Source organism: Ammodytes marinus (assembly GCF_949987685.1).
Source record: "Ammodytes marinus genome assembly, chromosome: 20".
Taxonomy (NCBI): Eukaryota; Metazoa; Chordata; class Actinopteri; order Uranoscopiformes; family Ammodytidae; genus Ammodytes; species Ammodytes marinus.
Window position 1 is genome coordinate 9,680,654 of NC_137224.1, and position 109,200 is coordinate 9,789,853.

General features: G+C 40.2%; 6 protein-coding genes across 7 annotated transcripts; 1 reads left to right on the forward strand and 5 right to left on the reverse strand.

The window, feature by feature from the left end:
- Positions 1–1,937: 1,937 nt before the first annotated feature.
- On the reverse strand, positions 1,938–25,242 carry adam11 (ADAM metallopeptidase domain 11; the record flags this gene model as incomplete). The annotated part of the gene is made up of 27 exons (XM_080049088.1): positions 1,938–2,056; positions 2,974–2,991; positions 4,693–4,783; positions 5,367–5,481; positions 5,761–5,935; positions 6,521–6,640; positions 6,768–6,873; positions 7,040–7,103; positions 7,215–7,265; positions 7,378–7,458; positions 7,611–7,703; positions 8,834–8,905; positions 9,017–9,116; positions 9,330–9,381; positions 9,768–9,858; positions 9,999–10,083; positions 10,181–10,347; positions 11,879–11,950; positions 12,088–12,162; positions 13,618–13,757; positions 15,363–15,420; positions 17,120–17,177; positions 17,634–17,716; positions 22,249–22,315; positions 22,830–22,906; positions 24,775–24,914; positions 25,185–25,242. The coding sequence occupies 27 exons, from the start codon at positions 25,240–25,242 to the stop codon at positions 2,044–2,046; spliced, it is 2,322 nt and encodes a 773-aa protein (XP_079905214.1). The 3' UTR covers positions 1,938–2,043.
- A 2,149-nt stretch (positions 25,243–27,391) lies between these two features.
- LOC307267424 (uncharacterized protein) lies at positions 27,392–34,860 on the reverse strand (the record flags this gene model as incomplete). The annotated part of the gene is made up of 4 exons (XM_080049744.1): positions 27,392–28,892; positions 29,861–29,994; positions 30,075–30,213; positions 34,826–34,860. 4 exons carry the CDS (start codon positions 34,858–34,860, stop codon positions 27,392–27,394), a joined length of 1,809 nt encoding a protein of 602 aa, XP_079905870.1.
- A 3,273-nt stretch (positions 34,861–38,133) lies between these two features.
- Positions 38,134–47,091, reverse strand: LOC307266539 (gap junction gamma-1 protein-like). Of its 2 annotated transcripts, none has more exons than XM_080048580.1 (3): positions 46,896–47,091; positions 45,251–45,324; positions 38,134–40,634 (listed from the first exon to the last, which is right to left on the reverse strand). In XM_080048580.1, exon 3 carries the CDS (start codon positions 40,613–40,615, stop codon positions 39,251–39,253), a length of 1,365 nt encoding a protein of 454 aa, XP_079904706.1. In that variant the 5' UTR covers positions 40,616–40,634; positions 45,251–45,324; positions 46,896–47,091; the 3' UTR covers positions 38,134–39,250. The 2 variants fall into 2 exon arrangements, with proteins under 2 accessions (XP_079904706.1, XP_079904707.1); XM_080048581.1 differs by lacking the exon at positions 46,896–47,091 and adding an exon at positions 46,807–46,838.
- Positions 47,092–55,843: 8,752 nt separating this feature from the next.
- LOC307267425 (putative phosphatase phospho1) lies at positions 55,844–56,602 on the reverse strand (the record flags this gene model as incomplete). Its single annotated transcript, XM_080049745.1, has 1 exon — positions 55,844–56,602. One exon carries the CDS (start codon positions 56,600–56,602, stop codon positions 55,844–55,846), a length of 759 nt encoding a protein of 252 aa, XP_079905871.1.
- A 4,582-nt stretch (positions 56,603–61,184) lies between these two features.
- LOC307266843 (synaptic vesicle membrane protein VAT-1 homolog) lies at positions 61,185–74,925 on the reverse strand. The gene is made up of 6 exons (XM_080048955.1): positions 74,317–74,925; positions 69,466–69,673; positions 67,223–67,393; positions 65,949–66,038; positions 65,249–65,487; positions 61,185–63,678 (listed from the first exon to the last, which is right to left on the reverse strand). The coding sequence occupies exons 1-6, from the start codon at positions 74,707–74,709 to the stop codon at positions 63,487–63,489; spliced, it is 1,293 nt and encodes a 430-aa protein (XP_079905081.1). The 5' UTR covers positions 74,710–74,925; the 3' UTR covers positions 61,185–63,486.
- A 2,474-nt stretch (positions 74,926–77,399) lies between these two features.
- LOC307267271 (rho-related GTP-binding protein RhoN-like) lies at positions 77,400–101,437 on the forward strand. Its single transcript, XM_080049552.1, has 5 exons — positions 77,400–77,701; positions 78,713–78,800; positions 95,292–95,401; positions 97,932–98,066; positions 100,389–101,437. The coding sequence occupies exons 1-5, from the start codon at positions 77,597–77,599 to the stop codon at positions 100,641–100,643; spliced, it is 693 nt and encodes a 230-aa protein (XP_079905678.1). The 5' UTR covers positions 77,400–77,596; the 3' UTR covers positions 100,644–101,437.
- Positions 101,438–109,200: the final 7,763 nt, after the last annotated feature.

Genomic DNA, 109,200 nt, shown 5'->3' on the forward strand with positions numbered 1-109,200 from the left:
TGATTAATGTAAGCAGTGAAATAATTCAACTGGTAATGTAACTACTGTATATATTGTAGGGAAATTACAGTCTCTTTTCAATTAGCAATTTAAACAGCAATAGCAAAAGTGAGCTCACACACATCCAATTGAACACACATTCATTGTTATTTAGATATATTTTAATATGTATTTCAATATACATTAATATGAGTATTTACATAGAAAGCTTATGACTGTAACCTATCTGTTTGCAACTAAACAATGTTGACCTCTGTGTGTGTGTGTGTGTGTGTGTGTGTGTGTGTGTGTGTGTGTGTGTGTGTGTGTGTGTGTGTGTGTGTGTGTGTGTGTGTGTGTGATCCTCTGATGAGTCGGACCACAGTGTCTGATCCCAAACAGTGGCAGTAAACACAGCCTGACCTGAGCTTTCGGCCGAGTCCGTCCTTGAGTTATAGATTTTATAGGCTGTCAAGTGTCTGCACCGAGTTGACATTTCCAATTTAGTCTTTTGTCAAATTCTGACAAATGTTTAACCTCACCTGCTGACAAAAATAATGTAAGAGGAACAGTTTCACATTTGTCAATAAGTTTTTTAAATGTATTATTGTTTTTTTTACTTTCACCAGACCATTCAAAATGTCAACACATTCTTTGGATGCTACTGTAGGCTGACTGGCAGTGTAACTTGGATCATGTCTCCTGGCACCTATGTTGTTGCTCTGTTCCTCATTATGATTGGTGATACAAAGCTTCTTGATGATTCTTTGGGTCGAATAACCACCACAGGAGTAAATTGTCTTTTAAATAAGGAGTGTTTTCTACTGGAATCTTTTATTTTTTTTGTAATTTGTACTACGCCAGCTTGATTGATACACAGTATAGGGACATCCTGTCTTAGATCTATGCTTTCGAATCTGTGATAGCCTACAGGTCATAATTTTGCAGCTGAGACTTGTAAATCTCTCAGAAGCGCATAATGAAAACGTTCCAACACAAGTCTTCCTCCTTGGCCCCAGATGACCATGTAGGCCTGTAGCCAGACGAGAGGAGCTCAGGCATCCCTGAAACCGCAAAGATTTGAATCCTCTCTCTGTCGCTCATCAAGTCATTAAAAACAAGCAGGTTTTCTTTTATAATAGGCTAAGAGGCCAGAGGAGTCTTCTCCCTCCAGACTTGTGCTTCCAGAGCGGCAGTGAGTCACTGCTGTCTTAACCTGTCAACCCCTATGATACACTATGTACATCAGCACCCATGTTCAGCATACTGTACTTGTATGCGTATTGGTTGTATATATGTATTACATATCAAACAGCGGGATGAAACATTAGTTTGAATACATGTGCATCTGTCTTATCTAGCTCGGCTGCTACCAGCACAGAGACACCACTAGGGTCCGTGCAGGCCTGAACTATATATTAATGCATATTATGTAGAAGCGTTGATTAAAAAGGTCTGACTACGTGTTCGATAATGAAAGGCAGCATAAAGAGGAGAAATGATGGCTATTACTGTGGAACGTAAAAGCCTATAGCACACAAAAATAACCCTCAACTAGAAGGATACAATGTCAACATTCACTATTTGGTGATATAGTTATACACTTCTATTGCAGTTAAAGTCACACCACTGACAGGAGGTGGCTGTGTTCTCTGTGAGGTTAAATATGTCAACTGTGTTTTAAACACTTCTTTCATGAAATCACCTAAAGGATTAAAGCATAATAACAGTCAATATGGCAGAAGACAAGCTGTAACCAGTGGAAGGGGAAAAGAAAACTGTAAAGTGGAGTAAACACAAGTCCTAGAAAAAAAATGGAGGGCCGAGGCCATACCAATGATGTCCAATTGGATGTTTGTACCAAGAGGATCTGCCAACAGCCGACCTCAGAGACTTCCATACCAAATAATTAATTTGATTTTTTCAGAGGAGTAAAACCAAGAAAATAAAGAGAAGGAAACAGAAAGAAAGCTCTGAGGGGCTTGTAAGTGGAAGACATCTTTGTTAAGCCTCCCCAGGGAATAGACACAGTGTAAGGTAGACAGGACAGCGGAGGGATGCCACTCAGCCTGACGATCTGGAAGGAGAAGAGGAATGGAAGTGGAGAGAGAAGTGGAGAAGAAAAAGAGAGGAAGGAAAAGAATAAATGTAGCAATCTGACAGATTTAGTTGAGTTAACTTTTGTTATTATTATTTAAATTAAAGGATTGCTTGGTCAATTAACATCAGACTGTACATTTGAAACACATTCTAGGAGGACATCTTTAAATGGCTATGTCTGACTTACTGTCCAAAATTATAAAATTATAAATTTACTATGATGTTAGAACCTGGAACCATTAAATGCCACTTTTAACTTTTTGCATAAAAGAGGACTAACTTTTTTTCTGTTCATTATTAAAATCAATGAATCAAGTTGCTTTTGTGCAGATACATCTTTAAATAATCTCAAAAATAAACCCAATAAAACAACAATAATAACACTTAAAAGAAGTGTTCATCTTTTATTATTGAAAGTCTTATGAAACGAACATTACAAAGTCCAAGCTGCAGCTGTTTTTCGAGATATGGCAGCCTAATTGGTGACGGGACATGCAGTACAAATAATAAATAAATAATGCAAAACAAGGATTATAGATTATAGATGTTTCCTAATATTGCTCATACGTTAATATTGCTCGCACATTAAGGAATGCAATTATGATTGTGGGTTTTTCAAACTTAATTATGGCTATATAATAAATACTGTGGTATGTGGCTTTGGTTCATTCTATATATATATATACACAAATTAACAGATATAAAATGTGTGGAAAGCTAAATATATGCCATAACAGCAGGTGACAGATGCATGTGTGTTTGGGCCTAGAAATATATGTGAGTCAGAGGATAGAGACGTAGGGGGAGTCTTATAAAACAGATGGCCTTGTGTTGACATAATGAACAGTGATAATGTTTTGGTGTCGGAATCAGGACGGAAATGCGGGATCGTACCTTCCTCTTCGGATGTTTCTGGATCGGCAGTGAGGCAGTAACATGATGGAGGGAAAAGAGGAAAACAGAGAGAGAGAGAACAAGTGAAGCAGGGAGACAGGTAACACACTGCCAACTGGTGTTTCATGTGAGACGAAATGTGCAATAACAAAACAAAAAAAACATGCAAATGAACCCAAGGTCTTAAAAGCAAAGTAATATACAGGCCTTTTGTAACTTTATCTTTTGATATCCAGAAAATGAACTTTACTACTAAGGAACTTGCAATAGCAGTTATCTTTCCAGGCAGATTTGATGCCAATACATGAACTACCGCCATGGGATTAAGGCAAAAGATTTCAGTCGGTGACAATCATTTTTTGTTTGTTTGCAATCTTGCAGGAATGCCGCAGCATGCTAGCAAAAGGCAAGACGGCATCTAGAGATTTGCTTCTGAATGAATAAAGTTCTATCTTATCTAAGTGCGAATAAAACAAACTTCAGAAAGCAGATCTGAAATCAGATTCAGACGTGCAGAGAGACACATAGAAAAAGAGCATGTTAATCTTCTTTATCGTCTAGATAGTCTTTTTTATGCCACACATCCTTCTTCCATGTCAAAAACCAGGCATCTACATTACCCACAATGCAACCCCACCAGCTCAGTGACTGGGATGCTAAAGTAGCGGCTAATAAAAATGTTGAGCTTCAGGCCTGCAGCAGAGATGAGCCACAGGCTGCAGAGGTCTGGTTATTTTACTCCATTCTAACTCTACATTCCAAATTATTTTCAAATGTGTAGGCTCATGTGACATTGCTTGAGGCAGATTTCACACAACTTGCTTTGGAGCCATTGAAGGCTTTAAACAGCTGTGTTCTCATAGCACTCCCCCCCAAGACCTGTAAACAGTTCTTGATGTTTACATGGTGGATTCCACCTTTTAAGGACACAGTAAACAAACTCTGAGGCCTGGATGTTTACAGCAGTAAATACTGATTATTTACTTAATGAATTGGTTTGGTCCAATAAGAGGCAGCAAATCATAAAAAATGCATGATCAAAAAACCCATGGTGACTTATTCAGATGTCGCGTTTTGACTGACAACCTAAAGATCTACAATTCACCATCTCAGAAGACTAAAAAAACTATTAAAGAATTTGTTAAATATGAATTTAAATGTGAATATACATTTTGCTTCAAAATGTACCTTAATAATCTTTATTCTGCCAAAATTAAAGCTAATAATCAATAGACAATTGATTATTAGCTTTAATTTTTCAGTATTCATTTCATTGTAACTTACACAAATTTGGCTTCTACAGTCAAGTGCTATGGTTTTTGGGAAATTAAATCAATATCATACAATCCTGATTATATCCATGCAAAGTTGCTACGATCCTGCCATTCATTTCATGCCATGATTATGCACATTTCTTCAAAGAGCTTACCAGGCAAAAGGACTAATGAGGATTTTTAATTAACATCATTCATGCTCCGTTCCTCTAACAAAACCTGCAGGTGGAAACCCGTCTACTGCGCGTCCAGCTGCATTATTAATAAACCCACATGAGCTCTGGTTGTTGGTTGTGAGTATGGATATAACAGCAAGCAGAGCAGCATTCAGCAGCGAGCCACAGGCATGTGTGTTAGCTGACAGAGGGACACAGCAGGCACACACACACACACACACACACACACACACACACACACACACACACAGGCATGCCAGAGATCTTACTTAAATCCCCAACCAGTTCCCCCCAGGACTATCGCTGCCACCAGAATTGCACCAGCAACCGCACCTATTATGATATTGGTACCACTGGGACCTGTGGGAGTGAAGGGGTCAGCCAGTGAAGGGAAAAATATGAAGAAAATAAACAGCATGTGAGAGTGCCGACTACCAACAATTAGAAATATTGTTGGTTTATCTTTTATAATATGTTGTTTTACCAACAAATGTTTATCAATGTCCATACATTTTATCTGTTTTGTAAAGCATTTTAGTACACACTTGTTCTCTCCCTCTCTCAGCAGAATTTTATATTTCTGTATTTTTTTATAAATTTTGTGTCTCACTATGTTGCAAAGCTTCAGATTAACTCTTTAAGCAGGCAGTGCATCATATATTTGAACCATCTCCATCTCCATTCCCATTTCTTTTTTCTATTTCATGTTTTTTAGGACATTGTTTTCCAGTCCAACTTGCAGAAAAACAAAATGATTTACTTTAGCAGTGAGACAGTTATTAATTCATAGACAAAGGTCAAACATTTGCCATTCCAGCTGTGTGTGCATCGACATCTTAAGTTTTTTTTTTGTTGATATTTTTCCATCACATGGGGTTATTCTACTGAGGCGAGGAGCCACTGTAACAGTACTGCATGGGACTGACTGCTCTGTGTGGGTTACCTTTGTACTTCTCTGGACCGTCTGGTGGGGTAGGGATGGGGATCGGGTCGAACACGCTACAGTCCTTCCCAGTGTAGTCTGGATCACAGATGCACTTCACCTCATTACTGCAAGTCTACAGGACAGATATGGGACACTTGAGTGAGCATTTGACATTTTATATTTGTATTTTACTGCCATTAAGCTGCAAGTCAAATGAATAATAAAAATCTTAAAAGGTCACAGTCTCTTTAAGCCCCGCCTTCTAAAAACCTAGTCTACTTTGAATGGCCCTCAATTTAACTGCCAATATGAATCCAACTGCCAGTTAGATTCAGGGGGAAACCATGAAAAAGTGCATTTTTCATAAAAGGTGACCTTCAAAGATGGGTGTTCTTGGCAGGGACAGACTCACCCCATGGTGGGAGCAGATGCGAGCGGACTGGGGCGAGGAGCCGGGGCAGGTGCTCAGGTTGAAGGTGGTGACGGGGAGGCAGCGGCGCTCCGAACACATCATGTTTGGCCCACATGGCGTACCGTCCTCTACGTAGCCCAGATCCAAGCCGTCATCCAGCACTGCATGGCCGCCCCTGCAGTTTGGACACTCAGATTAAATCCTTCTGAATGATGCTAAATACAGATCAGTTATGACCATGTGCATGTCCTTGAGATCTAAAAAATTTGATGAAAGCCATTTTTCCATAGTTCCATTGTAGAGGTCAAAAGTCCACAGTGCACATTTAACACAGCAGTGTACCTTCACTTCTTGTTGAATGTATTGCCTTTTTTTGTCCTTATCTCTTTTATTCAAAAAGTACAAAAAGTACATACATTGTATGTGTCAGGTTTGGTTCTAGGACTGATTATCCTTTTCTAGGCCACTACTTTATCTAAAATCGCAGTTCGGCAACTCATCTCATCTTTTACATTCTTTCTCCCATCCTCCTTTAACTTTGAAAACAATTTAGCCATATGTGTTCACCTTAAGAATCCTTGTTGTTTATAACGTTTCGTGTGAATACAAAAACAATACTACAACGTCTACAAATTCAACTTCTTTACACATGTAGTGAATCCAAATCCAAATTTGTCTGAGTAGCTTTCTGTATTAGTGAATACTTTTATAAGTTTTTTTTTTTCAAACCCACCAAGCCGCCAGAGGAAAGCTGCCTCACCTGCAGTCCATGTATCTGTTCTGGTGGTGGATAGTCAGACTGGTGAGCTTCCCCTGCAGTTCGCCGAAGCTGGGTCTGGCGGTCAAATTGGTGCACAGCAGCAAACCGCAGAGAACGTCTCTGATGGCGACAAGGTGAGAAAATCATTAAAAGTTGACAAATAAAAACGTACAAAAAAACTCAATTCCGCAAAGACATCTATGAGAATAAACAAGTGTGAATTTGGCCATGCTCTTTCTTTACTCACTGCTTGTTGCACTGCACCCATCCCTGACCGCTGGACTCCGGGCCACAGTTTCCTTTCTCCGTTCCCTCAGAGTTCAGCTTCTCATAGCAGAACCTGTCAGCCGAGCCTGAGAACACAATCATTCACTCACTTTACATACTAACTTATTTTCAGAAAATATTAAAATCATTTCTCAAGGCCATAACCAAATGCCATGCAAGAAAATCATGATTTAACCACAAGAGGGACATGACGCATGGGGGAAAAACGCTCAATATACAATCCAAACCTACTGTAGCCCCACAGAGTCCTGCACTGACCATCTCTGGTCTTACAGCGACCTCCATAACAGCGACCCTGAGGAGGAGGAGAAGGTCGAGGGTGGAAATTATAATGAAGGAAAATATGGTTTATCAAATCAAACATGAGAAGCAGTTAAAAACCATTAACAAAAGACATGACTCTTACCTGTCCAGCATCACACATGTAGCCGTCCAGTTTGTGGACATTATGAGGACACTGCAAAAGAGACAACATTATCTGTCCGTTTCGCTTTCACTGTCGGTTTTCAAATTATTTTAAATAAATGTGCAGCTGGGTTCGGGGCTTTTTTTGTGTGTGAGGCTTTTACCTGGCTGGTGTCTCCTGCGCAGGTCTCGGGAATGTCACAGTTGTTAACGGCATCGCGGCACGTCACTCCTCTCTGCTCGTACTGTCACGAGAAGACCAAAGAAGAGAAGATAGAAAAGAGAGATGGAAATAGAGAGCCAGAGGTTTGAAAGAGAATATAAGTGAAAGCGCCAATCGAGGCGGTGATAAACAGCGACAAACTTAAACTCCAGTTAAAGCGGTGTGATGTGTTACCCTGCAATCCCTGCAGCAGAGCCCGTTGCTGCACATGGCGTTGTGGGTAAGGGTGCACTTCTTACAGCAGTTGGCTCCATTCCGTACACATTCCTAGGGGTCAGAGATGGTTTATGGGAAGATAATGAGTGTTAGGCCGTTTGACTCAACAGTAATGGATGGAATAATGCATAGATTAGCACTGAAATATGACTCCAATTGATATAATATAAAAAATGTATTCAAATCAACCTGAACTGCAGTTATAAAGACGTGAATAAAATTGAACAAACTTCTAATCTGATAATACAATTAAGTTGGTTAAGACAAGCTTAAATAAGGCCGGATGGAACTATAGAAACTTTTCGTGGTCGTTTATGTTTATTATTATTTTTTTTTTATTTTATTTTTTTTTTAGATACAAGAACCCCAGAAGCCTTTGCTGCTAAAATGACAGCTATCACTGGTATATCTCATCAGCTGAGTAGCCAATAAGTCACTGGAAACACTCATACTTTAATGTTTCCACCAGACTACCATGAAAACTGCAGCTTAGCAACTGTTGCTCCGGTTTCCCGAAAAACACATAGTAATTAGATACTCGCTATTGGTTTAATTAATAAGAAATATCTAACATTTAATTTAATCATCAGATAGGACCAGGGGTTGACATATAGCATACGACCCAAGATATTAGGTTTTATTTCAAAACATAATCCGTAACAACTTCACTAACAACAGTAACAACAGTTCAATACAAATACTCAAATCAAAATCTCTGCTTCGATTGTTTGTCATTTACTGTCTACATTTAACTCAGAATGAAGTTCTGCTCATTCAATTAAATTGCTAATGAATTTCACTTGCAAAAAAAAGAGTGTTCCTTTGCAGCAGTGTTATTTCATGTGAAATATTTGTACTGTAATACTGTCCTTAGAAGAGAAAAAATGTCAAATTGTTACATGGTGTAGTTTCTGTACATCTGTAAATATAAGGGGGAACATTGTTGTTCCTGTGAATAAATAATAGTATAAATATAAGCAACGTTTTTTTTTCTCGATTTACTGCAGACTGTAGATCCTATTCACACAGTCCAATTTAAACAGAAAGGTTGTGGACAGGTAAGAAAATATGTGACAACTCGTTTCTATGACTCAGCTTTTCCAACTACGCTTATGGTTGATCGACTGAATGGTTGTTTTTGTAATGAATCCACAGAAATGAGTTCATTCAAATGGACTCACCACTAGTGATCCACAGTCACACTCTTCTCCCCGCTCCACATATCCATTCCCACACTCCGGTGGGTCAAACAACTATAGGAAAAAGACAAAAATATTCATGTCACATTTAAAATCAAATTAACTTTATGAAATGAAGAAAACTACATTTCAAGTTATTGTTTGCGATTCAAAATTGAGCCTCACCTTGCTGGGCTTGTTGAAGAGACAGCTGCCTCCTCCCTGTTGAAGGAAGCGCAGGTACTCGTCTATGCTGCAGCGAGAGAACTTCCTGGGAAGGTAGTAGCTGATGGATACCAGAAAAAACACATACATCACTCACTATTACAAGGTACATTTGATACTCCTTAATGTTGTGATTACTTTGAATATCTCTCCTATCCTGACAATGATCTACAAAGATAGAAAAAAACATTTTCAAATGATCTTGTTTTAATTGAGAATTGTCTTGTAGTTTGCCAAAGGACACAGATTAATGTATTGTGAATGTAGCGCATACCCTGTGTCCTCCATGATGCAGCCCAGCCATGGGTCTGGACACCTGCAGTCTCCTGAAACACAAAATATGTCTGTGGTCATGAGAGGTCATGATGTGAATCAACAAAACATTTTTGAGCAACTTTTTATAATTCCGTTCTGAACTGCTGCAATCTTACCACTAGGGGGAACCATTCTTACAACAGAGGTACAGGGTTTTCTTTTCTTGGTAGAAAATCAAGCAAGCGTGCTGTATAACACATTTACACTTCTTGAGTACTTGGGTAAATACATTTGTAATGGATAAGTTTTAGATATATTAAGAACAGTAACATCTATTATTCAATATAAGACAGCTTTGAGATACTTTGCTCAGATAACCATATATTTGCACAAGGGAATGTAGATAATATACTTTTTGTTTTTTTTACATTAAACGTATGCAGAACATTATTCTTACCTGCAGCTGGCCGCTCTTTGTTTCTCAGCATGCCGATGTTCTGGCCAAGACTCTGACATAATGTGATGGCCATGGGGCCCACACTGCCAAACTGAAATGACAGAAATAAATCAAGTCAATCACAACAGCTAGAGGAAAAAATGAGAGTGAACTGACCTACTCAGGAGAACTTCTATAAATAAACTATTTCTCTCTCTCTGATGAATACAGCGTAAGAGACACGTGTCTAACCTCATTGATACCTCCACCCCTGGTAACTGAGCAGATGCCCCCAATGTAGGCCGCCTCGCTGCGACTGCTCATGAAAGTCCTGCCCCTGTATTGAAGACAGCAGGATTGTTATAATAGTAATAATAACTAAAGGAGGAAAACAACAACTGGAGGTAAAATCCTTCTCAGGGGATTGAACCCACGAGAAGAGGTGCACGGCGTCGCAGCGTTCCTTGATGCTTTCCTTCCTGTACTTCATGAAGTCGCGCAAGGTGATCAAGGGGTCGTCGCCCACGGAGACCCTGTTTTCAGCAGACCAGGTTTCCATGGCCACCAGGACAATGCGAGTGTTGAGCTGCTCCTTAAAGATCTGGGACTCATCAGAAAAAGGGAAAAATAAGCAAGAACTGTAGGCAACAACAGGTGAGGAGATGAGGAGAACTATAACACATTCAGAAGTCAGTTATAAGCCATCGACCCTCAACGCAAGAGTCAGGACGGGAGCGTTAATGTGCATGTGTGAATATTAAAGTGATCGGAAATACCAGCTCAATTCAAAAATCAAAGAAGTCTTGAGTCTACAGGATAGCAGCTCTCTGAAGGGCCTATAATAATAAAATTGCCCATATGTAAAGATAACACATGCAAAGTTGAAAACCTGCACAAATAAAAAATGTCAATGTCTAATATTCAAGAAATAACAGAACAAAAACTATTTTGCGTTTAAAAAAAAAATCAAATCAAATCACCTAAGTGTTAAGTGATTATAAAATTTGCAAACGGTGAGAATGTGCTTCTATAAGAAGGGTGCGCTGTAGGACAGGCCTCTTTTCTCAACTGTCAAGATGGTTTTTAAAAGAGTGAGTGGAATAGGGGTCCAGAGTTTTAGGCATTTCTGAATATACGGTAAATAGAGAAATATTGAAAACACAGTTGCATCCGTCTACTTAAGACACTGAGTGGGAAGGCAGGCTGCAGTTTGTTACCAAGGAAACCAGCATCACTGTGATTTCGTCCCCAATCAGTGAAGGCTTTCCTGTGCCGAAGATATGGCGAGGGACACAGGGACATTTTTTTGCACTTCAAATTGGCTGTTTTTCGAAAGTAATCTCACATCTGACTAGCTCAACCAAAAGTAAATAAATACAGGTAATTCAATATAGTATGTAAAGATGATGCAATCTGCTTTTACTTAATTCCTCCATTTTGGTAAAAAGGTAATGGGGAGTGCAGTCATCACAATATATAACCTGGTAATCAAGCCATGAAACCTATATTTTAGACAATCAACCGCAGCAGCAAAGATTTCCTTCAGCCTGCCTAGATCATTATTCATTTATACGAGCACATTTTACATCAATCAAAAGGTAACTGTGACTTAGATCGGTTGCTCCCAAAGTGGACGTTTTAAGCACTCCCGGGCCAGGGATGCTTTATAGTATTTGTTAGGAATTTTTGATTACATTGCACAGAAATGTTGTAACTCATGTTGATGCAACTATAAAACCTACATCAAAATAGAACTAGACTTTCAACACGGTCAAACACATTAAAAAAAAAGGATATTAATACTATTTGAAATTTGTTAGGGTAATATGCAACCCTCAGAGTCGAACAAGTGCAAACCTTGTCACGGTAAATCGACTTCATAGATCTGATTAACAGCCTTCAACACATTCTGAGACCAAACCTGAGACGGTTGAAAATAATCATCAGGGAAAATATCTTGATGCTTTTTGGGAAAGGGGAAAAGCTCTGAAATGTGGCAACTGTCCAGAGGTAGCTCAAGCGACTCTCCATAATAAATCTACTATAAAAGGAAGCCCATGGTTTTCAATGGGGATATATGACAGGAAGAGGAAGCTCACAGTCAATTCCTCAACAATATTATTTCCACTCACCGCATCGGCCATGTTCACCACCGCTTTGGCAAAGTTCTTGGTCTGAGTTGCTGACCGCCGGAGCTGCACAAACTAACAGGAGGAGAAACCCTGTGTTACTGGGTTGATTATAATGTCCTATTCAAGCCTTATTTAGTCACACTCACTACTTCTTATTGCCTTCATGTGGTAGTTACAGAGATAAAAGGTCAAAGTAAACATATGGTTACCAGTTCATGGTCGTTGACAACCATCAGCTCAATGTATTTGGTCTCAGTCTGGACTGTGCGCTGGCCTCGCCGCACCTTTTAGAGAGGAAAGAGACATCCACACACCCAGACGTTGTCATAAATCACCTTCACACAGGACAAACAGACACACACACACACACACACAAACCCAGCAGCGAAACACACACACACACACACACACACACACACGCACACACACACACACACACACACACGCTGATGCTGCTGAAACTCTAGTCTTTGTCCTTGAGAGGGGTAGCAAAAACTTTTGAGAGCAACAATCATTCATTCATTCATTTAGCAGAATATCCCTCAGCATTTGAAAGGATACATTTCAGTGTCTGATTGCTTTGGGAGATTCACGAGAAAGAAAAGTACTTTAGAACTTTCCATTACACATTAAATATTCATGACGAAATAAGTGACAAAGTTTCAAAATAAATGTCATTCAGTATTATCCCTAAGTTAATGGATGAGATCTGCGAACACTGACATTGAGCAGGGCAAAAAAACACAAGCTGTCATACAATTTCACTCCGATTGTCTGGATTGCTCGTTTTCCTGGTTGGACTGCAATGTGGAGTTGTCTGTGTGTTCCTTGATATTAGCAAAGTAACTTGGTGATGACAATGTCCTCATAACCAAGAAACAAAAAGGACAAATACTAAAATAAAACCCAGGTTAAATTAAAGCTGAATTATCCTAAATGCTAAATTCAGCATGCTAAGTTGCTCATAATGACAATGCTAAGATGCTTAGCAGGTATAGGGTAACCATTTTGCTGTCTTAGTTTAGTGTGTTAGCTAAAAACAACATATTTTAGTCATAAACAAGTATTGGATAAATTGAAATGTTGAAGCTGGACGATAAGTCAAGCGATCAAGTCAAAACAATTTATCCTGAAGGGGAAAATTAGTTCCTGTACCTTTAAGGCAATCCATTGTTGAAGTTGAATTCTGGACCGACATTGATATTGATATCAACATTGACATCCCTGGAGCAACGTAGCAAGCATGGCTAAAAATGTCAGAAGTGATGCAGCAGAGGGCCAGGCATCTTTAGCGTGGAGCATGTCTGGTTAAAGCCTCTTTCAAACGTCACACCCTCAGCTTGTAATGTAAGCTTTCCATTTGTAATGCAAGCCCAGTACAAAACCAATCAAGAGGCATCACTCAATTAATTTTCTCTGATTTAAGAAAGACATAAGATACCCCTCTCTCCCTCTCTCTTTTAAAACCCATCTTGGGATTCTATTTCTATCAGCATGACACTGGAGACAATCTATCAGTGTATCATGCGTGTGGAAATTTGGCATCATCTGATGGACTTCTCTTTAAAAGATTCATTGTGTTTCCATATCTCGACTCTGGTGTATCCCTCACTGTGGTGACACTTGCTGCACACATGGTGCAGCGACATGCGTGTGTGTGTGTGTGTGTGTGTGTGTGTGTGTGTGTGTGTGTGTGTGTGTGTGTGGAGAAAGATAGAGGTCGTCTCCAAAAAACAAACTTGTCTTTTTGAGCGTCTCAGGCCTTTAGTAAAGAAAGACATCTCCTGTTCAGACAAGTTGTCTCCGTCCTTCAGTTCAACGACTCCCTCACTGTGGCCTTCTGTCTGCATATCCGGCTCTGCGCTGTTCACGGAGCGACCTGGGGAACACACACACACACACACACACACACACACACACACACACACACACACACACACACACACACACACACACACACACACACACACACACACACACACACACACACACACACACACACACACACACACACACACACACACACACACACAGTAAATGAGAGCGAGAGAGAAAAGTGGCTAGTCATCATTATGGGTATGGATGTAACCATGTATTTTAGTCCACTGATCTGCAGGAGAAATCAATATCTCACGGCACGCAGAGGAAAGGGGGAAGAGAGGTAGATGGCTTTCAGGGACAAAGGGGAGGCAGCCAAATGAGACGTACAGCAAGGGCAGGGAGGACAGCCAGAACAACCTGAGGAGGGAGAGGACACTGTGTGCGTGCGTGTGTGTGCTTAGAGAGAAGCAGCCAAAAAATTAGAACAGTTGATTAACATGTTGTCTCCAAACAACCACCAGCAAGCCACCTTTATCAGGGTTCATCAGGACTAGGCTGCATCCTCCCAGCTTTCATTGTGGCAGCTTGGAGCTAAACAGGTACAGCAGTCGCCCGCCAGGTTGCAGGGTGGCTGGTTGCACCCTGCGTGGTAGCTGCCATTATTGGGGTGTGTGTGTGTGTGTGTGTGTGTGTGTGTGTGTGTGTGTGTGTGTGTGTGTGTGTGTGTGTGTGTGTGTGTGTGTGTGTGTGTGTGTGTGTGTGTGTGTGTGTGTGTGTGTGTGTGTGTGTGTGTGTGTGTGTGTGTGTGTGTGTGTGTGAATGAATGAGGTAAACATTCTAAAGTGCTTTGAGTCTGAGAAAATCAGTGAAAGCACTATATAAGTGGAGTCCATTTACCATTTATTTTAACAACAGTTTCAGGCTACTGTATATGTATATGTGCATCACATCACTAGTTTTACTCATTGTCTGGTGCAGCAGACAATGTCTTAAAGGGATAGTTAGGTATTTTTGAAGTAGGGTGGTATGGGGTACTTAGTTACCTTATGAAGATGGCAGTCAGTGCAGTCACTATAAAGGGGTTTGGGGCATACTGTTCTGTAGCAGAAGTCAGCGACTGAATTGTCACAGAGGGGGCCAGACGAAAAACTTTTTTTCTACACATCTACTGTATTGAATGCTAATCTATAACGTTCCGGTCAATTGTACGCTAAACTGTGATTTTTTCCCCCTACATCTTTAGTTTGCCGCCAGACAGCACTTTGTTTTTGTATCACTCTGCCAATCAGCCTCTCGACTCAGAGCTACTGCGGATTATTCAAGAGACACAAGAAAGCAAAAAATATACGGCGGTCTGGCGGCAAACTATAGCTGTGGAAAAAATCTTAGTTGAGCATACAATTGACTTCTGCTACAGTGACCCCATCCTCAAACTCCTTAGAATGGCTGCGCTGACCCCCATCTCCATAAGGTAACACAATAACTATGGCTCAGTAGCCCATACAACCCCATTTTAAGGTTTGGAGGGTGGATCAGAGATAGGGATTTTGACCCCATCAAACATTTTATTTAAGCAATCCAGAGGGACCAAAATACTTTTAAGTTGCACATGGGCTAAAGTAAGTGTGAGGAGTCACTGTGTGGAGTTTGACTGTGCTCCTACCTGTATAGGGGGGTGGAAAGAGGTTGATGTCCGGCATGCGGTACACAGTGTGGTCGGTCTGCTCCTGAAAGAAAAAAAAGAGAGGGAAAGGAAGGAGGAATTAGGATTTTTTTTTTAAACTGTCGTCAGCAAGTTTAGACTGTAGTTATGAGATGCTCATTTTAAAATGATGACTCTCCACAGCTTAAGGCAACTTTACTTATTCATATATTTTTACCACCAAAGCAGCAGAAAAACAGCACTTTGAAGTCTATTCACGGATAAAGAACTGCCAGAATCTTCTTTGTAGTTTTATGTTTCTGACGTGGGAAGATTTGAAATATTAAGGGTTTCAAAAGGGAACCCCCTTTAAAAAAAATAATAATAATTGCATTACCAATATCTGTCTCAATGTGAATGAGAATTCCAGATATGAAAATCGTAAATTTAAGAACTATAACTCAAGTACAGTCAGGCCACAGTAGACCGGAAAACATATCACAGTGTCTTCATTTTCTATGCATTGTTTCCTGCATTCATCTTTAATAGAAGAAAATAAACTATGTTTTTTAACATACATATTTCAAGTATGTGAAAAGAGCAATGAAAAGTGAAAAGTTTCTAATAAAGTTATCTAAAATATTCTCTTACATTAGATAAAATGGTTTTAGGTTAAGGCATTAATGCAGTGAAATGAGCTTTTGAAAGGTGTCATCACGGATGGAGAACTGTCTAAATCCTGATTTGCTGCTGTTTTAATGGAGGGAAAATTACTTTTGATCACCAAGCTTTGATCAACAGACGTTAAGTTCCAGAACTACTACCAGTGAAAAAGCATGAATAAATAGACTTGAACAAGTCACAGTTAAAACCTTGGATTTCCTAAACATGGTTCTGTGGGAGTGAGAACACCCACGGAAACAAAAGGAAAACATTATTTTAAAATCATTCAAGCCTCAAAATCACTTCCTCTCATCCCGAGAGAAAAGCTCTGCCTTGTCCTCTGAGGTAGAGAAGGATCAACGGGAAGGAAAGTGCTCGGATGCATAATTAATCAATCACCGGGCTGTCATAATGGCAATAACACTACTGGGCACTGTGGTACACATGAGCCGGGGATAAATACTTTATGAAAATGACCCATCTGAGCGAGAGAGAGAGAGAGAGAGGGAGAGAGAGAGAGACCGAGAGAGAGTGATAGAGAGAGCTTGAAGATGAGCTGCCTTGCCATTGATCCATCTCTCCAGTCTATGTAATTCAAGCTGTCCTTCGATTACTGTGGGGCTTAATGGGAAAAGAGCCTCCAGCCTCTTCCACTCAGAACAATGTATTTCCACTCCCTCAGTCCCTCTTTTATACTGTATGTTTATATCTTTTTAAACTAGATCTTAAACTTTCAGATTTAGTTGATAATTTAGAATTTCTCAGTTCTCCATCTGTTACGTGTGAGGTTACCTCTGCCTCAGGTATGAGACAGGAGCTGTGTTTCAGAGGTGGTGGATTGTGTATCAGCTCAATACTTTTTCCATACAGCAACTCAGAGATAGAGTAACACCGTCTGGACTGACAGTAAGTCACGGAGCGATATTGAGACGGAGAGAGAACGTGAGACTGTGGATGGCTTCACTGTAAAAGATTTCATTCATATTTTGAAGAGTTTGACAGATTGGGGACAGTTATGCAGGGCTGTTTTCATATGAACTTGGTTCCATGCCAAGAAATAAGATATTTGTTGTGCGTTTACTTACTAATAAGCCGGCTAGTTGATCCTGACTCACCTTGCCGCTGCCAACGGGTTCAATGCCGTACGAGAAGTTGCCGTCAGAAAACATCCCCCTAAAAACCAACAACAATCAATGGCAGTTTGTCACAGAATACTTTGGTATTTTTGCGTCAGTATATCTTGTTGAAAGTGGATGATCGTATGACAGGTAGGATCTAGAGGCGTTGGGCTTAATTGTACTGACAGTCATGGTATTAGGACGGCAGGTAACACATTTTTAGGGGGAAATACTGTCATGAAATCCGTGATTTCCATTGATTTTTCTGTACTTGCTTTTCCTTATCTGACAAACTCAAACTTACAAACTCACATATTTTGCAGAAAAGATGCAGCCAGCAGTCAGTTAGCTTAGCTTAGCTTAGCTTAGCACAAAGACTGGAGACAGGGAGCCAGGTACAAAAAAAAACTTGAATCTCCTGTGTCCGCCTTAAAACAAACTGCACGTCTTTTTTTTGCCACAGCAAGTCTGGCAGTGCAGTGAAAACGTTTACTCAAAGTATTGGACTCACCGTAGGCCATGGCAGGTGGACAGAGCAGCCCAGGAACCCGGCATCCCCCGCACCCGCCCGTGGTAGTAACAGTGCTCACCTCCCTGCAAACAAATCATATAGAGAAGAGTGAGAAATGTAACTTATTTCAATGCACACAAAAGGTAGCCTAAAGCTAACAACAGGAGGGAGTTTATTGCATGCAGCATACAACTATTTTCAAAGGCAAATTAGTCAATTGACTTTAAGATGTAAAAATCTGTGGAATGCCCCTTTAAACACAAGATAAAACAAACTTTGTCAATGTGTGTGCCAGCTTCAGGCAGCTGATACTTTGGGCTGCTGTGAGGTTTTAGCAGTACACCATGCTTCCAGATGCCTACACCTGATTGTAAAGTGTATATAGTGTTTCTATGCTACCTATGATGATGACAGGAATGATCAGATTTCCACAATCGGAGAGGAGACTTGCCACTGACACTTAAGCTTCACGTACGTGTGTTATGATCTGCGAGCAAACAAAAGTTGAGGGGAAGATACACTGTGCATGGTGGACAGAAATACAATCTCGAGGTTGCTTTCATATAGTCAAGCAGGCTTCCTCTCAAAGGCATGTGAATGTAATATACATGCACTGTTTGTAGTGACCTGGAACTGCTAAATGTCTGTCTGTCTGTCTGTCTGTCTGTCTGTGTGAGTGAGTGAGTGAGTGAGTGAGTGAGTGAGTGAGTGAGTGAGTGAGTGAGTGAGTGAGTGAGTGAGTGAGTGAGTGAGTGAGTGAGTGAGTGAGTGAGTGAAAGAGAGGGTCAGTTGCAGGTGCTTGGTCAACTTTCACTATGAGCTGCAACTCCAACCCTGAAAAAATCTCTCCGATGTCCTGTCAAGTCATGTTTGAACTCACAAAAAATAAGTTACCTTTACAAAAAAGACCTCAGCACCGCTTCTGGCACATAAATAGCAATAGGTCTGTTTCTGTGCAGCACAGGGCTTGATCAATGGATCTAAAATGGGCTACTATACACATTATCACACATAGCCAGCTGGCATCCTGTCCATGAGAAATCAATGGCTGACCTGGTTTCCTCTCAAATATTGCATCCTTATCTCACTTCACGTCAGTCACTCACAGCCCTGAGAGAAAGTTAAAAGTAATTTTTTTTTTAAATCCCTTGCCATGTGAGAGTCTGTCAGATCTCAGAGGACACACTGAGCCTATTTTGAGGGAGGGGTTTGTTATATGTAAATGTTGTCCGTTTTCTCTAACAAACTTCTCTACTGTAATTGCATTTGGTTGGGAATTTGTCACAAAGAGTCACACTACTAGGTCACAATTGGCATAGCTTTATGTTACATCACTTGATCATTTCATGCATCAGTTCAAAACTATAGAACCGCATATACAGTAGAGTCTGACAAGGAACTGACATTTTTAAACTTACATTTTGTCCCAGTAGTTTTTCATAGAGCTAATTAAGATTAATTGTCAGTTTGTTTGCTGAGAAGGAGAAAAGGGACTTTAATCATTCATACCTAATTGTGAGACAGCCCACAGCACTTAGTTCAGGGCAAGATTATAAATAAATAAATAAATAAAAAAGGTAGAATTACAAGGCTAAATGGAGGAAATCTAATTGCCTGACACAGCAGACACATGCTGACTGTGAGGGACTGAGTGCGCTTTCTAAAAGTAGGTGTATGCACTTCAAATAATGGCCACTCACACTGGGAAATGAACCATGTTGTAAAATCACAGATAATCATAAGTGCTGGGAGGACAGGGACATGTAAGCAGGACGCTACACACAGGCTATACGCAGAAAGTGACCGAATAAAAACTGCAAGCACACACACACGGAGGCCAATACACATTTACGTCGCAGAGAGACACAAGGATTAAATTTGACATTGAAAAGTCTAACTAAATTAGAAAAGCATGGAGTTTACTCGATGTGTGGACTCAGCATTGTTGAGCTGAGAGGAATAGAGAGGACAGGCAAAGAAAGCATAGGAGCTGATTTGAAGTGAAAGGAAGACTAGGCAGAACAAAAGCATCAGTTAGGAATATTAGACTTCCTCAGTGAGTGAGAGTTTTTCAGATACAATAAAGCCACACTGGAAGGCAAAAACAGACTGAATCACGAACAGTGAAACTATTTAGGGAAAAACATTTCTTGAAGTTTTCTCCCCTTGTTTTCCTGAGATTGTGATTACAGCTGATTCATCATCAATGTCCAGGTACTGAGATTGTTAACTTATAAGCACAATTGCAGATGACAGAGGGTGGTAAACATTGTTTATCAATTTATTAGTCTATAAATAATGTGATTTGTTCTATAACTCTGAAGCTCTGTAATTAATCAATCAGAAAAAAATTAGGTTTTCCCATTAACATCTTCTATGTTTTAAACCAATCCAAATGTGTTGGTGCTTAAGCTAAATTAAAAAAAAAGCAGTTAAATCAGACTTAGGACTTTCAATATTTAAAATAAATGTTTACCGATTGTCTTAAGACAAAAAAGTATTAAGCAGGACAATGACAAATATATAAAAAAAGCTTATATGGATTCCAGCCCATCCCAAATTCAATTTCTCTTTGAGTCAAACAAGCCTGTCACCAGTTCAATGCAATAGCGTGTAGATCCACAGGGACCTATAAAAAAGTGACACACAAAGGCAGGAAGAATTTATTGGCACTTCAGTGAAACTACATAAATCAAAATAGAGATGAAGAGGGTGGGGGAAGGGAAGCGGGTTGCATACACTGGGTTCTTATAGTCCAGCATGCAGAAACATGAAATGCCCATATAGGCTATTTCTGCAGTATATTAATATTAAGATCAGAACATTTCTTTTCAAAAAGGAATACTAAATCCACCATTTTATCAGAAAAAAAATTGTAAAATCGGTGTTTACTAAAGCCTTCAGATAAATGTAATTGAGTTAAAAGTGCAGTATGTGCCTCTGAGATTTAGCGGAGAAGAAGTATAACAGTTGCAAATAATGGAAGTAGTCCATTAAAAAGCCCAAACCTCTTTTAGTCATGGTATAAAGGGTTTTCTATGTGCAACATCCAATCAGAAACAACAAATTTTCCTGACAACGGGATACACAACTACTTAAGTTCAAGATTTGACATTAATAAATTCATTTGTACCATATTTATTAATCTTTCAAAAGCTTTAAATAAAGAGGATACGGGTCAATTTGAGTGTATTCATGCTGCCATTCTGACAACATGTATCTTCCCCATGGTGTACCCCAAGGATCCATTATTGGACTACTTTTATTTCTAACTTAATTAATTTCCCCAAACTTTCCAATGGTATATTTCATGTTCTCCATAACATTTCCATCGTCTATATTGCAAACATGTAGAGCCCAACCGATAGTGGGCTTTTGAGGCCGAAATCATATTTGTCAATATTTTAGAGTTAGGCCCTAAAGAAATTATGTCTCTTGATAATAAAAACTAAAAAACCTGATCTTGGCTTTTCAAACATCTCACTAGCAAAACTTCCTCAAAAATAAAATCTTACAAAACGTCCACAAGCATAACTTGTGTTCTGTAGCTGACTTTATTATATATGATATGGTTATTATTGTTTTTTATGATATAGGCTAGTATTTATAGCCAATTTGATAATAATTTAATTTCTTTGATTTTTAAAATGTGCAAATACATTTCTAAAACTATAATTGGGTCAATATTACACATCTGGCTCCAAAGGTCAGGACAGAGGGGGGATGTAAGATTGGGTTTAGTGTGCTCTGGAAATGGAGATGATTTGAATTCCCCTCACGACACCACAAAATAGACCCAAGCTTCTGCTGCTGCTGACTGCTGGTAACCATGGCAACCATCTACTGATTGGTCAGGTGGTCTTTGGCAGAGAGATAGTGGAAAGGGGACAGACAAGAGACTGAATAAAGCAGAGAGAGACCATCCTACCCTGTTCAGCTGTGTGCAGTATCAGTCTCCAAGACGGTTTAAACAAACTAAGCTCACAACATTATTGTGCAGCAGTTTGCACATTTGTGAAGACACAGAGAAGGACACCATCAATAACTCAGATGATCTGCTATTGCAGCTACAAAGCTGATTTTGAAAGCATTTCCAAATATTTTGCATGATGTATTGATGGGTTGAAGAAAAGACCCAGAGTATGCAGAAAAAACACATTTGCCATCTGACGGCTAACAAACAAGTGAAGCAAAACATTTGCCATCGCTATGAATTTCTACCAAGGGCTAAGATAAACAAGCACTATTGCTGTAGGTTATTGATTATGTTCAATTCCAGTCAGGAGGAATACATTCCAATACATTAGAAACATATTCCAATATATGGACATTATAAAAGTAAAACTGTTGTAGCCATTAGAACAAAATCAATTCCTATAAAATTGGCTTTGGAAAAGAGGCTCCTTGACTTCTAATGAACTCTCATAAAACGGAAGATGCCACAATTTGTCAATAGTTCTTCAATAAAGGAAACATTATTCCACATTATGAGAAATATTCTTCATCGTTTTTGTTAAGAGATTGATGATTAGCAAAAAGGGAAAATGTACTTTACAAACATGAGAGAGGTAACGATCTTCTCAAATGTGAAACTTTCTCTACAAAATAGTCTTACCATATTCTGCGATAGCTTGCCATCTTCTTCATAGTGACGCTCCACATAATCTGTAGACAGGAGGTTGCTGGAGAGAAGAGGAAGAAAATGGGAGAAAAACCAATAATCAATCCACCATTTACTTGAAACGCTTCCATAATTGTGTAAAAAAGCATGATTGTAGCACTGTGTGAATGTTCCATTATGGGTTATTATTCTGGAATTTTGACCAATCTGAATCAACAAACGGCTGATTCAAAAGTAAAAACCAAAATGTGTGAAGATTTCATTTATTCTAAGTGCTTAGAAAGCCAGTGAAAGGTGTTCCATAAATGCAGTCCATTAGAAGAAAATGTGTGCTAAGTGAGGAGAGGGGGGGGGGTATTGGTTAAGAGCGTCATTTAGCCCGCAGCCAGTCGGTTTAATGAACACACACGCACGCCAGACGGTTTAATGCGCGCGCACACACACACACACACACACAACTGTTTGCGGGAGAGACTGATGAAGAAAGATAGGCAGTCAATGGGACTGCTACAACAATTCAATATGGTTTGGTTCCGTCTGAGGTGTGGCCACTTTGCAGGCATGTGCTGACTTACTGGTTGAGTTCCAGGTCAAGGATGAAGGACATGCCGAAAGCCTCCACCAAGAAACTGCTCTGGGCAAGATGGATGGGCTGACGGAGAAGGATGCATTAGAGAGAAAAAAATAAAAGGATATTTAGATTTTACATTTTGTTAATTCACTGACTCAGTGATTTAGGTAGCAACAAAAAACTGTAACCTGATGGATTATTTCTGTCCAGTGATGGTTGTTTAGACTGTTTACTTTGAGTAATTCAATGTCATATTTAGAAATCAATGCACTTGTTTATTAAGCAACTTCCAGTTTGTCCCTCTTCACACTACATGATATACAGTGTAAGCTTAATACTAACCCTGATAATGAGTTAGTATAAAAGAAGTCAGCTATTTTATTTATTCAACAGGAAGGCCTAATTTACACCCGATATTATATTACCACGTGTTCAGTATTTGGATACATTAACCGGGTCAATGACATTTGATGTAGGGCTCTTTTGCATTTACACAAGGGTAATCTTAGAATGCATTCTCATTATTTGGTTTGCGTTACATCAGATGATATCAAGCGACGTTATTTTCTAAAGCCCCAAATAACAGTATTGTTTCAGAAGGCTTTTTTGCAAATCAGTGTACAACCTCTATCCTTAGACCTTTAATTCTGATTATCAGCAGAAAAATAGGGACAAATCTCAAGAGAGCCATCATTCCTTTTCCAAGAGGTGCCGCTTGCACTCAGTAGACAGAAGTAGCAGCAATCAAATTACAATACGGAAAATCTCTACATCCCTCCCAAGTCAAGGTTGTGCATCCATTTAGGTGATAGGCGGGTTCCTAGCCAGAATATGATAAAGGGAGAGTGGAGGACAGCGGAGGATTAATGTATGATCAATATGAAATAATTGAATAGGGCACGTAGAAACCAACACAACAAAGCTAATAAAGTGGATGTCCCCCCCAACAGTAACATCTCCTTCAAGTGGAGACAGCCTGTCTCCCCTTGTGTCAATGGGAGATATCTACCTTGTAAGAGAGAGCTTTGCTGTGGCTCCCATCAGTACTGACTGGCTAGCTGTAACTTAAGGCAGGTCTTCTTAGTTTTATCATGCACTCTCTGCAAAGCACTTAGTTTCAATCTGAAGCCTCCACTGGGTCCATATAACCGAAAAATAAAAAAATAATAAAAACCTCTCACACACACACACACTCACTGGGGTTATGTCAGCAGAGGTAAGAATGCTGAATATTACAAATAGAAAATGTTATCTATTGCTTATGAGAAAATAGAAAAGCAATGTTTCACTGCATATGTTGTACACGTTTAACTATACTCAAACTTCTCCACAGGCAGAAAGAAAAAAAACGGCACACAATTTACAGAGGGCACCTATACAGTTCTACAGAAAGATAGACATCAGGTACAGGCTGACCACAGAGGGTAGCTCAAGGTCAGACGTGTGTCATATCCACTCCGTTGACTGACAGACAGTGTTCATAGGGAAAGGTAACAAGAGAGGTGTGTGAAGTATTATCTAATGGACTGGGGGGGGGGGGTCAGGGCGGTGGAGTTGGTGAGAGCAGGTGAGGGGTTAGAGTTTCAGAAATAAACATCAATAAACCATTTAATTAACAATGTTTTCATAAGCTGTAACACTGTACATGTTGATATCATGTGACTATACTGTATCATAAAACAAAATCACAGCTGACTTGAGTGCAAACTATCCAGCAAAACTATAACATCGAAATAACAAAAAACATTCAAATGTCTATCCAGCATGAAAACCAGGGCGCAAAAAGAGGAGTCATGACTCATGCCCAACAAATGGAGACCCCTTGGCCAGAATTTGATCTCTAAATCTTACTATAATAGAATATAGTATCCTTACTGAGATTAAAGGATATACGCTACCCTTGCATGGTGGCTCATTGATGTGAGAAAGAGTCAACGGACTAAACTCACTTGCGCTCCTACGGCTGTGTAGTTCTTGACCCGGGTGTCCAGGCGGCTGTGGAGCAGCTCTTCCTGGGAGTGGATCTGTTGCAGGAGCCGCTTGGGCTGGACCACCTCCTCCGCAGTCAGACTCGCCCATTCCCGCAGACCTACAGAGGAACACACCAATAGACGGTTTAAATGAAATGCTTCAGGTTGTGCCGATCTACAAGGGTTACGATCTCATGTTATTTCTAGTTTCTACAGCTGATGGTGGTGCGCTGCTTGTTGACACCGATGCAACAATTACACGGTCCGTGTTGTTGGAGCGCGCCCGGTTAGGAGGATGCAATAAAGCGCAAAAACTATCCACTTCCGAATAGATCAAAGGTTCCCTGTGATGAACTAAAGCACAATACCAGTGATTAAAAGCCTCTCACCTGTCACGGCGCACCGTGCACACACTGCAGCGAACAGCAGGCATCTCACAGCGAGCATGATGCTCACATAGTCCTAGTGGTTTCCTCGGTGCAGCGCCGTTAAATGAACTGAAAGGAGGCGTGAGCGGGGGAGCTGCTGCAGGTCTGTTGTTGACAGTAGCGGGGTTTCCTTTGCTTTGAGCGCGGCAACCGCATCTCGCAGTCGCGCCTCTGGATAGTTTTTAGAAACAGCCAGCCGAGGCTCCGCTGCTCGGCTCCGGAAGCATCATGCTGTGTCGTCGGTCAGGTGTCACCGAGATCACACGCTGGTGTCTCGGCCCCGATGTTTGCTGGAGCTCGCTCAATCAATGAGGCTGCGCGAGGAGCCGTGGGCCTGGAATCAAGGAGCACGTGGGGCTTTGGTGGACCCACCCATGCTCTTTGATTAAGACCTGATGGGTCCAAGAAGTGAAGAATATTTCTGGTGACCTTTGAACTTTTCTAGGCTACTTATCTAGTCTACAAGTCTCCAGACGACTTAATGTTTTTCAAATGAATCAATATCAAAAGCTGCTGGTTTTATTTGTATTGAATCATAATCTGAAGATACTTGGTTGGGAGTTGAGTCAGATCAACACCCACACAGCCCTGTGGAGATGCACTAGTCAATTGTTTAGGCCCTTTAATACCTATGGACTGTTTTTTTCTGAACTTTAAATACTGTTGCTTATTCATACACACCTTTTCAAGTTTTAGGGGATTACAAGCCATGTTTTGAATCTTGTTTATGCAATGAGTTAATCACCCAATTATTACTTATATCATTCAAATATTTGGAGACGTTTTTTTTTAAATAAACTATTATAGTTAAATAAATAAATAACTTCAATGATGAAACATGGCTACAATCCATCAAAACAGATGGTGTGTCAGACATCGATCGATACCAGGGCACAGAATCTTAGGAGTGTGTGGACGGATGTGCCATCATGTACTTTGACTAGAACATTTAGCTTGGTATCTCACTAGAACCTGAACCCTCAGCAGACAAAATTCCCCCAGATTCTCTGTTAAAAGTCCCTTTGGATTAAAGGGCAGAAGTGTTGGTGACAAGCTGCTGTGGTTTCTTGCCAGGGCCACCCATACAGAGGATTCCTTCATCCCAACAAAGAGAGTAGCTATAATGATTATGAAACGGGGCTCATCAACCCTCTGCCGCCCTCCCCTCACCATCAGTATCTCCTTTAGCCTAGCAGCAGAGTCAACATTTAGTAACCTAGCCAAACCTAACAGTTCTTAACTTTGCTTTACCTGAGCAACAACTCTTTCTAAACTATACAACAGGAAAACAATGTTTATGGTTAAAAGCATTTATTTAAAAACACTGTACATTAATTGATTTGTAAGTTTTCCTCACACTGAATTAATGTTCCTCTTTGCTTAGTGCATTTTAACAGTTGAGTTTTAAAATGTCCATGAAACACATATAGAAGATACGATTTTTGGACAACATGGGGTATTCAGTTTCATTATGAGTCTTTAATGAAGATAATAAACCTCCCAGTGGCAAAAGCAAACTACTGTGAAGCAGTTGTCCCTCCTTGACAAAGCCCAAGTCATTTGGCCCACCTTCAAAAGACAGGAAAGGCTATTTGACATTAATCAAGACAGTTTTGTCTCACAGGTTGTGATAGTCCGCGACTGTACTAACACCTCGACCCTGGCGCGAGTGGGATGTGATCCAGACGCAGCACTTACAGTAATTGAGTAATGCCCCCTTCAGAAAAGGCTCATTAAATTCTCAATAACACCATGTGTTCCCGGACATATCTGCTGAAAGACTGCAGTCAGCATGGCACGCAGAATATTGCTAAGGGTTTTTGTGCACAAGGAGGATTAGGGGTTGAGAGGAAAAATTATAATGGACTCTCTTCAAATTCATGGGAGGATGTAGCATCCGCTAAATAACATCTTAAAAAAAAAAAAAAAAAAAAAAAAAAGATTCAAATCTGCATTTCTTAAAACAGCTTAATATTACATTTTAGTTTGCACCAAGTTTTAAATATTTATTCGGTGTACACAGTTCATTGACTTATTTTGATGAGCTTAAGTGCTGCCCATTGTGTCCATCTTGCAGATGGGACACCCAAGCTGCAAATATAAAGACTTACTACTCCAGGTAGTGGTTCTTCCAGTTCTTTAAAAAAATGATGCAGAGAATTCACTTTTCAGTGCTGAACCTCAACAATCTGTACCAGAGTCCTTGAAAACGCCGAGGGGTCCATATCTTCCCCGCACAGCGAGGTTGCCGGGGGTGGCGGCTGAAGGACAGTGTGTAGACGTGACTCGTAGCTGGTGTTGTGCATCCAGGTGCAGGGCCTGTGCAGCAGCTCCTGGTCCAGCTCACAGCTCTGCTCTGTGGAGGGAGACAGAGGAGCGGCCGAGCTGAGAGCCAGACCAGACACCAGGTGACAGTCCCAGTCAGAGTCTGAAGACGATGGAGAGAGCTGGGCTAAGTCTGGGATGAGGGCCGACTCGATGCACACCGAGGTGGAATGGGATAGGGAACGTTGAGAGTCTTGACTGGAAAGAGATTTATTATTAAGGAACTGAAGCGCAGAATCGAAAATCTTTGCTTCCGAGGAGGGCGGCCATGATGGCTGAACGGCAACAGAAGTGTTGCCACGACTTAAAAAGTTTGTTTGATTTGGTGCCTGGGTGAAAGTCTGTACAGTAGGAACGCGAAACGTTGTGAAAGTCCGTTTCGAAGCAAGTGTGTCCACAGTGAATGTTGAAGAGACCTTTGGGTAAGGAGGACAGGGCTGTGTTATCTCACAAGACACTTTGTCGAATAATGAAAATCCCTCAGGTGTTGCCATAATGTCACTTTCTGGTTTTAGAGATGTTTGCCCTTGTTCAGTCCAGCTACCACTGTAGCCAAATTCTGCTGTAATTCTCCTCCTTTTGCTGCGGCTGGGTTCGGGGCTGGCTGACCTGCAGCGCTTTTTAGGGTTTGGTGCTGTCCCTGTTTGTCGAGGGAGGGAACGAGATCTACGTGAAAACAGCGTAGCACACTCCAAACCATTGGTTGAACACATCGTTCCACTAAATCCATTTGCTCCTTCTGCAATTGTCAAAGCAGCAAAGGGGAGAAATGGTGGGGTGGAGAAGGGGATTGTGAACGTTGGTACAGACTGAGACGATGAGTCTGCCATTTCCCATGTGTGTCCTTCAACAGTGTCCTCCTCCACAGTGTAACATTGAGGACTGAGAGCAGGAGGCTCAGAGTACGGGCTGTATGCTTCCATAGTGTAGGAGGGATAAGGGACTTGTGGGCTCAGGACCGGAGGCAGGGAGTAAGGGTCAGGGGAGGGATGTGGAGTATCTTGCCGGTGGTTGGCTAAGTGGTGGGTTTGTGGTTCAATAGTCAGAACAGGCATTGCTGGACTTGAAGCGCGAGGGAGCGGGCAGTCAGAGAGCTGGTAATCTGTGTCCGTAGTGAAAGGCAGGATGTCAGCAGGCGGAGTGTCTGGACTTGAATGGCTGGGAAAGTGAAGCTCCTGGGATGGGCTGGCCGGGCCAGAGGAAAGAAGAGCCGTAGTGGGGCTGAAGACGTGAGCGTTGAATGATGAGCCTCGTCTCCGCAGGGCCTGAACAGCACGCTCCGCCTCAACATCAGTGAGGGGCTCCAGTTCACACACGTCTTGGATTGGAAAAGGAGTTGACGGTCTAGGAGGAAGACAAAAATACAAAATAAATATAGAATATAAATACAAAAAAATAAACACTTTGTCGAGTGAAAAAGCAAATGACAGGAATTTCACAATTTGAGGACATTGCTGGGTCATGATTAGGGTTGCAAAATTCCGGGAATTTTCAAAGTTGGAAGCTTTTCTTGGGAATTAACGGGAATTTTAGGAATAAACAGGAATTAACTCAATTGAAAGCAACCCAAATGCACTAAATCCTTCTTACCATGGTATGTCAGTCCTGGCAAACGTTCTAGACAGTAAAAAGCAGTTTTATAATATTCATGAACATTTAATTTAAAATCAGATTTTTTTAAAAGCTTATTGAGACACCCAACTTGATATCATACATTGATTTTTACTAGACCAGGTTTAAAGAGGCTTGAATAAGAATTTTAAATATAGTTGGGTAAAATATATTTTAGCATAATCTTGACTAAAACAACCAGATTTAATGCAAGTACACTTGGCAAGTTGCACATAGCGCACTGCTTACTGCAGGGGTACTGAGGCCACACACCCTACATGCACTGTGCATTTTTCCAACACATGGGGGGGTCTTTTACTTAATTTATTGAAAGGGTTTGGTCAGAAAGATGAATAACATTTTACTCAACATCCATCTTTTTGTTGATCAGTGAAATTATTGATTGTTCATGAAAAAAAATCAAAAAACTTGATAAAGTTCTACTTACGAATAAATCTGTTAAAATGTGAGTTTTTTTTAAATTGTATTATTGTGCATGGATGTCTGTCTATGACAAAACATAATGTTTATACGTTTAGATTTATGTTTGGATATGAAACAGATCATCTAAATTACCGCCATTTAATTCCCAATTTTGAATATTACAAAAATGCCCAACCAAAAGTTCTCTGTGTAAAGTTTCCGGGAATTTACCGGAAACTTTCCACCCCTTTACAACCCTAGTCATGATGAACACTCACCGGTTCAGTGTCGATTCTGATTGTTGAGATGGATTGGGGTCGAATCCCGGGAGCATTTCAGCCACCAGTTGGTCCAACACACTGTAGTTCGAGGGATCCAGCACAAACGAACGGTGCTGATCAGTCTGCAAGTGCTGCAAACAGACAAAGATTACAAGTCACAGATTTTTTTTTTTAAATCTGTTATTTGTTATGCAATTCTCAAAGATGTTACCTCCTCCTGATTAGTGAAGGTTTGATGACAGCATTCACAGTAAGACACGTTCTTTTTTCGCGGCCGCAAAAGTGAAGGGTTACAGCTGAGTGGGGTTTGAGATTTCTCCTGAATGCTGCTTTCCACCTTTGTCTTCTCCCTAATTAACAAAGAATGAACCACACTTATTATAAATCCCTAATAATGTATGTAGGTACTAAACTAATTTTCTTTATGGATTGCCATTTATTTTCTTACAGTTACAGTACTTAATGAAAGACGGGATATGAACTTGAAACCCAAACAGTTTGTTAGCAAAAGAATAGTATTTCCTTCAAATAACAAACCTTGATTTTTTTTCTCCTTCATCTGTCTGTGTTTCAAAGCGAGGGGGAGGAGGAGTTTCAAAGGGACTAAATCGTCCGGAGAACCACAGAGTGGGTAAGGCCGTGGACTGCATATGCAAGGGCTTGTATTTCCTGGTTAGATAACAATAAAACAGAAATTAAATACACAAAATTATTTAATAAAAATGTGTTAGAATAAAAAAAAGAATGACAGGAAAAAACTAAACAATGCAAAAACTGAAAATAATTTAGAAAATAAAAATTATATTTTTATCATCAAATTGAAAATCTTTCAAACCACTTTGCAAAACTAAAAGTGAGATAACCAATCTAAGACCACGGCTAGACAAATATGTAAATGTTTCAGATGTCTTGGGTTCAGTTTCTCACAGCAATGGCCCATGCATTAACCATAGCACTTCAATTAAATTAAATGAGAGGGCAAATGAAAAGACCTGTTAGCACATAGAGATCCCCTAAAGGAGAAGGCAGTGGAGCTTGCAAAGCCTCATGGAATAGAAATCGTATCCACATGAGCTCTGGACTCCCGGCGAGCGGCATCTCTTTGGGGGTGGGGGGCGCTTGTCACATTATACCATAGGACTCCTAAACAGGTTCAATTAAGGAAATTAGCTGAAATGCAAACCTGTGGAACTAGCGTCCAGTGTTAAGGGCAGAGACGTGAGGACAGGAGAGTGGCACCCATTGTTGTTTCCCAGTCATTGTGTTTGGACTGAAACTGGATCTAATCTGATACTAAACAACCGTTACACAACGATCTTTTAGGTGGGCCTTAAAACTTTCCCTTTGCCTTGATGAAAACAGCTCAAGCTTATATTTTACACTATGTATCAAATGCCACCTTGAAAATAATGTTGTGGTGGGAAAGCGGTCACTCATAGTGAAACAAAGAAAGACCACATGAATCTGAAGCTCCTCTCGGCTTTACAGAGCTTAGAAGTTTCAGCTTACCGTTTATTTACCGTTTTCATTGACACATACTGTCCACATTGTGTCCTTTTCAACAACAACCACCACAACAACAACAACAACAAATGGTGTAGCATTTGGCAGCTTAAGAGCCAGATATTTCCACAGAGGATAGTAGAGACCAAAACAGAGCTAAAAGAAAGAGAATGTTGGACTATCATTCACCAAGTGGCAGAAAAAAAAAAGACTTAAAATAAATGCCAGATTTTCCGTTATTATTGGTTTAAACTAGCCTGGTCCAACCAGACCATCGTACTTCATTTCATTTGTACAGAAAGTCTGGAACTGCTCTATTTGGCAAACGTTCACTCACTTGGAGGCGGGTGTCTGTTTAAGTTTAAAACTATTGGATCTGCCCAGTGCCACTTCGGATTAGCCAACCAATCGCATCACGTTTAGTCGTGACGTATGTCATGGGCCGGCTTCTGATGGTGTGTTCCAGTTGTACTGGGAACTCGGAAATTTCCGACTTCACTACATATTGTAGTCTATGGATCTACCGGTACTTGGCAACGGTAACTAGCTAGAGCCTAACGTTTAGTTATTTGGATGAGAAAGGTTGTAGGCGTCCATACTTTCGCGGCGAGCAGATGCACTGGAACACAGATAGGTCGGAACTCGGAACTACGAAGTCGGAAATCTCCGAGTTCCGAGTATAAAGGAACGCAGCATTCAACTGAAACTGGAGCACGACTTCAACGTCATCGTTCTCAGCCACTCGCTTTGTTCGCTGATTGCACCAGACTGACTACTGAAGGGAAAATGAAATTTGGGCGGACGTAGGTAGACGGGCGGAGCCAGGCTAGGTTTAAACTAAGCTGTGTTGACAAATTGTTTCCAATGTCCCCAAGAGGCCAACAAATCTGTTACTGAAGGTTTTAAGTAGGGGATTGGAGGGCCTTCTAATTGGAATATGGGGTTAAAATAAGTTGAGGGATTTCTGAATGAGCAGGACAGGACATTTTCTTTCCTTATATTGAAATGTGATTTAACTCACCTGCTCAAGTCTTCAATTTTGAGATAGGGAGACCTCAAAGCTGCAGCTGTAGACCAGGAGACGTGCAGAGGAAGACAACAACAATTTAACTAGCAGAAACACTTGAACCCACAGAAATACAGTATTGTTTGGAAATAAGCACATAAGCAGCACATACGTTATACAGGAACTAACCTTTAACAACAGGACCCCCCTGCTGTTTGGTGTTGGTCCTCTGCATTAGGAAAAGAAAGATTAAAATAAGACTCATTTATATTAAAGCAAAGGCAGTTGAACATTAGGTTACAGACATTTTTTAGGCACATTTATTTATATTTTATGTAATACTGCTGCTACATTTGGATATCTTGTGAAGTGCAAAGCTGTTTAGCTTAAATATCTTACCTCTGGCTTCTTGTGTATCCCACTGAAGCTCTCCCGAGTCAACTGTTTTAAATATAAAATGACATCTGATACTAGATTAAGGATCATAACAAGTTAACATGCTGTTCTGTGATTTAGAATGGGACATTTCTATTCTACCGACTTCTTCAGCTTGTATCAGTTAAACACAGCAGCACAGCAAAAAAACATAAGCACGAACATGGTGCCATCTGCTGTGAGCAGAGGTTCACTGCACTACAAATGTGAACACAAAATAGCCAGATAAGAGCTTTCATCAATCATTTTATCATTTTGATGTATGATTCCTCTTTCATCACCACTTGGGTTTAGTCCAAACAAAGGATACCATCCACATACAATATCTTCACTCCCCATGATTGTGCATTGGTTAAAACACTGCTCCGCTGCAGTCGTTCCTATAAGACAGATCGCATGAGAAACAAGACAAAAATCCATGTCAGTCTTCATTTTATCCACAACACAGACAAACTAAATTATGAAAACAAGAGCTTTGCCAGATAAACCATACTTGGGTTGCACTGACTTACATTGTTACGGATGGCTTTTTCAAGCAGGGCCTTCCCACGGCTACCACAAGCCTGTAAGGGAAATTGCAGCACAAATATATTAGATTCTAGGTTATGCTTTATAGTAACATCCACCCAAGATATGGGTTAGATTAGGGTCAGTTCTTTAAATAGTTTTTTTTTTATCATTATCCTTAGCATTTTCAGAATTTCTCAGATAAAAAATATATAGCAATTTAAAGGGGGCGTTGTGTCAAACAGCAACTGCAAATAACTGCCACCTCCGTGCCACCGCAGCGCAGCCTGTTTTCTCCACAGCACCGCGGAGCTGAACACGGTCTCTCCTTTCTCCAGAACATTTTCAGGAATATAACTGTCCAATTATTTCAAAGCAGATGATAAAGTTACGTTTATAAAAAGGAGAGATGACACCTGTTACTCTCAGTTAGTAATGAGTAGACTCCCTGGTGAGCATGCAAGGTGCTCTCCGCTTGGAAAGAAAAGTAAAGAAGAAGCAAGGCTTACTTCAGGCACATTCGCTTCGAGCCAACAACAGTTAAGAAGCCTTCAATAGGGAATATGGGGATAAGATTCAAAAACCGACCGGTGTAACGTTCCGTTAATGAGGAATTAGTCGCGGTAATTATTCACGGACACGGAGTGAGCATTACGCGGTTGGATACAACTTTGGTGAGTTATTTATATGTATTTAAATTGTAGGACAATCATTTTATATTATCTGCTGCCCTTCTTATTTTAAATGGTGACTTAGGCAATTTTTTTTGTTACAACTACAGCCCATGCTTTTTTCTCTTTTTTTCTCCCCACTGCAGACCTACTCGATCGGTTTAAATTGTGGCCCGTCTATTTAATTACTTTCAGTGAGGAAAATGTGTTTTAAACTTGTGGAAAAAAATCCTTAATATTATATGGCAACTGTGACTGTTTGACAATAAGCATTGAGCGCTTTATTGCGGTCAACCGTTGTTCTGTAGACAGATGCGCTGCGTTCTAAAAATAGAAAAAAGTTTAACGAGGAATCGATTGATCCTCGAGGAATGCAAACGATCACACGAGTAGCGAAAACACTTGTGCCCATCCCTATTAGCTACTATTGCACTAAATGGTAACACTTGAATACGTTATGCAAATATGCAACTTCTTTGTTGAAATGTTAATAAATGGGAGCTTCCTCAAGCAGCCATCTCTTTCCCGACAATCCCCTCTGTGCACAAACTCTTACATATGGTAATTAAACATTATAACACCTGCGGCTTATAGTGCGGAAAATACGGTACTGAAACACAGGAAGTGATTTATTAAATGTCAAAATACAATAATTCAAATGAGAAAAATCTGTCTTTTGGTAAAATTGACTTGACAAGTTATGTTTAACTATCATCTTTTTGTGATTTTCATTTACGTTAGCCAACTATCAGGTTAAATTGATTCAGAACATATTTCTCAGGTAGCCAGTCTACCAACATGCCTATAAGCTGTAAAAGGTTTTTAAACATGCGCCTGTACCGTTGGTCTAGGAGTTCCTGGTCGCTGTTTGCCATCGCTGGGGACACTCTCTCGTGTCATTATAGGACGTTGGGCTTCTTCTCTCGTCCCATTCACTGCCGCTTTGCTGTCAGTGTCTGCACACTTCAGCTGATTCAGGTCCTCTTGGCTTCCAGTCACAACAAAGCTTACATCCTTGTGCAGGAAACTCTCAACCCTCTTAAGAAAAAGAAGGAAAAGAAACATTTGCACATCAGAGTCTGCACTGAGATAGCATAGGATCCCACGGGCATACTGCCCTCATTATCACACAAGCTTACCCCGCCTAGAAGAGATATGGCCTCCAAAAGCACGACTGTTGCACGCTTCTTCACACTGTCCAGGTAGAAAGTTTTCCCCTCCAGCTTCTTCTGCCCCGGACACAGTGAGCCCAGGAAGCCTTGCTCCTCTGCATACTGCTGGTGCTGCATGATCCTGGTGCAGTGAAGGAGCTCACTACTTTACAGAAAAACACCAGGATCCCTACCTAAGAAAAAAGAATGCACGTGTGTTAATTAAATGCTACAAAGTCTACATAACCAGTTAAGTTACAGAGCTAGATCTCCTATCAAGAGCCAAATAGCTCTTGCATAAGCATCGTTTCATGTTCATGTTCGTCTCATTTAACTTGTATTTATACTCGAGAGATCGATAGAGGGGTGACCCTCATTTGCAATGATGTCGAGTCAAACAAATGCAAAGCAAAAACAATAATACATACACAATACACAATGCAAATACATCAAATACACAACAACAATGTTAGTTCTATTATCAAACTAATAAGGTTTAAGAAGTTTGTTTGGACAAGTGATATCACTCATCATAACATGCACGACATGGTTAAATAAATTGCTTGTTTATAAAGGTACATTTTAACTGGTTTCTTTTCAATACACATATTTAGTTAGAGTTTAAAATGAATTATTTTCTCAAAACTATGCTGCAGCAATATTACAACTTGCCAGTGACAGGAAAAAGCATGCAGCGCTTCTTTACCAACTAAAGCTACTAACAGCGGAGTACAGGATTTATGAAAAGAGCTACCTTCCTAGCGTTAGCAGCACGAAGCTAGTTTAGCTTCCCTCGAGAGATAGGACGCATAAAGGCACAACAACCGTTTAGCTGGTTTTAATGGATGAATAATCGTATGTGGAACGAGTTTTCACATCGTTTTGGGGGAAAGAGACAGAAAGGTGCTCACTTACGTCTTGTTACTATGCCAGCAATCTGCAACAAGTATTTATTAGCTTTTTTTCCTCGGAAAGTGGTCGAAGAGCAACCGCCGCTTTTTCAAAAACACTGGGGGAGACCGTAAAAAAAGAGGTACACGTCATATCCGGTAAAACGCTGCTTTCACGTGCTAGTTTGTTTCAGACCTCTCGGCCTATGCTAAAGGCCCAGCACACCTCGGACTCAAATAATATTGTATTGTATTATATTGAAACGTAGGATTGAAGTGAAAGAAAAAGAAAATAAATTCATTCCGTGGAGTTATCTGCTAACTCCATACAGCTCACCTTTTTGGATGTAGCCTACCGTTTTCTTAATATCGATGACAAACGCTCTTGCAGTATATAAGTTTCAGTGTTTTCTGAACGCAGCACATAAATTGCAACAATTTCTCAAACTTGGTTACTTTTTGCTCATTTGAAATTATCTGTAGATAATAAATGCAACCCTTATTTTACAACTATACAACTGCGTACGATTAGGATGTTTCAATTTGGAAAGGGAAATAAGACTTAAAACAAAACTAGAAGGTATTATTATCAAATAATAATAATTAAAACAATATATATATAATACATACATATATATATATTTTAAATTACTCACCATTCCTCATAAGTCAGTGTCTGTGAGTATTGAACAAGTTTGGTCACACTTTCCTTAACAATGTTTTACTTCTTCTGAATACAGTGTATAAAGGTCTATTTATGTGTCCTCTTCTTCAATTGTTTGGACAAACTAAAACAATCAATACTCCAAGTCAGGTTTTGCCAACTGGAGCTCAGAGGGAACAGCAAGTATATTCCCTTCTTGTCCAGCAGGGGGAAATGTGCCATTAAATAAAAAAATAAAATGTTATATACTATCTATGATTACATCTCAATGCAGGGCGCGCAGTGAAAAAAACGACACTGGCAATTTTAGTCTATATACTGTACTTTCCTTGTAAACCATGACCAGAGCCGGCCCAAGCCTTCAGGGGGCCCTAAGCGAAATATGATTAGGGGCCCCCTCTCCAATGTTAGCGCTGCTGAAACTATAGATCTTTGTTAAATATCATTCACACACCCAGTGTTTTCCGCTAGTGCCTCCACTGTGCGGCTGTGCGAAAATATTAGACAGCCGAGATTCAGACCCTCCTAGGGGGGTCCGGGGGTATGCCCCCCCGGGAGATTTTTTTAACCTTTTTAAAGTGAAATGCATGAATCTGGTGCACTTTGAGAGGAAAATTAAGAGGCTAAATCTGAGAAATTTTGTGTGAACAAATAATTTGGAGACACTGGGTCAGATGAATTAGAAGCTATTGAAGAAGGACACATGGATTTTCCATAAAAATATTAATATAAAATAAAATATTATGGGTTGGGCTTGGAGCTCTTTTTCTTTTACGGGACATATTTCTCTGTAATATAGTGAATGTATTTAAATGCAGTGTGAGGAACGAAGCAGAAGAACTCTGTTGTCCAGCTACTGTATCTTTTTTTCCACAGACAAGGCTGACATAGGCTATAGACTATACACAGTGCATGGGCAACTGAGGGCAGCCCCATTTCCAATTGTTTTTAAATAAACTCAATACACACTGTGCATGGATGTGAACGTGACATGATCAGATAATTTCGGATTTCCTCCCAGATGAACTGATTACATTTTTAGGCTATTAATTATCTAGACCAAAACATTTTATTCCTTTTTTTGTATGATAACTCACATTCGCATAGTATGATGTTAATATCAAACACACAAACTAGAAAAAAAAAAAAAAAAAAAAACTTTTTTTTTTTTTTTTTTTTAGGGGGCCCCCCAGGCAGTCGGGGGCCCTAAGCGGCCGCTTAGTTCGCTTATGCCTCGGGCCGGCTCTGACCATGACCCATATATTTTCATGGATTGATTCTATATACTCATTGTTAATTAAAAAATACAACATTCTACCTATAGGATGATTTAAACTTGTACTTACTACTACATTAATTTATGCTCCCATGACATAATATTGTAAAATGGAGGAAAAAGACCACAAGAAAATGATAACAATTCTTTATTAAAAACATGCACGTTTTTGTTTAGAAAAATATTTAACAAAGACACTGGCACAGTGCAAAGAACTTACCTCATTGACAATTCAATTTGGAAAGAAAAACTCTTTATACAGGTCCTGGAAATAAAACACAGCAGGGCCAGATGCAATTACGCAAACTGATGGGACTAAAGGCCAAGAAAACCTTCATAGCAGTAACTTGAAACAATATGTAAAAACTCTCCAAGTCACACAGAATACACTGTAAGATATCTAAATGAAAACATGCTTTCTTTATGGCTGGGATCAATCAACATCAAACTCTCTTTGGTGAAATTATTGAATTTTGCATATTCAGAAACAACATTGTTCAAAGCTCAACCCCTGGATGGTAATGAAACCAGTCACATAGACACAAGGACTACTGTTTTCAGACCACAGTGATGAGGACATTTTGTATTCAAAAAAAGTGATGAAGACTCAAAATAGGCAGCAGCACTTTGACTGTTTAAGTAAGGCACTTTAGATAACAGCATAGAAACCTCTTCATATTTACAGGAGACAGCACCAACATCTTACTGCAAAAGCCATTTGACAAAATGTACAAAGTTATTTTGATACTTTTACTCCAACAAAAAGTAATAATGAATACAGCTACAACTATCAATTATTCAGCTTACAGACATAAAGGGTTTACATCATTTCTGATCCCCTTTTTATTATCTTCAGTGGCTTAATTATGCGTTTACATATTAGTAGCAGAATCTATCTTGTACTGTGGAGTTTTAAGCCTACTTGAATACCAATGCTACCTACTCTATAATGACACTGTAAAAACCTTAGCCTAAAGCACAAGCTGACTCTTATCATCGCAAGGGCACAAACACCTTTTAAAGTCTTTTCCAGATGCTATTACTAATCTTATTTAATAGTTAGCAGCAGATAGCAGATATATCAACATACTGGTACAAGGTAGATCCTGACACTAATAATCCATCTTAACAATGTAAATGTAATACTATGGACTGAAAAGAATGTAAACCGGTGGGCAGTGTCCATTTTTTTCAACAAAGTACGGACACACCAATGTAAATACTGTGTCGTGTGAGAAGGATTGTTATTTAACAATAACAAAAACATGAGCCAAAGTCTGTCTGTCAGATCCACTCAGAACCCTTTATGACTCCGTATTTGCTGCTGCTACTGCTGCTGCCTCTGTCTGCATCTGCCTTGCCCGTGTGTTTGGAGGCCTGCCGGTGTTTCCGTTCGCGCTGAGGCTTGCTTTGGTCATTACCGTGGCTCTGTGCCTCGCTGTCTGCCTCCAGCTTGTTCTGAGGCTTATGGGTGTCCTGATGATCGCTCCTGGGGCCGTCTCCCATTCCCACTTTGCACAGGTTTTGGTCTTTATTGGTGTACTGCTGACGCTCCTCTTGAGCGTTGTTGACGTGGTTCTGCCGGCAGGCCATCTTGGCATTAGTGAGATCGGTGATGGGTAGTGGTTGGTCGTGGTGGCCCGTAGACACCAGGGCGGGCTTGATGGCGATGTTGTACCCGGGTGGGGCTGATGGCGCGCTCCAAGAGAAAGGGTAGGTGCTGTAATCCTCTGCGCTCAACCCCGCCTGGTTAAGAGCTGCCTGTCTCCTGGTCAGGCCGTACAGCTCGTCGTCAGGGAGATGTACCCGGTGGGAGCGCACAATCTCACAGATGGTACCGATGCCCAGGTGAAGCATCTCCCAAATGTTGAGCGCCAGGCAGAGCAGGGAGACGGTGTACATGATGAGCAGGAAAATGGTTTTCTCGGTGGGTCGCGACACAAAGCAGTCCACGCTGTGAGGACAGGGCTCGTCATCGCACACGTAGAGGGCAGGCACGGCAAATCCATACAGGAGGTACTGTCCGCCCAAGAAAGCTACCTCCAGCAAGGAGCGGGCCAAGAGCTGGAGGACATAGATACGCATCAGTCCGTCCTCTTTGATACGCTGCCGCCCGTCATGGCGCACCTTGGCCTTCCCTTGTCCATCACCAGGGCTGTTCCCTTTGGCCGCTCCGTCACCGTCGCTCTCCAGCCCGGCCATTTCATAGATCATCGGGTCTTCCTCTTGGTCATCCTCGGCCTCTTCGATGCCCCTGTGCTGCATCCGGCCTGCCAGATAGTGCTTTTTGGGATTCCTACGTGAGAATCCGCTCACTCCCCCGCCATCCGCCTGCCGCTCTTCTGCATGAGTGATCTTGTTGACGGCGTAGCCCAGGTACATGAGCGAAGGCGTGGCCACCAGAATGATTTGGAAAACCCAGAAGCGGACGTGTGAGAGTGGGGCGAAGGCATCGTAGCAGATGTTCTCACAGCCCGGCTGGTTGGTGTTGCAGACAAACTTGCTCTGCTCATCGTAGTAGATGGACTCTCCTCCCACAGCCGTCAGCACGATGCGGAAAACAATGAGGACGGTGAGCCAGATCTTGCCCACGAATGTCGAGTGGTTGTGGATTTCTTCCAGCAGGCGAGTCAGGAAGCTCCAACTCATGGTTGTTACTGTTATTCCCCTGTGGAGACAGCAGAAACTATTAACCTCAGTCTGTACCATGCATGCAAGCCTGTTAGGAAAGTTTACCACCCTCATAAATACTAATGATTACTTGGACCTCCTTATAGTTACAGTATATACAATATCTGCAGAGATTTTAGCAGAAGAAATCACTTAACTGTCCTCCTCAACAGTGTCTGAACAGTGTCAGTGTGGAGAGGAAAAGGAAAAAGAGTATTTATCAACTTTGTCTTTTGTGTGGCTCTCTCAATTTGTCTGCACCCCCCCCCCCCCCACACACACACAGCATAAACAGACACCTTTCAATTCTACACCCCACACAAGTCTGCTGGTCTTCGTCTTTCCTACAGTATACATGGTTATCTAATAGTCATTTTTCCACAATAACAACACGTTTATCTTTGATTCTGCTAATAGCAGTGCCCTCAAGCTCATGTCTAAACACACCCATGGCGTTAGTACACAAAAGAGAGACTGATGACAACTATGGAATGCCTAACCATAATTGCTATTGTTAACTGAATGTCCCTGATAGGCATTTTACATTAGTCTTACCATCCAGCTGTTCCATAAACGAAAAACTTTCTCATCTGTTTTAGGAAATATATACATATCTCTGCTGGAACACGGCTACTGAAATCCTAAAACCCAATAGAGATACACAGGATGTGAGTGGGCAAATTCAGTACAGTAAATGTGTTATTACTTCAGACATTTCCCAAAACCTTATAACAGCTTCTTAACATTGCCTTCAGGCTGGGTAAAGAGATGCTAAGAGGCAATGGCACACAAATGTCTGAAAACACAATAAACAAAGAATGAAATCACTCTGTATGATTAAAATAAGTGTAGAGAGTATACTTAGTACTGAGTTGAATGATAAAAACGCTTCTGTCCTCTAATGAACTAGATCACGTCATACCTGACCTAACCCTGAAATAACTCAGTTTAACCTGCAGACATCCATCTGCCCAAACCTTACTCTGCAGACTCCTCCACAAGTCACTCATGTGAGAGGAAATCGGACAGTTTCAGACTAAACACTCTGTGTGTGTGTGTGTGTAAGTTTGGACGTTTCCTTGTGTTGTATACCAATAATCGAGGCTCCTGCACAGTTTTTCGTGTTAACATGCACTTGAGATTTTCCATCTATCAACAGGGGTAATGGTCTGAGGCAAACAAGGTCAGGCGATAGAGGAATAGCCTTGAGGTTGATCTGGGACTGTATGAAGTCTATTATGAGATAATACTGTTGTTAGAAGAAAAGAAGAAAAAGAAGAAGCTTGTTATAGAATTATGGCATGAATCAAAACACTGTTCTTTCAATGCACTTATGTTATGATCTCAGTGTGATCTAAATCATGTGGCAAAAACAGGCCCTCAGTGTTGCTTGATCACATGAAAATGTTACATCGGATGTGCAGGGATTTTTATTTAAAGATTGAAACGGTTTTATCAATAAGTCAATGGGAAATTAGCCAAACAATTATAATAATTTAATCTCTTCATGAAAGTAGTTAAAGAAAAAAAAAATCCCTGTAAATTATAAATATTTTGGTTTTGGACTGTTGTTCAGATACATTTGGCAATACATTAATGTGTTGAAGAAGAATTTGGCATTTCTACCTATTTCATGACATTTTATGAACTATCAAGAAGAGTAAGACGTTTAAACAAAACAATAATTAATTGAGAGTAAGTCATTCAGAGGAAGGAACCATGCAGTAGAAATGAAAAAGTCATAACAGTTGTTAACACATGATAATTATTCAATTTCTAAGCCCAGATCTCCATACACCTTTATTGATGCCATGCCAGAAAATATCAATAAGGTGTCAGTGACACCTTTGTTTGTTATTGCAATACGAACACTGTGACACTGAGTCAGTGGGACAATTAAAAAAAGGAATAAAAACAATATACAAAAATTCTATTAAACCAGGTCCAGCTGTTTTTAACATGCTTCCTCATGTCTCATCCCGTTGAGAAACAACAACCCTGAATGTCTCATTAAGAGTCACATGCCCTGTGAAACTGCACATCTGGTCAAATTAATTGCAAATGCATATTAAGACAATTCATTTTTTTGCAACAGCAAAAAAATTACAAAAAAACTGCCAGTTCTCAAAATGTAGCAACAACTCCACAGCCCAAGTTGCTATAGTGCCACAGAGAAGGAAGGTGATAAAGTGCTTTTTCCCCAGATGGCTCCCAGCCCCAGACCAACAGCCTCCAGTTTCCGACAGTGCCTGTAAAATAACTATTTGAGGGCAGTAAGTAACTTTAAAGAGCAGCCCGCCTTGTATATGCCCATCTAAGAAGGCGTCAAGCTGTGAACGTCGAGGTTTGTGGTTTCCTTTAAGGCAGCTAATGTGACGTTACACCCAAAACCCAAATATTTTTAGTCAGAACACTCACCCACTATTAACTTGAAAGGCGACTGTAAATAGTTTGTAGTTTGCTTACACTGCACCTCCATCTTTTACGGTAAATATTTTGTAGTTTGCTAACACTACACCTTAATCTTTTAAGTATATATTTTGGGGGGTATTCTCTTCCTGATTAGAAACACACCACATAATTAAATGCTGGTGGGAAAAAAGGGGAAATGTGAAGAAGGGTTGAAGCCACAAAGGTACCTGGATAGACTCATACGCGGTACACTGTGACCACCTGGTCAACATTTTAACACCCGTCATGTCATGTAGACAGAACATGGTGCATGCAAGTTAAAAAGGATGCGGCTTGCATATAAAACATTAGGTGTGAGAATTAAGACCATGTCTTGTGTGTTGCCCTTCCGACCCCTAGGCCTCCGTGAGCCCCTCAAGGCCAGGACACACCAGTCCGACATGTTCCGACTACGCAAAAAATGGAGTCGGCCGTTTCAGGAAGCTCCAATCTTCCCGTCGCGGCCAAAGAACACACCGAGACGACTGTTTATTTTCCGTACACTCGCGGGACGTATGTCTCCACAACAGCAGGCGGCGCTAATCTGTATTGTGGCCCGAAAAAATACGAAAGCCGGAAATGATTGGACATCTCTCTAGAGCATAAACATAGATAGAAATACGTATTTATATTTATGGACCATAAGAGCACAATTTTTAGCAGAGAGTGTCGAGCATGGTGTCGAGCAGTCAACAAGGGTTGATGCATGTGAGTACTCTCAAAACGAAACGAACAAACACATTAAAACGATGGCTAGCTGTTGTTAGCTGTTTGTGCTACCCGCCTCACTTCCGGGCTTCACTGATTCGCTAGCCCTCCACCAATCAAATTGCTCCAAATGAAAGACGGTCGGCCGCCGATTGAACATGTTCAATCGGCGGCCGACAGGCTCAAAACAAGCCCGACGACCTCTACGTCGGCCGACGTCACGGCACACACCAAACAGATTCGTCTTTTTTTTTGACGACGGCGATTATCGGGCTGGTGTGTCCTGGCCTTCAGACTGGACCTCCTATACATAATATAGAGGTGTGAATCTTTACTGGAACAGGAATTAAGACCAACAAACAAGATGGATTGTCAGGCTGAGGCTAGCTAATAGTAAAAATTACTGAATCAAAGATAAAGAGCTATCAAAATAAGATGCAGTTGAACTCTCTTCTATGTATATGGATGCCTTCATTACCACGTTACATATGCAGAACAACAATCTGTCCTGAGGAAATACTACAACAAAGGACTTTTACTGCCTTGTTTCACTTTCAAAAGCTTGAAAGGGTACTCAAATAAGCGCACTGTGCCACACCTATTTTTGTCACGATAGTTACGTAGCTGCGGCGGCCAGCGCAGTTCATAGGCTCCGACCCATAGACTGTGTATACTCTGACCGCGGCTATCGCAGTCCCACATATACCCTGCCTACCAATGGGTTCTGTCTGCAGTGGAAACGCAAGCCAGATCTAGGGTTACCGTGCCCTGCCGAACTGAACTGTGCCGCTCAGTGGAAAATGAGGCATTAGATTCAGCGTCTTTCATCACTGTATATCTAGACAAGGAGCCCACAGGGTGCATCATCTATTCGAATATGTCAAACAACACACAGAACATGCACAACATAATGTGATCTTGACACAAGCCTGTAGCTTGGAGAGCTAATTTACCATGCTGACAAAGTCAATACAGGTATGCTCTGCTTTCACAGGAAATCCAGTATATGAACTGAAGAATAAGTGTCTTGTACAAGGACACCTCAGATGTAGCAATGCATTTGCTTATTGGCCCAGTGTCAGGTCATGAACATAAAGTATTTCAGGAGAAGCCTACTTTGCCTAACCTGTCATCACAATTGATTGTCATACATAGTGCCTCCTCTGCAAAATGTGCAATTTAACATCAGTGTTTCATTGATATGATTATTTTGTCAATGTGTATATTGTTAACAAACTATAACAGATTTAGGGTGTTTTTCTTCACCAAGAGATTATAAATAAACATCTAGCCAAATCTGTGTATGTAAAATATTTGTAGGTTGAGACTGAGTGGACAACAATTAAAAACATTTTTGGACATACTTCTAATAACACTTTATTTCCTTTAATACACCAACCAGATACTTATAACAAAAAAATTCATATTTATGCAAGCTGAAGTAGATCTTATTACCTCTTATTGTTTTATCCTTCCTTTCCTCTTGGATTTCCCAGCAAGAATTCAGAGATATCCCAAACCCCATGAACCTGTAAAGTGATTAGAGATAACAAGATAAAACATTGGTCTACTGAAATTCCTCACAGTTTTTATATTTGACAGGTGAATTTTTCATTTACATTTTTGTGGTGATTTTCAACAACAGTTGTATGCTAATGTTAAGTTTTTAACTTCTAAAGCTTTCAATTGATAACTCTGCTTTTCTTTAAGTTTGAAATCTAAAATGCATTTCATTGTGAAAGAAAAACTGAACAAGTGAAAACATTTAAACAGAAGATGACAGTTGTTTACACAACGTTAAAATCCTGTTCCCTGGGGGCGCCCTTAGCTCAGTTGGTAGGGCGTCCCCCCCCCCCCCCCGGGCCGGGCCCAGCAGCAGACACGGGTTCGATTCCCGCCCGCGGTCGTTCTCTGCATGTCACTCCCCTCTCGGCCCCATTTCACCTGTCTCTCTGCACTATCAATAAAGCATAAAATTGCCCAAAAATATCTTTAAAAAAAAAAGTACTAGGATATAAGCAATTTTTTAAACCCACAGAGTAACTGGTGCACTGAACAAATGCTGTTTGACATTTTTTATGGGAGAAAGGGTAAGGCAAGGGGGGAAAAGTGTAAGGTTAAATTCATTTATTAACATCCTATGTAAGAATTCCGTTCTTTATTGTTCTTGTTGTTGAGTTCCAGCGTAATCTATACATGTTTCCCAAAAACATTATTGAAAAGCAAGACTTAAATTTAAGCAACCTTAAAAAAGTGCCATTATTCTATCCAAACAATTGTATTCAAAATCAAAAATAGACATTTATAAAGCCAGATTATTTGATTTCAGACTTTTAAAGTTCTGGCGGAAACCGTGGAATGACAAAATGAGTTCAGTTCAAATTGATTAATGTACTGATCTTAGGGATCAGATAAATGGTCCTTGATCAATTGGACAGAAATGTAATCGCGAGCCATTTTGATAATTTGAAGATGTTTTGTTTTCCTCTGTTTTAAATCATCCATGTCAGCTAGTTAATTAAATATCTTTGGGTTGTGGAAAAAATGAGCTGTTTTTCAAGTTTTTCTGAGATTTAATAGAAGTAATTGAAATGTAACTAACAGATAAAGACAGTTAGTTGCACACTATAGGCATTAAAAACCACAACAAGATAACCCCTGACCCCTCCAGCTGTGGTCTTGGATCATGATGCTAGCAATGCTAAGCTATCATTAAGGAAATACTTTCAAAGTTTGCCAGGACTGTTATTTTTCCGTTTTAACCTTAACGACCATAGTATATAGTGGTTATTAATGCCTGTCAATTATTACAAGGTACACGTCTCACGTAAGAGTAACTAAAAAAGCTTGTTAATCATAAAATATAGAGCTAATTTGCAGTTAAGTAACTGAACTTGCTAGCAAACATTAGTAACACATATCAGCTGACCTAGTTTGAGAGTTTTTTGGGGGCATAAGTGCGCCAACTGGAAAATAGAAAGACAAATATCGTGTTATTACAAGTGCATTACCTTTTCCCTGCGTCTTCTAGTATTTTTTCGAAAAACATACTTCAACAAACCAGGAGACCAGCATTCGCCTGCCTTCTCAGCATCCTCACCTTTTCAGGCGCACATTTGGCGCCGCTCCGCCATGGACCAACTTCAAAACTGTACACATCCACCGGTGAGATGCAGAAGTCTCTGAAATCTTCCCAGCCGAAATACAGGAAAACGTCAATACGTCAATTCGTTTAAAAAATGTGTAGGCAAAATTATAAGTTTTTCTTGTTTTTACTAATGTAACCTAACCCTAAATTGTTTGTTCTTTTTATTCCGGAGACTAGACTGGAGAAGGGGAGAGAGCTTGATTGTATGAGCAAAGGAGGACAAGCTGACTGGAGTAAGGCAAGGAGGGGCTTGAGTGTGTGTGTGTGTGTGTGTGTGTGTGTGTGTGTGTGCGTGTGTGTGTGCGTGTGTGTGTGTGTGTGTGTGTGTGTGTGTGTGTGTGTGCGTGCGTGCGTGCGTGCGTGCGTGCGTGTGTGTGTGTGTGTGTGTGTGTGTGTGTGTGTGTGTGTGTACACTTATACTTTTGTGAGGTCTAATTTGAATTTTTAGACCTTAGGTCTAAGGAGTGAGGAGAGTTTTGGAAAATTAATACATTTAGCCCGGTGCTCAAAAAGGGCTTTTTGTACAGTTAAGATTTGGTTTTAAGGGTTAAGGTGGAATATGTTTAGGTTTGTGTTAGGCTAGTTTAAGGTTTGTGGTTTGTCCTTTAGTTGTGATGAGTAGGGTTAGTGCCATAGAATGCAGTCAATTAGTGTCTAACAAGAATAGCCATTAAAACGTGTGCCTGTGTGTGTGTGTGTTTGTGTGTGTGTGTGTGTGTGCGTGTGTGTGTTATTCTTCTTAAGAAATATTTTAGTTTTAAGTTATTGCACTGGAGAGAGGCCTCATTAATTCAATGAACTGTCTGAATGAGCTGGGTTAGAATAGAGAAAGTATTGTGTCAGAGTTAGTTTCCTGTTATCGTGTGTTTGTGAGTGAGATAAATGGTAGGTCAATCATAATGAGAAAGTTTTCATTATGGCTCAGGTGGTTAAGCGGGTTGGCCAATGATCCAAGGGTTGGCGGTTCGATCCCCGCCCGACCACCTGTGTCATGGTTGTTGTGTCCTTGGGCAAGACACTTCACCCACCTTGCCTCGTGTGAATGTGTATGACTGCTGTATGTTTGAGGTGGTGGTCGGAGGGGCCGTAAGCGCTGAATGGCAGCCACGCTTCCGTCAGTCTGCCCAGGGCAGCTGTGGTGGTAGTTTACCACTACCAGTATGACTGTGTGTGAATGAATGGAACCTGGAACCCTGTAAAGCGTCTTTGAGTGCCTTGAAAAGCGCTATATAAATCCAATCCATTATTTTCTTTATTGACATTGTATTAAATTCAATTAATAATAACTGTCCACTCCCCAATAAGTAAACATTCTGTTATTGTGTCCAATTAATAGAAATGAAAGGGATGTATTGTTTTTTTAAAGACATTTTTTTTTCATAATATATCTAGAGAGAGAGACAAATGAAGACTTTGTCTTTGGATGACCGATATATCCACAACAGGGCAGAAGCTATAGGTGATTCTTTATTAACAATTAACATTGATGGCATCCTGACACTCTTTTGAATCCTATGTATAGAAAGGGAGAAAGTCTGAAACTGAATAGACACCAACATTTGTTTCATCTTCTTCCATCGGGCTTTGGATACAAATTGTGGATCTGTCAAGTTTGTTTCGTCAGGAGCCTTTAGCCTTCTGTTATCAAGTCCTCTTGAACAAGCTTTCTTAAAAAGGTATCCCATGAATTTTACACATTAAGGTCAGTTAACTTCGAAAAACAGCAGTATAATGTCATCCATAGTTCTGGTGGGAGATTTCTACATTGCTTGCTTTGGGTTGTGAAATGTAAAATATGAGGTCATGTTAACAGACACTGAGGTTGTATTGAAATATGCTAGTTGCATTGTGGGAATAGTAGAATTCAGTGTTTTCGACCCATACTGTTGACAAGGACGTTCTCTATCATTTCGTCCACCAACTTCCTGTCCACACCGGAATTTGGGATGTGTTGCATTGTTTAGTTTGTCATCTTCTGCTTGTGATCACCTGCTTCCACCACCTGGTTCTGCGGACGTGTTTTAATCTGTGTGACCCGCAAGATAAAGTATCCAGTTTGACTCAACTGCTACAGCTTCGGTCGATAACTCATGAATACACAAAGGCCTCTCTCAATCAAGTGAGGCTCACTGTATAATATGTGACATCCCCAAGGACGTGCCGATACAGTCCAAACATTGTTTTAGTTTTTTTGGCGGAAGACCTACACGTGAAGGAGTCATCTTTTTATCTCCTACGGTTCCCCTCAAGGACATTGACGAACGTCAGCCCAGTCAGCCCACACTTTCCATTTGGTGCTCAATGGCTTGTTTCTCTCAGTGCTGCGAGCTATTAGCGTGACTTTTGTCTGGCATTGTATTCTTATACCATCAGCAGAAGAATCAAACACAAGGGGAGTGGAAACACTTACAACCCTAATCAGCCTGATAGCGTTCTGGCATAGGAAGTCAGCAGCCTAATTCAGAGTGACCTCTTACAAGGCTGGAGTCCCTTAACTGTGTTATCTTTCACCTCGGAAGGAGTAATTGAATGGAGGAAAATCAATGAGGGGTCTCCATAAAAGCAATCATCGTAGAGCCCTGCCAATTCTAAGCATTTCAACAGTTGAGTGTCTTCTCTTATTTGGGTGTTGGTGCTGTCATTGGGGGAGGTTGGGGGATGTATCAGCTGATTTGTGGATATTGACGTGGTGGTACAACAGGAGGCGGCGAGGCTGTCATTGACGAGTTTGAGATCCTCAAATACGATTTGTCATCAGTCTACACAGATTGATGTTAATTTGGTTTCCTATCCATCCAGTTACCCCTGGAGGTCATCGAAAATTACATTGGACAGCAAGTTATCTATTTACCCTATTTGAGCTTAATAGACACAGCAGGAACTCTTTCCCCAACAGTGTGAGCCAGCATCAATACCAGGATCAATTCCAGAGGGAGCATTTAAGCTTAGAGTTACAAAAAGCCCATAGCTGACTGAAACGTTCTCCAAAGAGAGAAGGCAATACAAACGCAAAGTAATAGTTTAGTTGCCTACAAGTTGTTTTTGTACTGTCAGCTATTTTTTTTGCTGATGACGTTATCATTAGGGAGTCCTGGACTGACAACAGAAAATACAACAGCAGACAACGACAAAGATGTGAAGCCGCCCCCAGGGTTAGGGATGGGGTGACAGAATAGATCAGAGAGAAGTGATCACATTAAGGAGAGAGAACAATGTTGGCGAGATCAGCTGCAAAGTTACTCACATGGAATGTCTTTTTCTGATTAGACAGAAGTCCACCTAGAGAGGAAGATGGAGAGGGTAGCGAGGGAGTGATACAACAGGGGCTCAACGCAAAAGAAAACAAGGTCATGGCTTACAAAACATGGACACAAACTAGAGAAGAATTCTTCGATGCTGAATCAGCAAATGAGTCGTCGGGCTTCAGCAGCATCTCACACAGTGGCACACACACACACACACCACGTCACCACAGCCTGGAGCGCCTTTGCTGTGCTGTCACATTCTCTGAGAGTCGTTTCATGAATTCATGTCAGCAGCACTATACTGTTTACGCCGAAGGAAGCACTGTCCGGCTGTTGTCACATGGTTTTCTCATTAACCCAATGCAAAAACAGCTCCTTGTTAGCTGAAATGACTGGTACATTGTGAGAGGGGGAAAAGTATCTGACACTCCAGAAGAAGTTCTGATGGAGATGAATTGACTTGGCGCCATCTTCTGGTCAAGAGATGTACACAGAGGGTGAACACAGTAAACCAAAAAGCAACATCCTCTGTACTTGCAACCTTTTGTCACAGGTGAAGTGACACCTTTGTGTGCATGTGCGTTTGGGTTAGTTGAAGTGTTAGGAGCTAACCGACAGTTAGATTTTATTCTGAATTACATTGTAGTGCTGAATTGTATTGATTTAGATTGTCCCATGCAAAGCACCTTGTTTTCGTGACAGCATGGGTTACACAAGTTATGTAGCAAATAACTTGATTGACAGATTTAGCCAAGCCTAGGCTAAGATTGATTTTAGACTTAAAAGGAACAAATAAAGACTTTCAAAAGCTTGGCAAATTTACAAGAAACTATTATCCGTTTTGTATTGTCTTAACTTTCTGTAGTTTTGATGAATAACCATGTTGCCAGTAGGACTCAAGGATGTAAATACAATATTTAAAGAGTGGCCCTGCACATGCTTCATAGGGGTGGGGCATATTTGTGTGACTTTTACCTTGAAGATGACAGGGTGAAACCTTCCTCCATCATAATGTATTCCTGCTTTTCCACCTGCAGGCCAACTGGCTTTGCTGAAACCACAAATCAATCACAAACATTTTATAATTCTTCATCTTTACTCCGAAATAATTCTGACATTTGGGTTAAAAGAGTAGGGTACTGATTGAAAGTGTTCATCCTTTTGCTCCACGCATTCTTCTTCCGTTTTTTAAAACCTGACACCTGCATTACCCACACTTCTACTTCTGCTGGGGCTTCATGTGTTTTATGGTAGTAGCGACTAATGTAGTGTTGAGCGGCTAGCCTCAAGCAGAGGGGAGTAGCGGGCCACTGAGGTCTTCTGTCTTAGTCCATTACAACATTTTTAAATTACATTTTCAAACTTGTAGTCTTCAACCCAAACCAACACTTGACTTGAGTGACATCACTTGAGGCAGACTTGTCGAATAATTGCTCTGGAGCCACAAATGTCTTGTGCTTATTTTCTCAGATATGCATTAGGACTTGTTCTCGAAAAAATACCTGGAAACATACTTGTATAAAATCGGCGGATTTCCCTTTGAGTCCACTGAAGGTCACTGCTCTGGCCGTGGTGGCAGCTGACAGTGCTGCTGTCCGTCTTTCTTCTCCTCCCTCCCTCCATACTGCTGACTCTTTCCACTGACCCTGCCACTTCTTTTCTTCTGTCCGCGCCCTCGTCCACTGTCTAATCCTTCCATTCTGTCTTCACTTGGCCCATGGGCTGTCTGAAGTCATTGGGTTCATGGTCTCAAGTCCTGCAAGTTGAGAAAGTGGTTCAGATGACTCCCCCGTCTTGTTCTTTCCACCGTTTCTGCCTCTGCAACTCAATCAACATGTCACCCACTCTGAGAGAAAATATTGCGTCATTTGTGGTGGCTTCCTCTCCTTTTCCCTTTCTCATAAATCACCCACACCCACCCACCCACCTCCGCTAATCTCTTCAAGGCCGTCTTCAAATCAAATCAGTTTTATTTGTATAGCCCAAAATCACAAACACATTTGTCTCAGTGGGCTTTACATTTCATACAATATGATATATGATACAATATGATACAATATGACACCCTGCCCTTACACCCATAGCTCGGCTGAGAAAAAACTCCCAGTAAAAACCCTTTACCGGGAATAAAAAAAAATAAAGAAATCTTGACATTGTCTCTCCTCTAAACCAGTGACATCATACAAACTAACATACCAGTTCAACCCCACCCCACAGCAAATTTCTGCAAACAAGTGGGCTTCAACCGGAATTGTTCTGCCTACTGAGACATATTTGGTAGTGTTGTGGTGGATTTTGTTAAAAAACTGATTATTCATAATTCATTGATATATCATTCCCTCAGTTTCAACAAATCCAACTCTACTTTCAAAATGACAAGGCATTTTTATGCTGACTTTTAAAACTCATCCTTGACCTTCGGAAACAGCTGCTGACAAGATAATGTCAACATAAGGTATAATAGCTGCATTGGATCTTTTGGTCACATCATATAATCTGCTAAAAAAAAGTTTTGTGTTTTCTTGAAGTGTCTTTAGTTTTTTCCCAAACACTCCAAACTCAAAGACATTTAGAATCTTTTAGATAACAATGATATTAAACCTAGGAAAAAGCAGCAAATATTAACAACTGAAAGGCTTGGCACTTGGCATTTTCTGCTAAAAAAAATACTTTGACGATAAATTGATGATTAAAACATTCGCTGAATATTTCTATTTAAGGAACTTATTTGAGCTCTGTTATACATTGTTTTCATAACATATATTTAATTACTGTATCTAACATACTTTGCTGTGAAATCTTAATTTTTCCGGATGTGAAAAACACAACAGAAACAGGTGAATCGGATAATGGCTTTATATTCCTGTTACACTAATGCATTACACACATAGTTAGATTTTTTTGGATTAAAAAACATGTACACCCAGGTTACAGCAAACCACAAAACCTGAAAAAAATAAAATAAATAAAAGGTAGCTTATTAGTCGTGGTGAGTCCTAACAAAACGTTGTCGTATTTGGTTGTTGTGAAGCCATAATACCATTGTAAAGTTAGATTAAAAACACTTTAGCCTGGTGATCTGGGGTTGATTCACATCCCTGAATATGTCAAGTTTTTCTTTCTGTTTGACCTTAAATCTCGCTCACATATAATGTATACAGCATTGGATTATTGCACAATACTCCATGGAAGTTTCAGATGTACAGATGGTTGAAAGCAAATTAAATCCTACCCCGCTGCGAAAGCCTTCAAGGATTAGCATTTGATCTCAGAGAATTTCCGGATCAAACTTGATCACGTCTCACCAACGATCTAAACTTCTTTAATCAGGAGTGAACATTTTGTTCTCAGAGCAGCATACAAACATATGCTTATGAGCATATGTTATATATATGCCAGTTTACACTTTCTTCTCCACTCCCTGAGAAGCTAAAACACCGGTTAAAGGAAATGCCCAACACATTTACAGCATAATGTTGTTTTTTAAAGGTTAAAAGTATTTAATCTATTAACACACTTAGTTAAAAGTATTTAATCTATTAACACACTTACTGCCTGATGTCATCAGCAGCCAAACTTTGTTAGTTCTAGTTGTAATGGCTTGAACAAGATGCATATTATACGGTTATGAATTGTAACCACTTTTGGCCTATAGTTACTTCAGAGAACCGGTATAGTAACACGGAAACCTTAAAGGAGCTTTGAATATCAACACATTTACAGTTAACCTGGCCCATTAATATTAGACGGGAAATTACAAAGCTTCCACTTACGAGCAAGACATAACGTTTTCACCAATTTCCTGAATTTGAACAGAATATCAATGTGCCGGTAAAGCACCTCAATAAATACATGTTCTCCCTGTGGATATTAAAAACTAAATCTATGAATCTAGCGAGGCAAAATGAGGTTATAGGCGTATTATGCAAGTATGCCAAAGAGGCTGAAACCCTCACCATCAGCATCATCCATTCACAATACTGTAGCTTACTAGGAATACATTCAAACACAAAGGGGGAAGGAATTGGACGACTTTTTTTTATCGATAATAATATTCTCAGGCAAAGGTACAGTAAGGGCCCTTTTTTCATTGTTTCAGAGTCACAGCAGGGTGTGATGTTGGGCCAAAGAAGTGTAGGTGTACGGCTACAGGGTTCCCTTTGGATCTCATCATGCTGGTATAGATTACTGTTGTATAATCCAGCCCTAGATAAGGTATCTGCAATGAGTGGCAGAGAGAGCATAGGTAATGTGCAAGAGTCTCGTCTTGTCACCTTATCCCCGTTCTATGCCGTCCTTGTCCCTCCCCTACACAACTGTGTAGTGTCTGTGTGTGTTTTTTTTGTTCCAGTCGGGGCTGTAACACCCGATCCTGCATCTGAATGTGCGAGGCCATCAACGAGGTGTTAAGTGTCTAGACACTCTTAAGGTGCCTGTGACACACCATCTTAGATTGGCTCCGAAAATGTCAAAATGCAGTGAGACATTCAAATGTGACATAAAGGACATGCACAGAGAAGGAGATGCTGCGTTAAAGGAGCTGGCTGCATTGGGTATAGTTCACACACAGGAACACACTTTTGATTAAGATCTTCAGCATTTTGATCAGTCACTCGAAAACCCGTACTCGTACTGCATATCTCCATTTCTGACCATGATAATCTTGACCAGTGATCTTACTTATTTGCATTCCGATGGGGGTCAAGTTCTGATACTGCAGGCTCACATAACACTAATTAACTGCTAATTAAGGTAAACTCGGTTTTGATCCAATATAGCTTTTAAGGAATAGCTTCACATTTAGTGAAATAGTCGTATTCATTTTGTCTGTACAGTTAAAGATATAGTGCGTAACTTCTTTGGTCCCCACAATTCATGGTAGTTACGACAACACTGTCGGCGCATCTACATGAGGTAAGCCTTCAGTGATCGCCCATGGAAGTTATACCTTCAGCTGTACGTCTAGGTTTTTTCTTTGCAGTAGAATCAACAACTGAAACTTTTTGAGCTCCTATCAAGGGATGACACCAGTTTGTAAACGCTGCCATACTGAGAAATACAGACAGTTTGGTGGAGCTGATTGGCTTAATCAACTTTGTGTCAACTGTCAACTCATTTGGCGATGGCTTGAATGCAACCGACATTCAGTTAGATGAAAAAGTTCCGCACTATAGCTTAAATATGTTGCTGGTTATCTTGGCTTAGCACTAAGACTTGAAACAAGTGTAGCCTGGCTCTGTTCACAGATCACAATCGGCCTTTCAGCACCTCTAAATCGTATAATTAATCGGTTATATCTTGTGAATTGAATCTGTACAAAGAATCAGTGACAAAGACATCCCAGTGGCATCTGTTTTTCTTATCTGCATTCCATGGAAAAAACATATAAGTTCATTTCCAAACATGTCTATTCTTTTAATACATGTGACTCAAATAGATGCACGCTATCTTTATAGGGTGTACGACGCGTGACTAGGGTAAATTCATGCAGGAGTGGTATGGGTGCGCTATGTTTGCCCCCCACTTCCACACACACACACACACACACACACACACACACACACACACACACACACACACACACACACACACACACACACACACACACACACACACACACACACACACACACACACACACGTATACTGGTCTCACTCATCTCTCCTCCATTACTCTCTTCAGACAGTCCACAATGTCCTCGCCGCTGACCCAAGGTACTACGTTGGCCTTGAACTTGGCTTCCTGGGACTGCTGCCTCTCCAGCAGCAGCCTGTGCATGGGGAAGTCCCTCCTGGGGAAGGCCGTGTCGCGGGGCCCCAGAGCCAGAGAGGGACAGATGTCATTGGCCCCGTCTCCGATATAGAACACCCTCTGGAAGGCAGCGCCGCTCCGCTCCTTCTGCCGCCCTGCCAGGTACTCCCTCAGGATCACCTGCTTGCACATGTTGTCTGGACAACCGGAGCAGGAGTGGGAGTGGAAGGGGAGCAGCTCCAGGCGGCCGGTCGCGTCAAAGCTGCCCGGGTTTGTGAAAACCCTGCGGAAGAGACGCTGCACCCCGGCACGCTCCAGCCACGTCTGGATGAAGTACATGTTGGCGTCGGAGACCACCACCAGCTCAAAGTCCTGCTGGTGGCCCTGCAGATACTGGAAGAGGCTGGGCAGGCCCGCTGTGGGAGGGATCTTCTCCACTGTGGAGCGGATGGAGTCCTCGGACACGCCCTGCTCTGACATGTAAGCCAAGACCTTCTGCATGAACTCGTTGTAGTGCCCCTCCCGGTAGCTGTTTTTCAGCCAATCGGGAAGCTGCTGCCCCGGGAGAGCGCGCACCACCGCGTCATCACTGCTCTCGTTGATGATGGTCTCATCAAAGTCGAACAACACCAGAAAACGCTGGTCCTGCGGTGGAGCGGTCATCTTTGTTGTGTGGAGGAACAGGTGGGCGTTCTTACTCTAAGAAAAGGAGAAGGAGTGGAATGAGACATTTTCACTTTTCAGTATGTTTTTTTTTTGTTGTTGTCAAGGACAGGAGATTCATAAACCTTCTATTGGCAGGATGCCATTGATTAGATAGATGTCAATCTGGTCAAGAGATATAGCAAACTGCAGCATCAAACCACACAACACAGAACTGAGGAGACAGTGAAATGTATAAAAACTCTTAATCAGGCTTAAGGGGAAATGTGTTTACAAGAGGAAAGGAAGGGAGCAGAGTTTAAGTGAATAACAAGAAACATAAACAGGATGTCTGTCACATTTAACGAAGGAAACAAAAACACTCCAAGCCATTTTCGGGATGTATCAAACTGTTTTTTGTTAAGTTAACCACAGGAGCCTCCGATATAAAACATAAAGTCAGACGCTGCCTAATCTCATCGCAGTTTATTGCGCAGACATTCCTTTATTCCTCCAGGAATCTCGTTGCCATATTTACATAGCCCATACATTTGAAGCACAAGGATTTAACTGTTGCTGCTGGAATGTGGTAACTTGAGTGAACAGAGAGATAGCGGGAGAGCTGTTACGTCACACAGCATACCGTCACCAAATGTGGAACAAATATGAGTGCTAAAGACCAACCAGCAGGGGTCCAGACCTCTCTGCAGACGGCAGAGGAATTCACATGATTTGATGTGGTTAAATTACCTTTAAATAATCGGATTAAAATATAGATAGTAGGCTTTAAATATGTTTACATTATGTACACTTATGGAGACAAGTCAAATGTGACTGACAAGCCAGTTATGTAAAGCACAGGATGGCATATATTTACAGATTTAGATTGTTTGTTAAATGCAGTAATGAAATTAAAAGAGAATTCATGGAGAAGGGCCCTGGATGCCCTGACAGGTTTAAGATTATGCGATAAGAAAGGTCATGTGCCAGAAAAGCCATGCCCAATCCATATAGCCTACGCGCACTGAGTTGATCCAACAGACAGACAGTTAAACTTGGTGCCATATGTTTAAATTTACCAAAAACTATTTAAACACAAAAGATTATACCACACAGTAGAATATAGCCTACATGTAGCCTAGAGTTGAGCTCTTATATAACGTTATACAATGTTGTAGAATAGAATATCGGTTGATAGAATATAATGTCCCTGGGTGTGCAGGGAAGCTTGGCCCGACGGGACATGATGAAATACATGGTACCATTTCCCCCACGTTCACGGCAATGTCAGCTGATTGTCGGCGTAACAACACACCAGGACCACGGTCACCAGCTCGTGTGGTGTTCAGCAATGTAATAAATGTTCTGTAACCTGCAGCTTGGTTGCACCGACGCATTGTGCCAATTGGGCTTACGTACGCCTGGTTCTCTCTCCCCCTAATCAGCAGCAACATTATTAATAGCACATATGTACAAACTAAGCTATCTAAATATAACCCCGTAGCGCTATTCCTGCACGAGAGGTTACTGAATGTCCTTAACGCAGGCTGTCAGGAGTCATTACGACTGACCGGCCGTGCAGTGTCCGAACGGTACGGATTCAAATGCAAATTCAATCAGTGAAAAAACAACACAAGTCAAAAAACGACAGAAAGAGTTTAAAAAATGTGCGTGTAAAGGAGAAAATAAGGCCTACCGGCGTTGGGCAACCGCGGGGATGGAAGGCGAGGTGCCCGGCTTCGGCGACCGCATCCCAGTGACGCGGCAAGATTTTTAAAGGAGACTCCTACCGCCGCAGCAGCACACAGGGTATTCCCATTTAAAGTCATGGTTGTTTCAAGTCAGCCAGCAAGAGAACACGATTTCCGCCACAACCTTTCAAATTAAAAGCCCACCCGGATAGGCACATTGCTTTGGTTGACGTTTGCTAAATAAATCATCTTGGGATTTCGTAATCAAATGAGAAAAAAGTCCTACACAAACACAGGCCATTGCATGCACATCCAAAGCATTTTTCGAACAAAAAAACAAAACAATGAATTCTGAGTCTGTTCATAGTGGTTGTTGTCAATAAACTAGGCTACATTACATGGAAATTTGGTTTTAATATTCTTCCCTCTAAGGTTTGTAAATGGACAAACACCTCTCAACATAATGAAGCCCAGCTCAACACCACTGCAATCTCCAACCACAAGAATACATAAAGGCCTATTGATCAGCCTACTGGAACATGATTCTCTTTGTAACTCTGATTTACTTAACAGTAATCCACTTTAACTCAGCTAAATACATTACAATATAGTGTGATTAACTTTAAAGATCACTTTTCATAGGGAAGTAACAATTTTACTTAGTAGGCCTGTATAATGAAAATGTGAAAAAACTCAAATGTAGGCTATTTGTTTTTAACCTGGGATTTGTAAGCATGCAAAATAGGCCTACTTCATTCAACTTGAATTTTAATGTGTGTATATATATATATATATATATATATATATATATATATATATATATATATATATATATATATGTATATAACTGAAGTAGTAAGTCTATGGTTAACAATAATTACACCTCAATTACAGTTTAAACCACCTTGGTTGGCAAATGTGTTTTTAGACTTCTGATGCACAAAAATAAAAGTGAAGATCTGAAGCATGTTGCTGATATCTGCAAGTCACATTACAACTACTTCAATGTACTTATATTCTGCTCTGTATCTATATGTGCTTTTGTTGACTTGTGCACCTGAAACGCCTCAAATATGTCTTCTAGATGCTTCCGGTTGTCTTTAGCTGGGCCTTTCACCTTCTGTTATTATTGGACACCATACGTCAGTACCAGTCACAGTATGGCATAATGCACAGTTCTGTATGTTGTCTGGTGTATTTTTATTCAAAGGCTGATACCGTAGCAACAAAATTAACAGCCTGCTTCAAACTGGCTTAACACTCTACTTTGACACTGTGGTAGAGAACCTGTTGCAGCCCTGAAAAACACAACTATTCACTTTTGCCCTGTGCCTGAAATGTCCATCTAAAAATAAATGGAGACCTTTCCGTTTGGCCGGAGTCAAATGCAGCTACAAGTAGCTACAAGACTGTCATCCGATGCTGACAGCCAAAGGTGAAACAAAACATCCTTTAATCTCCCAAGACTGTGCAAAGTATGTGCTGTACAACCTCTTTTAGTGAAGTAAGAACAAGATAAACATTCAGAGTTACAATGTTTGCTGATAAAGGGCATACTAAGCATAATGTTATCACTGCATCAGAACATTTAAGCCTCTCCAACCGCTAAAAAACACACTGCAATCCATATCTTTTTTCACTGCCTATGTGAAAACAGAAGAGATGATTGAATAAAAAAACAATAATCTTTGAGACGAAATAGGTATTCGGACAAAGTTTGCAAAAAAACACATGACAATCTAAAAAGATACATTGATTGATTGTCTTCTTTTTTTCCCCAGATTTTCTTTTGCTATGTTCCATGCTTTATTGACAGTGCGGAGAGACAGAGATGAAATAGGGTAGAGAGGGGAATGACATCCAGAGAACGACCCGGGACAGATTTAAACCCGGGTCCGCTGCGATGACTGAGCCTCTATGGGGGAGCTCCAACCACTACACCAGAGCCCCCAAAAAGACGAAATGAGGGATTTGAGAGGGTAAATTACTGACTTTCTTCTAATCTTATTGGAAGAGAAAATTGCAGCTTATTGAGAAATCATTGAGTTACCTGTACGTATGTATACAACCTAATAAATTCAACGAAATAAAAGTTTGTACACTGAAAAACAACTCAATTAAGTCAGAACATACAGCATACAAATTGACATTTAAATGCGTATTTATCACTGAAATCTAGAAAATGTTCTGCAAAAATCATTTGGCTGAAAATCATTTTGGCAATTAAATATGCTTTTTTGAGAGATTTTAACAAGGTTTAATTTTCATATCAGGCTTATGATTATAACTTAAAAGTCTAGTGGCGTAGTGGATAGAGCTCGTACCTTATTGGCTCCGGCCTACATTGCAGTGGTTGCGGGTTCAAATCTGACCGTGGACCTTTACTGCAGGTCATCCCCCCTCTCTCTTTGTCTCCCCATTTCAACTCTGTACTGTCAAATAAAGCTTGAAAATGCCAAAAAGTTATCTTTAAAAAAAAAGTGTAAGTCCAATGAGTAGAAGCACATTCACTGGTTATATCTAATATAATAAGTGTGGAAACAATGTGTTGATGTAAAACACCAATTACAACAATATAACAACACATTGTATACATGTATCTCTGCATGTGAGGGGCGATCATGTGTTTGCAGTTACCAAATCAACTGTCGAGCAGACACAGGGATTGTTTAAGCCTGTTAACAGACCGTTAGCCTGGATTAGCTAAATCACATATTAAAAACAGACGTGAGATGCAGTCATGGGAGGTCCCTCATAAGTGTTTCTCAGCACAGGAAGCTGAGAGCTCAGGGATGCTTGAGCTGGAGTAAAAAAAAACCTACTCACCCACACACACTAAATTGAAATGTGCCATCCCTTTAGTCGTTATTGACCCAGTGTAGTAATCACAGGCTTAGAGGAACACGTGTGCATAACATTTTAATAACACAGACAGGTTAGTGCCATAGAAACACAGATGGCAAGTATATGCATAAAGTGTGTATGAAAATAAAACATTAAAAAAGAGAGGCAGCGTTGTATCACCATGGAGATATCTTTCAGAAACAGCACACAGAACGTCACAGTCAGATTTTATATATGTTGCAATTCACGCGCAATAACTATTGTACACATGTTTAAGCATGAATGAGTCAGAATGTGTGGTCAATTGGCTCGGTTCAGGATTAAATTGAGCTATCTTACAATTAGTAGTTTGCTTTTTGAGATCCATTTTGATGTAAAACATTTGTGGAACTGAGTAGGATCAGTTTAAGTTAGGATGTTAGTCCACTCAGACTTGACAAGGCATGCTAGATTACATTTTGCTCATTGAAAGGCACAACCTTTCCCTGACCACTAGATGTCCCTAGCGTCATTGGCGAATACTGTATCAGTTTATGTATTTGGTTGTCAAATTAATATGGTGAACTTTTCTCCAGGTTACATAAAGGCACAAAAGTAACTTTGTTGCTCTACTTTCATCAGACATGTTACGGGTAAGTGGAGTTAGCCGGTTCCAATGTGTTCTTGTAGTTACATTAAATGACTCATTGATTAAACTCCTCTAGCATGTGGTTCGCCAGTCAATTTGTAACTAATTCCATCAGGCTTGTGTGTTGACAAATAAGTAGTGCAACATCCCATAAGAAAGTTTGAAATAATAATAATAAAAAAAAAACTCCACTCAACTTCCATAAACTTCACATAATCTTGACGAGACAACTCCAGGTCCCACTGAGAATCCACATCACACTTTACGACATGCCAGGAGAACGACACCCAGCCAAACTTAACAAACACTTCTCCAAGTGGGCAAAAGTAGAAAGAGAAAAGGTCACAAATGTAAATACCACAATGCATTATCTGTGAAATGTTGTCACAAGGGCTTTACTAGAAATCAAAACATGTCTGCCGTGGGAGGGAGAGAGATTATAGAGAGAGATAGATAGAGAGGGAGAGAACAGAACTGAGAGAGGAATGTGATGGAGGGGGAAACTCTCTCTCTCTCTTACTCTTGTGCTGCGGTAGCGTCTTCTGCGTCACAGCATTGAATTACACCCACAGCTGGACAAAACATTTCATTTAACCAAGCCCAAAATTCACCATTTAAAAAGGCAATTCATTTAAAACAAAACAAAAAAAGAAACATACAAATGTGATGAAAATAATTAAAAGAATTATTGTGAAGAATAGCAATCAATCACCGTACTGTACAAACTTCAAAATGAATGTGTGTTTGGAGCGCAGAAAATACAAAAGTGCAGGAAAGCAAATAATCCTCCCAGTTTTTCTTTAACCTTTTCCATGTGTTAATATAGGATTCACTAGACACACTGTTCTCTCGCCTCTGTAAACTTGGCACTTATCACTTTTGATTTTGAAGAGGCAATTACGAAAGCAGCTAAATCAAGGTGAGAAAAACCACATGGCTTTTATCTCAAGAGGGGTTTGTCAAGGCAAGGAAGTGCTGCTAAATTGTTCTTCCCAATTGGCTGGACGGCAGTGGGGAAAAATTCGCTTTGAATTTGGCACAAACGTGTGAGGGAAAAAACATGACAATTGAAAATGGAAAACAATACTGGCTTTCCAACCGAGGGACTGACATTCATCAAAGAGGAGAGGGCGTAAACATCTAGTAATTACAATTACATCTGAGCAGGGAAGTTTCTAACATAAGCTTTTCTCTTGCATGCTCCAATACTGTATGCATATGTTGGATACAATGCATGATGGGTAATCTAAATTATGACACGTTGTGATGACTGATGATTTATTTTTTTCATAAAAAGTTTCTCATGCTGATGTTTTACGAATTTTTGTTTTACTCATAAGTCAAAGTGTAGGACCACGACCATTTCTCATCTCGTCCTATCTCTGGTTTGTTGCTATTATAAATATTATGTCTGTGCCGTTGTCCTTGGGAGCCTAACATTTTAAAGCGCTTCCCTTGCTTGCATTTTTAGAAACCATGTGTAATCAGAATATTTGATTCCTCACATAATGGGGCAGTTTTTTTTTTTTTTTTACATTCAACACAAGTATTCCCAAATCAACACTCCACAATGGACATATTGCACAACAAAACCTTCATAAACGTTTGAAAATACTGACATAGTCAAAGAATTCATGGCCTCAAGCCTTTTCTTCTCTTCTCTTTTCTTTTTTTTGACAATTGAACAATAGTGAACTATTCAAGGAAGTGCTTGAAAATATCTTTCATATAGACACTCTTACTCAATCTTTCTCAGCTTTAGCTTCCTCTGTGGCTGCTTCTTTCTTCTCTGTGACGGCAGCTTCGGCTTGCTCCACGTTTTCTAGCGGCTCGGGCTCGGGCTCTGGCTTCTCTTGCTCCTTCTTAGCTTCAGGGAGAAGGATGATCTTTCCGATGTTCTGGCGCTCGTGCATTCGCCTCATGGCATCGGCAACCTGGGAAAAGACAGAGGAGCAGAACAGATGAGCACAATAGTTAGTGTTATAAAGAGCAGCTTTAAGAAAAGTGTGAACAAAGACAGGTTCCTTGATGATTTGTTATTGATGTATGGATGTCCATTTTTGGGATCAGTTTGAACTGCCATAATCGTATGTTATACATTTTCTACCCTCTTGCTTTTGATCATCTCAGGATCATGTTGTATATAAAATGTATCGACAAAAAAAAAAGCAGCATGGCAAGAATACGTTTCCTCCCGAAGACAATATGAATGGGGCTTAGTTTTGCAATGGCCACATAAGGGCAGATGAATAACAGATCAGTCAAAATAATAAACAATATCAAGGACCATTAAAACCATGTATCTCTGTCATGAGTCACAGTGCACTTCCTAACACACACACACACACACACACACACACACACACACACACACACACACACACACACACACACACACACACACACACACACACACACACACACACACACACACACACACACACACACACACACACACACACACACACACACACACACACACACACACACACACACACACACACACACACACACACACACACACACACACACACACACACACACACACACACACACACAGGGTCGCCTCACCGCTGTCTATCCTTGAAGCCAGAGTAACTCGTAAACAAGATATCCAACAGCAACAATTTAGATCGTCACCTAGCAACACCCCTTCAGTACCAAGTCATTTTGATGGGGGAGGCCGGAGGTTTGCTCGTCTGCCACACATCACTGATAGAACAGAGGAAGACACCAGGGACAGCTTCTCTCAGGCTGTGACGCACAAGAAGCTTCAGAGGAGCTCCTGTACTATTCCAACATTCAGCTCATGTCTGTGAACACTCTGTGTGTGCAGTGTGTTTGACATATTGGGGAAAAAAGCTTAGTTAAACCATCTACTGCAGAGGAGGAAATGAGAGAAATCGATACCACTGTATGTATGATACCATGTACGATAAATATCAAGCTAGAGACAGGAGACGAATGGCATAGGAGAAGAACAGGAATCAATCAAAAGACCCCAAACAAGGGGAAACAGCTAGCCTGGCCCTGTCTAAAGGCCGATCCGATTCAATATCACTATCGGATCCGATACAATTGCAATCAACCTATCGGATATCGGACTGAAAACTCCAATTGAATTTATTTGTTTATTTATTTTGAATCTAAATTATTTTAACTATTACATTTAAATTTTAAGACCATAGCTATGTGAAATACCACACATTAATATTAGAATTAGCAATCGTTGAGTTCTGATGTTCTGCATTCAAACAGTTCAAAGCTGTTAAGATACACCTTTATGCATTTGTGTGTATTTGTTGCTCTTTTAAATTAGAATTGCTGTGTTGCTTGAGCCTTCCTCACCTTACACATAACATCACCACCAACAAAGAAATGTATAATAATTATGATATCGGACAGTATCGGTATCGGTCGACTCGATATCCAAAACCCAGATATATCGGAAACGGAACTAAAAATTGTGGATCAGTGCATCCCTAGAAGTAACACTGAACTAACCTCCTCAAAGTGATAGCAGGAGTCGATGTGGGGCTTGATCTTTCCCTGGCGGTAGAGCTCCAGTAGTGTGGACATAGCTGTCACCAGGAGCTGCTCATCAAAGAGGTAGCCCAGGTGGAAGCCACCCACGGCCTTGTTGGACTGCATCAGCTTCTGAGCGGAGAGAGAGAGCTGGTTGTACCAGGTCTTAGCCATGGCCAACAGATTCTTCTTCTGGCCAGTCACACAATTGGCTGCACCTGGAATAATGGATGATGTCAGTATCCACCAACAGGAAACTCTTCCCCCCCCTCTTTTTGTCACTTAATCCCACAAATGAAAACCTGAACAGGGACTCTGAGAGGAACTCTGGTTTCTGGCAATTGATTGTAGTGCTCTGGTATAAATTATATACAGCATATACAGCATATAATAATTTTTATTGAAAATCAGTGAACATCTCGTCACAATTTGTCCCTTTGTTTACATGCCAGTTTACAGAGCCTAGGCTATGTACTATCAACAACAGATATTTTTTTTCAGTGCACACACAGTACGGACAAGTAGAGGATTGTGTGGAGATATTCACTGATTTGGACAAAAAAGTGATTTTGACAGCAAGAATTCTCCAGAATCGCAGACTCCACCTTGAAGTAAAATGAAATTACACATTACGCCTGAGTCAACAAATGCTTTAAAACCCGTTTTCCAAATTTCTTACCAAAGACTATAAGCGTGCCCAAAGGTTTTAACAAACCAAAACCTTTTTGTGTGTCGGAACCACCGAGAGGGTCGAGGACGATGTCCACTCCTGCAGAGGCAGAAGAAGTAGAGTTAAGGAGCTTTTTATGTCTTTACACATTAAAATACACTTAAATATTGTTCCAAATGAATAATGAAAATGTATCTAGAATATATATATATATATATATATATATTAGTGGTGGGCCGTTATCGGCGTTAACGTGCTGCGTTAACGCAAGACTCTTATCGGCGATAAAAAAAATATCGCCGTTAATCTCTTATTCCACCTCCTGTTCGGCTCAGGGGAGATAATAATAGCCGGGGGCCGTTGTTGACACTTGAGGAGCCTTTATTCTCTCACACACCCGCCGCTCTCTTTCTCCATCACTTGCCCACGACACAATCGGGTATTGGAACGCAGGGTGGGTGTGTGTGGCCACCGGTCGCCACGTGACTATAAGTTTCCAAGTTTTAAACACTTCTATCTCTTCAACGTCACCGTACCCGAATCCTAAATATCCCCTTAGCAGACGCTATATTTCATCGGGGGGAAAACTTTGTTTTGCGCCACAGTTCGGCCGTAATGCTGCTGCACACACACACACACACAGACACAGACACAGGCGCACACACACACGCTGCAGAGAGGGGCGCTACCAAAAAGACGAGAGGAGCGGTTGGAGCAGTTGGAGCGTTTAGAGACACATGCGTGCACATTTATTTACATAAAATCGCAATCGCAGTCATTTGTGCAGTTATGTAAAATGTTTCACTAAGGAAAATTACAGAAAAAGTAACGCACAGTGACTTTGATGAGTAACTTTAATCTGATTACTGGTTTGGAGATAGTAACGCGTTAGATTACTCGTTACTGAAAAAAGAGGTCCGATGCCGGTAACGCGTTACTAAGTAACATCTTGTTGAACATTATTTATTTTCATCACCAATTATCATAGTAGAACAGCTTCCTCAAGCAGATGAGCCCCTGGTCTGATGCGCCACCTGGCTTGAGAAACACGTTCTCAAAGACTTACTTTGAGTCATTATTTAGGAGCACACACATATTATGAATGAATTAAAATGAGCCATTTTAATCTAGATTAATCTAGATTAATTCCAAAATTAATCTAGATTAATCTAGATTAAAAAAATTAATCTATGCCCACCTCTAATATATATATATATATTTATATTGTTATTGGAAGCTTAAGCACCGCAATGTGTGACACTAGCAGTCGTGTGTTACCTCACCATTCGGGCTGATTTTGCAGATTTCCTCCACGTAGTCTTTGGTGCGGTAGTCGATGGGGTGAGTGACCCCGCCTTGGGCAATGGTCTCATGTTTGGAGGCGGATGCTGTGCCATAAACAATCACGTCCTGCACAGTATGACACAGCTGGGTAGCAGCGATCCCAACACCACCTACGGATATGCGGACGGCAGAAAATGGCAATTGTTCACGCTTTTCACAGTAGAGCCATTCACCTCTCTGAAACACTCAGAGATGTAATAATCAAACAATGAAACTACACATGGCCTTAAACGCTGTGTTCACACTTCACTGATCTAACAAAAAAAAACTAATCAAACTATACTCCCTGGATGACTCATACCTGCTTTTTATAAGCACTACACAGATACCAGTTGCTTGAACATACCACACTATTGCCCCAGTCATTCAAAACTCATGCAATGCAGCCAATTATTGTTCAAAGCCACAGAAGAACTCTAATTTAAATTGTAGTGGAGACATCAGACGTTCTAAAATATATCAATAATTATTATTTTAATTTGATGGAATTATGCAGCTATACAACCATGGGTATATTTCACTTTGTGTGTAAACATAATTTTGTGTTGGAACACGCTTCACACACAGTATTGTATCAGGTCATACATGTACGGCAAATTAATCTTCAACCACAGTAGTGGGATTAGACTCATTTTAACAATTTTAATAAATGGTGGCCTTACGCTCAGCTCCACATAACAGTGATGGGGTGGTGTGGTTGAAACCTTGGAAGACAGAGGACCACACAGGCAGACATAGCAAACACTGCTCTCTACATATCTATGGCCTGTGCACCATTGTACAGTTAAAGGTTTTTTTTCCACAAGTTACAACGACAGACTGCATGGGCGTGCACTGTGCAGGCTCGCCAGTTATCCCTCCTGCCCTCCTTTTCACCCTGGCCAGCTGACAGCCACCCCCCCACTAGTCACTGGAACACAGCCTTTGGGAGTGAAGGGGATGCAGAAGAGCACTAGACCGTGGTGGTGGATGATGAACTGACTTGTATACTTGAACTTCAGAGTGGCTGGTTTGTTGGTTGGCAAGCCCTGAGCTGAATTTTTGAATTCACACTTTAATAAACTCTTTCATATTGAATACATGAATTGTAATCAGGAGCACAAACTAAAAAACAAACACATAAATCCTCATGCAGATAGGAGGGTGTTCTAGGCACACACCAACTATTTTCATCCTTCTGTTAACGTGGTACTAATAGGGCCATACTTGTATTATTACAGTGAATGAGACATTAATGAAAGTTATGCTGCCTGTTGGTGCGCCTTTTCCGGTGTTGCCAAAGCAACCATGCCTGATAATGATCCTGTTTGTCATTTTATGAATAAGCCCTTATTATTAAACCATCACGCACACACACAATATCTTCACATACAACCCCCGGTCTCTCGGCTGATAATTTGCCAGCACAGAGATGCTACTGCATTCAGGGAAGTGATTAGTGACCTGAAGGGAAAGGGCTGTGTGACTCTTCAGCGGTTCCCCAGGAAACCAGGGGAGATCACTGACAACATGGGGAAGACCACTATCTAAATCCCAATTTGGATTCATTTTCCCAGGTATCTTTTTAAATCATACATAGACTTTTGGTTTATATATTTTTTTAATCCATTAATCGTTTGGTGTATGAAAAAAAAACTGAAAATGGCCATCTCAAGTTTTTCTAAGTCCAAGCTGACATCTTCACATTGATGGTTTTATCCATTGAGTAGTCCAAGATAAAAAGATATATTAAATGTATTATAATGATATAAAATTATGTGTAAATTTTCTCACACAATACAAACTTTAAACCTCCGTCACAAAATCCTTCATACTGCAATTCATACACTTTTCAACATGTATAGAATATTTGGTAATACTGTCATTGTTATGCATTATTTGTTCTCTAAAGGATATAAATAGAAGCATGATCATAATTGTTGTCAATTTCTTTTTCTGTGAAACATCGATTTGATAATTGGCGAATGGATTCAGCAGTAAACCGCACTGATTTGTTGGTTGTTCAGATTCTTGGAGAAGAGAGTGTGATGCAGAACTGATGAGTCTCATTATGAAATTGATTAACCCACGGAACAGGCATATTAACCTTTGTTGACACTGGTGAGTTTATTTGGACAAACCTGGGCGGGGGGGGGGGGGAATAAGGCAGAGGTTTTTTCAGTTTGTGCTGTTGGCGTCTTACCTGCTGCCATGTGGATGAGAACGCTCTTGCCCGGCCTAAGGTTGGCCATCTCAAACAGCATCATGTAGGCAGTCAGGTAGTTGACGGGCAGAGCAGCACCTTCCTCAAAGCTCATCTGCTCGGGCATGAGGAAGGTGCGGTTAGAGGGCACAACCACCAGCTCCTGCCACATGCCGCTGCGGTTCATCGCGATAACACGATCCCCCACCTTTAAGGGAAGAAGAGAAGAGGAGAGGGAGAAAAACAAGTTACAGAGGAGATCTTCATTTACCCTTTACCACTCTACTAAACTAGAACTGCCGCCCGACGGTTATTGCCTATGTATTTGGGTGGAGGAAAAAAACTCACAACCATGACAACAAAAAAAACAAATAGCTGCATGTGATGATATGCTTTCATGTACTTCAGGTGAACTGACTCTTAAAGCCTCTGGAAACCTGGTCTGAAATAGTAAAAATCGACATGTACGTATTTATATATCAATATAAGTTTTTTCAAAAATCGGATTGAAAAATAAATAAATAAATATGATAAAACTTTGTTGAATGAACAGCTTCTTTACTGTCTAGAGACCGTTTGACAGGACTGTGTGGGCGTGTCCGTATCAAAAAGTTTCCATGGCAACAGCCATTGTTTTTATAGAACGTTCAGGCAGAGATCGGCCATGATTGGTTCAAAATACGTAAACATATTGAAATAAGAACCAGAGCATAGCCCGCCTCATCTAAATAGAAGTTTTTCAAACTTTAATATCTTAAATTTGGATTGATAAATATGCCTGTATAATATAGAACTTTTCAGATGCTTATTATCATGCAACTACCTCCCCAAATTACATAGAAGGATTTCTGTGGATTTGGGTTTACATGGGCTTTAAAGGCTGTGAATGGAAGACAGACGTGTGTTCACCAGAGAAGAAACTGCCTCTACAGCTCAATTTCTTACGTCACTACTACTACCAATTACACTGGAGGATATATCAAAGTGCACCCAGGGCTTTCAAATGGCAAATTGAGGTCATGCAGGCAGGAAATCATCTGATAGATCTTTGTGGTTGAATGACATGAGAGCCATTTATTTCCACCACTGCTTTGTTCTGTCAACATACTTTAGTAAAGGAAATCAGTCCTGAAGTCCTATTCAAACAAGAAAACATAAAACCTTGACATGCCTTTTTTCCATTCATACAAGCTCAGACACGGGGGCTTATGGGAAATGTTGTTCTTTGTTTGCGCACCGTTATCTCCCGTGGAGACTTGCAGTTATAAAGATATCATTTGGATGTTGCGAAACTCGCCATACAAAGAGAAGGGCACAGGAAAGAGGTCTGATTGGATTGTGAATGTCAACGCTGCTTCCTGTTAAAAACAGCCTCAATAGGTCTGAGTCACACACACACACACACACACACACTTCCTGCTGCACACACACACCCGATGACAATAGTCAGATGACACACACACACACACAAACACAACTTCCTCCTTTAAATAACTTACTCTCATATTTTTTAGAGGGTAAGGAGTTTTTAAATTTTTCTTATGAAAGACTTTGAAACCTTCACTCGATGAACCCAAAAAATGCATGATAGCCAATTTAAAAAAAAAAGGCTGAGCTCAGTTCCTGGACAGCTGACATGAACTGAAGTAACTAAAGATGTTTGAATTAGGAATGATGAAGTCAGTGCACACAGTCAGAGAGTGAGTGTGTGTGTGTGTGTGTGTGTGTGTGTGTGTGTGTGTGTGTGTGTGTGTGTGTGTGTGTGTGTGTGTGTGTGTGTGTGTGTGTGTGTGTGTGTGTGTGTGTGTGTGTGTGTGTGTGTGTGTGTGGAAACAAACCTGCTGCTTCTTTTAATCATTAAACCTAGTATGCCAGCAAGCCAAGTGTGTCCGTTCAGTTTTCCTGCCATTTCTATCAACAAGCATTCAAAATCTTACATAACATGCGACATACTGACCTGAGTACAGAACATATTGCTACACATCCTCTAAAACAAAACATTAAGCTGATTAAAGATTGTATTTGCAGAACGGATGGCACAATATTTCTCTCACTGCAGGGTGGTTTCACACAGACATAGCATCTTCATTGACCATTAAAGCATCTTGTCTAGAAACTACTGTATTTGTGACAAGGGTAAAGTTGCATCTGGAGCGCACGCATAGAAATCAGTATCCTAAAATCACACATCTGTTTCTCTCTCCGTTAGCTTTCTCGAGCGTCTTATGAAAACAGCCACACCCTCAACTGCAGTCCCAGCCGGGTTCTCTTACGCAAAACCTCACAGAACATCCTTAATCTTTAACCTAGGATTTGAATGTTTTCCATTTTGAAACTTAACTTAATTATTTCAGTGCTTCTACTTTTGAATTTGTATGTCCTTGTCTGGACCCTGCATCTGGCATCTCAGTGGTAAACTCATGAATGCACCTCTCCCACTCCATAAGGTTCTTCTTGCTCTTGAAAGATGGAGGGACAGAGGAAGGGAGGAATGACAGGAACGCAGGATAGGAGTGCAGTAAGTGGAGGAGGAGAAGAAAAGAATTCCATACTGACATAGAGGACAGAGAGACTATTCCAAAAATCTGGATGAAAAAGACATTTTAAGATTTTAATTGTGGTTTCTCAAAATGTGACTATAGTCCTGGTCAGGAAGTCAGAAATAATATACCAATGTCTCAGGACTGACAAAATAAATTCATGTTATTTCAGTTAATACTGGGAAGTAACATCAATATTTAAACAATCTTAGTGATAATAATATCTTCATTTTGGTTGACTTACAGATTGGTCGCATCCAGCTGCCATTTTTGTTTAGATTAGAAAGAAAGGCAAAGCTGGGGGGGATGAGATTTCAAATCTTTCTAAAGTCTTTGAGAACTCTAGAAATACCTTCATACAATTCTCTCTTTAACTCAGATATAATGTAGCCTGGTCCAACCAGACCATCGTACTTCATTTCATTTGTACAGAAGGTCTGGAAGTGCTGTAATTGGCAAACGTTCACTCACTTGGAGGCGGTTGTCTGTCGAAGTTTAAAACTATTGGATCTGCCCAGTGCCACTCTGGATTAGCCAACCAATCGCATCACGTTTGGTTGTCACGTGTGTCATGAGCCGGCTTTTGACGGTGCGTTCCAGTTGGACAGGGAACTCGGAAATTTCTGACTTCACTACATATTGTAGTCTATGAATACCAGTACCTGGCAACAGTAACTTGTTAGAGCCTAACGTTTAGTTATTTGGACGAGAAAGGTTTTAGGCGTCCATACTTTCGCGAGAAGATGCACTGGAACACAGACAGGTCGGAACTCGGAACTACCAAGTCGGAAATCTCCTTCTTCCGAGTATAAAGGAATGCAGCATTCAACTGAAACTGGAGCGCGACTTCGACGTCATCGTTCTCAGCCACTCGCTCTGTTCGCTGATTGGACGATTGTAGATTCTCCGGAGAAAACTGGGAAATGCACTGTACACCCAGACTGACTACTGAAGGGAAAATTAAATTTGGCCGGAAGTAGGCGGGCGGGCGGAGCCAGGCTAGATATAATGCACGTGAGGCATGAAGTGATTTTATCTTTTAATTTTATTTTGAAATCATTTGCAACTTGCATAGCCGAACATGGTCCAACGTATTCAGATCTTACACCACAAATTATTAAAAGAAAAAGAATGTGCTAGCTATGGGTTAAAAAAAAGTCCCGTTAGTGATTCAAATGCAAGTGTTCTTCTATATGTGTGAGTGTATACAACTAAAATAAGCCACCCAGGTTAAGACAACGATGCAAAAATAATTCTGCTGCTTTGATTATTTGTGCCAGTAATAGCAAACAAGTCTGAAACCTCCAGGTAAAAAAGCTTTACAAAAAACTGACACAAGAGGAAGTCGTTGTGTTTGCCGATGTCTGTGTTTTTTATTCACAATGTTGCTGTATAAAAACACAGTACACATATGTACCTGTATAGGCATATAATAGATACACAGCCGGATTCATAAGGTGTTACTACCTGTCAGTTTCCACATGAAATCAAACAATACTGAGGCTCTCAACCCTGGGATTCACACCCACCCACCCACCCACACACACACACACACACACACACACACACACACACCCACACCCACACCCACCCACACCTTATAAATATTCAGTAGCTTTTTATTAGACCTGATAAATAAATAAATCACAAAAACTGACCTTTGTAAAGCTCTTATCAAGGAGAGGTTGAATATGACAGGAAGGAAAGTGTAAAATCAGTTCAAGGACACACGTTAAATCAAATGCTGTCAATAATCGTAATGACAAGTCCTTTCTGCAGAGAAAGCCTCATTACCACACGATACGTCACTGTTAACAAGGTTAAATAAAGAAAAATACTTTGTATCGATAGATGTTATTTTTAGATGCAGGCCCTAGCCTACGTAGAGGCAAAACAGCGACAAATAATTTTTCTGAAAATGTTAGGATGGTCAATCAATTGTTTAGCCTAAGGTATTTGATGCCAATCATTTTTTGGTTCCAGCCTTGACATTTTTAAGGATATTCTGCAATTTTGTGATTTATACTTTAGCCTACTTTCATACTTTTTATTGTATTTGTTTAACCAGACTGCACAAATCATTTGAAGACATCATTTTGGGCTTAAAGAAACAAATTAACTAGTGTTAGTTAAACATTACTAGGCATGTTTAGGCTAGGAGTGAGCACCCTATGCCATGTGGCACAATGGGGACCAATATGATGCAGGTATTTTACAGTCCAGAAAACATTGGACATTGTTTATGTGCATGGCGGTAGTGGTGGTGTTTAATTAGGTGTGGTGCGTGCACTCGCAGGGGCCTTTTACTCACTTTCCTGTCCTCCACCTCCTCCCCGACCGCTTCAATGACCCCGGAGCCCTCCATTCCCATGGTGACAGGCGGGGCGGGCAGCAGCTCGTACAGCCCCTGTCTGCCCAGCAGCTCGGCGAAGTTCAGCCCGCACGCCTTGACCCGCACCAGCACCTCTCCCGCCAGCAGCCGCGGCTCGCTCAGCTCTTTCACCTGCAGCTTCACTTTGTCGTAGCCTCCATGGCCCGTGAGGACCAGCGCTCGGCAGGGGATGAGAGGCTTCTCCTCTTCGGCCATAGCGGGGCTGCTGCTGCTGCTCCCCGGTGCGTCCGAGGCAGCAGCCACCTCCACCGCCGGAGGAGGAGGGTCGTCGGGTTGATGTTGTTGCTGAGTTGGGACCTCTTCGCCAGACATGATTGTCACTTGAGATGTGCGCGAGCCTTTCTGGGTTTTTTAAGTCCTGTTCCGTAGTTCAACCTCTTTTGGGCGTTTCTTTTGAAGCAAAAAAAATATATATATAAATATTTCTGATTCAAAGTGACATAAAAAAGGCTAGTTTTAGTTTTCCCTTACGGAAGACAGTCGTGTTTTTAGGAAAAAAATAGATAATTGCTGCGTGGTTTCCTGCAGTTCATGTGCGCTGCGCTCTACAAGTGACTGATGTAAAGACCGTCAAGAGATGTAAATTCTGAAGGTCCTTTCCGGTGTTGATTTTCACAATAAATAAATAATAAATAATTTACACAGGCTATATCTCATAAATGGTCTTATAAAAATCAGTTTACCAATAAAAAATAAATAAATACAGATTGCAACTATAAGATAGTTAAATATTTGTAGGTAATCCATTAAAATCAGTCTTTACAATGCCAAACAACTATTCACTTTCAAACAAGAAGAATTACCCTGTTTGATATTCTTTTTTTCAGTGTAGGCTACTTGAAATACTTGACAATAGGAGCAGCAGATATAGGCCTACAAACCTATATATATATATATATATATATATATATATATATATATATATATATATATATATATATATATATATAAATAATTAGGCTAAATTTTGCCTTTTTCTTTTGTTTTATTTTTAAATCTGGAATTGTCATAAAACAGACCTCAAATGTCCCTTTAAAAAAGGGACATTAGACTCTTATACACAGCTATTGAACATATAGACCTCACTGCTGTAAGGAGCATGCTCAATTATAGCCTAATCGTATTTTATGGATAGGATTCCAGAGATGAACGCTGCCATTTTAAACTTCAAAATGTTTTTATTTAATTGGCAAATCTTGCAACTTCCGGTGTTCCTCTATCTGTTTATTGCCAGCTTGACGCAGCTGGGGGAAAAAAAGTGACCGATCGGTGTTATTGAGTTGTTGGCCAAATATGAGTCAGAGAGCCGCGGAATGCCTCAAACCCCGGACACCGGAGTGCTGGGAGGAGACATGGGATTAGGCTATTTGAGGTCACAGCTGGAGGAAAAAACATAGGCCTACTGCTACTGCAACAGTCCAGGTCCCACAGACATATGAAATATACAGATGTATGTGTATGGTTGTTTCCAGCTGTTGATCACGGAAGTAAAATACGTCTCCTTTTATTTAAATAGCCTAAACATAGGGCCTATTTGGAGGATATATCCTGAGGCGTTTTACCCCCTATAGCCTACAGATAGAACATCTGAACCTATTACTGAGTGTCAAAAAGAAGGCCACACTTTTAAGCAACAAAACATGTAGGCTAGAGTAAAATAAAATAAGAAAACACAGTAATATTATGCCTTTAACAGGAGCCATTTTGCGGCACATCGAGTAGCCTACTTTACTTTTGCTAAATTAAGACTTAAGTCAATTGTCATTATTATATTTATTTTTTAACATTGTGAAAGACAATGTGTAATTTTATAGAAGGCTACAGAAAAGTATATCTGCAAGAGAAACGTAAATTCTTTAACAGTGGTGGATGGAAAGTAGGCTAAAAGAACTGATGACATGATGATATTATTAAGTGTTGCTATTTCCAGGAATATTACAATTAAAACCGCAAAACAGTTATATCTCCTGGTTACACATTCTACAAATTTTACCCATGAAATGTAACATTACAGAAAAGAAAAAGGGGCTTTAATTGTGATCATTTTGTTTATTAAATACAATATTTCTCAATAGAAATAAATAAATACTGAATGACACTTTAATCCAACACATAAAATAATACTTACTTTTGACCAGAAGATGGAGCTATAGGTCAGAAGTTAGAGCCATCTCTCTACAGTTCATGACAATAGCCTATTGATTTGCTTAAATGAGTAACACATACTCAAACTGTTATTAATTGGCTGGTTACATGTTTATATGCAGTAATCCGGAATCGTTCTAACAAAGTGTGAGAAAGTCATCATAGTAGCCTATATTTAAGAAATACATGATTAGTTTTACTGTGCTGTGAGCATATGGCTATATAGGCTATATCAAAGAGACTGTGAGTCATTGTAATAATGATAAAGAAACATCTAGAATGTTACATTTCCTATGATATGTTGATCTGGATTATTATAGGCTATGCTAAAGAGAGTTGAAGCTAATAAACAGAAGAAAAGCAAATCTCATTTCACCAAAACAACTAGAGGGAGACCGGAAGAAGGATTGTGGCTTCAAAGTAATAGCACAGGTATATAATAATTTATGATGTGCATGACTCACCTGGTGAGGGATTTAGGCCTATACCTATCCTCCCAAGCTACAGTGTTATTGAAGCTTGAAGTCATAGGCATATTAGTCTCATTGTTAGGAACACTTTTGCTTTAAGGCTTAAAGAGACTAGGCCTAGGCTACTAGCCTATTGATTCGTTTTGGTGCAGACAGGCAAACATAATTTTTTTTTTAAATATTTACTAAGCATATGCCTACCTCTACCATGTAGCTCATCAATATGCTGCATCCACTCATATACCTGTAGATGATTTTGTTATTAGGAGACTGATTTGTAGGGCTTTTATTTTGAAAGAGTTTTCAGGAAACCATTTTTTTAAGAGACGCTCTTTACTTTGACAGGTGTGTTGTCACTGTGCCTCAGTTCACCGGTAGAGCATACGAGCGCAGCAAAGCGCAGAGCATGCAGCCGAAACTACAACAGACTGTGGTGTTGAAGTTTGTGTCCGTCTACTCCGAAGTGATTTCCTCTTCTTCATTCAAAACATTTTCCAGCTGCTCTTAGACTCGACTTCTACTTGTCTGGAGCTAAATGACAAGTAGGCAGTCACACGGAGCCACTCAGTGATACTCGGGGCGCGATGGAGAGCAAGGGATTACTCCGCTGTAAGATCGTGGTGGTCGGCGATGCGGAGTGTGGAAAGACGGCTCTCCTACACGTGTTTGCCAAAGACTCGTACCCGGCGGTAAGAGACAGTATTTCATAAAGATAAGCATATGATGAGGGATGAATGAAGCACAGGTGCGCAAAGTCACTGAAACCATACGGAATAGCTCGAAGTCGCCAAAGTCGCCATCCAGCCTGACATTTCCAGTGAAACTTCAAAACCTACATTACTAGTAACATTTTAGCCTATTTCTTTATCATGGAATTGATCTTGATTCTGTGGTCTATTAGGCCTATATTTTAATAACAACTTTATTAAATAAAGACATTAATTCACCAAACCATTCGTGGCCACAGAAGTCTGGGCTCTGTGCGCTTTTCCGCAGCGCGCGCGTCGGTGTAGGAGCATTCCGGTGATACTGAAATAAAACTGTGACCGCAGCAACGCACTGAATCACCACCTGTCTATCTGGACCGTGTGTGTTTGTGTGTTTCTACATTGTGAGACCTGCGAATAATTAAATGTGATATTATAATGTTTTCATTTGCGACTAAAATTTCTGAATGTCCAATGACATTAATCAGGCAGGACTCTTACAGATGTATGGCATACACATTTACCCAACACAACCAATTTTAAGTTATCGTATTGAAAAGTTAAAATAATAAAAACACAAGTTTACATTTTTAAGGGATAAATACAAGAAAGACAACTCATGGTCATCACATCTGCGTTGTGCTCAGAATAGTGAAGGAAAAATGTTTTCAATATGTTAACAATAGGGAATGTCATCATTAATTGTCAGTTATTGTATTGAAAATAATAAAAATACAGTATACTGTATACAGTATGTTACCCGAAAGAAGAACACCCACACGCACACGCACACGCACACAAACACAAACAAACACCCACACACACGGACTAGCTGATGTTCATGATTGCATGCATGATACTGCACTACAGCTGAGTGGAATAATTAAATTTCTTTCCCTACCTTACATTATCTTGATTTAAATCACATCCTACAGCGTTTGCGATAACCCTCTGTGCCTTGATCTAACTTTAGCCACACGTGTCTCGTTTCAGAATTACGTCCCCACTGTGTTTGAGAATTACACAGCCAGCTTTGAGATAGACAAGCAGAGGATCGAGCTCAACATGTGGGACACTTCAGGTAAGACTGTGTTTGGGGTGGGTTTTCTCCCTCATGGGCACCCAGGGTTTGTGAGCATGCTGACTCCTCTGAGCATTCAGTAACATAACATCCAGGCTGCAGGCCAAAAACATCAGCAGACCGCAGCTAACAGACAGGATTTTTAAGTAATTTAATTCCTGTTTTAGGTATGCATTCACAGAACTTGTTTGTCTTCATACAGTACAAGTCTTGTCATCACCTGTAGAGTTCATTTGACGGTTGCAGTTTGCTTCAGACGAACAACTTGTCATTCAACACTTACCTACTGCAGGACGTTGTCACATCATGATCCCCCACTTAGGAACAAATTGGTTGTATACATGATTTTGTTACAGTTACAATTTGGAATCATGAACAACCCCATAAAACATGGCAGGTTTTCCAGTGTCAAAACAACATTTGATTTGTTTTTTTTTGAGAGAACAAATGTTGATCGCAGGGTTTGTTTTTTCCATTTGTTGCGCTGCTATGGCTTTGGGGCAGCTGATCAAAATGGTGAGCATAACTTTTATATGCAGCGACTAGTGTCATTATATTAATTATTTTGGGGACTTTCAGAAGTTAGTTTTCTGCATTTCATATTTCACAAACCAGACTTCAACAGCTGACAGTTTCTGGAACTGTCTGATAGGTTAAGTCCCTGGATATGGGCCAACTTTACCTCTTTGTAAGCCTTTTGGGCCCTATTGCATTTCATTTCCACTTACATAACAACTCCTGAAAACTTGTTCTCACACGACCACAGAGAGGAGCCTTAAAATGCACGCAGTGTTCCATTGACCTCCACCCATGCAGGTTCACAGAAAGACCAGCTAGACAAGCTGGAGATTAAGAGCTACTGTTGTTGCTGCTGCTGATGTTTCCTTTTGGTTCCCAGTGGGTGAGGCCACTCCAGTGGAGTGTTTGAACAACACCCTCTGAAATCGCTGGCTGTTTCTCTCTCTCTCACACACACACACACACACACACACACCTTTTTGACAGTCATCCTTAAAACAGAAATGTACTCCACCACACAAAAATGTGCAATTAATCTTATTGTGTGATAGGCATGTGTCATGAAGGACTTTATTATGTTGTGTCGTCTAAACATAGTGCACATAGCACTCCTAGGTGTGAATCTGTGTGCCATTATGAATAATATGTAAGGTATTTTCCCAGCAATGCGTGGCAATACCTTCTCCATTAATTAGTGTCACAAAAATCTGCTTCTATCTGAGTGTGTGCTACTATGAAAGAAAAATAGGTATTACTTTTTAATAGGGAACACTTTAAAAGGGGTTTATTGGAGGATATACACGGTAGCCAAAGGGGTGTTTTACAATCTGGCAACCCAAATAAAGAATTTATGAATGACTTCACTGATTCATACAGCTATTCTCTTTAACTAAGAAATATGCTAAATTGTAGCCTATACTTAAAGTTTTAAGGATAAAGTAAGTCAAGTAAAATAATACTTTTTAAAGAAACAAAAATCATGTCTAGTCTAACACCGATAATTTGTGGAAGTCACTGCACTCGGCCATAAGTCAGTTTGACTAAATAAATGAAATATAATGTATAAATGAGTTTTACTTAGTGTTCAGACGGAAAACAAAGCACATTTTAGAGGTTGTGTGATTGCTTACAAAGACAATGGAAAAATGCAAAAACGCTTGAGCGAGTTGAAAATGTTTCAAAACCTGAGCAACAAATTCAAACATACGCATATCCCAGGGTTATTAATATATAAGACTTTTTATATTAATATTTATTAATATAAATTAATATATATATATATATATATATATATATATATTAATACATTAATTGTATACAGAGACGAGTAGAAATAGAAGAGAGACTTAAGAGAAATAGAAGAAAAGAGTTTAGTTTACTTCCATCCCTAGTCAGCAGCTAACATCCTTAGCTAGCTAGCTAGCAACTTAGTCGTTTGTAGCTCTCGGCCTAGCAGTATTCCCCTATGGTGTCTTCATAGGGAGCTAAGCTAACTGGCTGGCTGTATTTCCCAAAATACCACCAAACTATTTTTTAATGATGTGGATTATGGCAGGTGATCCATGTCTAGCTTGATCTGGCTTCCCCCAGTACAAGGTTTAGTGGAGATGGGTGTGTTGCCTCGCAGCGTTCCTGCCAGCTATTCTAAGTCTGTCTCACCACAATTCCCCCTGGTACCTTCCTCTTCTTGCTAATGACTGAAGAGCGGGATTACAGTCACTTGGCGTGCATACGAGGATGCCTTTGAATGCGTGTGCTGCTGAAACAGTGGCAGTAAAACCTTTGCGTTATCAACTTCTGAATCTGTGCTTTACTTCCACTTATTATGCTTTACTTCCACTTCTTATGCTTTCATAGTTTTGTCTGAGTATGTACACACCACTGCGTGTGTGAGTGTTTGTATTCACAGGCATGTGCACACATGCGTAAGCAAATCAACTGTTTGTTAGCATTCATTTTGTCTGTGTATGGCATGCCTGCGTGTGCAGTTTGCATCACAGCAGGTGAACCGAACAAGTGGAAGTGAGGCTGTTGAGTAGAGGCTATGACAGAATCAACAGAAGAGTGAAAATCTGCTGTGTTTTCATTGCAGAGTATCACAACAGTTTATTTTTGAGTGTTTGATAGGGCCATAGCCCAATACGGAAGACAGGGTATAAAGCCATAATGACAGGCTACAATTACCGTACAGTTTAAGACATATAATATCACTTTAACTCAGAATCCCGCATTTATATTCCCCGGCAAAGTGGGACCAATTGAACATAAAAATCACAGAGAAAGTGCCTTTTAACCAAATCGAAAATATTTGTTTATAAAAAAGGGCTTCAGGGCAGAAAAGAATCCGGCATTGCAAATACAGATGATTATAGGACACAAACTAATCACAGATATTACGATATGTAAGGCCAGTGCTATTCTGCATGGATAACAGTTCAAACTGAAGCAGCAGGCTGACTGTTGTCCAGTCGTACAGAGGGGGGAGAGTGTGATTCGAGGTGGCAGAGCGAGCCTGTGAGCTGCATGCCCTCTCATTGTGCAGAGACAAACAGTGGATTTAATTAATCAGGCACTTGCTGTGTGACCAAACACTTGCCCCTTGTCTCCTTTATTCGTCGTCTTGCTGCGCCACCCACTGCCTCTTCACCCTCCTGCCTCTTTCAATGTCTTGGTTCCTTGCATGCTCATATGCCTCCTGGGTTAAACTGCATTTCTTTCTTTTTGCCAAATTTGAACCCCACCCCCATTTTTTTCTGAGGGCATCTCTCTTAGCTTTCATTCTTCACTTCAATCTGTATGCTTAATGCTGCTATCTTAATCTCTTACCTTCTCTGTCTTTCATGCTGTGGCAAGAGTCAAGATTATGATCAGAGCAAAGAGTCTAGTGGAGATTCAAATCACCTTGGAAACAGCATTTGACACAAACCAGCCTCACCTCCAGGGCCGATTGCAATGCTGCGTGCCCTGGAGCTTTTGATCCTATCAAATGCTCTTCCTCAGGCAGAGTTTGAACAGCTGTCAGGGGATTGCCGATCTTCAAATGTCCATTTCTCTGAGAACTTTAAGGACTCTTTTTTTTCAGCCAGCTTAGAAATGTCAGTCTGAAGAGAATTACGTTGACTGTGCTGCTCTGCCATTGCAACAAGGCAAAAAAATAAATAAAAAATGCTACAGATAGAGCCATAATAACTACTGGGCCATGGGCAACAGTTGAACCCTATTTCTCCCACTCTCCAGACTAATTTTCTGAGTAATAAAATGAGCAAAAATCTCCACATGGTGAATCTGGAGGCTTCCCAGCCCTGTGATACCTAGAAGTGAAGCTCTGCCCAGGCCTCATAATCAGACTGAATTTTGTTTATATCTTCATTATTCAGTCTCATGCAGTGTACATGTTATCCAATTCTGTTCGGAAGGTTGCCCGAACCAATCGGTTGTGTTGATCTAACCTATGTCCTTCATGTCATACACAAGTTTCTCTACTGTATTCTATCTTGCGTTCGAAATTAAGAGCCCGTTGGGAAACAATTAAAAATGAGCTAAATATTTTCTGCTCGTAAAAACTAAATGACCAATGTAATAATTCAATGTCTCCCATGTAAGAAGATTGTGCAGTATTTTAATGTGCACTGGACCTTTCGGAGTCATCAAATACCAATTGTTTGTTTGAATCACCATAAAACAAAGAACAAATTAGCCTCTAATTGCAAGCACTGTTGATTATGATGACACAGCAGTTGTTTAATGAGGGACCTCTAGTCTCCAAATGAATAAAGTAACGAGATCGAGAGCTTGAAATCTTGATCCCAGGCGACCTTGTGTGCCATAACACAGCTTTATTGCCTTGACTTTCCCCCTTCTCTGCACTATTTCCCCTTCCTCTCTTTAATTCCATTAATTCTTTCTAATATCCACTCGGACTGATTCGCCGGCCTCCTCTTCTGTTTCTGTGTTTCTCGACAAGTCAAGGTCAGGAGTCCCACTGTATTGGGCCACTGCCCTCTCAGCACTCTTGCACTTGATTAGCTTAGCTTGCGTTTTCTTTGACCTGGTCCCACTATCTGTCTCAATGTCTCCCCTCCACTTCTCACTATATCTTTTTCTCATTTCCTCTAAGAATTGCACGCTCACCTTTTAATCCTTAACTGGGCATGTTCGTGCAGTCCAGATACCACTTTGTGACTCACTCTAAATCTATCTTTATGTGCCCTGACAAAAAGAGAAAAGACTTGGTGCCCAGGTTTCATTTAGCTTCTGATTGATCTGCTCCTACCTGACCCTCCTGCGACCGTCATGGCAACAAATGATCTTTATCGAGCATGCGCGCGTGTGGTGGTATTTGTAGATGTCTGTGCGCCACGGGTTCTTTTAAGTCTCCCAGTGTGATTTCATTTCATTTCATTTCATCTAATGCTTTTTCCTCCTGCATTAATTGCCCCTCGCCCAAAGAAATTTGCTGTTCACAAGCATCTGCTCAATTACCAACCAATCTAAGGCTTTAAAAAGGGACATTAATTAGATTAATATAGACTCCACGGGTGACTTTTACATTCATTATGAATAATCAGGTGTAAATTATGAATATGCCCTACAATCATTTATTTCTAGGATCCAAAGTAATTGCATATCATGTATCAAACTTGGCATCGAAACAGACTTTGTCCCGATTCACCTTCTAACTTTACGAGTGTGCACGTGAATGGCTTGTCAAGCATGAAAGTGGAGAGGTTGTTTTACGTTTTCACCATAGATAGTAAATGTTCTCACACTGCACAAATAACGATGTATTATGTTTAAAATGTGTTGGAAAGGAGTCATGGTCTGAGGTTATTCAAAGCAGCCATAATCAATATAGTTATATAAACAATATCTTACATGACTACTAAGTGAAAGGGGATGCTCGAAATGACCATTATCACCTAACTCTGCAGTTTATCTCAGATGTATGGAGCTTTATAGTGTAGTTTAGCACTTGTTTCACATTTGAATTGTAGTCACATAGCAATAGTGCTGAATAATTAAAAATGTATCCATAATAACTATTTAGTTCGTAATGCAGTGAGTAACACACATATCAGGGCTTGAAATTAGGGTTTGAAGTTTTGTTGTCAAGTTTCTTGGCTGGATTCATGAAGAAAAAAAACAGTTCATCTCCTGGTTGAATTGTTTGAGTCTATTATACTTTGCGGCCGGTTGGCGACAAAAACAAGTTGTCGTAGTGGCCTAAGGCATATAGACCTGCCACAAAAACACAAGTCCCCCCCCCCCACACTCCAAAAGAAGCTGGTTTCACAGCTGAGCGTATGAAAGTGTGATGTAAGATTTGATGAAAAAACTGGCTAAACCTGCTGTGTCGCACCCTGAAGCAAAGAAAGGAATGTTTTGAAGTTTCCCGCCTTTAAGTCTGTCCCCTGGGTGCAACCAGTACAGAAACATGTAACCTTTATTGTGTGATACTTCCTTGAGGGCCTGACAAGTCAATAAGAACAGTTTGAATACACACAGGTGTTTGCACACGCGCACGCTCACTTTGTAACGTTCAGTGAAGATACCACTTGCACTGTAAGCCCAAAGACCCTGTTGCATCAATCCATCCATCCATCCATCCATCCAGCCAGCCATTCTGCCATCCATCCTGGACGGAGTCTGTGGTTGAGATTGCCTTAACAATCCATCATTCATTCATGAGTGGCTTTTATGACCCCAATTATATGTTTGGCTCCTTGAAAGCACTACCCAGATCCCAGATGTGCTCTGAGCGAGCGTCTGTGTGTGAGTGGCACCTGGCTCCATGACAACAAAATGAACAGGGAAAACAGCCGTATACCATTTCGGAGGCTTTTTTGGATTGAAGTGCAGATAGCGATGGGGAACTGGGTTTTTAGTCCAAGTGCTGTTGTTAGTTTTTTTTTTTTAAATGTGCAGGGGTATGTGTGTCTTTTTGTGTGTATGTGAGCGCATGAATAAGTGCTCTGAGAGATTAGAATAGTAGAAGAACATATAGTGAAGAGACACAAGGATATAGTGTCAGTCCAGAGTGGAGTGCTGAGTTTTAAGTGCTCAGAGTCGTGTATAGAAAGCGGGCTGAGAGTGGACTAAATGAGTGTCTGTAGGTTTTGATGTTGCGAGGCCGAGCCCAAGTCATTCAGGTCTGATCCTCTTCAGCCCATGCAGCCCATTAGAAGACCAAGGGTACATTGAAAATCAATGGCCTAGTTGTGTCTCCACTCTCATTCCCAGGGGGACACTCGGTCTGTCTCTCAAGCTATACCAGTCCATGTGTAAATGAGAAGTCTGTCTTAAGAGAGACAGCAAGTCTGGATAAACATTCACACAGTGTTGCTAACTTTTGCACTATGACTTTTGGATACAATATTCATTACTTTTCTTCCTAAAACACATATTATATATGTCAATAACGTAGCTCTTTCTCGTTGATGATTCATTCATATAAATCTTTATTTAAGCTACTAATTAATTTTGTCTGGTATAATTTTGGTGGATAACATAATCTGCTTGCTCCATTGATAGAAAGTACAGTTGTCGTTTTTGCTGTATTTTCCATATTCCATACCGTCTGTTTTTATGTTTGTTAAGCCCACTAATGCGAATAAACGAAACATAATAATGTATGTAAAATATACACTTACGTTTGCTTCTACAATGCTTGAAGACCATATTCATGGAAACAGGAAAATTCATGTTATCAGTCCATGGAGTTACATAGAGTAGACATTTGTAATTTTTTAGACAGTGGTTTAAAACCATAATGGCTCTTTGTTACATTATGTGACTGGGGGAAAAAAAGTCATTAGATTTATAGTGCATGTTGTTTGGACTAAAAAACACACACAGAGGGTACTCAAGTGTTCTATCCATCCACTCAAGACCCTCTCTATCCCTTATCTATAATGCAAGATGTAGCTATGACCACTCCATTCAGCCCGTGACACGTCAGCCATTACTGAGATGGCTGGAGGGGTGGGCAGTGGTGACCTTATTCCTACTGCATTGCAATATGCTGTAATTGCTGCTTCTAGTGATTCCTGTTATTTATTTATTTATTTTTAAATAGATTCAATGATCGCAGCAAAAAACATTTTAGTGTCAACTCTACTGTATTGATTATGCTAGTAAACGGGGATCGGCTCCTGGAAACACTAAACAGAATCCAATAAATTGTAAATTGATCCGGTATAAAACATACTGTAGTTCAGTTCTGACAAAAATGTACTGGCTATTATTCAAATATCTACAAGGGTAAATTAGATTTCCGGCACTTTCGTATGAAGTATTCACACTATTTTCAGAAATGTACGTCATTTCTGAGTGACTCAAACTGTTCTATTACAATTGCCCTAGTTAATGCTTTTACATTACTTTTTCTAATGGTTGTAGTATAGTCTTAGAAAACTCCAATCTAACCAGGATGTATGGATCAGAGGTTGGTGTATTATTCTCTGGGTTTAAAAGCTGAGAATCACTGGTTACACACAGGAACATGAGGGTGCTCAGACAGCGTATAAAATCACAACGGGAGCCGGGAGGTTTAATGTGAAGGGGGAAGATGTTAGTCTGTTCCCCTCTGCCATTAACTTGAAGGAAACCCACAGGATTATTGCTGATTTCAGGCGAAACTCAACTCACTGGCTGCACTCTCCCTCTGTGCTCACTGAATACATCACGTAGGATGTTTGCACTGAAAACCAGCCCCACTTTCTTGTTACTATCCCTCATTCAAAACACTGAAGACTTGAGTAACCTTAGACAGACCTTGAGTGAACTTTAGCGCTGCCCGTTGACAATCAACTAGCCTAGGCTACTTCAGAAAACACATTTTAGTGAATGGATAACCAACAAAAATATCATAAAGATGAAGATAATAATAATATATTTAATTTATATAGCACTTTTCTCGCACTCAAAGATCCCTCCTCCCCCCCAAAAATACCATTCCAGCTGTCTTCACCAGAGATTTCAGTCAGCCATATAGCAAGAACAAGCATATTGTGTTCCAATTACATGCAGCCTAACACAGGAGAGGATAGGTTACATTGTTCAGTTTCTCTGTGAAGTTCAAACATTGAGACAAATTAAAACACTTCTCCTCTTGAGTTTCATGAGCATGTTATTGTTGACTTGACTTTGGCGACATGTAATACTAAAGTTCTACAGTTTAACACACCATTATGACATTGTAAAGAATACTAGCATGTTATACATATTACCTAATTGGATAATGATTAATGAATGAGAAATAATGAAGTCAAGGTGATGAGATTTTAACATTAAAATGTTACATTATGTCAATTTATAAACCAAACAGATTTTAACTTGGACATCAATGATACCTAGACATTAATTCAACAAAAAAGCTCTGAACTCCAATCATTTGCCTTTTTTTTATAGCTTTCTAGCACATTATTACAATTCTGCCATCTCCTTGACAACCAAGCAAACTGAGTTGATTCAAGTTGAAAAACCCAGTAAAGCTTAACAAATAATTAGGGGACTTGTCTTACTCAAGATTTAACATTTGGACTCAACAGACGTTCCTTCAGAATGTAATTTCCTTATTATTAAAGTATATTTCAATGTTATAGTATTGCCCTAGAGTTAAAAAATAAATAAATAGTCCCTGCTATGGGTCAAACACTGCATCCCACATTCCCACAATGCAACTGCGGTTTAATCTTCTTTTAAAACACTGTCGTTAACTCACACGCAATTTTCCGTGAAAAGGAGAGAGAGAGAGAGACAGAGCATTGCAGTGTTCTGCAGGGCTGTCTCCAAGTGTTTGAGCATATACGCCGAGTGATTGTCCATGCTGAGGGCGTGTGTTTGTCAACGGAGTGTATTTCATTACTGTGTGATAATCATCTGAATGTACAGGCTGATTTCTTGTCTGTTATTTACCAGACAGTCTTATTGTCCCCACATTTCACACAGCATGCAGTAATGCTTAATCTCTGTGGGCAGCATTACTCATTCGTTCAGCTGCTGAAAGAAAAACACATGAATCAATAGCGTCACAATTTTACTGCCGTTTCCCCTCTGGATGATTTTAGGAATTCATACGTGGATCATGAAAACTCAACAAAGGGGATGTTTTCTTCAGAAGGGTGTGACTGGGAGAAACAGGTTTTTAAAATAATGAATACACCACTGTGCCATGATTGGAGTAGGCAGACACAAATGTTATAAGAGAGGATTAATAATGATTTTCTGAGCAAACAGCCCGAGGTGTGTTTGCGTTCCTTTTTGAATCATGCAGAGCCATGAATACTGAAGGATACGACTCACCGTCTGATTGTCTCTTATCAGCCACTTCACTGCCTTGAGCTAGACTAACCAAAGACATTTCGGTGGATGTTTAATGAGTTTTACAAGTTGAGACAAAATAGGAAAAAGGACATATGTACTTCAGCATGACAAACAACACAAAACACTATCTAGATTTACAATATTTAACATAGATTATGAGGTTGAGACAATGTGTCTCCATTAATTTCATAATTACGAAACCTGCCCAGTGGGGCTCATTAAATGTCGCTCCTCAAGAAAGTTTATGAAAAGCTTATGTACCTCCAAGCCAGTTTCTTAAATGTGACCTTCTGCTCATTTTCTTTGTATTTCATGAAAGTAAACTTAATAATTTTTTGTTTTGGACAGTTGGTCAGACCAAATAATGATTTTAAATCCGTCACTTTCAGCTCTAGAACATTGGGGAAATGAAAATAAGTGTGAGTTGCAGCCCTTCTTCCCGGAAAAGAAGCAATTTCATTACATTTGAATTCCCTGAATCAGTGCCTACTGTCCCTTGACTACGTATTTTGTCTGTTAGACATCGTCAGGGGGAGCTACGGTCAATTGACATAAAAAGACATCACATAAAAAGACTCAAATCTTGTTGATACACCCGGTGCAAAATTTGTGTGTGCAAAATTAAACAATCTTACAAATATAGGAATCATACTGTATGTAAGTGAAAGGAATAGGATATACAAACCTGTGATGCAGCCCAGTATCATACCATTTGGGCGGATTACATGCAGGCTTCTATTTACTTAAATTTTTCAAAGCATGTAGTTACAGTAAATTTGGCTCCTAAAATATATCATTCAGACGTTCTCATGAGTCTTAATGAGGACAAACCTCTCTAGAGCTATATTCGTCAAAAGCAGCACATGACTGGATTAGGCAAAATAACATGTGGGCATGGGCAGAACATGCTTAACAGTTCATTAACACTAGCAACCAACAGACAAGGGAAAAAGAGCAACGCAGCTGTTTGTGAGCATCAAACATCAAAAGTATGACGACCCCACGCGGAGTCCCAGCATGCCGTTGCTGTTTACCAGACGGTTGGGCCAAATGATGTTCAACAGCCACACATCTAATACACATTCGATGTTTGATGTTGAAGTGACACAAATATGTTTGTTCATGTAAGTGTTTCCAAAACTGAAATAAATTAGCTTTTAAAATGAAACCCATATCTTCCTTTGAGATGGCTAAATAAATGCAGGCTTCCACTGGCTGATTGTCTGTTTGAGTTTGTTCTTGGTCAGAGGGTTGTAGACAGAGACAGATGGGCTGAAGGTCCTTTGTGCTGCTGCTACAACAGCAGGAATCCTCCCATGAGGGGCATCATACTACAGGTCCCAGAGAGGGTCAAAAAAGCTTATTGATCGATACACATTAGCTGCTCCTCGAGTGCTGAACATGGATTGGTTGACATCATGGGACCTCTGGGCTTGCAGCCTGAGAGTGTGCGAATCTCTTATTATAAAGAAGAGTTGAGTGAGCAATGCCGTTTATCCAATATTATGCTACAGGTCCCTACAGTTATGCTACAGTTTCATGAGGAATAGTGCAGCTGAATTCATTTATAAGCATGACTGATTTCTTGATTTCCTATATTTTGAGGTATTTAATATATCGGATCGTGTACAGTAATATGATTCCCAGACTCTTGGTTCTAGGTGGCATCAAAATGAGAATCACTAGTTATATTCTGCACAGGATAGACCTTTGTTGAAATCCTTCAACACTTGAAGCAGCATGAAAGGAAGAAACATTTTGGGAAATATACATAGTTTTGTCCAGGTGCTTCGAGCAACTTTTAAATATTTCTGAAACAGTCTAATTTTTCCTCTGATAATCATAAATGACATGTTACAGCAAATGAGACCATCAGTGCAAAGAGTGCTATTTTTATATAGTTGATCAAAATGCCTTTGTCATGGGTACGCTCCCCTAGGAATAACAACTGGAATAGTAAAAACACTACCGCTTTTGTCCAAAGAGGGTGCAAGAAGTAACACAAACTGAAAGTTCCTCAGAGTACCTTTAACCGAGACCAGTCTTGAGTGCTACAAGGCTGATACTCACTGATATGACTGCTGGTCACTTTCTCTTCAAGAAATAGGTGATAATATTGGACTTGCTCTCATATCTGTGAATCAAGTATGAAGAAGAAGGTAGATAGTGTAAGAGTCACTTAAAGCGGCTACGACTAACATTTAAATATCTTTTAAACAGCCTTATGTTTCCTCTGATAATCATAAATTACCTTTAACAGCAAACGAGACCATCAGTGCAAAGAAAGACGTTTTTAAATAGTTTTTATTACTGCTTTTGGTCTGGTCGCACACCCAGTCCGATTTTCGGTTCGCTCGTGCAGGCTCTATGGTCACATGTCCGTATTGGTCGCAGATTTCAGTGTGGCGCTGCAACGTGATTTGAGAAGCCTATCCCTCCAGGTGAGGGAAGGGGAGCGGGAGCCTTGTTTGAGACAGTTATTTGTCGTCATAATGACTGATAACGGGGCTGAACCATCAAAGAAAAAATGCAATGAAGAAAAGCTAAAAGGGAGAGTGATATAGGCTACGGGCGGGACCAGGGCGTTGCCAAGCAACGTGTATACAATTTCACGAGAGCGAAACTAGACTGCAGTGTTTACTCCTAAATGAATGAGCGGTTGGTACTAACACAAAGTTTACTTTGCTTCACCATCATCAGATAACCATTATCTGAAATAGTAATTATTTACAACAACATAAACACATTACCTCATCGTGATCCATACTAACTGCCGTCTTTCGTTCATTCGCTTTCTGTGAGGAGTCGGACACGTAGCCTAATCTTTCAGCTCCGTGAGAGAGAGAGTAGTTAGGTGACACTGCTGTATCAACTCATTGCAATCAGGTGTGTGTGGCAGTGACTGGCATTAGTTGATGCAGTGTCAAAACCACTCTCACGGAGCCGAAAAGAGTCCTCACACTTTCAACACACGGACATGCACTATATTGCTCCCTTCTCAGTTCGCATGCGCTAGGAAACAGCTTTGCGACAGCGGGCGTCGTAAAAATACTACCGCTTTTGTCCAAAGGGGACGCCAACGTGCCATGTTACTCGTAGTGGCTATAAGTAGTTTGTTCTGCACAAACTCCTGAGGAAAATATCGGACTGTAATTGCTTAATGCTCCACTACGTTCACCATTTGGTTGCTAACCGTGTCTATCTGCCTGTTTGGGGCTTAGCAGTTAGTGTACAGTTACTTTATTAAAACTGCTAAACTTTTCCCCTGTAAATTGCTTCCTGCTGCGGCTGGAAATGCTGATGAGAGGGGTGAGAGAGAACCCAAACACTAGAGAGCCAGGGAACCACGGCGACAAAAGACACTTAAGCACTCCAAGTCCGGGCTGAGGGAAACTGCAGAATCGGGTAGTAATTCTCTCTGGGTTTACCCCTTTGAGCAACATACACATACAAGCAGACATGTGATCCATGACAACATTGATCATAGCTGCCTGAACCGCAGACATGAAAGTGGCATCGATCGTCTAACAGCAAAGCAGATTTCCTCAAAATGTACCATTACATGTGTATGTAACTATTCATTTAAGAAGCATTAGTTGAATATAGGACCTCCTGTATGTTGTCAGGGTGACTGATGACATATTTGGTGTATTTTACTCAAAGATGGCGTTGGAGGGATCTGTTTTTTGGAACAACTGGTGAGAGGAGGAGGATAAGGATTCAAGTGCAAAATGACTTGAATCTCAGGAGAGTCTAAATGCTTGTTTATTCTGGCAGCAGGGGTAGGTAGGCTGAACAGACAAGGACTTGGCAGAACAACAAAACAACTATATTGCCGCTGAAGGAGTACCAACTACCCGACACCAGTAAAAGCAACCAGACAGGCTGCTAAATAGGCAGCTCACGTTTTTTTAAATGGGCGGCCAGTTGTACGAAAAAGTTAACTTTAAGAGTGGATACCGACTGCTGATTCCTAGCTAATGGCCTGCAAGAGATTGCATTCCCTCGATGAAGTGGCAAGTCCTGGGTAACACCCGGGATAGTCCTTGTAAATCATTTAATTTAAAGAACAACAGTGGTATAATTTACCAGCCAGGTTGTTGTTGTCTTTTTCTAAAGATATTTTTTGTATGGAAATGGGTAGAGAAATGGGAGGAACAACATGCAACAATGGTTGTTGAATGCACTCGGCTAGCATGGTGCTCTATGTTGGTGTTTCTTTATATGTCCATGGTCTAACTCTGTTATGTGACCCAACTTTCATAATGAAGAATACATTTCCACCTCCATTATTTCTGAAGGGTAGAATTAGGTTCTGTGAAATGCATTTTTAAATTTACATTAAAGCATAATGGAGTCTCATTATTGTATTATTCAGCGATCTGCAATAATTTTTTTCTTACTCCCTCTTGCCTTGGGAAAATGTTGAAAGTAACTTAATTGTCTGCATCTGGGGCTGAAAGAAATGGGATTGTAAACTTACTAACAACACTCCCTTGTTGATTCACATTTTATTATCGTCGGAGTCCTTTTTCATTCTTTTTTCTCTTAATAAAATCTACACAAAAAAGGCTTGAGCTGTGAGTTCACAGCAACTCACAGTAAACATATTCCTTCCTTGCTTTACCATTAATTAAGACACTAAAACATTGTTAATCATACCAATTTAAAGGTACCCGGTGCAGTTTTTGACCACTACTAGCACTATGGAGATATTTTTGTGGGTCAAGCAAATCATACGGATGGTGGTAACATGCCAAGAACTACAGCAAAGAATGCAGAGTACACCTAGACTGCAGCAAAAATGGATATAAGCAATGCTGGTTTTCAAATCTTCATAAAACAGTTCTGCAAATGTTTTATGAGCAAGGAAATGCATCTGACATGTTGGTTAGACCTCAGGGGTACATACATTGTGTTCTGGTGAGAAACACTGAATGTAAATAGAAAGTTTGTTTAGCTTACAAGAAAACTCCACAGCGAACCAATAAATTGTTGTTATTATAGCCTAACCAATTGCCTATACCGATAATATTTGAAAGTTTAAAAAACCAGGTAACCATATAGCAGCCAATTAGTTTTTTTTTAACACAAATACAGGAAATAAAACAACATTTGGTGGTTGTTTTTGTACTGGTGAATAGCCATAAATACCAGTCAGTCATGAAATAAGGAAAGGAACATACCATGTTCATATGTGGAAATTGTAAACAGGTAACTTACTTTGTTATGCTGGGAGTCTGTGTCTGTGCAATAACTTTAGGTGTGCGAGCAAATGCATAATTTGTACATTGCACAAGTTCTAATGATAGCAGCTGACCAAAAGACATTAGTCTGCATAGCTGTAGCCTATATAGGCTTGGTGTTATTGTAAAAGTGCTTACTAAGCAGCTCTGCAAATGACTTCTTTTACAACATCCAATCCTATTGCCCTGATCAGAGCAGCAGTATTTCATAAATACAGTCCAGGTGGGCTGAAGCCAATATCTCTTGTTGTTTTACACAAAGGCATAAAAACGGACCTAAAGGATGTGCTTTTACTGGAACCCTAAATAATTACAATAAATTACAATTAATATGATTTCATTCTGTATTTTGTTGTGTATGTTTGACCCAAATGTCTAGCTTATGCTCAAATGAATGAAAACAAATAAAACAACTGTCAGTAACATTCAAATATGAATGTCTGCTTTTTCTGAAATTTCTAGACTTGTAGAGAAGCAGCTCCAGTGAATTTTTATGGAAAAAAAGACAGAAATGTTTTAACACTACAGTTGATCACAAGTGCTGTCTGATGCAGAGGTTTCAGATGCCGGTATACTGATGGAGACCTCCGGGTGGTTAATGGGGACTGTCGGATGCACTCCCTAGCTCTCTTAACTTTTTTTGAACTGAATTAATCATCCTCATTTTCTTTGTGTGTGAACACTTTTGCACCTTGTTGAGATGCATGCATGAATGCAGTACAGTGAGTTATATTAAAAGTTTACCGCAGGAGTTTGGAACATTTATTATTTCAAGAGAAACAATAGTCTCTTCAGTATTTTTTATATTAAGCTTTGAATTATTAAAAAAAAAAAAAAATTATGTTTGTGCCTATGCGTGGCAGTGTCTCAGATTCAGTTGGGTTTTATGGGAATTTCTTTGTCAAACGCATTTTTTGTGAACTTGCCAAAACACAGTGTATGGTGACAAAAGCACGTAGTGTTGGAGACAATGAGGGAAATGCAAAGGGAATGTTGTCCTCTCTGGGTAGGAATGTGTCCCCTTGCCCAGGTCACAATGCTCAATTCAAACCCTGGCCCCCGGCTAAAAAACATGCCATTCTGAAATACCAGGTGACGCTTTGTGTGAGCCATTCATTATAGTCACACGTCTAGCTGTTGGGTTTTTCAAGACTGTCAGGGCCGATAGACCAGGGGTGTGGACGAGGTCTCTTTGTTTGTCTCGAAAAGCAACTAATCACACCCACTCATTGTCATCTGTAGCGTTGCTTAGTTCACAGTAATTACATTTAATCATAGTTATCATAGGGCTCGGTAATGACTCACTTCACTTAGTGATAAAAAAAGATGTTAACTCTTTAGCAAAGTAACACAACTTCCACTTGAAAGTGTTGGTCTAACATTGTGTATTTTCCACCCACAGGTTCAGCCTACTATGACAATGTGCGGCCTCTAGCTTATCCTGACTCAGATGCTGTACTCATCTGCTTTGACATCAGCCGTCCAGAAACACTGGACAGCGTGCTGAAAAAGGTCAGTGTCACATTAACAGAAGTGTGAATGTGTCCTTGTTTTGTTTTTTTGTGTCCTAATTTTTCTTCAAACATAGCTGAGACAGTGTTCAACAAGGTATATTTCATCAGGTCAGCATGCAACAGAGCAGCTTTAAGGGTTAAAGCTGCAGTAAGTTCTGACATTTTCAAGTCCAATACAATACTCACATGCCATTTGTACTATTCAGACAAACCTATCATTTAACATACCTTTCTTATAGTGTGTGTTCAGTAATATAATCTGCATTTGCAAACTAGTATCCTTTAAGATATTGATTAATCATAGTTTTCAATGCTAACGAACATATGTGAGTTGTGGTAATCAAATGCATTGGAGCATTTGACCCTTTAGTCCCCAGACATTCCTGCAGTCAGCATCATCACTCATCAGTGACATCATCAATACAAGTCAAAACCATTTATCTTTTATGGTGGATAAAATTCTCACACCTATACAGGGGGTCCACTTGAGTAACTAACTTGAACTTTGACCTGGTTAGATGACCTGAGTTTCCCTTAGTAATGGTTGTGAATGAACTGATCTCACAATGCATGCACAGGATGCCAGAGTGACATGTATTCAAAGTTTAGAGATATGTCAAATAACTTACCCTTTTCCTATCGTACTTAAGTGTGCGCCATCATGTGCCATTTCCAGTTTCTATTCTCAAATAGCGACCTTGCAGTACATAGCACTTTTTCTTCTGCAGTTTCTGACAGCAGACTACCTAACCAATTATTGTGCTTTCCAATTTCCCTTTTAGAGGGACTATTATTTCTCGGCATTGCTAAAATACAAAAATAGCCGTCGGCTCCTTGTCACCTTTCTTTCTCCGTTTTGTATCCTTGGTTCACGTCAGTCCATTCTCTCTTCAAATGGTCATTCAAATAGGTTGTGTTGTCTGTATATCTCTTTCATCTAGCATTAGGACGTCATCCGCCTCCTAGTTAATCTACCTGGCCACCACTTTTTCTGCACCCAGAAGCAGCACAAAAACTAAAAACACAATGGCTGAGGATGACAGATACCCAGAAAATCAGACAAACAGCAGTAGCAGATGTAAGGGTCCACAATTGAAATCACAGGTTTTATCGACCAATGTGTTTCAGTGGTGGCAGAGTCATCGTCAATATTTTAGAAAAAAATATTTCAAATACTCCCCCAGTGAATATCAGATATCAGAATCGCCTTTTAAACCCAAACATGAGTAACACAAGCATTATCATATAATGTGAACTCAACCTCTTTTCATTAAACTTGCTTAGATTCCCCTGAAATATGACTCCATACATAATTTGCTGGGTTGCGCTCATATTTTCAAACTGAATCTTCAGCTGAAGTTATCAAAAATCCCCAGCCTCCACTTTCTTCCTTTAAAAAAAAAAACAGACTTTCTGCTTAGAGAGATCACATTCTGCTCTTCATCCGGGACATAACTCTCACCAATTCTTAACATTAACACAAACAATAAGCCGCTCTTTCCATGGGTCCTTTGTGACTCATCTAAATTGTCGCTATTCACTAGCCCGTTGAAAGGCAACAGCTCGCTCTGCACAACAGCACAACACACTGGAGCCCCTAACTGCAGCCACACAGACATCCAGGAGAAAAGCTCTCTTTGTCAGGGAGAACAAATGGAGGAACTGTGCAAAGTGGTTGACTGTGCTATGGTGTGAGAAGATAATGACTGAATAGCAGTAAGAGTTTAATAGTTTGAGTCATGTCCGATGGTCTGTCATGATAGTGTCCCTCCGTCTTCTTCCAGCCTTTATGGCCATGTACTGTACGTCAAGATGTTGTGAGCCCATGTTGTAACTTACAAAACAGCTATACAATTGTACTGTTTCAATATTTGTTTCTCATTTGTCCTACCGTGGTCAAGTAACCTTGACTGGTTGTCGTGTCTAAATATTATTCGGGTCAAATGACAATTTTAGGATGTAATGTGCTCCAAGTTCAGCTAAGGACAATGACATTGTTTTTCCATATTTCAAGTGGTTCAGAGAGGCAATAGAACTGCATAAAAACACACATAAAGGGGAAGTGGAGTAGTTGGTACAAGTTAGAGGTTAAAAATATGATTTACAACCAAACAGGGAAGTACAATGTATCAGACATAAAAATAGAGTGATTTACACTCATTGGAGATCGACAATATATTGTATATACTCATAGATATAAAAAAAGCAGTTAAGAGTAACTTAACACCAGGCTGAGAAGTAATGTTTCATGGTTGACTCTACAGCATAAGCGCAGAATAATGGTCATACCCAAATCAGCATTCTTTTTTCAGTGTTTGTACTTTGCCACTTATTTCCTATTAGGGGAAATCTTTTTGCTACAACATACATATATACATATATATTGGACAAATTTGTGCTTGGGGACAGTTTGGGGAGGACCATATCCTGAAGACTATTCTAGCAGCAGAAATGAGAATATAAAAATCAAGTGGCCACAATGGTCTGTTATCTTCTTCACTCATGTGTATTTGTCTGTTGGCACACAGTGGCAGGGTGAGACGCAGGAGTTCTGTCCCAATGCCAAAGTGGTGCTGGTCGGCTGCAAGTTGGACATGAGGACGGACATCACCGTCATGAGAGAGCTCTCCAAACACAGACTGATTCCTGTCACACACGAACAGGTGAGGCGTGCAGAGGCAGCATTGCCTTGTTTGAAAGAATGTGTTTGTATCATTTCCATGAAAGCCCAGCCAGTGTCTGTGAGGGCATCAACGGTTTCAAATCTAGCTTGAAATGAACTGCTGTTCCTGCTACAATAGCCTAGCATTGCCACAGTATGTTTTGCATGTGTGACGCAAACAAGTTGTATTACATTTTGTCAAACATTTTCATATTTGGAACATGCCCGACGTACGGTTTTTAAATGGCAGTCCTTTTTAATTTTCCGCTGCAGCGATTTTCATTTGCCTATAGTAAAACTGATTTACTTAGAAGTTTAATGGCATCATCCCAGACGAATGACATCCATTGCTTTGCTCCCTTGTGCCAATAAACAAAGTTTTTGAAAGGGAATTTGGAGAATGACATTTGCTTCAGATCATAACTTCCACAACTATGGATACACGAGGAGTATAAACAAGCTGGCACTGAACAAAGACGGAGACAAACAGTCGGATGTGCGATAATACAATTGTTTTCTTTGTGTCTTGGAGCAATGAACAGTGGCATGCATGCATTTTAATAGCCTATTTACATTTAAATTTCCACTTCTTGGCAGTCGTTTGTCAACATATTAAGATTTCCTCATATCTGACATAGCAAAGGTAACCACACACACATTTTCCTGTCAGTAATGGCATCGAAATTGGTCTATCAGGATCTCAGATTAGTTTCTCTGCATCTAGTGACTCAGCTCCAAATGAACAGAAAGCTTTGATTACACCAAATGTTTTCCTGAAATATTCACAGCAGCCATTTTCAACATTGAAGCTCATTATTTCTGCCCTGAGGGAGAAACACTTAAAATAATGATCCCAAAGGCCCCGAAGCACATCTTGTTAAGTTAACTCTTATTTTTACAATTTGGCTGCATTAAAACTGCGTGAAAACCATGACTTTACATGATTTAATTACCCGTTTTTACCAAATGTGAACAATCAACGGGAGAATATAAACCCACTGTGGCTGCATCTTCAGCTGAATTATTCTATGGGTTCTATAGTTGGTAATGGGGGGGGGGGGGGGGGGGGGGGGGGGGTGGCGGCTTCTCCCGTTATGATGTCATAACAGGAAGAAAATCTGACTGGGGGAAAAAACTTGAAACTGACTTGTCTTTTCTTATACTTTGGGAGTCTGTCGACACACCGAACCATATTCATATTAATGTTGAAAAGCAATGAAAAAGTGCATCTTGTATAATAGGCAACCTTTAAAGAAGAGTTAAAGCTTTCCTTTTTTTATTACAAGATATACACAAACACAAAGTCAGTATATTGTGGGAGGAGAGGTAAAGATTTAAGATAGTGCCAGTTGCACAAATAGGCCTTGAATATTTCATAGCCGTGTGGAAGATCTTTGCCTCTGGTATGCGCAAGCCTGCTATCCTGCTTCTGAGAGTGCAGGCTTTTATTAAGTGGGGAGTGTTTACTGTACATGAGTAAGACCAATGGTCTAACATCCAAGAAAAGGTATAAGATAATAACAGCACATAACAAATGGTTATAATAATAATAATAATAATAATAATAATAATAATAATAATAATAATAAACTTCCAGAGAGTGTTTCAAAGTTTTGTACAACATGACTTTCAAAAAACAAGAGCAATATTTTGCAAAGGCTTATTTTTCCACCACATAACCCTTATGTACGTCTCACACACATACACACAATTTGTTTGCTATATACTGTAGCTCTTAGTACTGGCTGTTAGCAGCTCTCGAAATTGGTTACCTGCTTTTGGACAACAAACAAACACAAACTGAAGTATACAGCTGGAAAAAAGCTTGCATTTAAAAGCTACAAATCTTTTTTTATAGTCACAACAGAATACTTTAAAGATAGTCATACTCCTTTTCACTCGTAGCGATGGACCCACAAATAATTTACTACCCGACTGCAGTTCTCCTTGGCTCTGTGGAGCATAACAGTCGTTAAGCTTTTGGTTTCTCAGCCCACACAATTACTGTTTTGGTCCAGTCTGAGGATCTTCATCAACTATTCTCTCCAGCAGCAGCAGCGGCTTTTTGGCAAAGAACACTACTAGTACACCACCTTTCCTCACATCAAATGGCAAATTGACAAAGTTAGCCTCCAACATTTGAGCATATAGCAGTGGAACAGCCAGACATTTTCCCTTAGGAGATGGTGTAGTCTATTAAAAAAACTTAGCTAAAGGAGACTGAATATTTGACCAGAAACATGACTTGATTGTCAATGTTTTGTTCACAACTTGAACTGAAGTCTTGACTCTGAGATTCTGTATTTTCCTGTGTTTTTTTTAGGGCACCGCTTTGGCGAGGCAGATCGGCGCCGTGGCCTACACAGAGTGCACCTCAAAGTATTCGGAGAACAGCGTGCGCGATGTTTTCCACGTCACCACCCTGTCGTCTGTGTCGCACATTCACCGGCCTCAGCTCAAACGTGCCGGCTCACGTCACTGCCTCAAGCGGGTCTCCCAACAGCCGCCCAGGACTGAGCTAAACGAGCATCCACCCGCGGTTCGAAAGGACCGGGCCAAAAGCTGCGTGCTCATGTAGGACCAGAGTCTACCAGCGACCTGACCTGTGTGCACTGATGATGGACATGAAACCATTCTGCACATGAACTTAATTTATTGGTGAATTCTTGTCAGATCTTTGCACTGCATAACGGACAATATGATGAAAACAGGAAGGAATGCTGTCCCGGGGAGTTCTTTAAGGAATTGTTTGTCCCATCTTTAGCATAACTCTCCTTATTACTTTTTTCTCTGTAGCCGTGTTCTCTTACGGGCAGGTCATTGTTGTGGCAAAAGCTATTATTCTTTAATGCTTTAACTCAAACAATGGGGAAACAAACAGGTGGGTTGGCACATGAAATACAAGGACAGAAACAAGTCACTAGCGAGATGAAAGGAAAAAATAAATAATTGGTAAGATCATCTCGCAGGAAGCAGCAGTAGCACTGCTGGTCTTGACCTCTATTATGTTGTTTCCTGTTTTGAAATGCTATTCTCTCTTTAAGTGTTTAAGTAAATGAAGCACAATACGATGCACGCAAGCTGTTCAGAGTAATTTCGTAAATGCCAGGGCATCAACTGTGCTGTTCCACTTCCTACGACAAGGTGAAAAGAAAATCTGGATGAAAAAACAAACTTGTGGGCTGAGATGACGCTAGTTTCTTAAACCTCAAGTGCTTTTAATATTGGAAACCTAATAATGACTCACCACATAATACTGACATGTTGTGAAATTAATATTGTTCTAATAATCCACTCTGGGAAGGAACGTCGTGGAGGGAGTAAACGAGTTGACTGTCACAGTATGTTGTACATGTGATAATAAAAAATAAAAACCTGCTCTGCTAAGTGTTGGAACATCTTTTATATGTAACTTGTTTATTGAGTGCAGCCTTAAACCTGAATTATTATACTCAGAAAAGTTAAGTGTAGAAATGGGAAATCTTTGATTCATTATCCTCCTTTTGGCTGGAATTGTTCTCACTGCATCTCAGTTCACTGGAGCAGAGAGCAAAGTTGTTTGCAGCTATGAACATTTAGTCTCAGGAAGACAAGAACATTTCTTTTTGAAGAAGCCTATTGTGTTGGGTGGGGGAGATATAATTTTTCAATTGAAAAGCAAAACTTATTCAACAGCACAGGAGCAGTAACAGCTAATACCTTTGCTGGAATAGAAAATGCATACACACATATACATGATGTGGAAATCAGATTATCTGCTAAAACGCAAGGTAGAAAAATATTTTTTTCATAAATTGATCAAATTGGGAAATATCACAAGAAAAGGTGAACAGCATCACACACTTATATGACCTGTGAATCATAAATGTGCATGATCTTTTGCTTTTAAGACTTAGGAGGCTACAGACGGACATTGCTAAAGGCTATGTGAGGCTGTACTTAGGCACAACAGTGTTTTGAGCTAAATGCTAACGTCAGCATGCCAACATACTGTTTAGCAGGTCACAGGTGTAATGTTTATTGTTCTCGTCATTTAAGTCCCTAAGATCGGCTTAAAAATGCTAACATGGTTACTTTGATGTTGCTGACTGGCGCCGACATGAAGGTCATAACTAGTCATAATGAGATATAGAACAAAGTTATTTTAGTTAAAAATGTATGAAGAAGCAACCCATTGACTTCTTACTGCTATGTGCAAATGCAAAGTAATGGTTTCCAATTTACTTCTGCTCAGTAGGCCTACATATAGTTGATGAAGAAATAAAAAAGGTTACACTTTGAAGTGGCTATAATTGTTACTTAAATAATTTGAAGTCAGATCCCAGTATTGGGGTCTGGTAGGCTACAGCGTGGCATGCCTTAGAGATGCTCACCCAGCTTTTGGCACATTTCCCTGTGTATTGACCCACCTGCAACAGTTGGCTTCTTAATTGCTTCAGCAGGTAATAGCTACAAATACAGTGTATAATTGATTAAGCAGCAAAACCTTATTTGTTTTTTCAATTTATCAATCAACAATCACCAATTAATAAGGTGCAGTCTAATGTTTAAGCTGTGCATTATATCAGCACTATGAAGTCTTCTATTTCTATGGGATTTCAATACAATGCAACGCTGTTCTGGCAGTCTATTCCATCTCTATGATTAATATGCCTTAAACCTATTCTCTTATATATTTAAAAGGATCATCACAGAGATTTATTTTCGAAAAGCCAGCAGTAAGATTAGCATTTGAAACTAAATAACTTACAAAATTCACCAATCTGTAAACTAAATTGGCCCATTGAGACCATTATTTTGACTAAGCTTTTTAAAAAGGGTTTGGGAAACACCTTATTTTTCTAATTTGTCAGTATTTGAATCACAGTAATCATTTACATACGGTCATTATTCTCACACTACATAACATACGTTAACAGTATTTAGCAACATTTATAATATGAATATGTTCTCCTCATATTTAAAGTGAATACAGCTGTTAGAGACTCTATTCATGAGCCTTGTGTGGTCTGACCTTTAACTGTGACTCTTGTTCCATGTGTTCCCCCCACCACCACGGTTAAGGCCCTGCAGCAACTCACTGCCTCTCTGAGCTCAGCAAAGTGACATTTTACAGCGTCGCTGCCATGTTGCCATGCAGAGAGCGCGAGGTCGCAACACATGCCCAAGGCGAAAACCAGGACAGACCTCTAGTCAGGGGAGGGAAGGACCTCCACACAGATGGAGTAGAAACAATCCTGCATATACAGTGTATGACAACGTCTGCATAGTAATTTCAAGTGGCGGTCAATAATAGCGGATCAGTTTAAAAAAAAATAAGTGCATAATATAAGAGCCACCACTATCCATGTATCTAGTCATGTTCTCCATTACCATTATCAAAAGAAACCACAAGTCTGCTGGTTAGCTGTGCTGATTGTGAAGGGCCAGAAAAAATCAAGTTAGGTGAGAAACTTGCAGGCCAGAGGTACCTCAGCCCAAGGCACGAAATGTTTGTTGATGCTACAGATAATGTGAAAGATGTCACTTTGCGGTCGCTTAAGTCTCCGTCTGAAGTGAGCAAACATATTTGGTAAACACTAATCCCTCTTGTCCTTGCAGCCTCACCTGACTCAAATGCATTCCCCTCAGCAGTACACACACAATACTGCCGAGCGCCTGCAGAGCATAGGTTGCCTAACACTTTCAAGTGTATTCATGGCAACAATCTCTCAGCTACTGTCAGACGCTTCCCATTTAGTCGAGGCGATTTGTGTGAAAAGAGCAGCCAAAATAAGTAGGTGTGAGGAAAAATGATCTCCAAATGGCTAGTGGGTATAAAATGTTGGACCACAGAGAGCAAAAGACGATTACAGTCCCACATGGACAATGTTCCAATGTCTTTTCCATTTTTGGCCATAAAGGACCTTCAGTATTACATTTTATCTTTATGTATACCTGTACAGGTAATGTGTCGGTCCGCTCATAGGTATTAAAACCGGAGTACAGCCAAGTGTATTCAAAGTTACAGTGGTCGTTCTAAATAAGATTGTAAAAGGTTATGGTGTTTTTCACATTTAGCCAGCACTGTAAGCCAGGGGCACTTACAATGAGTAGAATATAATGCAGTTCCTGGCATGAAAGCAACCAGGGATGAGTCCTTGGTGGAGAAGCAGAGTGGATTCAATATGAGAACAAATGGAAAATGAAAGGGGAAACGACTCGCAACTCTCAAGAATGATGTGACGTAGTTTTAGTCGACAAGTAAGACAATTTAAATTATTGAGGGGTAGGCCTATATTAAATAATTTTTAATGGAAAGCAGAGGTTATCGAAGTGATGATAACCTTACTGTTTGTAGCTAGTAATGGCATAGCCCTGAACAACGTCTTAACTGTTAGTTGCGGTTATTGGGTTTTAGTTTTGAGCCATGCCAGCAGCGTGACTATATGTGGCTTATTTCTAACTATTGGATGTATTGCAATGACATTTTTGTACATAGAAGAGATGCATGCCTAAATATGAATGTGAAGGGGGCAAAAACAGTATGGCTGAGCTGAGTCTCATCACACATAGCAATAAAGGTTGTGTTGATAAATCAAAGTAATGAAAGAAGAGTGAGCCTGAACATGAGACCTAAAGGTACCCCCATTGATGCACGGCTTAAACTATAAACATAGTGCAATCTAGTAGTAGAACAAACATAGTGCAATCTAGTGGTTAATAAACTGTATATAAGGAGTACTGAAGAACTGAATTGTTGTTGTTTCAAGGTGATGTAATAGCACCCACAACACAATGGTGGTGGCTATGCTATACTGTTGATAAAAAAAATGCAATGACGGTCTGTATACATGCAGCAAATAGCTTGCAACCTTGTAACTCAAGCATGAAATTTGCAGAATCATCTTCACAATGAAGGCACTTGAATAAACCTAATTAATTTATGTCCTTATCCCCGTGGGGGATAAATGTGTCCCTTTGCCTGTGGATGGGACATGGGCTAGGACTCGAGTAGCATGCTCAGGGACACTTCAGCAGTTACGGATCGAGCTTGATGGAATCACTGCCCTCAGGTATGATGACAACACCAACGACTACTAGACAAGTGGTTTTAAGTCTTGTTCTTCAGGATTTAGAGCCCTGCTGCTTTTGAATGTAACAATCTATTACCAGAGCAACACTTTCAGGTAACACATCCAGAATTATAAGTTACTTATGAGATGAACCAGCCAAATGTAAAATGATGTGAAGTCATACGTAGGCATGTAATTATGGTTATTTTCAATTGTAAACTTCATTATGTTTTTTTTGTTTTGTTTTTTGTTTATGCACTTAAGGGAAGACAGTAATTTTTGCAGATATATTGCTTTTCTACTATAAAGTAGCACTGATCATTGACCACAGAGGCTCAACCCTTATACGTCTTTTATGCCCTTCCTGTTTGCAGAGTGTCAGTAACCATAAAACTACACACTAATGCTCTAAGGGTATAAGATAGCTGACAGCACTGCCCTATTATCAATTCAGTTTTACTCAAATTCCCTCTTTTTACACAACCCACAAGGAGAGGGAATTGTGTGAGATAATGCTGGCAACAAGCATATAAACCACCTGATACAAGCAACAAAATATAAAATGCAGGACAGTGGTTGCCGTGTCAGTGGGAGAGAGTGACTCATTAAAAATGCAGGACCCATTTAAACAGTATGTAAAATTGAGCAGATTAAAAATATATGTGCCCTGTGTCTACAAGGGCCAAGGCTTCTCTTTCAGTTCTCTCTGCGCAACAATGAAGGCGGCAAATGTGTGGAGGGGAAAGCACACACTATACAAGCATGCCTATGGAACACACACACACACAAAATACAAAAGGGTGTTATGTTTCGGAAATTGGATTTTTACCATAGTGGAACTCTTGCAAATTCAACCAGGAGTAAACAAAGCTCATACTGGAGGGCCTGACCTGTTCAAAATATTTTTGTTCCAACTACTGTATTTAATTTCAGTGCCCTTCTTCTACAAGAGAGAACATTTTGGAGGTGGTCTTGCTTGCATACCAAGAGAAGAAAAATAAAAGAGAAGCTTGTTGCTTTTCTGAATAGATTCCCTGTTTATGACCAATAAGGCATTAAAGGAATAATTCAAAATTTTACATTTCAACCCTTCGATCATTGGCCGACCCGCTCTATACCTGACCTGCTCCCCTTGACCACCAGTGTTTGAGCTAAGCTAACCTCGGTAGGCAACATTTGCCCATTTCTTTATCAAAAACACACGCACAGTTACAGGAGCGGTTTCCATCACCTGTTCTTGAGTCGGAGAGTGACACAAAAAGCTAAAAATGTAAAATGTTGAACTATTCCTTTAAGGATTTTGTTGAAGAGACACTTGTAGGCAGTGTCTGGGTTGCAGCCAAGGGGTGCAACCAGAAATACTGTCAAATACTCTGGGAGGCTTCAGGCCAGCAACTAATGAGGATCACAGCAGCACAGTGATGGAGCAGTCCGGGTCATCATGGATAAGTGGACTCATTATTTACAGCAGCTTGACTACAAAGAGCTGACGTGGATGTGTATGTTACATTGACAACCAACATTAAAGAGTCGGTATGAGGGTTGAAATATGGGGCAGCAACTATCAATTATTCCCCAATCAAAAAATCTGACAATAATTTTTTCCAATGACTTGATTAGTCTTTGGGTCTATTAAAAGCAAAAGTGATATTAAAGATAAGATATTTGATACTTTGTATAGATTTCCTGTCATAGAATATACAGAAGAGTTGCAAACAGCTTCATATTAAAAGGGAACCAGTTAGTTTGGGGTCATTTTTGTTTGAATGGGTTCCGGCCACTGTAGCAGCTCTGCGAGGCTGAACTTTTGGTGCTTTGAGTTTAATATCAACGTAAGCAGGCTAACACGCTCACAATGACAACACTAACATGCAGATTTTTATCCGGTGTAATCTTTACCATGTTCACCATATTATTTTAGCGGGTTAGCATGCTAACATTGGTTAATTTGCACTCAACAGTAAGTAGCCTACTTAGGCTGATGGGAAAGTCCTTAGTTTTTAAGGCATTTGGTTATGAAAGACAATATAGTTTAAATATTTGACCAAGGTTGGCCCAAGTTGTTGAACAAGTTAAGGGATAAACAAAGGAATTACAATACATCCCAAAGGGAACGTGAATGTTCAATCCAAAACTTACATACATTTTCCTTCAATTCCACTTGATTGGTCAACTAATTATTTCAGTTCTATTGAAAGGATTATGCTAACACAACATCTGGGTCTTTCCACTGCTCGTCTCCCTCACCGTACTGTTGGAGACTGTTGCAGAACAATCCCAAGCAAACACATGTTCTTGTGTCACTGAGAAAAACAGGAACAATCACTCTGCCGAATTTAGCTGGGGGGTAAACTACTGCCTTCAGGTGTTGAAGCAAATGGCAATCTGCTTGTGCATGTTTGCATACACACGTACACAGATTCACAAACAAGTGCACTAAAGCATTCCAGATGGCCAAAGCAGATTGCTTTGTGCTAATTTCCCCAGTGAAACATTTGAACATAAATATCATCCATGAAGGGGGGACCCCAGTCCATGTTGAGGCATTAGGATTCAACATTTGCAAACATCTAACAATAACCTACTTTTTTTTTCCAAACACATACAGCCATAACTCAGTTACTGTCCACCTGTTAAACTAACAAAGAAGTGGTTTGTACACAGAGAGCTATACCTCGTGACCAATACATTCCATTTAAATGGCTTATTCTCTGTAACACCAACATTTGTGTCTTTATGAAACTAACAAAAGCATTCAATTAATTGTACAGTAAAAGAAAGCAAACAGTGTTTCATTGTGAGCTTGTGCTCTGTATTACGCTCTGTGCCCAGCTCCAACACAGAGCTGAGGGTATGCTCAGCTGCAGCTCAGCAATGAAAAATCAGCTGACTGGAGTAAAGCAGCATCCTGGCACTCTGGCGTCTGGCAACGCACATCTGGCATTCAAAAGGCCCCGGAGCAATCGTGCTGACATTACTGTTTCGTGTGGGCTCTTTCTCTGTTTTAGACACCTGGTTTTTGATATCTGAATGACACCGGATGCAGCGTTCTTTTAAAATGTATTAATACTTATTTTTCAGTACATGTATATGAAATGATCAAGTCTGTCAGCACTAAAAGCACTCTAGAACAATACATCAGACGTAATAATTACCACTCTGGCCTTCCAGCCAACATCTATATTGGGTTAATATTTGCAGTCATTCCAGTTGACTCATGTCCTTGAGGCATAATTGTACCGAGCTCATTCTGCTTGAAAAGTTGAGACTGGCTGCAGGAGCAATATGTTTTCCTGCAATATATCTGCCCTTCAACCACTCACTCAATCATTTCCACATTGTTTCAAACTAATATGATTTCCCCCCCAAACACTAGTTCCGGTTATTTCACATATTCATATCACTACTGTGCAGAACACCTTCACATCCTAGGGGATCTTGAGTTAGTGCTACAAGTAGAAACATGCAATATTAAGGCGGAATGCTTTCCATATGCAAAGAAACATTGTTTACATATAATAAGTGGTTTTTATTTCGTATGAATGTGAGAGGAAAAACCAGAAGTTACGAATGACACAGAGGCATTTGCAGAATTTGGGAATTTAGTAACAGTTTGAGATTATAGTAAATTAGCATAACAAACTCTAATACAGTATGCGAGAGAGCTCATAAACAACTCTTTTTCTTGAGCTGGTGAGAAATGAAAACGTTAATTTAAAAAAATAGAAGGAAAAGCATCAATATATTTTATGACAGAAACGTTTGCTGCTCGTAAAATGTAATCAGTAGCTGTTAACCTCCATAGTATTCACACTCAACGAATGAGTGGCTCAACAAAAATGTTTCATTAGATCGGCAATAAAAGCATGGCAGGGCCAGGGGTACATTAGCAGCAATTGGCAGCAAAAAATTAAATAAATAAATGCTGCATGCTTTATTGAAAACCAGAATGACAAATTACCAGGGAAGAATGTGGCCTCGTAAAATGAGGTCGGGTGACAAAGTTGAGTGCATTTAAGAACAACTTAATGATGTATGGAGACAAATTGTATTTTTGTGCTTTTCATTTTGTATTTTTGA

Excerpts from the sequence above, each read along its gene's own strand:
- LOC307266843 (XM_080048955.1), bottom strand. The coding sequence starts at position 74,709 with ATGTCTGGCGAAGAGGTCCCAACTCAGCAACAACATCAACCCGACGAC. Across the intron at positions 65,488-65,948 it reads GGGCACGCTTATAGTCTTTG|GTGCAGCCAATTGTGTGACT; the intron begins GTAAGAAATTTG and ends CCATTATTCCAG. Across the intron at positions 63,679-65,248 it reads CCTGCTATCACTTTGAGGAG|GTTGCCGATGCCATGAGGCG; the intron begins GTTAGTTCAGTG and ends GTCTTTTCCCAG.
- LOC307267271 (XM_080049552.1), top strand. The coding sequence starts at position 77,597 with ATGGAGAGCAAGGGATTACTCCGCTGTAAGATCGTGGTGGTCGGCGAT. Across the intron at positions 78,801-95,291 it reads CAACATGTGGGACACTTCAG|GTTCAGCCTACTATGACAAT; the intron begins GTAAGACTGTGT and ends TTCCACCCACAG. Across the intron at positions 95,402-97,931 it reads TGGACAGCGTGCTGAAAAAG|TGGCAGGGTGAGACGCAGGA; the intron begins GTCAGTGTCACA and ends GTTGGCACACAG.
- LOC307266539 (XM_080048580.1), bottom strand. The coding sequence starts at position 40,615 with ATGAGTTGGAGCTTCCTGACTCGCCTGCTGGAAGAAATCCACAACCAC.